At 52.5% G+C, this 142,718-nt stretch overlaps 2 long non-coding RNA genes across 5 annotated transcripts; one reads left to right on the top strand and one right to left on the bottom strand.

The window, feature by feature from the left end:
- Positions 1-72,126: 72,126 nt before the first annotated feature.
- On the bottom strand, positions 72,127-79,039 carry LOC138984650 (uncharacterized). Its single transcript, XR_011461890.1, has 3 exons — positions 78,900-79,039; positions 78,646-78,811; positions 72,127-73,925 (listed from the first exon to the last, which is right to left on the bottom strand). It is a non-coding gene; the product is annotated as an uncharacterized lncRNA (long non-coding RNA).
- A 15,788-nt stretch (positions 79,040-94,827) lies between these two features.
- On the top strand, positions 94,828-125,867 carry LOC138984664 (uncharacterized). 4 transcript variants are annotated; one of them, XR_011461914.1, is made up of 5 exons: positions 94,828-95,054; positions 96,360-96,619; positions 97,547-97,716; positions 107,322-107,390; positions 116,436-125,867. It is a non-coding gene; the product is annotated as an uncharacterized lncRNA (long non-coding RNA). The 4 variants fall into 4 exon arrangements; XR_011461912.1 differs by lacking the exon at positions 94,828-95,054 and adding an exon at positions 95,146-96,094; XR_011461911.1 differs by lacking the exon at positions 94,828-95,054 and having other exon boundaries at positions 96,127-96,619.
- The last annotated feature ends 16,851 nt before the right edge of the window (positions 125,868-142,718 follow it).

The following is a 142,718-nucleotide window of genomic DNA, read 5'->3' as shown; positions in this document are numbered from 1 at the left end:
ACCTTCCCTCAGATCTGTGAGTCAAGTGACCTGAAATTAGCTTTGTCAGGGATGATGGCAACACTTCTGTGCTTTGTCTGCAGAGCTCACTCACAATTGTAAATGATTCAGAACTCTTGCAGGGGAAATCCTGGGCCCCGTTGAACTGCTCCCCCACCTGAGAACACGACCTGATTGGGAAAAAGGGTCTTTGCAGGTGTAATTAAGTGAAGGATTTGAGATGTGGTATTCTTGCCTGGAAAACTCCATGGATAGAGCATCTTGGCAGGCTATAGTCCAGGGGGTCGCGGAGTTGGACACAACTGAACAACGTGAGCACGCTGGGTGGGCCCTAAATCCAGGGACAAGTGTCCGTATCAGAGGAGGAGTTGTGTTTAGTCGCTCAGTCGTGTCTGACTCTGCGACCCCATGGACTGCAGCACGCCTGGCTTCCTTGTCCTTCACCAGCTCCCAGAGTTTACTCAAACGCATGTCCATTGAGTCAGTGTTGCCATCCAACCATCTCGTCCTCTGCTGCCTCCTTCTCCTGCCCTCAGTCTTTCCCAGCATCAGGGTCTTTCCCAGTGAGTTGGCTCTTCGCATCAGGTGGCCAAAGTACTAGAGCTTCAGCTTCAGTAGCAAAGGAGAGAGGACACATCAGAGGGAGAAGACCTCCATGTGTCTATGGAGGCAGACACTGGGGTGACAAGGCCACAAGCTGGGGACACCTGGAGCCTCAGAAGCTGGAAGAGGTGGGAAGAGCCGTCCCCAGAGCCTTTGGAGGGAGCCAGCCTCGCCCACACCTCGACCTCAGACTCCGCCCTCCAGCCTGGGAGAGCAGGATCTTCTGCTGTTTCAGGTCCGTGGTCAGTTGTTGGGCTCTCCTCCCCTCCCCTAGCAGCCCCACCAGCTGAGAAGCAGCTGGGGAGAGAGTGTGACCCAGGAGAGAGGCCAAGGATGAGGAGGGTCACCAGCAACGAGACGGTGACTCTGGGAGGGAGGAGCCCACGTTGGCAGAAGGGTGAAGATGGAGCTGGGAGTGCTGGAGGCATCAGGTGCCTCCAGGAACTGGAAGAGCCAGGAAACAGACTCCCCTCCGGAGCCTCCAGAGGACCAGCCCCGCCGACGCCTTGCTTTCAGCCCAGCGAGACCCACGTCAGACTTCCGACCCACGGAACTGTAGATAATAAACGTGCGTTATTTTATGTAGCAATTTGTTATAGCAGCCGCAGCAGGAAGCTTAACGCAGAGTCTGTGGGCTCTTGGCAATGGTCCAGTCGAAGATGTTAACACTGGGTGGCGAGGGGCAGTTGAAGGAGACGTGTCCTGTGTAGACAAGCGGACCTGGGGTCCAGGACCCAAATGGCAGTCATTTAATTGTAACATCATCACTGTCACCATCAGCAGAAGAGTCCCTGCAGAGAGGACTGTCCACAGGAGGTCCGGAGAGGGTGGTCCATCAGGATGGAGAGTTTCCGTGGCCGCCCTCAAGTTGCTCTTTCCCACCACGTGAAGGGCAGGGGTGTGGGGCCTGGAGGCAAAGGCAGAACTTAGAGACCGAAGTCCACGGGGGCTGGGGGCGTCTCGGCGGAGGACGGACCTGTCCCATCCTCCGGATTCTCCCTCTTGCTTTCTTCGCCTCCCGGGGAGGGGAGCACTGGTGCACCAAGCACTGCTGACAAGCAGAGTGAGACTGCAGGAGCCCTGCCTGGCGTTGGATCCTGGCACCAGCACCCCTTGCTTGGGTAATCTTGATCACTCCGCCTCTCTGTGCCTCAGTGTTCCCGTCTGTATAATGGATTCCATAGCATATGGGGGCTGTGAGTTAGCGCGTGGCAGGGCCTCTGAGCAGGCACAGGCATGTGATGAGCTTGATGGCCATGGGTCGACCTCAGTGCTCTGTGGCCCTGGGAAGGGAGGTGGCCTCTGAACTTGGGTTGGGGGAAGTGCGGAGCTCATATGTCAGGAGACAGGATTCCACGGACCCGTGCCCCACCAGGGAGGTCCTCTCCTGGACTCCAAGTCCTTGAGTCCTGGGAAGGTGGACAGAAGGTGACAGGCCGGTGAAAGTGGCTGCCCACTGCCGTGATCAGAAGCTGCCCTCTGGTCTTGCCGGAGGAGTCAGTGGCCCCCGCCGCTGCAGAACGTGGCACCGGAAGTCAGAGGTGTCCCGGGAGGTGGCGATGCTCCCAGCGAGGGCTGGGTGTAGGGAGGCGTGTGGGAGGACTGTCCCCACCCTGCTTAGCACCCGGCTCACAGTAGGTGCTCGTTAAATGCCTGTGGGGGGGGATGGGGTGTGGACAAGGGAAGTGCGTATCTATGGGTAGTTTGAGGGCTTCCCTCATAGCTCAGTTGGTAAAGAATCCACCTGCAATGCAGGAGATCCTGGTTCAATTCCTGGGTCGGGAAGATCCTCTGGAGAAGGGATAGGCTACACATGCCAGTATTCTTGGGCTTCCCTTGTGGCTCAGCTGGTCTGCCTGCAATGCAGGAGACCTGGGTTGGGAAGACACCCTGGAGAAGGAAATGGCAACACACTCCAGCATTTGGCCTGGAGAATTCCATGGACTGTATGGACTGGCCAAGAGTTGGACACGACTGAGCGACTTTCACTTTCACTGTGTGCCCCCTAGCCCTTCCACGGGCTTTGGAGGTGGCGGCTGGAGCCCAGAAGGTGAGTATTCTCCTGGCTTTTGAGGGAGGCTCTCAGCAAGCCCAATATGAGAACCTTCACTGTTGCTACAATAAGTTTGCAATCTTGCAAATTTACAGTAGCTTGAAAACATAAACAAAACAATAACAATTAAATCAGTGTATCATAAAAACTTCTCATTGAATGGAGTCTTTTATAGAAAACCCCTTTAAAAAACAGATAAGAATTGGGGTACTCTGGCTGAGTTAGGGGTGTGTGGATACAGGGCTTGGAACCAGGTTCTGGGTTGAGCCTCAGCCCTGACTCGTGACACTGGGAAGGTTGTCAGTGCCTTTTGGAGGCTCTGTTTCTTCAGCCGCACAGAAGAGCAGCGTGATGCTCTTAGCCACGGCGTTGCTCTGGGGTGGGGGCACGAGGGTTTCGGGGGGGCATTGATGGCAGCGCACCAGGGGAGGGGCTGCTTCCTGGCTGGTGGCCACACAGGGGCCTCCTTCCTCCTGGGAACTCGGGCTCATGCTGTCTCCTGTCTCCATCTGGAAATCCCCCATGCTGTTCCCTGCAGGCTGGAGCCTCCTCTGCCATGCGTAGGCATGGAGGACTCCGTGCTGCCCTGGTGGGCTCAGCCTGGCCATCCAGGGATGAGATGCTGTCACGGCCACACCTCTGTCTCGGGATCTCTGCCACCCCCTCAGGAGGGTTTCAGGGTCTGCCTCTGAGCAGAGCCGGGATCTGACCGCTGGCACCACCACTCTCACTTCGCTCCCTGAGCTGCAGTCTTCACATCTGTAAAATGGGGTTGCACCTCAGGGAGGACCTGGCCAGTGGCTGTCCCTCGGCTAATGGGGTCAGGGAGGCATGGAGGGTGGAGAAACAGCGCTGCGAGGGGCTGGGTGGTGGCAGTGTGTAGGCCTGTTCTGAGGCCAGCCAGGCTCTCAGGACAGCAGGGTTGCAAGGCGAGGGAGAAGAAGCTGGAGCGCGGCTGGGGGGCTGGAAGACCAGGCTGAAGAGGTTTAAACTTTAGGGACTCCCCTGGCGGTCCAGAGGCTAAGAGTCTGCACTCCCAATGCAGGGGACCTGGGTTCAATCCCTGGCCAGGGAACTAGACCCCGCATCCTGCAACTTCAGATCCCACATGCCGCAGCTAAGACCTGGTGTAGATAAGTAAATAAATGAATGAGGATTAAAAAAGAAAAAGAGGTTTACACTTTGAATTGTTGCACAGAAGAGCTGGTTGGGCAGCCAAAGAAAATGGCAAACAGAGAGGGCAAGCCACTTGGCCATGTCACACAGCACTTTGGGGTGAACTGGGCAAGAGCAGGCATCCTGCTTCTCAGCCCTGTGTGGTCTCCCTGGAGCTGATGGGCTGGCCTCCCCGATGGCTTCAGACCCGAGGTGCGGCCTTGGAGCTGAGAGTCCCAGGCGGGGAGTGAAGCCCACAGCACCCTTGGCCTGTGTCTGGGTCGGGGGTAGGGGGCGACATTTCTGACTTATCTTAATTTGCCTTGAAATCAGGCACAATCCTTTGTAAAACAGGAAGTGGTCTCTTTGGGCCTGACATGAAATAGTATTGCTGTCACCTTGCATTAATGAGACAGCTCTCAGAGGAGTGGCATATTGATGTGGCTGGTGGGGTCAGCCCAGCCCAGCCCATCGAAGCCTTTGATAGCGCAGCTGATAACAGATCCGGCTATAAATACCCAGAATCAATCAGTGGCCGCTGCTGACAGCCAACGTGTTCACGTATCATGGCAGATGGGAAGAAGGCAGGAATGGCCATTTGTCTTGCTTTTCAGATGGATTTCCTGTTTTTTAGGGAGTGAGAGGGGGCCCATCTGGCGATCAGATAGTGGGCTGAGATAGCCGCTTCTGGGTCACTGGCCCGGGACTCAACGTGTCTCCCCAGCCACGCGGTCCCGGTGTCACGGCGGCCCCTGCAGCCCGGCCTCCACAAATGGTAACCATCAGGAGCCCTCCCGCCACGGAAGCTTCCCGAAGTGGAGGATGGGTGGGGGGCCTGCCTTTCATCTTTTTCTGCTTCCTTTCGGGGCACCTGGCTTTGCTCACAGTCATTTCATCAGGCTTTTTCCTTCGAAGGCCCTTCCCACTTTTACATGTATACGCACATGTCCATGAGCACCTGCATGCTTGCACACGCGCTCCATGGCCGTCTTCCCCGGCCGACCAGGGGTACTTCCTGGCCGGCTGTCTGTACGCTGCCCCGCATGCCTCATCCAGGTAGAGGCTGTGGGGTCTGCTGCTGCTGAAGACCTGCCGGGGGTGGGGTGGGGGCTTTTTTTCCTTTTGGATCCAGCCTTCCCACCTGCCAGCTTTTGTCTTTGTGGGTTCATTCAACGTTCAGAAGTTCAGTTTCCCTGACTGCGTCATAGCATGCTGCCTTGGTCCTTGAGAGGAAGCACTCAGGGCGAGCTCTGTGTGCCGTGAGCCCAGCACGCTGTCGTTTGGTCTGACGGTGGTGCTGGAATGAATGTCCACTCCTGGAGTCCTGTTCCCAACATGGTAAACAGCTCTTGGAGGGGTGCCTTGGGGCTGGAGGACCCCCGTTCTCCTTGTCCCTCCTGGGGTGATGCTGTCACCGACCCACTGCCCACCCCAACCCCGAGCCCCGGCTATTCCCAGAGTGTGCCCTGGGGGCTGGGGCCCACAGCTCCTCTTCCTTTTCAGGGAACGGGTGAGGAGATGCTTCTTCTGTGATCATGTCTTGGATGTACCCCCTCCTTTAGCTTATGAAACCTCCTGTCCCCCAAATTACATCCAGACAGCTGCGGTAGCAGGCATCTCTCCCTTCCAGCTCAGGGGCCCACCAGCCGGCCAAATGGGGCGTTTAATTGGAAAGAGAAGCTGGCAGTCTGCCCAGAAATCCTAAAGAAAGGCAGCAGAGTGGACCAGCTTTTAAAACCTCGCCACACACCTTCCCTGGGTATTTCTGTATCGAATACTTGAAGGGGTTCTTGGGACCGTTTGAGAATTAAAAGCACCAGTCTGAAGCCATGCAAGGCATACTCCAGTCCTTGGGGTGGAGGATGGGAGTGGTGAGTGGCGGGAGAAACTGACCACTTTGTACAGATGGGGAAATGGACACAGTTCAGGGCTGGAGGGGAAAACTCAGTTCTTCAGATGTTAACTGGGGTTCTCGCTGTAAAGGCCACACTGAGTGCTTGCTTACCTCCAAATTCCTCCCCCAAGATTTTGAAGTCTTGGCATCTTTATGGATGTTAGGGAGAATTCTTCTCAATATTCTGGTCCTGCCGGATGATTTCTGAGTCCACAGGATGTGAGCAGGGCAGTGTTGAGTGTATGAAGGAATAGTGGCTGATGGAAACTCGCTCTTAAAGGCCCCGCAGGTTTATCTGCCAAGCAGGTGGGGGGGTCTCTCCCTTCAGAAAGAAATCGGGATCCATCAGGGCTGGAGTTGGACCATGGAAAGTGGAGAGTGAAGACAAGGGAAGGGGTGCACAGGGCCAGCGGGCCAGCAGGTCCAGAGCCTGAGCCCCCAGGTGGTCAGCTGACTGCTCTCCCCTGAGACCGTGGTGGCGAGACCCCCTCACCAGAGTTGTATGGTCAAGAACTCAAGCAACGTGGTGGCCATGGGCCAGTCCTGCTTTTTTCCCTCTGTAGAACCATAGCTGCTTTGTCAGGGGCCGAAAGATGAAAGGAAGCATTAGGGCCGAGGGCTGCCCCCATGTCACGCAGAGAGGCTGGTGCATCAGCCCAGGGGCTGCTTCTGTCAATTCAGGGGCATCCCAGCCTTGGCCTTTGTAAGCTGTGTGACTCTCAGCAGGTTATAAAGTCCTATGAAGTGGGGCAGTGCCAGTCTTACTCCACAGGGCAGGTGGGTGGCAGTGCAATGGGCTAGTCCACATGGAGCTCCCAGAGCAGTGCCTGGCTGGTGCTCAGAGGGGGTGAACTGCTGCTGGTATCACCATGGTGACGGGAACAGCGGTGGTGAGGGTGGGAACTGGTGGTGCTGGTGGTGCTGGTGGTGCTGGTGGTGTCAGTGGTGATGATGAACCGAGCATCTGTTGTAGCCTAAAGTCTGTCCTAGGCACAGGGATACCACCATGAACAAGACAAAGATGATCCCTGCTCTCTGGGGAATCCACCCTAATGGGGGTACAGCTGGTGAACTGATATCTATATAAATATATATTTGAATAAACTGATAAATAAAGATAGAAGACGAAAGGAGAAGGGGGCGGCAGAGGATGAGATGGTCGGACGGCTTCAGTGACTCAGAGGACAAGCGTTGGAACAAACTCCGGGAGGTGGGAGGGCAGGGGGGCCTGGCATGCTGCCGTCCACAGGGTCGCAAGGAGTCGGACACGACTTCACAACTGCATAGCAACATCAGACTGGTGAGTACAGAAAATCGTGGCAAAGGGATGAGCCAGAGCCACGCGACGGGCAGGACACCCCTGCGGCGCGTTGGCGAAGGCGACACTTGGGTGGGGCTGGGGCGGGTGTTAAGGCCAGTCTCTCCTCCCCCTGCCCCTGCCCCGTTCCTTTCTCCTCTCTATGTTCTGTCGCCGTCGGCTGGGACACTGAGTCTCTGACACTCCTTGAGGCTCTGCAGGCCTGAGGTCCTGGGCTAGCTGTGTCCGCTCTCTGGGGCTTGGTGGTTCCGTCTCTACGTATGTGTGTGTGTGTGTACGTGTGTGTTGGGCAGAGATGCAGTCCAAAGCCTGCTCGGCTCCTTTCGTCTCTGGGATCTTGAGCATCTTGGGCCTGTGCTCACGGCCTTGACCCGTTGCGGAGTAATTGGCAATAAATGGTTAGCACGAGGGGCGTCTGTAGGTCAGGGCCCTGGGGAGGGCGGGCCAGTTCACATCACAGCGGTCCTCCTGGCCTACCTGCGACGAGCTGGCTCCAGGAGCCATTTCCCCGGATGAAACGGTCTCTGGAATCCACCGTATATCATTGGCCGTGACGTCTTCTGTTTAAACAGCGGCAGCCGGTGGAGGGTGTGCGCTGAGGCCGCATGTCTGGGAGCAGGGGGCTCGGTCCTGGCCCCCGGCCCCCCACCCCAGCCCCCTTCCCTGTGGAAGGCCCCGCTTCGGGGAAAGAGGCATATGGAACCCATTTGGGAAATTCTTTCTGCATAAACCACTTTTTCCAGGTAAGACACACACTCGTATTGACTGGGAAAGATGAAATAGCTTTCTCGTTTTTGCCAGCTACGTTTTTATGGATCTTAATTAAACACATGCCCTCCCTGGGCTGGGAAATTGAACCCTCTTTGAGCGGCCCCTTCTCAAGAGGTGGTGTCGGCCCAGGGGAGACCCAATTATAACCTCCATCCTCGCCACCTCCCAGGACCTCCCAGACCCTCCGAGCGCTTGGAAAATGTGTGCTTGACAGAGGGGGTTTGATTCTGCACGCCTGGAGAACGTTAGGCCTGTTTCCAGGCCCGAGGCAAGTGGTGGTCAGAGTCCCAGGCCGACGGCGGGAAGGCCTTGGGGACCTGGGCTTTCAAACTTCCTTGAGCATCAGAGCTCTCCTTTCACACCCGATCACACTTAGCCCCCCGATACAAACCAGATGAAGCTGCTTGGGCAGAGGGGGAGGGGTGCTCACACGGCCCCGTGCTCACCCCACGCTGCCCTGACGGTCAGTGAAACTCGTACTGAGGTTGTTACATGCCTCACCTCACTGAATGGTCACAAAAGCCGAGTGAGGGAGGTGCCATGGCCATTTCACACTCGAGGGAACCTGGGCACGGAATGAGAGTGACCTGTCCAAGGTCGCCCAGCCGGGGCGGGAGACATCGCAGTCTGAATCCTGCGTGTTTGCCTGGACCATCGCTGGGAGGCTGCTGATGGGCTCAGGGCTGTCCTTCCATGGCAGCGATGCTCTCAGCGTGGTGGGGACGGGCAAGGTCCCCATAAGTAGTGCCCTCCCCAAGCCTGGCTGAGCGGGTCCCAGCACCCAGGTTCACCTTCTCCAGCAGGCAGGGCTCCGCGGGATGTCTCTCAGCCTGGGGCTAGCAGTTGGTCCCGGGGACCTCACGATTTCTCAGGAGCCTCTTCAGTGGGTGGTGCTTTAGTTCCTGTCGTGTCCGACTCTTTGCGTTTCCATGGACTGCAGCCCGCCAGGCTCCTCTGTCTGTGGGATTTTCCAGGCAAGAATACTGGAGTGGGTGGACATTTCCTTCTCCAGGGGATCTTCCCGACCCAGGGATCGAACTCGGGTCTCCTGTATGGGGGGCAGATTTTTACTGACTGAGCCACCTGGGAAGCCCCTCTTCAGTTGGAGGAGAAGGCATCTTTGTTCTTTATTTGTCAGGTTTTTGCAAATAGTTCACTTCATAGAAGAGAATCATTGATGAAAACCAGTTTGCTGACCTCGGGGTTACTTCTTCATGAGTGGGGAGGGCCAGGCTCCTCCTGAAAGTGTTCCTGTCCAGCCCAGAGCCCTGAGCAGGCAAAGGGGGAGGCCCTTACCCTCATTGGTTTTGAAGTCAGGATAACGGAGAGATAATTTACATACTGTGAGATTTAGTCTGTCCAGGTGTAGAGTTCAACTTGTCTTGACAGCTGTGTGGAGTCCTGGAGCCATCACTGTAATCAAGAGGCCAAATACTCCAGCGCCCTGCAAGGCTCTGCCTATCCCTGGTCCTGCTCCCGAGGGCCTGCTTTCCATCTCCAGCATTTTGCCTTTTCCAGAACGCCATGGCAGAAGCATCACGGAGTATGCTGTCTCTTTACCCTGGCTTTTTTTGCTCTTCATTATGCCTTCAGAATCCAGCCCCAGTCCCAAGGATGTGGTTTGCTGTACCTTGTGAACCGGGCAGCTTCGGGGCAGGCAGAGCTGGGCTGACCCACGGGGACCCAGGAGCAGAGTGAGGCAGGTCCGGGAGCATCTCCCAGTGAACCCTGAGGTAGGCAGCACACGGCTGCAGGTGTCAGAGACCCGGCCAGAGGTCTGGAGGTCTGGAGAGAGGTGGCCCCAGGAGGTCAATCCCAGAGCTCCGCGCGGTGGGGGAGCTGGGCGCCTTCTCTGGTTGCAAGGTGACTGCAGCCTCTTGTAGCGTCAGGTCCCTACGTCGCAGCATATAGAACGGGGAAGGGCTGCCTTCCCACTTCCCTTCGTCAGTGAGCAAACTTCCAGGAGCGCTCCCCCGTCTCAGCCGCCTTCTCTGGGTCTCATTGGTCAGGATTGTGTCACAGCAGGATGAAGGCTAACATCCTCGAGGCTGGGGAGGGACCCACGCGGCACGGAGCAGCCAGCACCTGGGCAAAACTGGGCTCTACTGGCCAGGAGAGGAGGGGACACTCATGCGACAGACAACCAGCAGAGTTTGCTTGATGAAGTGGGGGAGAGCTCCCAGTGCAGTGTGAGGGCAAGTGGGTTCTTGGGTACAAAGGGCCTGGGGGAGAAGGAGACCATCAGGGAAATGGCTCCTCACCACGGCCAGCTGTCTGCGGTGGGCGCTTCCTACAGCTGAGTTCAGATGCAACTGACTTTACGGAGGGGGAACAAATGAATGATGCCCAAGCTTAGTATGCTTGCCACCATCCCCGCCTCCCTCCTTCCCTGCATCCCTCTGTCTTTCCACACTCCATTCATCCCTCCACCCTTCCACCCCTCCTTCCATCCAACCCCCATCTTTCCATCTCTCCATCACTGCACCCCTCCATCCGCCTAACCCTTAGGGCTTTGCCGGTAATCACTATATACACCTCCAGGTGAAGAGTTGCCTTTTAGTTCTTAATATTCAAAGAGTGCAAATTTCCCCTTGCCTTATACCGCCCACCCCCACCTCCCAACAAATTCTGCAGCCAGTCAACTACCTTTGATCTCTCTGCTTGCCCTGTTTAATTAAGACCCATTCCAGCCAGCTCGGGAGGAGTACAGCCTCCAGATGCAGCTGGCCTTTCTACTGTTCCTCGTGTCTGTGATGTCCCAGGCCACGGAGGACCACCGAGGTGCGAGTAGAAATAACCCACCTTGGCTTTCCTTGCCGGCAGACTTTCTGGAAGACTTTGAAACACCAGACGAGGTCTGTGGCCAGAAGCCTTGAGCTTTGGCCCAGGGGCTGTCTGGGTGGATCTCATTTGAGAAGACACTCGATTGGCTAACTTCCTTGTTAGCACCATTTGTGAAAACATGAAGACTGGTCGGTTTACTTGTTTATTGTCTGCAATGGAATTTTCAAGACTTAAAAGGAAACAACCTTCACTGCTCCCACCCAGGGGCTTTTCCACCCGGCAAGAGAAATCACCCAGAGCTGGGGGGGCGGAGATTTCACGTCGTGTCACTTGGGAAGAAGGAGGTACGCGTCACGGTGGTTCTGACACGACGTATGTAGGTTAGCCTTGCCCGCTCACAAGCTGGAACACGGTCCACGGGACTGCGAAGGGCTGGGAGGCGTGCATTTTAGTTTTCAAATTTATAAACAAATGCAGTGTGAGGGGGACGGAGGGCTGCCACCTGCCCGGGAAGCGTGGGCCCTGGTGGTACGTCTCATTGAGGACTCCCGGTTGTCCTGGGCAGTCTCCCCCCTTTTCTTGGAGAAACGGGGAGGCGGGAGTGTGGCAGATTGCCTGGGGACAATGGGCCCCTGTCCTGTTGGGTGGGCCACTGGGCCCCAAACAATAGGCGGGGGCCGGCCCTCTCCTGCTGCCCACGGCCCGAGACAGATGCCCAGGGGCCCCCTGCGAGCGCCCCGGAGGTGACCTCTGGGGCTGCCCCGTTACTCCGTGGACGAGACCCCGAGAGGGCGGCAGGCAGACAATGGGGTCTCATGCCAGGCGCCCGGCCTCCGGCACGGGCCGGGGCTCCCCGGGGAGAGCGAGGCCTGGCAGGTGCTGCTATTGTTTGGGGCACGGGGGCCTTCCCGGGGGTCTTCCAGCTCGGCGGCCACAGAGGCTTGGGGCTGGAGGCCCTCTTGTCCTCAGGGTGGGGGAGACCCAAGGGGCCGGTCTGGCCCCGTTCAATCCTGACAGCCCCTGTCCAGCCCTGGACTTGGCCTCTAAAAATGTCATTCAGAAAAGCAATTAACTGGCTTCCAGCAACACCAGGTTCTGAGTGTCAGATTTTTATGACCAGACCTGCTGAAGGAAGTGCCGGGCTTCAACCTGACATTCTTTCTTGAGTCGGGGCACAGGAGGAATTTTCCGGAGGAATGTCCATTTAGGAGGATGAGGGGCGAGCTGGGGGTGATCTTTCTCTTCCAGCTCTTTCTTCCCTGGGACAGAAACCGCAGCATAAGCTGAAAAGAGCCCAGAGGTACATCAGTGGGTCCCTCCGACCGAGGGAGGAACAGCAACCAGTGTGCAACTGTGTGCACACATGTGCACGTGAATGCATGCAGGTGTGCGTGTGTGTGTGCATGTGAGTGGTGTATGTGTGTGCTTGCATGAGCATGTGTGTGCATGCACTGTGCTGGGGCTCCCCCACCCCATGATTATTCATAGCAGCTTTGTTTGTAAAGGCTCCAAACTGGAAATAATCGAAATATTCCTCAATAGGTGAATAAACAGAATGTGATAATCCATGACATGAAATACTGTGCGTGTGTGCTCAGTCGCTCAGTCGTGTTTGACCCTTTGCGACCCTGTGGACTATAGCCAGCCAGGTTCCTCTGTCCATGGGATTTTTCAGGCAAGAATACTGGCTGCTGCTGCTAAGTCGCCTCAGTCGTGTCCGACTCTGTGCGACCCCATAGACAGAGCCCACCAGGCTCCTCCGTCCCCGGGATTCTCCAGGCAAGAACACTGGAGTGGGTTTCCATTTCTTCCTCCAGGGGATCTTCCCGGCCCAGGGATAGAACCCTTGTTTGCTCTCCAGCGTCGCAGGTGGATTCTTTTCCCCTGAGCCACTGGGAAAGCCTCGCCATGAACTACTACACCGCGGGTAAGAGGGGCAAAGGAATGCACTGCTGGCCTGGATCCTGTGTGTGTCTGCTCAGGCGGCCACACCTACACACTGCAGACTGGGCAGCCTGGAGGACAAAAACTCGTCTTCTCCTAGCTCTGGAGGCTGAGGGTCCAAGATCCAGGCATCAGCAGGGCTGTTCTTGTCTCAGACCTCTCTCCTGGGCCTGCAGATGGCAGCCCTCTTGTCATCTCAACGTGGTCCCTCTACACACATCCCTGGGGTCCCTGTGTGAGTCCAAATTTCCTCCTCTTCTGAGGACACAAGTCAGACTGGACCAGGGCCCGTCTAGCAGCTTCATTTACACTCAGTCACCTCCTTCAAGACCCTATCTCAGGAACTCATTCCCCGGCAAAGCAGTGGTCAGGACTTCATGCTTCTGCTGCAGGGGACCCAGATTCGACCTCTGGTTGGGGAACTAAGATCTAGCAAATCGTGTGGTGAGAACCCCCGACACCCCCAAAAGTAATAGACCCTATCTCCAAGCAGCCACCATCAGGTCCTAGGGGTTAGGACTCTACCCCATGACAGAAGTCAGTCCCTGACAGCTCTTACAGGCGGTAGGTTGAGTGGATCGAACCATCTTGAAAGGTCTGGTACTGTAGGATTCCGTTACCATGACCCTCTGGATGACTGAATCGCAGAGATGGAAAACAGATAGTGTTTGCTGGGGACTGGGGATGGCGGGTGCTGGCGGGTGTAACTAGCAAAGGCTGAATAACAGATGCGTGTGGCAATGAATCTGTAACTTAATTGCAATCAATAATGGGGATTTTTGCATTTATTCAGTGGTGGAACCCAACAGGAAAGGCACCATGGTCTGATTTTATGGACAGAGAAATGGAGCCACTGAAAGCCATGTTCTTTGACCAAACTCAGGGTTAAATCTAGTCAAAAACTGGTGACTTTTTTCACACCCACGCCCCAGAGGGCCATTTCCTTCCCCACCTCTGCTGGCTCCATGATCCAGGAAGGTGACTCGGCTTCATGGGTTACCAAGGGCTGGGTAGACCATGTCAGGAGGCCCAGGGGCCAGCACCTGTGCCAGGAATTGTGAATGAGGCTGGGTCCGCTGGCAGCTCCCTCGGAGGTCTCTATGTCACCCTCGTTTTTCTCTGACATGCCCTCTGCCCATTTTGATTGTTTGTCCAAGGCCTTTGCTAAGACCACTGGGCATTTTTTTGGGGGGGTGACCAACCAACCCAAGGGTATGAGCCATTCATATATAAACCCAAGGGTGTGAGTCACCCACATGTACACCCAAGGGTGTGAGCCATACCTCCCTCATAACAGAAATTGGGTGGAACCAGCCACGGCATCAAATGCCATGGAAATGGACCCCAGGCAGAGCAAATGGCTCCTTTGGGGTTCCAGTGCGTTTGGAATCACAGGAAAATGGAATTGCAGGGCTGTCAGGGTCCTTAGAAATGTCCCCTCTGCCCGGTTGCCGTGGTACAGAGAATAAGGCTTGTCTGGGCTTGGAGGGTGGGGACAGGGCTGCCCAGCTAGGGGTGCACAGCTTTTGCTCTCTGGTGTTCCAGGGTCAACAGTGCGGGGACAGCCTTCCTTTGCACCTGCTCATGTGTGAGTTTCTAGGAACTTCTGCTTCACTCCTTTAGAACCTCATGACCCCGTGGAGGGTGGTGACAGCGGTTGGACTGACTGACCTCCGCTGGTGCGGACAGACATTTGGGGCAAGTTGGTTGGTCTAACTTGCCAAAGTCAGAGCAGAGGAAATGGTCAGGAACTCAGGCCCCGGAATCCAGTCCCAGCTCCATGGGCGGGTCACTTAACTTCCCGAGTCTCAGTTTCCACATCTGAACGAGGGTGAAAATAAAACCGCCCATGAGCGGGTCTATGCTGGCAAGACTTCCCGCGCTGTGCCCAGCGCTGGCTTGTGGCAGGTCCGTCTTAATCCTTAGTAGAATCGTTTTCCTGTATTGCTGGGGGTCACTGGTCTACGCGTGTGGTGAAAATTGCCTGGATGTGGTGGGAAAGAGCCCTTTTCGGCATTGTGATGTAGTGGGGGGCAAGGGTGCATCATAGAATCCGTGGAGTTAGGAAGGGAGGTGAATACACGTGATTGATGTGGTGATGGTTTTTCCCCGCAGGAAGGAAGCTACAGTTGGGGCCCAGTGGGCTGGGTGCTTGGTGAGGACAGGCTGGCTGGGGGTCTCCCCAGCATGAAGGGAGATACTTGCTGGAGCCCGGGGGGGCCGTGGGGCGCAATGACAGTGACCTGGCCCCTTCTGGCTCCATTTCCTCGTCTGTAGCCAGAACACTGATGTAACGTCCAGCTCCTGAGCCAGGCCTGCCTTGCTGCCCCATCGGGCCCGGGTTCAAGGGCGGCTGGCGGGCTCCCCAAGGACCTGAAGGAGGCCTTGGAAGGGGTGGCCAGACCACAGCATGGCGGGGCTGGCGGTGGGTCCCCACGCCCCGCAGGCTGTCTGGGCCCGCCAGCGCCAACCAGCCGGCCCCGGAGAAGCGGGCGATCTGGCGGCTCCCCTGCTCAGCGAGACGGTTGTCCCCCTCGGGCCCCCGCCCCTGGCTGCCGATGACAAGTGGGCTTTCAGTAGATATGACAGCCACTGGTGGGGGGTCCCTGGCCCCGGTCCATGTCTCCACACTTGACTTGCTCAGAGTTCACTGGCCCGAAATAATGTCCCCCATGCAAGTCGGCGGACGGAACATTCGGAGTGGACGGCTTGCTTTTTTTTTTTCCCCCCTCCCTTTTTTTTTTTTTTAAATACATTAAACATGCATTACTGGATTTCTAGCCGGTTCCTCTGACAGCTGTGGAAAAATAAAGAAAATTCAGTTTGAACTTAAAAAGCCGGGGCTTAATTTATATCCCGCACCTTTGTCTGCCTGGTTCTTTTTCCTCTTCCGATGGAAAGGCCCCAGGGAGCGGGAGACACAGGCTCTGCCACCCCACGTGGCCCCGTGGTGCCCAGGCCTTAATAGGGGCGCCCAGTGGCCAACACGAAGGGGAGTTTTCAGATGGAAATGCAGCCAGACAATGCGGTCATCTGTCTTGCAATCTGTTTTGAAGGGGGGAAGGAGAGAGCCGGCCGGGAAGGGAGTCGTTTCTACTGGGGAGGTTTCATTCAGAGCGTTTTATAGGAAAAGACAGATGTCATGAATACTGATGTGGACGGCCCGGGCCTGGTAGTTTTTTTTAATTTTCTGAGTTGTAAAGACAAAGTGTTTTAATAACACAGGGAAACACATGTTGATGGGAGGGCCCTGGATTCATTCGGATTTCTTTAACTCTCTTTCTGTCTCTGTCTCTTTCTTTCCTTCCTTCCTTCTTTCTCTCTTGTTCTCCCCTTCTTCCTTTCTTTCTCTCTTTCTTTCCCTCCCTCTCTGTTCTCTCTCTCCCCATCCTCTCCTTCTTTTTTCTTTTGGTGGGGGGGCGGGTGCACAATTCTCTTGGAAACAGTCATTTCTCTGTGCCAAGGAGAACAGGGAGAGGGAGGCAGGTGCGCACGCTGGCATCTGAAGACCCAAGCCCGGAGCGCCGTCTTCCCTGCGGCCCGTCGTGGGGTTTGGGGTCACAAGAAGCATTTCCTTTCTGCGTCTTTTGGGCCCGCTGTCCAGCAGAGAGAAGGGGCCTGCCTTGCTGATGGGCTTCTGCCTGAACCTCACAGTGTTACTGAGTCAGGGGCAGGACAGCTGAGCTAAAAGAGGTATTGGTTCATGCAACAAGCATTTATTAAGCACCAAGTGTAAGCTAGGAGCTAGGAAAGAAGAGTGGGTCAGACAGGCTACCTGTCCTTAAGGAGCCACTGGTCAGAGCGAGGGGGCAGAGGGCTGGACGGATAAGGGCAAGTTCGTCACCTGCAGGGGGAGGTCCCTGCCTCGGCTGCTCTGGGAAGGGGGAGCTGTGCCCCGAGGCGAGCTTCTCACCCCAGGCAGCACGCAGGTACCTCCTGCATCCCCGTGACCTTGATGCCACCGATGCTAAGCTTCCCATTTGACAGAGAAGGAAACTGAGACCCAGATCCCAGAGTGATAGGGCCCCAGAGAGGCAGTCAGAGCTGACCGTTGGCCCCAGGAGCCCAAATCAGGGCGTGTCTCACCCCTTGCATCCTGGCTGCGGAGAGGGCCCAGCAAGGTCATCCAATGAGACGCCATTCATGGATGCAGCTCGCACCCGGCGGAGCCCCATCTGAGATCAGAGCTATTTTTTTTTTAATTGTAGTAAAATTGAACATGATGATTCGTCACTTTAGCCATCTGGAAGTATACCACTCAGTGGCACACATACATTCACAGCATCAGCTGACCATCAACACTGCCTGGACCTCAGATGTTCATCGGCCGCTTCCACGAACCCCAGGTCTGCAACTCCCTCCCAGCTGTGCTTCCTCCGCCCACCCTGGGTCTCCAGGTTCCTCAACTTCTTCCACAGGGAAAAGTCAAAAACCTGTTGGCAAGGCACCTGTGAGTCATCCCAAGGCCTCAGGTGACCCTCGGCCCACACACCCTTGGGTCCTAAAGGGCTGACATGCCAGTGGCCGGGGCCCCCTCTCTGGGCCTGGGAGCGTGGGAGGCAGATAGTGAGGTGATGGGGAAGAGCAAGGGCCCCAGGGCACACCCACCCCTGGCCATTCTGAGCCGAGGACCCGTGGTCCACAGACCAGGGCTCAGGCTGGGAGGGGAGGTGGGGGTGAGGTTGGGGGAGGGGCAAGGACCACGAGGCAGGGGTGTCAGGGTGGAGAGAATGCTCCCCGGAGACAGATGCAGCCCAACTCCACTCTTACCAGCTGGTGGCCCTTGCACAGCTCTTTAACCTTTCTGTACCTTGGTCGTTTCCTCTGTAAAATGGGTCTGATGAATCTCGTGTCATAAAGGTGCTGAGGCATCGTTGGTGCCCAGCTTAGAGCAGGAATGCAATACTGCTGGCCATTCGAGGACCACGGACATTCCACACAGACACCCTTAGCAGGAGCGCAGGGAAGCCAGCTGGGCGACACTGTGAAAGCAGACACCTGGTCCCAGAGCTTGGCCAGAGGTGTCTTCCCAGGATGCTCTGTCCTTGTCTCCCCAATGACCTGTTTCCTCCTTCACCCTTAAATGCAGCCCACACCCCCTTGTCAGGGAAGGCCTCTCTGATCTCCCCTACCAGGACAGACCCTTATCCCAGCTCCCACAGCCTGGACACAGATGCTGTCCCCTACCTCTTCTCTCGGTGGGCTACACCCAGCTCCCCAGCAGTGTGGAGGCTTGCTGACACCAAGGAGAGGGGTCCCGGGTGACATTCATGATGGGTGGGGCCCCACTGAGGCAGGAGCCCATCCCCTGAGACCTGCCCATTCACAGCAGGGAAGCACGTGGCCTCTGGTGATACAGTCTGGGACCCTTGAGGGGCCAGCTCTGGTTCAAGTGGGATGACCCTGGGAGGGCAGCTGTTCTTAGTTTCCCCATCTGTCAACAGCTGCATTCCCCACACAACCTTCCACTGCTATTTTAGCTCATCTTTCCAGGGTGGGAAACTCTGGGCTTAGCTGGGTGGATCAGCCCTGGTCTTGGGGGAACAAGTGTGCATGGGGCTGGGGCTGTGCTGAGGAGTGGCACAGGGTTTGAAGGAAATCTGGACCACACTTTGCTCAGATCCCCCCAGGAGTGGGATCTCTGCTTGTAAAGGCAGGTCCCGAGGGCGGTCTGCTCTCTGTCGCTGCCACCCACTGCTTCTAACCCGGATCTCTGCAGCCCCTGGACCAGGAGCACACGCTCCATCCGTGTGGCGCCCGTCCGCAGCTTCCTGGAATGCTGGGCCGCCTGTGCCGGGGGGCGGACGCGTGCCTGGAGACCGCAGGGAGGAGCCATCGTCCTGCTGGCACTTCAGATAAGGCTCAGTGCCTGGGCCCCCAGAGCCAGACCTGCATGTGCTGCTCTGAATTCATGAAAGTGGCGCTGCTGGTCAAAGAGCGTGCCTCCGTCTGGACTGGGGAGGCTCGTGGCCGAAGTGGCAAGGGGTGGGGATGTCGCCAGCTGTGCCTCTGCCTGTCCCGTCTCACTAACCTGCTGCTGTTTCTTGCTCATCTTTGCCGGTTCGGTAGGTGCAGATAAGATGTTAGTCGTCTTGGCTTAGATTGCATCTCTTGATTATTGGCCACATCAAACATTTTGCTATCTGTCTTTATGGACTGTGCTTTCCTTTTCTGAATTACCCAGTTGTGTCTCTGATCCATTCTCTGCAATCGTGTTTCTCTGTCTTATTGACTCACGAAAGCTCTTTGCATATTACAGGTAGGAAGAAGAAGATAGATTTATGGGTGACATCTCTCTTGCCTGGAGGGGACAAACAGAACTTTCATCCCCTTCCTCAAAATTCAGCTGATGTTTGAAATTCTAACAGGGCTTCCCTGGTGGCTCAGACAGTAAAGAATCTGCCTGCAATGCAGGAGTCCCAAGTTTGATCCCTGGGTTGGGAAGATCCCCAGGAGAAGGGAATAGCTACCCACTCCAGTATTCTTATAGTCCATTTCCCTCCACTTTGTTTTACATTTTTCTTTGCATTTTGCAGCTGTCTGGGCACAGACATCCCTGACGAGGCTAGGGAAATCTACAGGGGAACCTTGATCTTGGAGCAGAGTGCCCTCCCGTATCAGTTTTTCTGGGTCACCAGGTGCAAGAAAGGGTGTCTGAGTTCAAGTTCTCTGTCGCTTTCTCTGGCTGACAGACGATGGGGACGAGCCGGATCACCGCCATCCCCTCCAGACACGGCCCCCAGCCCCGCCAAACACGCGGCCACTTCTCTGGGGACAAACAGATTTTTCAAACAAAGTTTGCCAAATAAGCACAATTTTTTCTTCCCCCTCCAGGGCAGATGCAAACGGTCTTTTCAAATCGGTTTGGAGGAAAATAAATGAGCCCACGCTGGGGCTTCAATAAATCTTTGCGTAGCCACAAGGGTGAGTTTTGGGCCCGATGAAGGGCTCAGTGTGTGGCTTATGAATGATGCCCAGTGACGGCTGCCCACCCCCGCCTTCCTCTCTGCCCCTCCTCTGCCCCCCGACCCAATTTAAAATCGGACATTTAATGTTTTAAGACAAAGGGACCTTTGGGCCTTTCTCCCCATCCTGGAGGAAGTCTCCCGGTGAAATATTTGTCGTAGCTGGGCTCCGCGTGTGACTGGGGTCCATGTCTCCACGCCAGGGCCTGTCTCCAGGGGATGATCCATGTGCCCACCTTCTGCCCAGCGGCTCGAGGACCCTCACCCCAGCTGCAGGCAACTCTGGTCCCCGAGGGCACGCCCCTCCTCGCCTCCGCACTGGATCCAGGAGAGTGAGGAGCAGCTAGCCCCACCCACCCGGGCGCTGCCTCCTGTCCCGTGGCCCCCGCGCTGTCCCCATCCCCTGTCCAGATCGTGGCCGGCTGAGGGTTGCTGCGGGAGTTCTGAGCCTCTTGCCAAAATCCAGCCTGGGTCCTCTGTCCTGCAGCCTGTTTCCCCCCGCCCTTTCTCTGGTGTGCGCTCTGTATCCATTGCCCCGCTCCAAGCACGTGGCTCAGGTGACTTTGCACCTGGGGTGATCCTCACCTGCCTGGCCCACGCGGACGGATCCCATGCTTCCTTAAGAGTTGGCCCCAAGGCTCCCTGAAGCCGAGATGCCACGCTGACTTCCCACCCCGGTGCCTAGCGGCTGCCCCACCACTCAGCACTCAGCGGTGGGGGTGGTGTGGTGAGCGCTGGCCCCATCCTTCGGCTTCCACCTGGTGCTGCCCTGGCTCTCTCACCTGTCTCCTCCCTCTGAGTCTGTCTGGCTCCCTTCTTAGAGGAACGTCCAGGGTGAAAGGCAGTGCCAGGTGTGGTTCACGTGCCTTGCACAGGCCACGGGGTGGTGGGGCTGGGGGAGTCAGTCCAGGCAGGCCAGGAGGGGGCCTCGGCACCCAGCAGGGAAGAGGGGTCCTTTGCTGGCTCTGTGACACATGGAGGAGGCCACGTGCCCATCCTTGCCTGAGCATCTCTACTGGGCTGAACTGTGTCCCCCAGCTCATATCAACCTGGAACCTTAAAACGTGGACTTCCTTGGAAATAGAGTCTTCGCAGATGTAATTAAAATAAGGATCTTGAGATGTGATCTTCCTGGATGAGGGAGGCTCCTTCTGTTGTAAAGGATAGGAGAGGAGAAGAGAGACACGCAGGAGAGCCATGTGACGATGGAGGTAGATGCTGAAGGGTCGTGGCCACAGGCAGTGCTCCCTAGAGCCCCCAGAAGCTGGAGGTGGCAGGAAGAATCCTCCCCTGGAGACTTTGGAGGGAGCCTGGCCCTGGGACAGCTTGATTTTGGACTTCTGGTCTCCAGAACCCTGCTATTTTAAGCTAGCAGTTCTGGGCCACTTTTTGCAGTGGCCCCAGGACACTCACACAGCATCCATTGCCAAGGGGACTAAGAGTCCTTTATAAAGGAGTATGTGGCCATTTTCAGGCTTCCCGGGTGGCTCAGTGGTAAACAGTCCGCCTGCCAGTGTAGGAGACGTGGGTTAAATCCCGGGGTCGGGAGGAGGAAATGGCAACCCACTCCAGTCTTCTTGCCTGGAGAATCCCATGGACAGAGGAGCCTGGCGGGCTTCAGTCCATGGGGTCGCAAGAGTCGGTCATGACTGGGTGACTCACACACACACCTGTGGCTGTTTTCAATATGTCCTCTTTGAGCTGAGGAGGTCTGCCCCCGATCCCTGCTCTCCAGAGTTCTTGTCTGCTGGCCGAGAGCCGCATACCTCATCTCCTCGAACCCTCCGTCACCTGGGGAGACACAAGTTGCTGTTATTCCTTTCACGGGTGGGAAACAGGCTCAGAGTGGCGGGATCATAATCACAGTGACAGAGCTTGACCGCTGAGTTGGCTCAGCTTATGGCCTCTCCGGTGACTTGCTCCAGGCCCTGGAGGGATGCAAGGGAGCCAGAACCAAGTCTGATCGTCTGGTTTTGTGGCTCCAAATGGTTGCTGGTACCTGTGAGACCACTTGGGTGGGACCCCATGGACTTCCTGCTACCAGTGAGTTTGCCCAGGAAGCAGTAGTGAAAGACAGTCTCTCAGTCGTGTTTGACTCTTCTACTCTCCATGACCTCATGGACTGTACAGTCCACGGAATTCTCCAGGCTGGAATACTGGAGTGGCTAGCTGTTCCCTTCTCCACGGGATCTTCCCAACCCAGGGATCAAACCCAGGTCTCCTGCATTGCAGGCCGATTCTTCACCAGCTGAGCTGCAAGGGAAGCCTGGACTTCTCGATATCAGCAAGTTTGCCCAAGAAGCAGTAAGGATTCTCTGAATGACTGAGTGTCTGACTGTGGAGGAATGGATGGGTCCATGAAGTTGTTCGGTCAGACTCCAGGGATAGGGATAATAACCACTGGTAACTGGGTCCTTTCTTTTTCCTGTCTTCCATGCATGTATTTGCTTGAGGAACAAGCAAGAAGCTGTGAGCAAAGAGCAAAGTACAGGTCAACTTACCGCTATTGTTTTAGAAGGAATGGCAGGGGTTTTGGGGCCCCGTTATCCTCAACTACTCCTGGAAACATGACTTGTGGTGGATGGCTTTCATTCTATAAGCAGGACTCGGACTCATGGTGGATAGAAGGTGTGAGTCGAGGCCAGAACACTGGGTAGGGCTGTCATGGGGGCAGAAGAGGAGTTTGGAGGGTCTTCATTGCTGGAAGCTTTGAAAGTCCAGGGGAGGCCCTTGGATGTTGTCCTGTGGACACTGGAGACTCTTAAAGGTTTGGGCAGTGACGTGTTTGAGTCTGGCTCTGGGAGGATGAACCCAAAGGTGGGTATTGGAGGTGGGACCTCAGAGAGGGACTTATCATTGCCCAGGTGCCAGGTGGGCTGGGCTACAAGCTAGTCATTCACTAAGTTACTGATGGGGACTAACTAGCTAACCAACCAACCAACCATCCAATTGAATCCTTCCTTTCTTCCTTCAGTGAGGGGTGTACCTTGCTCCTCTTGCAATGTCCCTTTGGCATAGTCCATCTGGGGAGCGGATGGCTCACCCTGTTTTCTGAGAATGCTCTGGGTTGTGTCCCTTGGTGATTCAACCACACCGCATCCACAAATGGTCAACATCTGGATGTGTTCTCAGAAGACAGGGAAAGCCAAGTCTTGGAGTAGGCTTTAGGGTCTCCCTAAAGGCTGCATGCACATCTTGACGGTGGTGGCATTGTTCAGTTGCTAAGTCATATCCGACTTTTTGCAACCCCATCGACTGCAGCACACCAGGCTTCCCTGTTCTTCATTATCTCTCAGAGTTTGCTCAAACTTATATCCATTGAGTTGGCAATGCCATCCAACCATCTCATCCTCTGTCACCCCCTTCTCCTCCTGCCCTCAATCTTTCCCAGCATCAGGATCTTTTCCAATGACTCAGCTCTTCCCATCAGGTGGCCAGAGTACTAGAGTTTCAGCTTTAGTATCAGTCCTTCCAATGAGTACTCAGGGTTGATTTCCTTTAGGATTGACTGGTTTGATGTCCTTGCTGTCCAAGGAACTCTCAAGAGTTTTCTCCAATACCACAGTTCGAAAGCATCAGTTCTTTGGTGCACAGCCTTCTCTATGGTCCAGCTCTCGGTGTGGTCCGTGCTGTATCAGAAACTACAGCTGGAGGCTTCAAATTCCTTTGCCCTGTTCAACCACTGTCATCAGAAGCTTTAGCCCTGGCTGGGACCTTGGAGAACTTTATTCATTCTGAGGTCTGGTCTTTTCATCCAGAGAAGATTCCAGGTTTATCAATGATGACAATGATCCCACAGCGGGGACACTATCAGGGCAGGGACAGCTAAAGGTGGGAGTTCCTCTGATTCTCATTTAAATGAGGAAACCAAGACCCCAAGTTGAGTGACTTGCCTAAGATCATTCAGCCAGCCTGAAAGGAAGGGAGCCAGGATCCAAATCCTGGTTCGTGTGCTCCAGAGCTGGGAGGCTTTCCTGCCAAGCCAACGGGAGACAGCTTGTGTCTCCTGGCTGGGAGCCACCTCCCACCTCCCTGCTTCCCCAATGCATTTGACACAAAGGCTTGTCTCAGGGAGTCTGGCTGGTTTTTCAGCTCCAACCTGGCTCAGAATCCCATCTTGTCTGTTGGATTCATTCCCGGTGAAGAAGTGGGTGGGCTAGTAACAGCAGAAGGAATCTGGGCTCTACCACCCATCCATCTATCCACTCAATTATCCACCCACAACACGCCCATCCTCCCATCCACACACCCTTCCATCCATCCATCCACCCATCCACTTATCCATCCATCCATCCATCCATTTATGCACCCACCCACCTATCCATCCATCCGTCCATTTATCCGCCCATCCATCTATCCATCCAACTGCCCATTCCCATGGCCATGCATGCATGCATCCGTCCATCATTTCACCTCTCTATTTTTTGAACATCTACCTGTGCTGGGTCCACTAACCTTCACTGCTAAGAGAGGAGATTTACCAGAGAGAATATAAAAACAAGTACAGAGCAAACTCATTCCTTGTGCTTCCAAAATCTAGTTTCACAAACACATGGGCTGTTTTTTAAAAATATATAGATTTTATTTACTTTTTAAATGATTATTTTTGGTTGCGCCAGCTCTTTGTTGCTGGGCCCAGGCTTTCTCTAGTTGCAGAGAGTGGGGGCTACTCTACAGTTGCGGGGTGTGGGCTTCTCATGGCTGTGGATTCTTTTGTTGCGGAGCTCGGGCTCTAGGTGCGAGGGCTCTGTAGGTGCAGTTTGTGGGCACAGGGGTAGCCTTGTATCAGATTCCTCTCACGTCCTGCCTCCCATGGTCTCAACTCACTCTTCCCCAGCAGCCCTTTCTGCAGCAGCCAGCTCCGTGGGGTGGCAAGCGTCGGCTGTTCCTGGGCTGTTCTTTCTGCTCTGAACTTCTCAGCCATCTGACTCACACACAAGCCTAGAAGCGTGAAGGTACCCTTGACCGTGGGGATGGGAGATACAGCCAGTGGGCAGACCTCCCTTTTTCCTTGTCTTGGGTTGACACTTGTGAGTGTTCCATGCGGCTTCTGAGAGGCCCCCAGCTGGTGGCAGCCTCTGGTGCCCACAGGAGTGCCAGCGTGATAGCCCACTCTCAGACTGGCTTATCCTCCTACCCTGTCTCTACATGTGCTCATTTGTTCATCCATTTGCTCATTCATTCATTCTCTCACTCACTCCTTGAGCAGGTTGCAGGTTCCCTCAGGACTGGGACCACCCCTGCCCTCCATCTGTTCACTGTAGTGACCAGACAGGCATTGTTGCTGAATGACTCTCGGTGAATTAAGTTGAGGAGGCAGGAGAGTGATGAAGGGGGCAGATGCTGGAGCCACACAGACATAGGTTCAAATCCCGCCTCCCCACTTTGCAGCAGTGAGATCTCAGGCATGCCATTCCACGTCTCCGATCCTCGATTTTCCTATTTGCAAAATGGACATGACAGTACCTACTTGAGGAGTCCTGGTGGGGATGTGACCAGACCTCCTATTTCGGGCACGGAGCCTGGCATGCGGTGAGCTTGTGGTCAGGGCGAGGCATTGGATGGTGAGTAGGTGCAAGCAGCCTTAGGCAGTGGGGTTCCTGGGACCTGGCACCTCAATTCTGTTGGCCTGCCTCAGTCCCTGAGGCTACCCAGCACACCCCTTGGCCTTGGAGACTGCCAAGAGAATCAGCAGCCCGCGGCTCGTAGGTGGGAACCAAAGAAACAAACACCGCGGTCTCCAGGAGGGGACGGCACCGACCTGCCCAGTGGGGCACCGCCGGCAGGCATGGCGCCGCGATCAAGGGTGTTGTGGGGCAGAGGGCCTCACCCTGGACGCGAGACGTTTCCTTGGGAAAAAGATCGCTTCTTTATGTGTATGTCAGCTGGTTATGAAATGAGAACTGTTCAGAGGTTTAAAGAAACCCACCCTGATCTTTGGAAATCTCTGCCCGCCCTGTTCAAGTCCCAACAGCACTTGCCTGCCGACGGCTCATGAGTCAGAGAGGCTGAATTTGTGACTTTCATACCCTCAGAATTGGATTCAAAGATAATGAAAACTTTCCAGTAGGAAAATGCCTGATTTCTGAGGACATGCTAAGGAGCTGGTCACCTGGTGGGTAAATATGGGCTTCCCTCGATGGGCCCAGAGAAGGATCTCCTTCTGGTAGGAATCATGGTCCCCAAACTGGGCGGCAGGGTAGGGGGGGGGTGGGTCTTTTCTTGATGTTCTGGGCTGGTTGTCATTCTTAGAGGATCGGAAAGGTGGGATTACCTTCTTGTCCCACTCCTCTTTTCTTATCATCAGTTCATTTCAGTTGTCCTTTAGTGAAAGTGTCCATCTCATCTCCTCTGTAGCCCTCACATCCTCCCCAAGAGCCAGAGATGCTCATCACCCCGTTTTACAGATGGAGAAATCGAGGCTCAGGAAGGGAAACAGCCTGCAGGGCATGATGGACATGATGCAGCTGGGACCAGCAGGGCCGGGACTTGGGCCCAGGGGCTCAGTCTGTACGATGGTGGGTCAAACCTTCCCAGGCTCCTGGTTGGGGCCTTGGCTACCTGCCGAGTCCTGCCGCTCACCTGCCAAGGCTCGGCTGCAGAGGGCCGAGGACGAGGACTGACGGGAGCTCTCCGAGGCTGCTGGCTCGTGGGTGGCCCGCTGCCCTGCGGCACAGTCTCAGAAGCTGCCAGTGCCTTGCGGCCCTTGTCCCAAGGCTGAGTGGGGTCACTTAGGGATGCGGCTTCTCTCTGGGCTGCGGAGGGAGTGTCCCAGGGAAGGGGCTTGGGGCGTGCCTCAGGCTCGGGGGCCTGGGTCCCCCTGGAAGCCCCGTCCTGCAGATGGCTCCCTGCTGCCCGCCTGACCACGGGCCCGTGCTGTCTGGAACCAGCCTTCTGAGCCTTGTCTGGCCTGCCCGCGCCACCCAGCGCCTTGGACTGCCCCCATCTGTCTCCCTGTGGAGTCTGGCGGGTGTCCCCTGGCTCAGGGCCTGGCTACAGCCTGGGAACCACCAGCCTCCATCCATGGCCCTTTGTCCGAATCATGAGCCGATCGGTGAGGGTCGGGTGAGGACCTCAGAGAGCACGCGGTCCAGACCTCGTCCCTTATGGGTGGAGAAACCGAGGCACAGAAAGACAAAGGGCCCGGCGGCGGGACTCCACAGAGTCCTGTGGTCTTCCCTGTCTGCTGACACTGCTGTCCCCGGGGGCCCTCGTCCATGCAGTGTGGGTGCCGGCATGGGCAGGGGCCCCCTTGAGGGTCATGTGGGTCGATTTGTGTTCTGCCGAGGGGTCCGCCGGCCCAGCAAACAAGGGGCCAGGGGCTGGGGGCAGCAAGAAGGAGGGCTTGGGATCAGCCGCCCACCTTCCTTGGGGGGGTGCAGCCACCTCTGCTGGTGGGTGTATTTGATGGGCCCTCTGACCCCCACTGTACCCCACTCCTTGGCACCCAGAGGGGTCCAACATACGTGTGCACACAATGCCAGGGAGCAACTCACCGCTCTCCGGACCTCCGTCTGCTGCGTGTGTGTTCCTGAGCAGAGGACCCAGCAAAGCTGTGCCCAGCCTCCTGGCATGGCCGTGGAGGACTCAAACAGGAGAGGGGCTGGGGACTCCTGCGACCTGCGACTTGGCCCTGTGGAGACGGTTCCAGAAAAGCCACCGTAACAACAGCAAGAGAAGTGGCCACAGATATATATCGAGTCTCTGCTAGTACCACTCAGCGTCTCACGGCAGCCCCACAAGAGGGGCAGGTGCATCTCCCCATTTCACAAATGAGGACGTGGAAGCCCAGAGAGGTTGAGTAACTTGCCGGAGCTCATACACAGAGCAGGCAGGGCCAGAGCTGTGATTTGAACGCAGACTGTTCCTATTCTTGAGCAGCACCCAAAGCCGCCTACAGAGAGGGGGGTGGTGACGAGAGGGGGGCCATGGGAAAGGTGTGAAGCTGGAGGGCGCGGAGCGAGCATCTGCGGGGGTGGGGGCAGGCCCCGCCCCCTCCCTGCATTCCGCCCGGCTTTGCTCGGGGCGCGCCTCCTTCCCACGGGTTCTGGCTCCAGGCCCCACCCTCCCACTGGCCTGTGCTGGGCGCCACTGAGCCACTGGCCGTCCCCACCTCGGTTTCTCCTCCCTGAAGCGGGGCCGAGAGCACCAGCCAGGCTGGCTGTCGTGAGGATGGGATCGGATACAGGCGTGGAGGCTCCAGGAAAGTCCAGCGTTCTGGCAGGAGCCCGCTTGGCGGCCTCGAGGCGGGGCTGAGGCTCCGAGCCGCCCCATCCTTGCTCCTGTGCAAATCCCTGTCCTCGGCTAATTGTTGGACCCTGGACAGCGGCCCGACTGGAGCGCTGTCTCTGCTGAAGGGCCCAGGCTGACTTGGCTGCCCTTCTGGGGCCTCTTGGAGGTCCGACAGGGGCCAGGAGGGGAGGGCGCAAAGTCCTCCATGCTCCAGCTCTGACTCCCCATCCCCCAGACCCCTCCATGCCTTGCTCCTCATCCTGAAGATGGACCCAGTGACCTGCCAGTCTCTTCCAACCTCAAGACTGTATTTTGAAACTCAAGAACAGAGGACCCCGCACGGCCACCCACCTCCCAGCCACCTGCCAAGGGCACCCATTTCCCTTTCTTCTCTGTGGGCAGAAGGCATTGCTGGCCGAATACCCTTTTCTAGGGGATGACCCCCTGTTATCACCAGAGATCCAGGCACTGTGACACAGTGGGGGGAAAAAAAAGGGAAGTGTTTAGTTGCTCAGTTGTATCTGACTCTTTGTGACCCCATGGACTGTAGCCCATGGGATTCTCCAGGCAAGAATACTAGAGTGAATTGCCATGCCCTCCACCAGGGGATCGTCCCAACCCAGGGACTGAACCTGGGTTTCCCGCGTTGCAGACAGATTCTTTACCATCTCAGCCACCAGGGAAGCCTCTATGATGTAGAGAGACAGGTATGGATGGATGTGATGTTCCTGAGATTGAGCAATCCCAGAGGAAAGAGATCCTTAAATGGCGCAGAATAAGTTCAGATTTGGGGAAGAGGGAATTGTCAGAGACAGAATTCTCCAGGGCCACGCCATCCAACAGAAACCTAGGACCGGCCACAAACGTGCGCTGCCGGTGTGACGTCACGCTTTCACAAAGGAAGAGCAAACGGGCGAAATTTATTTTAATAATACCTTTCATTTTCTTAATCTATGCAAATGTGATTGTTTCGGCACTTAATCCATCCGGAACACTCCTAGACACTGTGCACTTTTTGTTCACAGAAGGGCTTAGAAGTCCAGCACTTCTCATTCAGTCACACTGCACGTGCTCAGCTGTCCCGGGTGGCTGGCCGCTGCCCAGGGGACTGCATAGCTCCGGGGTGGAGGTGGGTTTGAGACCTGCCTGTACCACCCGCTGGCTGTGCTACTTATCCTTACGGTGCGCCAGGCACTGTTGTAAGGGCTTTATGTGTATTAGCTCATCTGACTCATTTCCACCTTTCAGTTGAAAGCCATGGAGGCACAGAGAGGCTAAGTCATTTGCCCAAGGTCACCCAGGGATCAGGGGGCAGGGCCGGGACCCGAACCCTGAGCTTTATGAGCGCTGCATACTCGATTCCACAGTCTGATCACTAATGGATCAGTGAGTCAGTTCACAGGGCAGCTCCCGGAACGGGGCAGGGCCACGGTTGTCTCTGTGCTCTAGGCTGTGAGTTGCCTGCATCACGCCAGCCGAAGGGCAGCCCGAGGCAGCCCTGGCTTTCTCTCCAGGGACTAGCTTTGCCTTGCCTTCCCACGGAGCCCCGTCTCGCTGCCGGGTGTCCACCCTGGGCCCTAGTGGGCTGGGCTCCCCCACCCTGGCCGCGCCCTGAGAGCTCGCAAGTTCAGGCTGAGACCTGTGGGAGCCTGGGCACTCCTGCAGGTGGGGGAGGCTGGGCCCGTGTCCACGGATGGAGTCTTGTCGCCCTGCCCGCTGTCGCTGGCTGGGACTTTTGCCTGGGGATCTGAAGGATGCTGCCTTTTCTCTGGGGCCTCCTGGGCCCCTGGAAGTGGGTGTGGGTCTTAGTGGCCAAATGGGTTCATGGTCTGGGTTTGTTTTTGCTTAATTACAGTTCTCAGCCTCCTTGCTTTTCTCCCATTCATTGAAAATTACTTTTTTAAGTTGAATTTTTACCAGATTACTAAGTAACATGCACACATCTGGGTTCACACTTGGGTCTACACCGTGGAACTCCCTAGATCAAGGTCATGCAGAATCCCATCCCCTACCAGGCTTCCTGTGACTCCACCAACACCCTCCAACAACCCCAGACTCCACCCTCACCCTCCTCCCCAACCCCAGGGAGCACCCAGCCTGGTTCCTGTCACTATAAATTGCTTCCGCCCGTCTCTGAGCTTCAAATGGGAACCCTTCAGCATGTGGTCATTTCTACTGACTTTTGATCAGCATAGGCTTTTTGAGATTTATCCATATTGTTGCAGAGATCCAGGATTTGCTTTTTTTTAATTGTTGAGTTTTCTATCTTTGCACGAATTTAGCACAGTCAGTCCACTCCCCTGCTAGCAGACATATGACTCGTTTCCAGTCTTGGGTCTGTGAGCCCTGCAGTCGGTGCACGTCCTTGGCGGGTACAGGCATTGTTTCTCCAGACTGGAGATTCTGGGCCATAGAGTCGCATTCGTTTATCTTTAGAAGGTACAGCCCCTCAGTTTCCCCAAGTGGTTTGCTTCCTCTTATTCTCCTGACAACAAGGCATGAGGGTCATGTTGCTCCATGTCCTCGCCAGCATTTTGTATCGCTAATACTTTTTTTTTGGTCGCACTGCACAGCATGAAGGATCTTAGTTCCCTTACCAGGGAGCGAACTTCTGCCCCCTGAGTTGGAAGCAGGGAGTCCCAACCACTGGACCATCATGGAAGTCTCTCACGCGTCCTTTTCATTACAGCCGCTGTTGGATGTGCAGTAAGCACGCTTTTCATTGCATTTCTCTGATGACGGAAGGTGTGGAGAACCTTTCCGTCTCTCTCCTGGCCACTTGGCGAAGTGCCTGTTAACGCCTTTCCTCTGCTTGTAGGAAAATTAAGTTGTCTGTCTTTTTCTTACTGACCTTAGAGACCATTTTTATATTCCAGCTACAAGTCTTTCGCTGGAGCTCTGTATTGTGATTATCTTCTCCCATTCTGTGATTTTCAGTTTTTTAAATTTATTTATTTGGCTGCGTCAGATCTTTGTTGCATCATGACTCTTCGGCTGTGGTGGACGGATTCCCTAGCTGTGGTGCGTGGGCTCGGGAGTCACGGCATGTGGGCTTAGCTGCTCCAAGGCATGTGGGAGCTTATTTCCCTGACCAGGAACTGAACATGTGTCCCCTGCATTGCAGGGCAGATTCTTAACCACTGGACCACGGACCACCAGGGAAGTCCCCCTTTTTAGTTTCTTAATTGCCCTTTTTTTCCATTTCTTTAGCTTTTTTTTTTTTCTTCAAAGATTGCACTTTTTATTTTGAGAGAAGTGAAGGGCCACATGCAGTTGTGAGAACACAGAGTGGTTGCATCTCCCTGTCAGTTTCTCCAGTAACATCCGTGACATCGTGTGAAACCATAGTGCAGCAGCATAGCCAGGACACAGGCACGGATGCAATTTACAGAGCACTCCATCACCAGCAGGGTTCCTAGGGCTGCCTTTCTAAGAAAAAATTGGAGGATAATAGAAACTAACGACGTTGTTAGTTTCTGCTGTACAGAATTCTGCTGTACAGTTTCTGCTGTACAGGGGAATCAGCTCTATGTATACATAGGCCCCTCCCTCCCACCACCCCCAGTCCCACCCGTCTAGGTCACCCCAGAGAATCAATCCGAGCTCCCCGTGCTGTACTGCAGCTTCCCACCAGCCATCTATGCACACGTGCTGGTGGGCACATCTCAGCGCTGTTCTCTCAACTCGTCATACCCCTTCCTGCCCCCGCTGTGTTCACAAGTCATGTTGCCTTTTTGTAGCCACACCTACTTCCCTCCCGTCCCACCCCGCCCCTTAATTCCTGGCAACCACAGCTGCCACAGTTGGAACCACAACAGAATCACGACCTGTTCTCCGTTTCTACAACTTTGTCATTTCAAGAATGTGACATAAATCAAATGATACATTCGTTTTTTTCCACAGTTTTAGCACACCTCTTCAGGAATGCATCCAGCTGCCCTCTGCAGCAATAATTCATCCCTTTGCAGTACTGAGTAGTGTTCCATGCGGGGGCAGGGGATAGAGCGTGGTTTGTCTGATCATTCGCATGTTGAAGGACCTTTTCATGTTTTCCAGGTTTTGGTTATTAATTACAAAAAAGCTACCATAAATGTTTGTGTACAGGTGTGAACATAACAGTCATCTGGGGCAAGAGCCCAGGAATGTAACCGCTGGGTCACATTGTCAGTGCATGACTAATTTTTAAAGAAACCCTCAAACTATTTTCCTGAGTAGCTGTCGCGTCTCGCGTTCCCAGCAGCCACGTATGATGTATGCAGCTGTTAATACTGTGCGTTCTCACCAGCACTTGGCATTGCCGCTCTGTTTTGGTTTAGGTGTGTAGTGGTAGCTTGTTGTGGTTTCAACATGCATGATTAATGGCCAATGACGTCGAACGTCTGGCCATGTGCTTATTCGCCCTCTGAATATCTTCTTTGGGGAAATATCTCTTCATGTCTTTTGCTTGTGTTCTAATTGTTCGCTTTACTGTGGAGTTTTAAGAATTAAAAAAAAAAACAATCCTAGATACTTGTCCTTGGTCAGACATATAGATTGCATTTTTTTAAAAAGCCAGTCTGTAGCTTGCCTTTGCATCCTCTTCACAGGGTTTCTGGGTGCGCCAAAGATTTTATTTTTGATGAGGTCCAGTTCATCAAGCTTTCCTTTTATGGGTGGTGCCTTGGGTGCCAAGTTTAGGAAGTGTTTGCCTAGCTCAAGGCCCCAAAGATCTTCTATGCTTTCTCGACAAGCTTTATAGTTCTACGTGTTGGACGTGTGCATGACCCACGGAGTTAGTTTTCATCTCATTCATTTTTCAAGGAATTAGTCAATGTCACTTAAGTTGTCTGATTAATGTGTGAAGAGTTGTTCATAGTATTCCATTTTAGCCGCTTGTCTTTAGGGTTTGTAGACCCCCCGTGTTGCTATTAGTATCAGCAATTTGTATCTTCTTTTTATCTTTGTCAGTTTTGCTAGAGGTTTGTCCCTTTTATTGTTCTCAAAGGACCAGCTCTTTTTTTCTCTGATTTTCTTTGTTGTTTTGGTTTCCAATTAAAAAAAAAAAAATTCTCCTCTTAATGTTTATTATTTCTTCTCTTCTATTTTCTTTTAATTTACTTTGCTCTTTTTTCTCTAGGTTCTTGAGGTGGGAGCTTCACTTACTGATTTTTTTTTTCCTTTTCTTTTGTAATGCGTTTAATGCTATGAAATTTCTTCTCAACACTGCTTTAGCTGTGTCCCACGGATGCTTATAAGCTGTATTTTCTTTTTTATTATTATTTTTTGGCAGTATCACACAGCATGTGGGATCTTATTTCCTTGACCAGGGATCAAACCCATGCCTCCTGCTGTGGGGCTGCAATCTCAACCACTGCACCACCAGGGAAGTCCTGTAAGCTGAATTTTCATTTTCATTAAGTTCAGTGTATTTAAAAAAATAAAATCTCCCTTGAGACTACCTCTCTGACTCAAAGACTCTGTGGAATTGTGTTGTTTAGTTTCTAAATGTTAATAGAGATATTCCTGTTATCTTTCCTTTATTGATTTCTAGTTTGACTCCACTGTAGTTGGAGAGCACTGTACAGCTTCTACTCTTTTAAATCTGCTGCTGCTGCTGCTGCTGCTGCTGCTAAGTCGTGTCAGTTGTGTCCGACTCTGTGTGACCCCATAGACGGCAGCCCACCAGGCTCCCCTGTCCCTGGGATTCTCCAGGTAAGAACACTGGAGTGGGTTGCCATTTCCTTCTCCAATGCATGAAAGTGAAAAGTGAAAGGGAAGTCACTTAGTCGTGCCCAACTCTTAGCGACCACATGGACTGCAGCCCACCAGGCTCCTCCGTCCATGGGATTTTCCAGGCAAGAGTACTGGAGTGGGGTGCCATTGCCTTCTGTTGAGGTTTATCCGACAGTTCCGGATATGGTCTACCTTGGTATATGTTCCATAAGACAGTGTGTATCTGGTGTTGCTGGTGGAATGTTTTGTATGGATCAGGTCCTACGTGTTGATGGCGGTGTTGATTCTCCCATCTCCTTGTTGATCTCCTGTTGAGTTGTTCCATCAACTGTGGGGAGAGGTGTGCTGCAATCTCCAACTATAATTCTGTATTTGCTTATTTATCCTCTCAGGTCTATTGGTTTTCCTTTGGCATTTTTAAGATTTTATGTTGTCTTTAGCTTTCAGAAGTTTAATTAGTATGTGTCTTGGTGAAGGTTTCTTTGATTTATCCTATTTAGGATTTACTCAGATTCTTGAATCAGTAAGTTTATGTCTCTTTACAAATTTGGGAAATTTTCAGCCCTTATTTCTTGGAGTATTTTTTCAGTCCTGTCATTTTTTTCTTTTACTTTGGGACTCTGATGACATGAATGTTTTATCTTAAAAAAAAAAAAAAAAAAGTTCCACAGACCCCTGAGACTCTGTTCACTTTATCTTAGTCTATTTTCACTCACTTCTTCTTTCTCACACTTCTCAGAGTCTATTTTCTCTCTGATGCTCAGACTCAGTAATTCCTATTATTCCGTCTTCCACTTCACTAATTCTTTCCTCTGTCTCTTCCATTCTGCTGCTGAATCCGTCAGTGAGTTTTTCATTTCATTTATTGAATTATTCAGTTCTAAAATTTCAATTTGGTTTTTCTTTATCTTCTTTTTATTTGCTGAAGATTTCTACTTATCATCTGTTTCTAATGTATTTCATAATTGCTTATTGAAGTAGCTTATGATGCATCAATGGGAACAGAGGGGAGGATACACTGGAAAGGCCAGGCTAGAGGCTGAAAGACCCATCGGGAGAATGACGCCCCAGGCTGATGAGTGCCCAGTCATGCCGTGGCATGGGGCTGGGAAAGGGGCCGGGGTGGCATCTGCTGCCACCACTCTGGTAATTGTCAGGCCAGGGAAGGAGCAACTGGGCTTTAATGTGGGTGCCCCAGCCATCCTCAGGGGCCCAGATCTCCTGACCACAGTCCTCTCAACACAAAGACAGTCTGGCCGCGGGTGCACGGGGCCACCTGACGTGGGAGACGGCTGAAGTGCAAGGAGGTTACTACGTGTGAGGTGCTGCTCTCCCCGAGGCCCTGTGGTACTCAAGTAAAGTAGACAGAACACAAGTCAGGTCAAGTGGGAACATGTGAGATCAGTCAGAAAGCAGGGCAGGTGACGCGAACCCGCCGATGGTGGGTCTGTAAACAGCGACCTCCCCAGTAAAGCAGGGCAGGTGACGCGAACCCGCCGATGGTGGGTCTGTAAACAGCGATCTCCCCAGTACTTGCCGCGTGGAGAAAGAGAGCTCTTTTCGAAGTTTCTTCCTTCTAAACATGGATGCTGCACTCTTGCTCTGACTACTGACTTGTCTGAAAGGCAGGGTCTGCTAAGTGCAGATCCCTGGTGGGGTGTCTTTCTAGCACCCCTTCTCTTGGAACAGGAACTTTTCTTGGACTCTCACGTGGGCATCCCACCCTTATGCTCTCTGCACCGCCCCACCACCCCCAACCTGCCATGGAGATGGATCAGGATGGACAGCGGACCACATCTGTGCAGACCGTGTCTCTGCACTGATCACTTAACCAGAAGAATTGAAATGGGCCATGTTGGAGGGATGCCCAGGTGTCCCAAGAAGTAGAGAATAGAGGGATGAAGGCAACAGATAACAGAGGCCTTAGGCCCTCACTGAGTCATTTGTAGCTTTAGTCCCTGAGACAGGGTATTTCTGCAGGACTGCAGCTGGCTTTCCTCAGAGAGGGAGGGAGGGAGGGGAGGAGGAGGGAGGCACATGAAGGATGAGCGGGGTTGGTGGGCGATGGGGAGGGGGTGGGAGAAATGTTCTGGAGCACTCAGGGAAAGTCTTTGTGTTCCAGAATTTTGCTTACAGCCCTCATGATGAGATGCTGCTGGGGGCTTGGTGTTGCTGAGGGAGTACAGCGGGGTGATATTTTTGGGGTTACAGTAAGGAGCCCAAAGTTTTAAGCAGAGAAATGATGTTTTCTTAAAATTCTGGCTTCTCCGATGGCTCAGCAGGTAGAGAATCCACTTGCAGTACAGGAGACATAGGAGATGTGGGTTTGATTACTGGGCCGGGAAGATGCCCTGGAGGAGGACATGGCAACCCACTCCAGCATTCTTGCCTGGAGAATCCCATGGACAGAGGAGCCTGGCGGGCAATGGTCCATGGGGTCGCACAGAGTCACACACAACTGAGCATGCATGCTTTTTCTCATAACTCTGGCGTGATGTATAGAGAATGGAATTGGGGAAGCCAGGTGAAGGCAGAGAGAGAGTTGGGTCATTTCCTGTCCTCAGATGTGGACACTGATGCTCGGAGCAGTGAAGCAGCTTGTGGGAATTCAGAGCTGGACACCATGGAGCTCGGCTTCGAGCTCAGGCAGTCTGCCTGGAGCACACGCCCTTCAACTGGCTGCTCTAAGCACCTGTGATGGGTTGGACCGTGTCTCCCCAAAAGATATGTCCAATTTCTGGTACCTGAGAACGTGACCTTATTTGGAAATGGTATCTTTGCAGGTGTAATTGAGTTAAGGATCTTGAGATGAGATCGCAGTGAGTTTGGGTGGGCTGTGAGCCAATGACTGGGGTCCTCCTAAGAGAAAGGAGAGGGAGGTCTGAGACACACACACACACACAGTGAGGAGAAGGCCAAGTAGAGAAGAAGGCAGAGGCTGGAGTGAAGCATCTGCCAGCCAAGGGTGTCCAGGACTGCTGGTGGTCTCCAGCATCTGGGAGAGAGGCCTGCAGCAGACTCTAGAGGGATCGAGGCCCCGCCAACACGCTCATTTAGGGCTTCTGGCTTCCAGAGCTGGGAGAGAATGAATTCCTGTGGTAGTAAGCCACCCATTGTGGTCATTTATCACAGCAGTCCTAGGACATTAATACAGCCTCCCAGGCCCCTTCTGGGGTGAGCCAGAGCTCCCCACATTTCCAGACACTCACCAAGTCTGGGAAGACCCTGAGCATCCAGACCTAAGTAGGACGGTGAAGGGACCCCCCTCTTTCTGCTGCCTGTTCTTTCCACGAAACTTCCATGAGGCCACCTGCTCCTTCAGGGCCCAACCTGAGCTACAAATGGCTTCAAACTGAGAGAAACGCAGAGAGAGAAGGGGGAGAGAGAGACGAGGAACACAGGTGGTTCAAGGAGGGCCTCTCAGGCTTCAGCATTCACAAGGATCATCTGGAGAGCTTGAAACACATCCCTGGGCACCGCCCCCACCCAACACCAAGAGGTTCTGATTCAGTAGCTGGAGGGGGGCCCAGGGATGTGCGTGTCTCACAAGTTCCCAGTGACGTTGCCGCTGCTGGTGGGGCCCATATGTGAGTAGCCCTGTTCTAGGCAGAGGCAACAGCTTGGACCAAGGATGGGCAACAAGGAGTGGAGTAGAAGGGGGTGGGGAATCCAGCTGGCATGGAGCACAGAGGCCCCACCTGGGAGCACTGGATGAGGGAGTACAGGTGGGAGGCTCATGTCCGCGAGAGTTGGGGTGTGTCCAAGGCCAGGACGTGCAATCTAGGGTCTGCTCCTGGCAGGGAAGCCCTGCGTGGGCCAGGCATGTGCAGGAACACATGGGCTTGGGAGACCACATGGGCAAGCTGGGGCCTCGGGTCAAGGGTCTTCAGCATGGAGTTGGCGGCTGCCGCGGGCGTTCAGAGGCGGTCCCCCACCTTCAGGCTGGGGGAGCCAGTTCACAAATGTCAGTTCCATCAACAGCGTCGCCGTCAACCCAGCTGGGTGTCTGCAGGCTTCTCAAAATCTCCGGCCTGTGAACGCTGGCACTTGAGCTGGCAGGCGAGCTCAGCTGCAGGGGGCCCAGATTCAGACTGTCTTAAGGAGACAAAACTGAGACGAGCCATATTGAAACCGGTCAGGAGGCCTCAGAGGGAGCCTCTGTCCTCCTGCGATTGTTCACGAAAGGCAAGACCCCTTCCATCTGCAAGGCTAGGTCCCTGGCTTTGCAAATGCAGCCCACCCCCCACGGAGCCCCGCAAAGCCCAGACCGCTTAATGCAGCTCCGCGGGGCCCTCATAAACAGCCCTTCCCCAGCTGGTAGGAGCTGTTTTCTTTTCCCCTCTAAGAGGTTTGTTCCTGGTCATAAATTCTGCAGGCCCAGTCGGCCAGGCTAGGATGTACACGTTGGTAAACACTGTAGTTAAAAACACGCTTCCCGGCTGAGAAAGGGGGCCAGACAATGGAGCCTTGTCCCCGGCAGCAAATCTGACGGCCACCTTTGATTCCTTAACCTTGCTGCAGGCTTGTATGAAATTGGCCCCATTCTCCGGGGTCCATCAAACATGCATTTCAACTCCTTCATTAGCATCATCCTCTGATCCATAACCGCTCGGCAAATCCAACAGTCATTTCGGTGAGGGCAGCGGCGGTTTCTATCTGGTGAACATCTAAAACTCCTTGACAAAGTTCCTTTTAAAATTTACTTCCTTTGTCCCGTCTTCGTCTTCTGTTGAGATCTTTAGTGGCCAATGTACTCCGAGATGACTTGGGGACAAAAATCCCGTCTGGCCCAGACAGTAAATCTAGCCTCCATTCAGACGGGTTAAATGCGTGCTTTATGCCTATTGTCACAAGCTCTCCAAAGCTCCTGCGCCTTTAAGGGTTTCCTACAATAAATTAAACCCATCACACCGTGGTCGTGGTCGAGGGAGGGGACCAGTCCGGCTGCTCTGCAGTGCGGAGGGCCCGAGTTCGTGTTGGCCTGGTTTAAACGGGCTGGCAGGATCGCCAGGCCCAGGGCACCAATCCCTCCGGCCCTCTGGCCTCGGGATACTTCGGAGTCTTGCTCGAAAGAGGCCAAAACCCGACCCCAAGCGGATGTGGCCAAAACGCACTGGCTGGCACAGGAAGACCTGGGGTGGAGGAGTGGCTTGCTCCAGGCTCCACCACTCCAGGAGCCTGGCTGCATTCTCATCCCATCTCCGGGTGACATCCCCAGGCTCCCTCCTGTTTTGTCACAGCAGGCTACTCAAGGTTCCAAGGCAGCAAGACTTCTTTCCCAGCATTCCCTAGGCAAGAGCCTCATTGGCTGGGAGGCACTTTAGTATAAAGACACAGATTGAGAGTAGAGGGATGGAAAAATGATAAACCAGGCAAATGGTAAATATAAGAAGGTGTATTAGTGAAATAAAACAGGCTTGAAGACACAGTGTAATGCTGAGGTAAAGGGGAACATTTTGTAAATACAGATATCTAATATATTTAGTAAGTGGTGAAAAAAGCTGAGAGCCGAAGAATTGATGCTTTTGAACTGTGGTGTTAGAGAAGACTCTTGAGAGTCCCTTGGACTGCAAGGAGATCCAACCAGTCCGTCCTAAAGGAGATCAGTCCTGGGATTTCTTTGGAAGGAATGATGCTAAAGCTGAAACTCCAGTACTTTGGCTACCTCATGAGAAGAGTTGACTCATTGGAAAAGACCCTGATGCTGGGAGGGATTGGGGGCAGGAGGAGAAGGGGATGACAGAGGATGAGATGGCTGGATGGCATCACTGACTCAATGGACATGGGTTTGGGTGAGCTCTGTGAGTTGGTGATGGACAGGGAGGCCTGGCATGTTGTGATTCATGGGGTCACAAAGAGTCAGACACGACTGAGCTACTGAACTGGACTGAACTGAAGAAGCCTTCCTAAGGAAGATACATGGCTTGAGTGCTTTCATGACACGGCAGCTGATTTCCCCAGTTAGTGGTCCAAGAAAGAATAAACCATAAACCACAAAGTCTTTTATGACTTTGCCTCAGAAGTCACACAGCATCTTTCCTGCAGTATGTGACTGGTTACACAAATCAGCCCGATTCAGGGCGGGAGGAAGATGCCAGGGGCAGGGATCCCAAGGGATGCAGAGCATTGCCGACCATGGAGAATGACTACTACACTCTTCGCTCTCTCTGCTTGGCCTGTGGGTCTCCAGTTATATGTACAATAGGCCACTGGATATTGTCCTGAAGTCACTGACTCTGTTTTTTTCAGTCATTTTTTTTCCTTTTGTACTTCACTTTGGATAGTTTCCACTGCTGCGTCTTTAAGTTCCCCAACCTTTTCTTCTAGAGTGTCTAATTAGTTGTTCATTCCATCCAGCAAATACCTTATTTCAGATATTTATCCTTCATCCTTAGGAGTTTAATTTGGTCAGGTTGGTTGATAGTATGGTGTAAGTCACCTGTATTCTCTTGATTGTCTGTCTCCTTGATCCACCAATTAGTGAGAGAGGAATGAGGTCTTCAACTATCACCCTCGATGTATCCATTTCTGTTTCCAGTTCTGTCCATTTTTCTTGGTGTGTTTTGACCTTCTGTCACTTAGCGCACACATTTAGCATCGCCACATCTTGGTTAAGTGACTTTTTTATAGCACTGTGAAATTTCACTCTTTGTATCTTTTTTCCATCTCTTTAAACCTACTTGTGTACTTAAATCTAGTGTGGTTTCTGTATATAGCCTGGAATTGGGTCTTGAGCTTTCATCCAGCCTGACAGTTTACAAACAGAATTCTGAGTGTGACTAAATACTTTCCTCTGACTCAAAATTGCCACCACATGTCCTATGTCACTTTTTTCAGAGCCCCAGAATATGTCTCACTCTCATTCCTCATCTTAAATTGGCCCTCCCTAGTCAGCAGGGAGAATGATTCCATTTCACGGGTGTGGGTGCTGAGACTCCAGAAGGGGTGTGACGTGCCAGAGCCCCTCCCACCGGATTTTCCAGCTCTCCTGTCCACACTGCAGCTGCAGAGCCGGGGAGAGAGGGGTGACCCTGAAGTGACACTGTGGGCTGAGAAGGAGACCCCAGCTTCCAACAAGGAGCTCCTCCTCCTTTGCACAAATAAGTGGATCGATAAAGGCTGTTTCACATTCACATTGGACTGATCAGGAACCACCGCCCCCCTTAACCAACCACATCAGAGGGTACATTTTCCCTTTCGACACTGAGGTGAATTTTCCAGAAACTATAGGAGGTAGGTTTGCCTTAGAATTAGTTGGCAGCTTGTACCTATTGTTTAAAAAGAAAAAGAAAAGGTCTTATAAACCTCTGCCCACATCTTCAATGCTGGGAGAAAGTATAATTGAGAGATTTAGGAATATTTTTTAAAAGAAAACCTCACAGCCTTCTGTTTGGCGTATGGCTGAGATGGGGCAAAAAGGGAAACTGAGCTGCCTGAGCTGGGGGATTGAATATCAAAGGCAGTGGTCTGCCTGAGTGTGGTGTTGCTCGGGCCCCATCTGGACCCCTGCCCCCATGCCACAGTCAGGAGGTGGTGGATGGGGAGGGTCTCCTCTCTCGGGTCACTTGATCTGTTCCTGCCCACCTCTCCCACCCACCTTCTGTGGGCTCAGATTAGCCCTGGAAACCATCCACATGTCTGCAACTGACATTCTTCATCTGTCTGGATAAATCAGGAGGGGACTGATGCCTCTGTTGGGTTTTCCAAACCTTGAAGGGCATTTAAATCTGCAACCTCTTGACCAGCATGGGGAACCTCTGCGAGGACCTGTGGGAGGCAGCGGGGAGCCAGACTCAAGCTCGGTCCTGGCGACCCGGTGTTCAATGATGGAGACACAGTGACGGTTAACACCTGAGGCTCAGACACGAGAAGCGTGTCCACGGGGCTCCAGCACAGCCTCAATTGTTGAGTGACAGTAGGACAGCCAAGGCTCCGGGGTCAGAGAAGGGATTCAGAGGCAGGGCTGATAAAGGCTGATGAGCTAGCGCCTCCGATGTGCTCCCATGGGAGGAGGCACATTTGCCCAGGATGGTAGCAGCTTGTATCTATTGTTCCAAAGGGATAAAGAGCTTGTGAACATCTTGCCTCTGTTATTTGTGGGGTGATGTGAGCCTGGTTCTTTTGCACAATCTCTTTGGCTTGTCTGGGGCCAACCCATCAGGATCTCATTACCCTACATCTCAGCGAGGGAAACTGAGGCTGGGGGAACCTTCAGGCACAGTTGCAAAGACTAGCCTCTCAGCCACTCAGAGGAGGGGGCCTGTGTGTCCAAGGCCAGGTGGGGATGGGGTGAGGCTGAGGGCTCTTTCCTTACACAGGAAGCAATGAACCTATATTCGAAAGCAGGCTAGCCCAAGACACGTCCAGACCCAGCAAGTGGCACAGCATAAGCAGACCCAAGGGTCTGGGCAGTTACTGGATGAGGCTGAGGCTGTACCAGGAGCCTGGAATCCCAGACGAGGTGTAGCCTGAGTCCAGCATGGCTGTCCTCCTGCTAAGATCACCTCTGTTGTGGCTCCTTGGGTCTGGATGGGACGGGACAGGACTCAGGGATGTTGTTTTATTTTACAGATGAAGAGACCGAGTCACGGGGGGAGTGGGGAAATTTCTGGAAGTACCAGATGAGCAGATGTTCAAGCAAAGATGAGACCAGCTTCGCTCCCCTTCCTGGTGGTCTCTCCATTCCTGGTTCACATGCTCCCTTTGCGGGTAGGGTTTCTTTGGGGCTGGCTTCTCTCTCCCCTGTGGTCGCTGGGGAAGTGAGTGATGCCAGAGGGCTAGAGTTCCTGAGCCAGATACCACCCCTGCCCCGCAAGAAACTGCAAAGTTTCTTTCATCCTTTCTCTGGGGAGTAGGTTGCATCTGGGTCCAGCCCAGGCATCTGACCTCTACCCAAAGAGTTTTTGAGGTCAGTGTGTGTGTGTGGGGGTGGAAGGGGGCTGATGAAGAGGGTTTAAGGCTGGGCAGTTTCTCCCAAGCCGATGAAACTGAGACTTTTACTGGTTCTCCCACTTGATGAAAATCCCCTCCCTTGTCCTCAGTGAAGGCTTTTGGTGCTGGGGGCTGTGAGTTCTTTCTCCAGTTGTGAGTTCCCTTAGAGGCCCAGGAGAGACATTTGCAGGACAACGCCTAGGTCTCCAACCATGGGACTGAGCGCCTCCAGTTGGAGGTATCTGGAATTGTAGGTTTTAGAAGCTTGGATTGGGGCCATAATTGAGAGTCCTCCAAGTCCCAGTGCCTGTGGGCAAGGTCACAACCCTCATCCGATGCCTTTTGCTCTGTCTCCTCTCTGTCCCCCTCCAAGAGCACGGGCAGGCTGCTTTCTTGCTGTGAGGGGTTGGTCTGACTCCCTCACCACATTGTCAGTGAAGATACTGAAATTTAAACACTTCCCCTTTGCTTACCAGGGTCCCTCCCAAGGACTTCTCTGCCCCAGCCTACAAGTCACCCCTGACCCTGGGTCTTGTTTCTGGGTTGGGGGCTGGCTTTCAGGACAACTTGCTCCAGGTGGACCTCCTGGAGATTACTGCTCAGGGACCCAGTGATCAGGACTCAAGGCCTCCTGTTCCTTCTGGGACGAGAGGTGGCCAGGACCTACCTGAACTGCTGGCTTCTCCCCTGTGTTTGTTGGGGGTGTGAGTGATGCCAAAGAGCTAGAGGCCCCCAGCCAGATACCACCCCCTCCCCCCCAAGAAACTGCAAAGGACTTTTCCAATTTGGCTTTGGTGCTCAGTCGCTCAGTTGTGTCCAGCTCTTTGCGGCCCCATGGACTGTAGCCTGCCAGGCTCCTCTGTCCACAGAATTTTCCAGTCAAGAATACTGGAGTGGGTTTCCATTTCCTACTCCAGAGAATCTTCCCGACCCAAGGAACGAATCCAGGTCTCTTATGTCTCCTGAACTGGCAGGCAGATTCGTTACCACTAGTACCACCTGGGAAGCCCGATTTGGCCTTAAAAATAAACAAATCTCAGCCAAACCCAATCTCAGTTGGGTCTTTCAGCTTTGAAGTAGAAAATCATATTACAGTCACCATCATGCAAAGAGAAGCCAAGAAAGAAGCCCTGAAAACGTGGGGGAAAATGGTGTGATGGGGAAGGTTAGGCAATCAGTTAATTGTGCCACTGTGAGCTGTTTTTCTGCATTTAGTGACGTTTAAAATGGTCACTTGTTCTGATTCTCTTTCATTAAATTGACCATTTTGTACTTAATTTGTCTTTGTAATGTGGGTGCTTTTTCTTAAATGGGCCTCCAGATTGCATGAGCTTCAGGCCCCAGAAGTCTGGATCCACCTAGCCCCGGCCTTTTCTTTGCTCAGAGACAAGCTTTCCTCTTCTCACTCAGGCCCTGGGTGGGGTTCCAGGCTTGGTATTATTGCTCTTCCCACGAGGACACCCACTTGGAAGAGTCCTCCCATCCTCCTAAAAGGAGTAAAAGCTGCCACTGGTATTCAATTCCCAGATCCCAGTGTTTGTGGGCACCTTGGGTCCCCATGGAGGCCTCTGGTGAAAGAGGAAGTGAGGGAGGCAGACGGGGTGGGGGCTGGTCTCTGAGATCTGGGTCAGAGCAGATGGCAGGAGCAGGTGAACAGGTGAGTAGGTGAGCGGGGCTCCAGGATACCTGCCCCCTCGGGTCTCTAGGGCCCACCTTTGCCCGGCCCAGGACTAGGTGTCAGAGGAAGCTGGCTCTGTGTGGAGTTGCTACCCCCAGTGAAAGCTGCCCTTCCCTGCTGAGCCGATACTGTGTAGGCTGCTGCGTGACCGCAGAAGCCTGGCTTCTGGGGCTTGTGTGTGCATCTCTGTGGGTGGGTCCCCAGCTGAACCTCCTGAGAAGGAGAGGCTTCACTCCTGGGAGGCAGATCACACCAAGAGTAAGGAACTCGCCTCACCAGCACTTGATCCAGACCTGTTCAGTATGGCTCTTTGGCCTTACTGACGCTGGGCATATGTCTGTAGATGAACTTTATGGTCTCTCTTGGCTTGGGCTTTCAAGGAGTCCCAAGCAGTTACTCTGTAGAAGATGTACAGGAAATTATATACAGCCATTTACCCACCATATATCCATTCGTGTACCATCCAGGTATCCATATATTCACCCATTTACTCACATGGCCATCCATTCATCCACCCATCCATCCAGTCATCCACCCATCTGTCGACTAACTCACCCATCCATCAATCCATTGGTCCATTTGATTCATCCATCTATCCATCCATCTACCCATCTGTCCATCCATCCATAAATACACTCATCCACCTATCTATCCATCCATTCAGTCACCCCCTCCATCAATCCATGGATCCATTTGGTTCATCTGTACATCCACCCACCCGTCCATCCATCCATCCACTCATCCATTGACCCACCATCCATCCACCCATCTATCTGATCAATGCTCAATGAACCACGTGTTATTCTGGGACCAGCTTTGGCTGCCTGGGGCAAAGGGGAATCAGATGTGGTCCTTTCCCTGAGTTGTTCTCAGCTCCATTCTGAAGAAAGATCAAAGTGAAACTGTTAGCTCAGTCCTGTGTCTGACTCTTTGTGATGCCATGGTCTACAGTCTACCAGGCTCCTCTGACCATGGAATTCTCCAGGCAAGAATACTGGAGTGGGTAGCCATTCCCTTCTCCAGGGGATCTTCTCGACCCAGGGATTGAACCTGGGTCTCCTGCATTGGAAGCAGATTCTTTACCGTCGGAGACAGAAGAAAGATCGGGGAGAAACAATTGCAGCGTGTCAGGATCCATGCTCTGGTTGATGCCAGTGCAGTGGGCACCCCAGGAGGATCAACTCAGCTGGAGGCAGACCAAGGAAGACTTCACAGGGGAGGAGGCCTTGACTCTGTCCTGAGGAGCACAAGGGATTCAGGAGGAGGGAGATGGAAAAGGACATTCCAGACCAAGAGACAGACCTCATCCTCAGCCTCTCGGGAGGGGTTCTGGAGTGTGGGAGCCAGTCTGCGCGGGTGTGCTTATCCCTTACCCCCCGGATTCCACACCCGTGTATAGTGCCCTCCACACGAATCAGGCTTGGTCTGGATGATGGATTGCTGTTGTTGTGGAAAGTGGAAGTATTTAGTCACTCAGTCGTGTCCGACTCTTTGTGACCCCATGGACTGTAGCCCACCAGTCTCCTCTGTCTGTCGAATTCTCCAGGCAAGAATACTGGAGTGGGTAGTCATTCCCTTCTCCAGGGGATCTTCTGGACCCAAGGATTGAACTCGGGTATCCTGTATTGTGGACAGATTCTTTACTCTCTGAGCCATCAGGCAAGCCCCTAGGGTTGCGAGGAGTCAGACACAACTGAACGGATAACACTTTTATTTTCTTTTTTCAGACATTCATTAATTTATCAAATATGTATTGAGCACCTACTGTGTACGAGGCTCTTGCTGTGGGCTGTGACTGCAGCCATGACGATGTCAGCCGGGGACCCTGGCCCGCTGTTACAGCCCTTCTTTAATAGGGTCCCAGGAGATAGCTTTGTGTGTCAAAACTCAGCCTGGGGTGGGCCCTGCCCAAGTGGTGCTCAGCTCTGAAATGGGCCTCGGGAGGTTTTGTTCTGTTTTTAATTATTTAAAAACAAACATTTAAAAATATTTAATTTATTTATTTTAATTAATTTAAATATTTATTTATTTAAATTATTTAAAATTTTTTAAAAATGAGGAACTTTAAAAATTAACATATAGTTGATTTACAATGATATGTTAATTTCAGGTGTACTGCAAAGTGAGTCAGTTGCTTACATATATTCTTTTTCCAGAATCGTTTCCACTATAGGTTCTTATAAGATATTGAATACAGTTCCCAGTGCTACACAGTAGGTCCTTGCTGGTTGTATATTTTATATATAGCAGTTAGTCCCAAACTCCTAATTTACCCCTCCTACCCCCTTCCTCCCCTTTGGTACCACTAAGTTTGTTCTCTGTGCCTGGAGTATTTCTGCTTTGTAAATAAGCCCATTTGTATCATTTTTAAGATTCCACAGATAAGTAGCATCAAGTGATACTTGTCTTTCTCTGACTTGCTTCGCCTGGCATGATAATCTCCGGGTCCATCCGTGTTCCTGCCGATGGCATTATTTCATTCTTTCTTATGGCTGAGGAGTATTCTGAATTCATATATATGTGTATATATATATATATATATATGATTTTAAGAGAAATGCAGGGCTGAATGAGTTACAAATTGGAATCAAGATAGGCGGGAACAACACCAACAACCTCATATAGTGAATGATTCCACTCTAATGGCAGAAAGTGAAGAGAAGCCTCTTGATGAGGGTGAAGGAGGAGAGTGAAAGGGCTGGCTTAACATTAAGTATTAAAAAAACTAAGATCATGGCATCCAGCCCCATTCCTGCATGGCAAGTAGAAGGGGAAATTGTGGAAGTAGTGACAGATTTCCTCTTTGGGGCTCTAAAATCACTGCAGATGGTGACTGCAGCCATGAAATCAGAAGACAGTTGCTTCTTGGCAGGAAAGCGATGACAAACCCGGACAGCGTGTTGAAAAGCAGAGACGATACTGTGCCGACAAAGGTCCGTAGAGTCAAGGCTATCGTCTCCCCGGTGGTCACGTACGGTTGCAAGAGCTGGACTATAAAGAAGGCAGAACGCCAAAGAATTGATGCCTTTGAACTGTGGTGCTGGAGAAGACTCCCGAGAGTCCCGAGGACAGCAAGGAGATCAAACCAGTCAATCTTAAGAGAGATCAACCCTGAATAGTCACTGGAAGGACTGATGCTGAAGTTGAAGCTGCAGTATTTTGGCCATCTGATACAAACAGATGACTCATTGGAAAAGTCCCTGATGCTGGGAAAGATTGAGGGCAGAAGGAGAAGAGGGCATCAGAGGATGAGACGGCTGGACAGCATCACTGATGCAATGAACATGAACTTGGGCAAAGTCCAGGAGACGGTGAGGGACAGGGAGGCCTGGTGTGCTACAGTCCATGGGGTTGCAAAGAGTCTGACATGACAGGACAACTGAGCAACAATATATATATTTGTATATAGGTTTCTTCAATGTCTTGGCCATTGTAAGCAGTGCTGCTATGAACGTTGGGGTACATATATCTTTTCAAATTAGAGTTTTTGTCTTTTCTGGATATATGCACAGGACTGAGATTGCTGGATTATATGGCATCTCAATTGTAGTTTTTAAATGAACCTCTTTATACTGTTCTGCATAGTGACTACCCCATTAATTTAAGCATTTTTAAGTTGCAGAGTAATTGAGCGGATTTAGAGATCCAAATGCTTCCTCTCCTCCCCACTGCACAGTTCCCTCTTTTACCGGCGGCTGGCATTGGAGAGCAGTCTTGATCTCCAATGTATTTGTTACAACCGACAAGATGATCTTGACAGATTATGAGTAACTAAAGCCTATAGTTAACATTAGGGTTCACACTTCGTGTTGTACATTCTGTGGGTTTTGGAAAATGCGTAATATCACGTATCCGCTGTTATAACGTCCAGAATAGCGTCTTCTGTGAACACGCTCAGTCGTGTCCGACTCTTTTTGTGACTCCATGGACTGTAGCTCACCAGGCTCCTCTGTTGATGGGATTCTCCAGGCAAGAATTCTGGAGTGGGTTGCCATTTCCTCCTCCCGTGTCACTGCCCTAAACATCCTCTGTGCTCCACCTGTTGTCCCTCCTTCCCCTAATCTTTTTACTGTCTCGTAGTGTTACCTTTCTCTCGGATGTCATGTAGTTGAATCAGACAGTATAGCCTTTTCAGACTGGCTTCCCTCACTTCTCATTTTTATGTTTCTTCTATGTCTTTTGTGGCTTGACAGCTCATTTCTTCTTCTTTTTCTGCTCTTAAAAATGAAGAAAGTTTTTGACTTCCATCCATTCATATGGTTCCGAATTTAAAAGGAACCCAAGTCCCCCTCTTACTCCGATCCTCTAGCTACCTGCTTCCCTTCCTTGGAGGCAACCGGTATTAACACTTTCTTAAAAGAACATCCTTCTGAAGATGATTTTATATGTACAGAAGCATTTTTCTTGCCCCCTTTTTTCATTGTGTTAGAATACCCATAACACAAAACTTACCATCTTAGCCTTTTTAAGTATGTATTTCAATGGTTTTAGATACAGGAAATATTTTGTGCAGCCACCACCATCAGCCATCCCATAACTCTTTTCATCTTGTGAATTGGGAATTGTCCTCACGAAATATTAACTCCCTATCCTCCCCTCTGCCAGCCCCCGGCATCCACCATTCCACCTCCTGTCTTTATAATGTTGGCTATTCAAAATGCCTGGCTCATTTTTTTTTTAATCATCAAATAATATTGCTTTTGTTCAGTCGCTCACTGTCCGACTCTTTGCGACTCCATGGATTGCAGCATGCCAGTCTTCCCTGTCCTTCAGTATCTCCCAGAGCTTGCTCAAACTCATGTCCATTGAGTTGGTGATGGCATCCAACCATCTCACCCTCTACCTCCCCCTTCTTCTCCCGTGGGAATCCTCTCACAGAGCCTCTGGTGATTCGACAGGGGAGCTGGTTTGAATCCTGGGGATCTTCAAAGGGTCCCCAGCCTGGTGAGCTTGGAAGCTCCTTCCTTCAACCTGTGAAGAGCCCACTGGGCTCCCTTTCCTTCCCTTTATATTTTGATGCAGCTGGTTTCTCTTTTTCAGTCCATGGGGTCGCAAAGAGTCAGATACAACTGAGCGACTAACACTAATGCATTTTTTAAAAATGTATTTATTTTTAAGTGGAGGATAATTGCCTTACAATACCGTGTTGATTTTTGCCATACATTAACATGAATCAGCCATAGGTGTACGTATGTCCCCTCTGTCTTGAACCTCCCTCCCGGCTCCCACCCCATCCCTCTCCTCTCGGTCGTCACAGAGCACCAGGCTGAACTCGCTGCATCACACAGCAGTTTCCACTGCTTCTCTGCTTCACACGTGGCAGCGTGTGTGTCTCCACGCTCCCGACCAAGTTGTCCCACCTTCTCCTTCCCCCACCGCGTCCAAAGGTCTGTTCTCCACGTCCGCATCTCCACTGCCGCCCTGCAAATAGCTTCATCAGTATCATCTTTCTAGAATCCGTGTATATGCATCACTATGATATTTGTTTTTCTCTTTCTGACTCACTTCCCTCTGTATAATAGGTCCATGTACTTCACTGGAACGGACTCATATGCGTTCCTGTTTATGGCTGAGTGATATTCCATCGTATGTATGTACCACAACTTCTTTATTCATTCATCCCTTGATGGGCGTCTAGGGTGCTTTCATGTCTTAGCTATTGTAAATAGTGCTGCCATGAACAGTGGGGTACATGTGTCTTTTTCATTTATGGTCTCCTCAAGGCACAAGCCCGGTAGTGAGATTGTTGGGTCATACGGTAGTTTTAGTCCTAGTTTTTTTTTTTTTTTTTCCCGAAGGAATATCTAGTGGCTGTATAAATTTACATTCCCACCAGCAGTGCAGGAAAGCTCCCTTCCCTCCACACTCTCTCCAGCAGCTGGTCAATCCTTTGTTCTCTTCTTCGCTGGTTTCAGCACATCAGCTGCCCTTCCAGCCCCAGCCGTGTCCCCATCTGTTCTGTGAGCTGCCCTGCGTGTGTCCTGTGGGCTTGGTCACCTCTGCTCTGCTCCTTGCTGGCCCTGGGGCTGTGTGTTCCTCAATGTGCCCCTCTGCACAATGGGTGTTGGATCTACAAAGCAGACATCGGGGGGCTCCACGGGACTCAGGGTATAAGCCCCTGCCTGTTGGGGGCGGGGTGCGTTCCCACCGTGTTTTCTCTGGCTCCTGTGTGGGGTCCCTTGCGGGTGGTTTGTGCCTTCTCGGGGCAGCAGGGAGCCAGGGGTCTGGGTCTGCCCGTGGGGAGTGTGTGAATCAAAGGAGCCGGCCGCAGCTGAAGCAACCTCGCCTGGATTCTTAATGTGGCCTCTTGACAGACCGATTGTGTAACGGCATTCCTCCCAAGGAAACACGTCTGCCCCCTCGGAGAAGGTGCGAGAGCTTCCCAGACACTGAAAGGGCCCTGCTGGGTAAATTAATTCTTCATTATTCCGTTCCCGGGGCTCTCGTGTTGGCCCAGCGCCCGGCACACAGACGCCCGCCTGCACCGGGTCGCCCAGACGCCCGCCTGCACCGGGTCGCCCAGACACGGGGGTGGCGAGTGCCAGGTAGGCTCGGCCATCCACAGAATCGGAAGATGTGCTCAGAAATGCAGATTCCCTCCCTTCCTTGTCTCCTCCTCCGGGACAAAGGGTCTGTTGTTGACATGTGAACTTGCTCTCTGGTATCTAAATATTTTACTGCTGGGGACGTGCAGGGTCATGTCTGTCTGCACACGATAGCTTTGAGCAGGGTTGGGGGTTCTGGCAAGATGCTTGCCATTTCTCCTTCTCCGTGGGTCCTGGTTTACCCACTCTGGATCTCAGCAAACACTCTCCTGGGACCGGAAAATGCCACTCGCTGTTACGATTTCCGAGTGGGGTCCTCAAAACCCCCAAACTGTTCAGACCCAGGGCATGGAGAGTGCAATGCAGGCCTTGATGCCTCAGAAGTGGGGGTCCCGGAGGCATGGCTGCTGTGGGTCATCACAGGCGGGGATGGGGAGGTGACTTCCCTGGGATGGAGCACCCGCTGGAGACGATGCCTGCAAGTGAGCCAGCGTCCTTTCTCCCATCTTTGACATGCCCCTTCCCCTGGTCTCCCTTCATCCAGACTAGACGTGGAAATCCATCACCACCACTGATGAGCTGGGCGGACCTGAGTCAGCTACCTAATCGCTCTCCCCCTCAGCTTTCTCATCTGTAAAATGGGGATGGTGATCCTGCCTCCACAGGTTGGGATGTTGGGAGAGGAAGCTGAGGTCCTGCATGGAAGCCCTCGGGACGTGCCCGGCCTGGGGAAAAGCTCAAGAAATGATGCCTGTTTCACCCAGTTGCCTTCTTACTGGTTTGACAGTCACCTGAGCCAGGAGCGAGGCTCCCTGCCCCAGGGGGTGGGCGGGCGGTGGGAAGGGCATGAACAGGGAAGCGTGTTCAGGGAATCCCCTTGTCACCAAGGGGACCTGTGTGGACGGGGATACCAGATGCCCAGGTTCACAGCCAAGGCGGTTTGTTACCAGCTGGGGCCTCAGTTTCCCCAGATGTGAAGCAGGCAATGCTGGTGGCAGCTGCTCCTGTGGATTAAATGAGTAAGCGCTCTGTGATGCCCAGCACAGCATCCAGTGAACGCGTCTGGGGGCTTATTAATACGCAGCTATGCGTATGCCATCGCGGGGCTGATGCCACCGCTCTCAGAGGCCAAGACGGAGGACACAGAGGTTGATGGAGATTTCGTCCGCAGGGGGCCCGAGGTCAGCGACCCACGCTTCCAGCGGTCTGGAGGCCAGAGCAGGAAGCACTCAGGTGGTCTCCTCCCTCCAGCCGCTATCTCTCCGGCTCCGGGCACCTCTTGCCGCTTCCTTCCCTGGGGAGCGGGCGGGAAACCAGAGCCGCTGGCAGGAGGCGCGGGCCTTTCATCCACCCCAGGACGGGAGCGAGTTACAGGTGAGGCCATTGTTCCTGAGCACAGGTGGAGATAATGCATCCTGACAGCCCGGAGGACTGGCCCCTGGCAGCCCCACCGGCCTGGCCCGAGCCCCAGGGCAAGCCTCGTGGGCACCCGAGTTACAACACGTCCTGTGAACGCTCCCCACGGCGTGGCCTCTTCATGTGTTTCCAGCGCCGGCGGCTGGGACCGCACCTGGGAGCGTCATGGCACATCCATCGAGGGCTTTAGCGAAGGTCACCGCCAGCTGGGGGACAGAGCGTGTATTGTCGAGGGTGCCAGCCCAGTCTCCGCAGCCGGCCGGCTGCCCTGACCACAAGCATTCCTCGCGCTCACCCTCGTCCACACCAGGCGGGCACCCGCTCCCCCTGGGGCTGGCCTTGCCCCCACCCTCCGACGCCACCTTCGGGCTGCGGGCTGAAGCCTCACCCACCGTCTTCCAAAACCTAATTGCTGCGCGCTGTGTCTGCGACGGGCACGGACCCAGGGCCCCGGGCCTGCCAAGAATTTCCCCGTGTGAATACCTGCGCAGGGCATCTCCTGTGGGAACCGGGAGGCACCCGGGGCCTGGCGTTTGTCCCCGGCTGTCTGGTGACATTAGGCAGATCAAAGCCCCATTGTCCACAGTCGTGTTCGCTCTGTTCCTCCGCTCGGAGCCCGTGTCCTGGGACTGCCCTTCCCTCGTCTCAGACGCGGGGCGGGGGGCTGACCCCCGGGACCCGGCTCCCGGTCCAGCCCCGGCGCTCCTCCTGGCAGGGCCCCCACCGAAAGCGAATTGTCTCTCCCGGGTCTGAGGCCAGGCACACCCTGACGAAGAATGAGAAAGTGGGGCGGCCCGGCTCCTCCCTGTGTCTTCAGCCGCAAGCTCGGACCTGGCTCTGCATGCAGCAGCTCGGACCGGGAGAAGAAAGTCGCTGAGGCTGGAATCGCTCCCAGAGCTGGTGGAGGAGGAAGGGCAGCGGGAAGGAGCCGTGTGATGGCCCTGCTCAGCACCCCTCGGAGAACACCCAGGAGAAGGGACACCCCGAGAAGCATGAACACGGACTGTCAGGAAGGTGTCAGATCCTCCCACGTCCACCGCTGGTGTCCAACGAGGGGGCCAATCAAATGATTCAACCACACGAGTGGCAACGCTTGAGCTCACAGGAGCTCATTACATCTTAGACCCATTGGTCCAGGCTGCCTGTGCATGTGCTAAGCTGGGGGAGGAAAGAGCGCCCAGATGGAATAATTATGTCCATCCAGGTGTCAGTCTCTCCCAAGACCAGGCAGCTGTACTCACATTTCGTATTTCTATCAGACAGGAGTCTTTCTGAGTGTAGGTGGCTTAAGCATGTGTTGAGAAGCCCAGAGATTTCAGCTTCAGGAATGGCTGGATCCAGAGGCCCAAATGCTATCATCAGATCTCAGTCTCACTTTCTCCATTTCTCATTTCTGCCTTCCTCTGAGAAGGCTGTAATCCCTGGATGGGCTCACGTGGATTTGATCAGGGTCACATGCCCATTTCTGATTCAGCCACAATAGCCAGGGGGCTAAGAAATGCTGATTGACCACTCTGGGTCTGGGGAGCATCTTTTGCATCTTTTGAATCTCACGGAAGGAGAGAGGTTTGCACTGGGAGTGGCATCAAGGCACAAGACACACTGCACCACGACGTTCCGTTTATTAACAGGGGCGCATGTGCCAGGGTCTTACATGCTGGAGAAGTTGGAGAACATTCTACATCCAGGGCAGAGATGGGCATGATTGCCCAAAGGGCTGGTTAGGCAGAATTGAGGTCTGGCCAAGTGTGATATTATGATTTTTAATAAGAAATATAAATTTGGTCTTAGTCCCCATTCCTGGCACAGAGACCCTAAACGCCTTGGAGTTTCCTGTGACGAGAGCACAAAGGTGTCTTTTGTTATGTTGACAATGTGATTTTTGGAAACTACCAAGGATGGAGGGTGGCTGCCAGGAGAGCCAACCACACACATCAGAGACAGAAATTCAGCCCCACCACAGGGAGGGTGAACCCATCACCAGTCACCAATGATTTGACCAATTGTGCGTGTGTAATGAATCCTCCAAAAACCCCCGAAAGGACAGGGTTCTGGGAGCTTCCAGGTTGGTGGACATGTGCAGATTTGAGGAGAGCAGTGCTCAGAGATCATGGGAGCTCCGAACCTCCCCCTCATACCTTGTCCTGTGTGTCTCCTCCATCTGTGTGTTCTTGGGTTATATCCTTTTGTAATAAACCTGGGGGCTCAGGCAATAGAGAATCTGTCTGCTATGCGAGAGACCTGGGTTTGATCCCTGGGTCAAGAAGATCCCCTGAAGAATGGAATGGCAACCCACTTCAATATTCTTGCCTGAAGAATCACATGGACAGAGGAGCCTGGTGGGCTACAGTTCATGGGCTCGAAAAGAGTCGGACACGACTGAGTGACTCTGTGTGTGTGTGTGTTTGTGTGAACTAGGAGGCAAAATGTTTCTCTGAGTCCTGTGAACTGCTATACAAAATAACTGATCCCCAGGAGAGAGTAGCTGGAACCCCTAAACCGTAGCTAGTGGGTCAGAAGCACAGATGGTGACCTGGATTTGATACTGGCATCTAAGTGGGATTGGGGGCTCTTGTGGGTGAGGCTGTGATTGTAGGGTCTGTACTATCTCCAGGCTGGTAGTGTCAGAATTGAGTGGAATTATAGGATTCCCAGCTCATGTCCAAGAATTGTTTGCTGTGGGAAACAACCCACAAACTGGAACTGCTGTCAGTATCTTAGTTGGAACCAGAGTCAAACAATGAAAAACCTTGAGAGTTAGCCTAAGGAGTTGAAGTGTATCCACCAAGCAGGAGGAACCATTGAAGGGTCTCAAGCACATGGGTTTGATCTGATTTACACAGTGGACTTCTCTTGTGGCTCAGCTGGTAAAGAATCTGCCTGCAATGTGGGAAACCTGGGTTCAATCCCTAGGTTGGGAAGATCCCCTGGAGAAGGGAAAGACTACCCACTCCAGTAGAATCCTGGAGAGTTCCATGGACTCTATAGTCCATGGTGTCACAAAGAGTCAGACATGACTGAGTGGTTTTCACTCACTCACTCATGCTGTGGACAGAATACAATGGCTTCTCTGGTGTGTAGTGTGGGCTGGACAAGAGGTAAGGATGTTGTAATAGCTGAATTGCAGCTGATCAAGTCCTCACTAAGAACTCGGAGTGAAGATTAGCTTAGCTAGGAGCTGGGCCAAGCGGGAGATAAAGGGAGACAGAGCAGTTAGGAGAATCACCAAGCCCTAGCTCTGAGAACGTCAGCTTTCCAGACAAGAAGGAAGCAAATGGAGCATGAGGTCTTCCCAAAAGGCTCAATGCTGATACATCCACTTTCAGTAGGCCCTCGGTCATAGCCTGGTGACTCTTACTTTACAAACAGTAATAATGGATTTTCAGACTTCTGTTTCTACTCAATAGGAAATCAGGGACTCATAAATTGGATGTGTGTGGGTCTGTGTGAAGGAGAGAGAGAGGGAGAAATTGAGAGACATGGAGAGCGAGATTTAGTGGGAGGGTAGCAGTGGAAATAGAAGGGGAAAAAGTGGAAGCAGTGACAGATTTTATTTTCTTGGGCTTCAAAATAACTGAAGATGGTGACTGCAACCATGAAATTATGACACTTGCCCCTTTGAAGGAAAACTATGACAACATCTAGATAGCATATTAAAAAGCAGAGACATCAGTTTGCCAACAAAGGTCCATAAAATGCTATAGTAAAGCTATGTTTTTCCAGTGGTCATATACAGATGTGGTTGTTGGATCATCAAGAAGGCTGAGTGCCGAAGAATTGATGCTTTTGAACTGTGGTGCTGGAGAAAACTCTTGAGAGTCCCTCGGACAGCAAGGAGATCAAACCAGTCGATCCTAAAGGAAATCAACTCAGAATATTCATTGCAAGGACTGATACTGAAGCTCCAATACTTTGACTACTTGATGCAAAGAGCTGACTCATTGGAAAAGAATCTGATGCTGGGAAAGATTGAGGGCAGGAGGAGAAGGGGATGACAAAGGATGAGGTGGGTGGATGGCATCACCAACTCAATGGACATGAATTTGGGCACACTCCGGGAGATAGTGGAGGACAGAGGATCCTGGCAGGCTGCATGCAGTCCATGAGGTCACAAAGCGTCAGATACGACTTAATGACTGAACAAGAACACGACACAGCAGTGAAAATGGAGATAAAGAAACCCTGTGAGCGCAGATTGGGGCCATGTGGTGCAAAGGCAAATGGTTTTACGTAAATCAGTAAACCCTAGAAGCACATACCATTCGAGGATGGGAAGTGGTCATTGTCCACTTGAGGGCAAGATGATGAATGGTGGTGGGCACACAGCTGGCTCTCTGGCTGGGTCTCCTCTGCTGACCCGCCCCCATTCCTGAGAGCTGCACCATCACACGGCTCCCCTCTGCCCATGGATGCCAGACCTTGCCAGCTGGATGTCGGGCTGCCCAGAGGAATCCGTAGGCTCTGTGGGATGGGTGCTGGGGGTCCCATCCATAGACTCTGTGGGATGGATGTGGGGGGTCCCACCCATAGACTCTGTGGGATGGATGTGGGGGGTCCCACCCATAGACTCTGTGGGATGGATGCGGGGGTCCCACCCGGAAAGCATGGATAGCATCGCCCATGGATGCATCCTGGCTGGGATCCTGGCCTCACTGGCTGCAAACCTGGCTGGACAGGCCTCCAGCCCCCACAGGGGATGTTAGACAACCAGAGACACTGGGCATCCAACCCTGAGGCTTCCTGGGAACACCAGGCTTTACTTTCTTGAGAAAAGAGGAAGGGAAGGAGCAAAGCCCACTGGTCCAGCTATAGTGAGTCAGGGCAAGCGGGCACTGGGCCTCCTCTCCCATTACACACGTGCCATTCACAGGCTCCTGGAGACAGATGCTGCTATGGGCTGTTGTAGCCTCCCAAACCCTATACTGAGGTCCTGACTCCCAACAGATCAGTATGTGACTGTATTTGGAGAACAGGCCTTTAAAGATGTAATTAAGGTAAAATGAGGTCACTACGGTAGTCTGAATCCCACAGGACTGGTGTCCTTATAGAAAAGGAGGTCAGGACACAGACACACACAGAGGGGCGACCCTGTGAGGACACGGGGAGGAGACAGCCATCTGCATGCCCAGGAGGGAGGCCTCAGGAGGACCAGCCCTGCCCACACCCGGGCCTAGGATTCTAGCCTCCAGGCCTGGAGAGAGTAAGTTTCTGTCCTTCAAGCATCCCAGTCCATGGGACCTTTTGAAAGGCAGCCCGAGCGGACCATCCAGATGCCTGTTTGCAGAGTAGTGGGTCTACGGAGAGGACTCCAGGCCCAGGCAGGGGGAGGTGGGTGCTGTGGACACAGGGAAAAAGCAGGCAGGACACTCGGACACAAGTGTCCACCCTCTGCTGACGCTGGTGAGCAGCTTGTGTGCCGGGACCTGCCTGGGCTCGGGCCACATCACAGAGAGGCCAAAGGCACACTGAGGTCCCCACTTCGAGGGCCAGGGTGGCTGTGGGCTTGCACGGCTTTGGAAAAGCTGAGCCAGGCCTCTCAAACTTCCCGAGCACCCACTCTGTGATGCTCCCCAGCTGGGTGCCCAGGGCTCCTGATCGGAACCGGCAGTGACGGGATCCCTGGCTCACTCGCTCCAGGCCTTGCCCCGACGCAGGCTTGTGGCTCTGCAAGCCCTGTAACCTTCGCTGCAGCTCAGGGCACAGGTCCTCATCCCGATTTCCAGAACCTGGAAAGGCCCCGGGAAGCCCAGGGCCACACGGCTTTTGGGCGGCATGGCTACAATTCAAACCTGTGTGCACTTGAAGCCCAGGCCCCCGGCCACTCGATTCCTGGCTGCAGGTGGACGTTCAGCAAAGAGTGGTTCTTGCCCGTTTACAAAGACTCCTTGGGGGTGCTGACGAGGGCCCTCGGCAGCCTCAGACTGGGCCACGTGCATCTCCCTGGTCCTCCCCACTCCCAGCGTCAGGATCTGGGCTCAGAGGTGCTGCTGGACTTTGGGGCACCAGAGCCCCGATGCTGGGAGAAGGCGTGGGGTTAGGGGCCTAGGGTCTGCAGGATGGCCCATCTGCTGGCTAAAAGGGCTAGCCTGTGGTCTCTGGGGGCCCACAGGGCTGGGTCTAGGGTCCATGGAAACAACTCTGGCCCTCGGTGTGCCCTGATCAGACACCCCAATCCCAACAACAATCCCAGTGGCTGTGTTCCTGCATTCTGAAGCCACGGCCACCCACCCCTCCCTCTTGGGGGCCTCTGCTTCTCTAGAGCAGACTCTGGGCTGGTCCCGTGAGGACTCTGAGCCTTTGCAGACTCTGGGAAGCAGAGAGAACTGTCAGAATGCCCACGGAGATTGAAGCCAAGCTTCCATGCCTTCTCATCCTCCCAGCCAAGGAGATGGGCCAGAGCTAGCACCCTGTGGGACTCCCACTCATGTTGCTGAGCATTCCTGGTAGGGGTTCTGCGTGGCTGGCACCGGTGAGGGGGCACATAGCAGGGCCAGCCCAGGAGGAGGGTAAGGGGCAGGGCTGAGTGAACACCAGGAGTTGGAGTCTCAGGCAGGAGGGCGGCCACCGAGTCACCCGCCTGACCCAGTGGAGGCCTGGTGTCAGCCTCTGAGCCCCGCCCAGGCTGTTCCTTCCTCCTGGGAGGCCGGGCCCCTCTGCAGGCTGGCCTTCATCTCCTCTAGGAAGGGAAGCGGGGTATCCCGTGTGCCCGCCCTCTGCTGGCAGGGTCACCTTCTGTCCTCAAAGGATCCTCTGACTGCTCAGTCCCACCCAGCTGGACTCACCTTGGGGTCAGCCAGAGGCCACCTCCACGCCCTGCTAGTTTTAGACCTGGAGTTGATTTTCTGAGGTTTCCTGGGAGGTATTTATTGGGGGCGGGGAGAGTCCCATGAGGCAAGAAATTCACCCAGGAAATTGAGGAATCAGATACTTAGAGAAAAAGCCCTTTCCCGTAAGTGGCAGTGTCTCCTTGAACCTCCACACCTGTGAATTCCTGTCACCCACTGTTTATCTGATGGAGATTAAAAATCTGAAAGAGTCAGTGTTAGCATGCAAATTCCAGCAGAACCAGCCTGCTGTGATTTGCATGGGAACCAAAGCTCCCTCTGCTACCCCGGGGCCCAGCCCAGAAGGTTCCCAGTCTTTAGAATGGCTCCAACTCCCAAGCCAGGCAGGGATCTAGGAGAGCAATTCTCAAAGTGGGGGTCCCCTGGGCATGAGGCAGAAATACAAAGCCTCAGGTCCCCAGACTGCTGAATGAGAAACTCAGGGTGCATGGTTGACGGAAGAAGTATTCCATGTTTATGGATTGGAAGACCCAATATTGTCAAGATGTCAGTTCCTCTTAATTTGATCTGTAGATTCAACACGTGTGCACGCATGCCTGTGTACTCAGTAGTGTCTGACTCTTTGTGACCCCTTGGACTGTAGCCTGCCAGGCTCCTCTGTCCTTGGGATTTCCCAGGCAAGAGTACTGGAGTGGGTTGCCATTTCCTTCTCCAGGGGATCTTCCCAACCCAAGGATCGAACCCACATCTCCTGCATTGGGAGGCGGATTCTTCACCACTGAGCCACCAGGGAAACCAGGTATCAAGAAACCAACTCTAAAAGCCAGACAGACACGGTAAGAAAGCAGCCAAAAGAACCCTAAGAAACTATGAAACTTTAGGAGCAGGGTCAACATTTTTTTTTTTTTTTGACCTACAGATTTCACTTTATTCCAATCTGAATCACGAAGAGTTTAAAGGCAAACTAAAGTCATCCTTATTTTATCCACTCAACAGTTGTTTTAGACAAAACTAGTCCCTTTAGATCCTAAAAAGAAACCCTATATTCTAATGTGTGTGTGTGTGTGTGTGTGTGTGTTCAGCGGCTTAGTCGTGTCCGACTCTTTGTGACCTCATGGACTATAAGGCTGTGTCAGGCTCCTCTGTCCATGGGATTTTCCCAGCAAGAACTCTGGAGCAGATTGCTGTTTTCTCCTCCAGGAGATCTTCCCAACCCAGGGATTGAACCCGCATCTCCTGAGACTTCTGCGTTTCAGGCAGATTCTTTACCTCTGAGCCACGGTGCTGTGCTTAGTCCCTCAGCTGTGTCCAACTCTTTGCGACTGGGAAAGTCTATATTCTAATGTAACCGATGTTATTTACTTAAAAAATCAAACCTATTAGCCTATAAATTAAATTCATCTGTGAAAAACTAATGTTTCTACAATTTTTTTAAATTTTGAAAAATTTATCAAAATTGTTTAAACTGTATTGGGTTTTTAATATTATCTAAGAAGTGGAAAGAATAGACAGAACAACTATACAAAAAAGATCTTAATGACCCAGATAACCACGATGGTGTGATCACTCACTTAGAGCCAGACATCTTGGAGTGTATAGTCGAGTGGGCCTTATGAAGCATCACTATGAATAAAGCTAGTGAAGGTGATGGAATTCCAGTTGAGCTATTTCAAATCCTAAAAGATGATGCTGTGAAAGTGTTGCACTCAATATGCCAGCATATTTGGAAAACTCAGCGCTGGCCACAGGATTTCATTCCAGTCTCAAAGAAAGGCAATGCCAAAAAAATGTTCAAACTACCGCACAATTGCACTCATCTCACATGCTAGCAAAGTAATGCTCAAAATTCTCTAAGCAAGGCTTCAATAGTAAGTGAACCAAAAACTTCCAGATGTTCAAGCTGGATTTAGAAAAGGCAGAGGAACCAGAGATCAAATTGCCAACATCTGTTGGATCATCAAAAAGGCAAGAGAGTTCCAGAAAAAACATCTACTTCTGCTTTATTGACTATGCCAAAGCCTTTGACTGTGTGGATCACAACAAACTGGAAAATTCTTCAAGAGATGGGAATACCAGACCACCTTACCTGCCTCCTGAGAAATCTGTATGCAGGTCAAGAAACAACAGTTAGAACCAGACATGGAACAACAGACTGGTTCAAAATTGGGAAAGGAGTATGTCAAGGCTGTATACTGTCATCCTGTTTATTTAACTTATATGCAGAGTACATCATGCAAAATGCTGGAGTGGATGAAGCGCAAGCTGGGATCAAGATTGCTGGGAAAAATATCAATAACCTCAGATATGCAGATGACACCACCTTTATGGCAGAAAATGAAGAAGAACTAAAGAGTCTCTTGATGAAAGTGAAAGAGGAGAGTGAAATAGCTGGCTTAAAACTCAACATTCAAAAAAAACGAAGATCATGGCATCCAGTCGGGGCTCCAAAATCACTGCAGATGGTGACTGCAGTCATGAAATTAAAAGACACTTGCTCCTTGGAAGAAATGTTATGACCAACCTAGACAGCATATTAAAGAGCAGAGACATTACTTTACCAACAAAGGTCCGTCTAGTCAAAGGTATGGTTTTTCCAGTAATCATGTATGGGTGTGAGAGTTGGACCATAAAGAAAGTTGAGTGCTGAAGAATTGATGCTTTTGAACTGTGGTGTTGGAGAAGACTCTTGAGAATCCATTGGACTGCAAGGAGATCAAACCAGTCAATCCTAAAGGAAATCAGTCCTGAATATTTATTGGAAGGACTGATGCTGAAGCTGAAGTTCCAATACTTTGGCCACCTGATGGGAAGAACTGACTCATTGGAAAAGACCCTGATGCTGGGAAAGATTGAAGGCAGGAAGAGAAGGGGATGGCAAAGGATGAGATGGTCGGATGGCATCATCGACTCAATGCACATGAGTTTGAGCAAATACCAGAGATGGTGAAGGACAGGGAAACCTAGAGCGATGCAGTCCATGGGGTCGCAAAGAGTTGGGCGGGACTGAACTGAACTGAAAAAGTGGGCAAGCCTGTCAAATTTACTAATCTATATTATTTTAAAAACAATCTATGTAGAAAACCTATCAAATTGAGTACATAGTATTAATATGTTAATGATATAGAATGCTCTAGTTACAAACTTTTAAAAAATGTTTTACTCAGAAATTTTTGCTGGTACTTTTGGTAGTTCTTTTTTTAATTGGAGGAGATTTGCTTTAGAGTGTTGTCTTAGTTTCTGCCATACAACATGAATCAGTCATATGCATACATATCCCCTCCCCCTGGAACCTCCTTTCCACCCCTCACCCCATCCCACCCCTTTGGGCTGTCACAGAACACCGGGGTGAGCCCCTATGTTAGACAGCGATTTCCCATAAGCTATCTATTTTGCATATGGTAATGTATATGTTTTAATGCTACTCTCTCTACTTGTTCCACCCTTTTCTTTCCCACTGTGTCCACAGTCTATTCTCTCTGTTTGTGTCTCTATTCCTGTCTTGCAAATAAGTTCATCAGTAACATTTTTCTAGATTCCATATATATACATTAATATATAGTATTTGTTTTTCTCTTTCTGATTTCTTTCACTCTGTGTAACAGGATCTAGGCTCATCCACCTCATTAGAACTGACTGAAATTTGTTGCTTTTAATGGCTGAATAATATTCCATTGTTTTTCCAGTGGTCATGTATGGATGTGAGAGTTTGACTATGAAGAAAGCTGAGCTCCAAAGAATTGATGCTTTTGAACTGTGGTGCTGGAGAAGACTCTTGAGAGTCCCTTGGACTGCAAGGAGGTCCAACCATCCATTCTAAAGGAGATCAGTCCTGGGTGTTCACTGGAAGGACTGATGCTGAAGCTGAAACTCCAATACTTTGGCCACCTCCTGTGAAGAGTTGACTCATTGGAAAAGACCTGATGCTGGCAGGGATTGGGGACAGGAGGAGAAGGGGACGACAGAGGATGAGATGGCTGGATGGCATCACCGACTCAATGGACGTGAGTCTGAGTGAACTCCGGGAGTTGGTGATGGACAGGGAGGCCTGGTGTGCTACAATTCATGGGGTTGCAAACAGTCAGACACGACTGAGGGACTGAACTGAACTGAACATTCCAATGGATAAACTTCTTTATCCATTCATCTGTCAATGGACATCTAGGTTGCTTCCATGTCCTAGCTATTGTAAATAGTGCTTACTGTAAATTGTAAATAGTGTTCACTGGGGGTACATTGAGGTACTCAGCTGTCTGTTTTAATGAGTCCTCTAGGTGAGTCCCGGGCACAGTCTGAGAACTGTTGGAGGAACAAGGAAGCTAGGTGGGGGTGCAGAGGGAGCCACGTTCGGAGGCCGCCTCACTCCTTGAGCCCCTGCATATCCGGTCCCAGCAGCCCCCGAAGCCCTCTCCTGGGGGCAATGGTCTGCAGTGTCTCTGATCCCTGGCCTGTCCCTCTCCCTGTTTTTATCCATCATCCTACCTGGGCTGAAGCCTCAAGGACTCCACTCAGCCTGACTCACCTGATGGCTGACATCTCTGTTCTCCATCAAACACACACCATGGTCCCTTCTGGAGCGAATCTGATTGGGTGGAGATGAAGCTCTCTTTACATCATTGATGCCTAGGGAAAGGCAAGTTACGTTCACACATGAGTAGAGTTTTTTTCTATCATATGTATTTTAAACTCTAATGTAATGCTGGTGTCTTTCTTGCACTCTGCTGGCCCAGCTCTGGTTCATTCTGATACCTCCTTGCAGGACCAAGTGCGCTTTCCTCCCCCTGGACTCCTCATAACCTTCTGGCCAGCACCTTCTGCCACTGCTTCCCCCATACCAGCCACCAGAGTGGCCTTCCTAGAGCACAACCTTGTAAGATTTCACATGTGTTGTGTACTCAATTTTTATTGTTTATTTGTTTTCTTAGTGGCTTATGGTTTCCGGTCTTGCTCAGGAAGGCTTCCTGCACAGTGGGATTGAAGAATATTTGCTTCTGTGATCTTCCATATGTTTATAGCTTAAAAAAAATAACACTACTTTCTTTGGATTCACTTGGAAATTACTCTTACATATGGTGTGAAATAGGGATTTAAGTTTGACTTTTTCCAAATGACTGGTCGATCGTCCCAACTCTTTCATATTAAAAAAACCTGTCCTTTGTCATATTTTAAGTTCCTGTATATACTTGGAGGGGCTTCTGGACTCTATTTCTTCTGTTGCTCTGTCTGTTCCTATCGTAGGAACAGTTTAACAACCACGGCCGGAGAGTGAGGTTTAAAATCTAGTTGGTCACAACCCCTGCAAGGTCTCTTTCCAAAGTTGTTTTGACAATTTTTGCAGATTGATTTTTCCACTTGAACATCAGATTCAGACATGCAGAATCTTAGTTCCCTGACCAGGAATCGAACCCACGCCCCTGCAGTGAGAGCATGGAGTCTTAACCACCGGACCACCGGGGAAGTTACTTACATGGTCCAGTTTTTAAAAAATGAAGATTTAGTCTAGTTTTTAAAGAAATGATTCGGACTCAAATTTAGAATCTTTCTGGGATCCAGAATGAATTAGAATAAACATATTAATCCTTGGAAATTTGGCCAATTGTGACAGTAATGTCTTTTTCTTGGAGAACATTTCTCCTCATTGATTCAGGACTTCAGTTCTTCAACGGTGTTTTGTCATTTTCACCATAGAGATCTTACCCTTTTTGTGTTAAACTGATTTTGAAGTATTTCATAGCTCAGTCACTGAGGTTGGAGAATTAGGATGTGGCAGGCCTGGGGGAAGCAGGGCAAAACCAATCCCATGTGGCGATGAAGGAAGTATCTAGAAAGTTCTTACTCTGTGGGTCTGTGGCTACCCCGGCTTGTAACCCCAGCTTGGGGAGATTCCAGAGTCAGGTTCAGATCTGAGCAAGATGTTTCCTTGGAACTTACACTTGTGATATCAACATTCATCTGGAAATTTCCAGGTGGATGGTGAGATTAAGGGATGGGTCCTTCTCCTGTGCCTTCAATGTACATGTTTAAAACTTCTGGGGCCCTTTAAGACCTAAAGGGCCAGACATCAGCATTGGCAATGTGACTTTAATTGGTGGAAGACCTGCAGCTTCATGATCAGAGCCTGCTTGGCTGTGTTGATTTTCCACCAGGCTGTCCTCAGTGGGACCCGGCATGAACCGCTGGCCAGGGCAGGCACCCTCCAGCTGAGCTCCTGTCTGGGTAACTTTCCAAGGAGTCCCCACAGGGCCCCAGGTGGTGGTCTCAGCTTCTTGGGCAGGACCCTTTCAAGATGACCCACTCTTGCCTTCCTTCCCTTGTCAACAACAGACAGTAACAAGTGTCCACGAGGATGTGGAGAAATTGGAACCTTCTTATGCTGCTGGTGGGAATGTAAATTGTGCAGCCACAGTGGAAAAGAGCTTGGCAGCTCCTCAGAAGGTTAAAAGCAGAGTTACTGTATGATCCAGCGTTTCCACTCCTAGGTGGATGCCCAAGAGATATGAACAAATACTTTGACGTGAGTGTTCACAGCAGCACTAAGGCTGGAAAGAAAACAAGTGCCCATCAGCTGATGGACGGATGAATAAACTGTGGCAGAGGCAGTAGAATATTATTTAGTCATAAAAAGGAATGAAGTGCTGACATTGACGTGCTACAACATGGGTGACGATAGAAAACAGCATGCTGAGTGAATACAGCCAGTCACAAAAAAATACTTCCTGTCTGATTTCACTTAGATGAAATGTCCACAGTAGGTGAATCTATAGAGACAGAGAGTATATCAGTGGCTTCCTGGGGCTGATGACTAATGGTGCAGAGTTTCTTTTTGGAGTGATTTGAATGCTCGAAAAAAGATTGTAGTGGTGAGTACACAGCTCTAGGAATTCACTAAAAATACTTTAAATGATGAATTGTACAAAACATAAGTTATGTCTCAATAAGGCTGTCATTAGAAGAAGAGCCCAGCCATGGCTTGTCTTTCTGGAATAAGGTGACCTACCTAGATCTTAGGGGTGGGGAGGGTGCTCCTAAGAATCTTAACCTGCTCCTTCCTTCTCCCCACCTGCCTGGCTGTGGTCCCTTCTACTCCTTGTTTCCCACAGCCCCCCATCCCCAGACTAGCAGAGAGGATCTGCCCTCACTACACTGCAGGGCCCCTTTAACCCCTGCTCCCTGGAAGCACCAGGTCCCCAGCTGCAGTGGGCTCTCCTTCCACTATGTGGTCCCTGCCGCCACAACGGTGCATTTATGCCAATGAGATCATGCCTGTCCACATCCACCCCTACATCCATCCATCACCCATCCATCCATCTATCCATCCATCCATCCACCCATCCATCCATCCACCCATCCATCCACCCATCCATCCATCCATCCACCCATCCATCCATCACCCATCCATCCACCCACCCATCCATCCATCCATCACCCATCCATCCATCTATCCATCCATCCACCCACCCATCCATCCACCCACCCATCCATCCATCCATCCACCCATCCATCCATCACCCATCCATCCACCCACCCATTCATCCATCCATCCATCCATCCATCTATCCATCCATCCACCCACCCATCCATCCATCCACCCACCCACCCATCCATTCATCCATCCACCCATCCATCCACCCACCCATTCATCCATCACCCATCCATCCATCCACCCATCCATCCATCCATCCACCATCCATCCATCCATCTATCCATCCATCCACCCACCCATCCATCCATCACCTATCCATCCACCCATCCATCCATCTATCCATCCATCCACCCACCCATCCTGCCATCCACCCACCCATCCATCCATCCATCCATTCATCCATCCATCCATCTATCCACCCATCTATCCATCCACCCACCCATCCATCCCATCCATCCATCCATCCACCCACCCATCCATCCATCCATCCATCCATCCATTTTAGTCCATTTGGCCTGTTATAACAAATATCATAGACTTGGGTAGCTTATGAACAACACAAATTTATTCCCTCCAGTTCTGGAGGCTGGAAGAGGTAAAAGTGTTGGCAGATTTGGTATCTGGTGAGGACCCCTTTCTAAATCATAGATGGCCAACTTCTTTCTGTGTCCTCACATGGCAGAAGCAGGGAAGGAGCCCTCCAGGGTCTCTTTCATAAAGACTCTAATCCCATCCATGAAGCCTCACCCTCAGGACTTCATCAGCCCACAGCCCCCACCTCCTCATACCATCACTTCATGGGGTTAGGATTTCAGCATGTGAGTTTTGGAGGGGGTACATTCAGTCTATAGTACTATCCACCCCTCTCTCTGCCGTCTCATTCCAACTGTCCGCTCACCCGCCCACCACTCACCTACCACCCAACCCTCCATCGTCCCGGCAAAGACTCGCTGAGTGCCTGCTGTGTCAGCCTCAGTCTGGTGGGAAGACAGCTGAGTAAACAGTGACCACTGGGTATCCAGGGCCAAGAGCGAGAACATTTCCCGCTTTGGTTCTGAAAACATGAGTCTCACACCCCTCTCTGTGCTGGGCTGTGTCTCAAGGTAGCTGACATGGCCTGATTATTTTACCCTCTAAAACAGTGGTCCCCAACCTCAGTTCAGTTCAGTTCAGTTCAGTCGCTCAGCTGTGTCTGACTCTTTGCGACCCCATGGACTGCAGCACGCCAGGCCTCCCTGTCCATCACCAACTCCCCGAGTTTGCTCAAACTCATGTCCATTGAGTTGGTGATGCCATCCAACCATCTCATCCTCTGTTGTCCCCTACTTACTGGAAGACAATTTTTCCCTGGACCCTGAGGGCAGGGGATGCGGGGGAAGATGATTCGGGTGGCAATTTGAGCAGCGGGGAGCGGCATGTGAAACTGCTTGCTCCCCTGCTGTGTGGCATCATTCCTAACAGGCACCCAGACTGGTACTGGCCTGAGACCCGGGGGTTGGGGACCCCTGCTCTAGACCCAGATTGCTCCTCTTGGATTCCAGGGAGGCAGAAGGTGCTGGTCTGGGCTGAAACCAAATAGATCTCAGCTCTCCCCCTGACTGGCCATGTGACCTCAGGCAGGTTGCTGCCCCTGACTTGGTCATCCCTTCCGGCACTGCGAAGGGACCAGCTGGCCATTTTCCAAGGCCCCCACTGGGACTGGACCCCTCCTGCCACATGCGGAGCAGGACCCCCGCCCCCCACTACACTCTGTTAACCCATTACAGTCACACAGGCGGGAGGCGCGCTCCACGTGAAACATCAGGCTTTGATGCTCCCTTGGAGAGAAGGCTTCAGGGGTCACCTGGGCCTCTGTGGCACCTTCTCCCCAACCTGGACTGGGGCTGCGCATCAGCTCAGCCTTCCCTTAAATACCACACGCTTTCCTGTGCGTCTTGACCCTGGAGCCTGTTGAGCACCCACCACCGGGCTAGCTTCAGGGCGAGCGATCGTGTAATTGGGTCTCCCAGCCCTCAGGGCACACACTTGACTCTGCTCCGCAGTAGCTACCTGGAAGCGCCTCATGTTTTTTTGAAGGAGAGCCCGCTATTTGGCCCCTGTGAGTCCTGCCAAGGGTCTTGTGGCCCAAAGGCCCAAGCCTGAGCAGCCCTGGCTCAGGCCCCGCCCCCGTACTCCTGTGAGGGAGGTGGGCTGGGGGCGGCATGGGGCAGGGATGGAAGCTTCCCAGGTGCTCCCTTTCCAGTGCCCACCCACCTTGCAGACCATCAGAAATTAGGAGTAGAATCCTCTGTCCACGGGAACATCAAAGCCTGATGTTTCACGTGGAGGGAGCCTCCCGCCCAGGGCACTTGCTGTGGGTGAACAGAGGGTGCCCAGCAGCGAGGGGTTCCCTGGTGGCTTAGACAGTAAAGCGTCTGCCTGCAATGCAGGAGACTCGGGTTCGATCCCTGGGTCACGAAGATCCCCTAGAGAAGGAAATGGCAACCCACTCCAGTACTCTTGCCTGGAAAATTCCATGGATGGAGGAGCCTGGTAGGCTATAGTCCACGGGGGTCGCAAGAATCGGACTTGATTGAGCGACTTCACTTTCACTTTCAGCAGCGAGGGGGTCCTGGGCTTTTCAAGTCAGGACAGTGTCAGAGTCTGGGTCACATTCGGTGACGTTTGGCTTCCCTGGGGCCCAAGGCTCAGAGCTGTCACAGGGCCACCTGTCACAGGTCAGTGTGAGTATCAGGCTATGAAATGCCAACCAGAACAGCCTTCTAGAGTTTAGTCCAGAGTTTAGTCCTGGCTCTCCTCCCTGGGCTTCCCTTGTAGCTCAGTTGGGAAAGAATCTGCCCGCAATGCAGGAGACCTGGGCTCGATTCCTGGGTCAGGAAGATCCCCTAGAGAAGGAAATGGCAACCCACTCCAGTATTCTTGCCTGGAAAATCTCATGGACAGAGGAGCCTGGCGGGCTACAGTCCATGGGGTCACAAGAGTCAGACATGACTTAGCGACTAGACCACCACCACTCCTACCTGGAATGGAGCGACTGAGAGCAACTTCTGGCCTCAGTTTGCTCATCTGCACAGTGGGCATAAACTCATCATCTGCAGGGGTGGGGGCCGAGGGAATGCGATGACTGCTCCAGGAGGCCTGTGAGAGCCCCCAGTGATGTGCTGTGTCTGAAGAGGACTACGGAGGCGAGCCCTGTGCTGGCACAGAGGAGCACTCAGGGAAAGCCAGTCACGTGGAGGGAAGGCAGGGAAGGATGGACGCTGTGAGCTCCAGCGATGCACCTGGACTCGAGGTTGCCAGGCTCAGGCCCTGCGGTGAGGCAGGGCCATGGCTGGGAGGGCGGGCGGGGGACGATGAGGCAGGAATGTCAAGGGGAAGGCGGCACTGGCCGAGCTCAGGAAGGAGCGGTAAGTAAGCAGTGCCCGGAGGATTAGGAAATGCAGGAGGAAACGAGAGGCGTGGAGGGCCCTTCGCAAGTCAGATGGGAAGAAAGATTAGATGCTGAATCAATAGAAGAGGCTCCAGCAGGGTCAAAGGTGCTGCTGGGAATGCGGTGACTTCAGGGTCAGGCTGGAGGACTGGGGTGCAACCACCCAGGGAGCTGGGGAGCAGGGCAGCTGGTACCTGCCTGGTGCCTACTCACGAGTGCTCCAGACCCTCAAACTAGGTTCCACACTTGCCAGCTCTGTGGCCAGACCTCCCAGATCCTGGGGTCCTGCCTGCTGGAGGCTCCTGGCGAGGGGAAAGTACAGCGGGTGAGGAGAGGTCTGGAGGGACAGAAGCAGACCCCCATGCCCACCCCGCTTTATTCCTCCCCAGGGAGCCCAGCCACCTGTCCCGGCCTTTTGTCCCAGGCAGCAGGCTCCTCTGGACCACGGGGGACTGTGCTGTGTCTCCAGGGACCCAGGAAGGCAGCCGTTTGGCCCCCCACATCCTTGGCGGTGGTGTGGCTTTGAGTCCACCTACTCCCCAGAGCAAGGAGACAGTGGCAGTCCTCACTAATTGAGTGTGGGTAGAGGGGGCCAGGAGCCCACACCTGCTACCGGGAGCTTTCTAAGCATCTTCCTCCAACTTCAACTCCACACTAGGTTGGGCCAGAGCCATGAACCCAGCACTTCGGGGCTTCGTGGGCACCTTGGGAAGTGTTTCTCAAAGAGGGTTCCAAGGAACACTGGCTCCATAAGATGTTCCAGGTAAAGAATTTCTGAGGTCAGATTAGATTGAGAAACTGCTTGCTGTCTGCGGTTGGAGGCACATAGGAAAGGCTCTGACCCAGTCCTCGGGAAGACTTTGCCTCGTTCTGTGACCCCCTAGTCTCTGATCCTACTGACATCCCGTGGAACTGGAATTGGCTTCGGGAAGTGGAGGCCATGTGTATCCGAGCTCTCTCCACACTAAATGGGTGTCTGCAGAGCTGTGTGCTTCATTTCCTCGGGGGGATTGTGTCTGCAGGGTGGGTCAGGTGCCGCCCTTGCCCCCTGCCCAGATGGTGCTTCCTTCCCCTATGGGGGTGGGGGTGGGGGTTGGGTGGGTGGAAGGGGCCGTCCAGAACCCTCCATGCTGGGGAGAGGGGCAGGGAGAGTAGATGAATGTCTGCTCCTGTGGGTGGAGACCCCTTTCTGCCTCCATGGATGGAGGGAAAATGGCCAGGCCACCGAGAGTAGTGAACTCGGTCCTGATCAGGTGCTGGGGTCCCATGCAGTCACAGAAAAACATCAGTGGAGTCTCTCCTTGGGCTGCTGGCCCCTGGAGAGGCTGGGGACAGGGGTCCCCCCATCCTGCCCAGGAACGGAGAAAAGACAGGAGGGTAGAGAGGACCCCAGGGCCCAGCAGTGCTGGCTCTATGCAGAGGAGGCCTGGAAATGAGATGCTGAGGCAGAGAGGGGCTTCCCAGACCTCAGGCTCAAAGCTGGACCACCCGGGCTGACCAGAGACCAGCATGGAACCAGTGAGTGCAGAGGGTCAGTGCGCGGGGGCAGGGAGAGACTTGGAGAGATCAGAGCCAGGGAACCAGTCAGCTGCAAGGGATTGGGAAGGGAATTTCAGGCCCCCGGTCAGACCAAGGGGGATGCCCTGAGTGCACAGAGGGCCAGTGTGGGCATGAAGAAGGACCCCCCAATCCCCCATCCGCCCCCTGCCCCAGCCAGGCTCACCTCCAGTCCCAGCATCTGAACTTCCAGCGGAGCAGCTGGCAGAGGCTCTGCTGTCCAGCCTTGGTGGGCTGGAAGCCCCTTCCCAACCCATGGGGGGCCAGCCCGGAGCCCAGCAAACACCTCATGAGCTCTGTGGCTAGGCGGTTGCAAGGGTCTTGGGTGGGCTCCTTGTGCTGAGCACCGCGATGGCAGATGCCAAGCCTCAGGAGGAGCCGGGACCCCAGGCCTGGGCCATGGGGGGACCCTGCCATTGGGGCCTGGGAACTCTGGGACTCAGGCTGCGAATGGCCCCGAAGATTGACAAGGGGCAGGGCCTGCCCTCTGGCTCCCGGGGGACGGGATTGACGGTTGATCAGTGGGGGGCAGGCGGCCCCAGGCTGGGTGTGCTGGGAACGGTGAGCCCCTGGCTCCCACCTCACCCCTCCTGCTCCTCCCAGGCCTGGTCGCTCAGTTTGGAGGGAAGGGCTGGGGCACCACAGTGACCCCAAGAAGATGGCCGCATTGCGGCAGGAGGTCAGCCCCAGGCATCCACCTGCCGGGGCTGGGACGAACACAGAAGGGGATGGGGGAGCCTCGGAACGGACCGTGTCTCCCTCAGGCTTCCCAGGGCCTCCGGCTCCCACTGCTGGACTTTCCACTGCCCATCCCCCAACCTGCTCTGGGGCATGTGCGGCTCATGGTGGCCTACAACCCCCCCAGTCCTCCCACAGGCCCCTCCCTGCCAGGCCCAGGACACCCCAGACTCCAGTCCCAGAAAAATTCCCATGTTCCTGACCCACACTGTCTTCCATACAGGCTCAAGACAGAGATGGGAAGGTGGTCCCAGAGGAGGGGTTGATCTTGGCCCAGCACACGTCCAAGGGGACACCTCTGTCCAGGTGAGTGTTGATGTTCAGTTGCTCAGTTGGTCCGATTGTTTGAGACCCCATGGACTGCAGCACAGCAGGCCTCCCTGTCCATCACCATCTCCCAGAGTGTGCTCAAACTCATGTCCATCAAGTCGGTGATGCCATCCTACCATTTCATCCTGTCATCCCCTTCTCCTCCTGCCTTCAATCTTCTAGCATCAGGGTCTTTTCCTATGAGTCAGCTCTTTGCATCAAATGGCCAAAGTATTGGCGCTTCAGCTTCAGCATCAGTCCTTCCAGTGAATATTCAGGGTTGGTTTCTTTTAGGATTGACTGGTTTGATCTCCTTGCAGTCCAAGGGACTTTCAGGAGTCTTCTCCAACACCACGGTTCAAAAGCATCAGTTCTTCAGTGCTCAGCCTTCTTTATGGTCCAACTCTCACATCTGTACATGACTACTGGGAAAATCATAGCTTTGACTAGACAGAGCTTTGTTGGCAAAATAATGTCTCTGCTTTTTAATATGCTCTCTAGGTTTGTCATGACTTTTCTTCCAAGGAGTAAGCGTCTTTTAATTTCATGGCTGCAGCCATCATCTGCTGTGATTTTGGAGCCCAAGAAAATAAAGTCTAACTCAATGAAACTATGAGGCAAGATTAGGAGCCCAGATAAACCAAGGATCTTTTCTCCTCCAGCCGCCTTTGCAGTGTGAGCTACCGGAACTTGGTTTTCTTGGCCTGAATCTCAATTTGCTGAAGCTGGACGAGCCCTGGAGATGGTCCTGGCCAGTGCGTCTGGAGACCCCTCACCTGTGAGCAGTAGCAGCGGGAACTACGAGGGGGCCTCTAGGCCAGTACCTGCCTGGGTTTTCACTCCTGTCCTGTTGCCCACTGTGATAGAATCCCCAAGATGCGCAGGGCCTTCCAGGATACATTAGGTGAGTGTCAAGGCTGGCGATGTGTCTCCAGCCCAGGGCTCTCCCTCCAGCTTCTCCGGTTGGGAGGGAAAGTGGCTGCTGACTCGCCTTTGCCTGCAACGGGGCTGTTGGCACAGTAGAGGGGACACTGGCAGCATCTGGACCACAGGGCTGAGCCTCATCTTGGGCTGGGTGCCGGGTGTTTGAGAAAGTCTCTTGTGCAACTAGAGTTCGGTCAGCAGGGACCCATCCATCGCCTCACTCACCTAACTTTAAACCCATCTCTCTGTCCAGACTTCTGTCTTTCATTCCAGTCATCCAGACACACATCCACCATCCATTGGCTCATCCATCCATTCATTGCTTATTTATCCATCTATTCATCCATCTCTTGGCCCACTCATGCACAGGTTTATCCATCCATCCATTCATCCATTCAACCATCTATACATCCCTCTGTCTTCCCACGCTACTTATAAATGTGGCAGTCATCTATCCAACCATGTATCCATCTATCTAGCTGTCCCACTGTCCATCCACCTGATTCCTCGATCCAGTCGGATATCCATGAACAGATAATGCAGCACAAAGTCGCCATATTGGCCACAAAGCACAGAGTGACGTCATTTCTTGGACTGTAAGACTCTCCCCACTCAGGTGAAAACCCTGAGGCGCCAAGGTCACATATATACTGGAAACTATTCTCAGTCAGACAGACGTTGGTTCAAACCCTAAGTCCACTGTCTCGTTAGCCGTGTGGTCTTGGGTCAGTCACTTGTCTCTCCGAGCCTCCGTTTTCTTCCTGTGTAAAACAAGAATATGAACTTTGAGATTGTTCTAGAAATTAAAGAAAAACATGTAAGATATTCTGTGCATAGCAGGTTTTTTTCTTGAATGTTGTTATTCAGTTGCTCAGTCGTTTCAGACTCTTTGCTACCCCATGGACTGCAGTACACTAAGCTTCCCTGTCCTTCACCATCTCCCAGAGCTTGCTCAAACTCACGTCCATTAAGTTGGTGATGCTCTCCAACCATCTCATCCTCTGTCACCCCTCAATCTTTCCCAGCATCAAGGTCTTTCCCAATGAGTTGGCTCTTCACATCAGGTGGCCAAAGTATTGGAGCTTCAGCTTTAGCAACAGTCCTTCCAATGAGTATTCAGAGTTGATTTCTAAACATTCATTTCTCAGAGTTCTGGAGGCTGGGATCCAAGATCACGGCGCTGGCGTCCAGCGTCTGGTGAGACCCTCCTGGATTTGTAGGCCGTCATCCTATTGTGTCCTCACAAAGTGGACAGCAGAGAGTGCAGCATGTTGTAGGTTCTTAATAAGAGTTTGTGTCCTGGAGGAATGACCGTCGCATCCAGGGCTGTGCCCAGGTCTTGTTCCTCTAGTCTCCCAACTCTTTGCCATCCTGTTCAGATGGCCATCTGTCTACCCAGTGAAGCTGAGTGGTGCCAACGGCAGGCAGGACTTTGGATCCGTCAGGGGCCATCAGATGACTGCCACCTTGGTGTGACCTGGGCCTGTCCTGCAGCTTCCTGCCAGGGGAGCCCTGCCTCTCCTGGCCCAGGCTGACCGCTGCAACCCCAGCAGGCAGCTGAAGGTGTGTGGCCCGCACTCCTAGGACGTAGCTTCCCCCTGTCCCCTGCCGACGTGCCCCCACCCCAGTCCAGTGGCCAGGCATGGATGTGCAGCAGCAATCGAGCCAAAGGCCTCTGAGCTCATCTCTGCCCGCTCTACCAGGCAGGCCCGTGCCTTCCCCATGGAAGGTAAACACAGGAGTCTAGTTACGCAGTAACACGGCCAGTCTGCGTGGCGGTGTAGGTGGCTTACGTAATGGTAGCGTGGTGCTTGGCAGCCCCCGGGCACCGCAGGAGAGGGAGGCCTCCTGCATGACAAGACTTGTACCCTGGGGCCGGCTCCTGGGGGTTGCTGGTTTGGCCCAGGAGCCCTGGATGGCCCCAGTGGCAGGGGTGTCAGGCCCAACGCCTCACCTGCCTGCAGGCTCCCTCCTCCCTGCGTAGCCCCTCCAGAGGCACACACATGCCTACGGGCTCGCCAGTGTCCAGCGGGCATCGCCACGGGCTCTCATGGGTCCTCCACTGTCCCCACTCTATGGACAGGGCTGCTGACCCTCAGGGAGGAGAGATGCTTGTTCAAGACAAGGGTTGGTCTGACTCAGCCATGCTGTAGCGCTGAGGCCCCTGCTCTGGGCTGCCTATGCTTGGCCTGGCCAGGCTTGGCTCGCTTGTCCCTGGGGTCTTCTCCAGCTCCCACCCTGGGAGCTCTGAGGCTGGCAGCCTCTGAGTCGAGTGAGGCAACCAGGCTATGAGGGACCCATCTTTCCCCCACCTCCCCTTGATATCACGGCTCTGCACCAGAGGTGCATCTGCTCTTTCCTCCTCTGCTTGGGGACCCCCTGGGTGCCCTGCCCAAGCCCACTCAGGCTGCTCTTCTGAGAACCCAGGTCTCCATGGCAAGGCTCCTGAGGCTCTGTGGACCTCAGACTCTTCTTCTGCCAAAGGGGAGAGCGATCCCGGAAATCGCTTGGCAGATTAGGCAAGAAAACATATGAAGCTCCTTCCATGTCCCTCACGCGCAGAAAGGGTCCCGCACATAGAAGTGATAAGGTCACACTGCAGATGGACCCCGATGCATCTCAGAAGCTGACACTTTCGAGGGCAGCGGGTGTCCCCGCTTCTGTCTGGATCCCCTCCTGATGCAGGCCCAGTCCTGAGGAAGAGAAAAACCACTAGGGACTGAGGGGTGGATAGATGGATGGAAAATGGAAAGAGTAAACGGACACAAGACTTAATGGGAGGGAGGGAGAGGAGAGACGGAGAGAAAGCAGAGGTGGGAGGTGGTTAACCCCGCAGGCCTGGAGTCGGCCGGCGCAGAGCCCAGCTCTGTGACTGGCTGCAGACGGCACCTGTATGCGTCTCATTTCTATCTTTTTCACCTAGAAAAGGCCCTGTAACTGTGCCCACCCCGGAGCGCTGTTGCAAAGATGAAACAAAACGATGAGATCATGCAGGGACCTATCTTAGTGTGAGAACGCCCCTGGAAAGGGACGCTTCCTCTCGGACACCGTGGCTCCAGTTCCCAGCGGGGCAGGTACCTGCACAGCCGTTCCTGTGCTGGGTGTGACCCGCCTTCTCCCACCTCGGATAAAAATCCCCTGGATCAGTGCCTCTCCCAGGTATGTCCCGATTATGTAATCTCCGCGGGGCAGCTACGCACCGGCGGCTCTTCCCTGACTCCTGTTTACTCTTTGGCTCAGGGAAGAGCTTCATTCAGAAGAAATTGCTATTGTTTCTCAGCCTTCCCATGGGAAAGTGGCGCTGGGGAGGAGCTCTGCGAGCTGGCACGGGAGGAGGGGGTGGTGGCAGGGGAGGAGGAGAGAAGGAAGCAGGCCCTGGCACAGCCTGGGGCTTTCTTGATACGCACACAGGGCTTACCGTTTACTTTGTCTCTTTAAAAACAAACGTCTCAAAGGATTTTTTGCATGACCTGGTTTTCTGATAAACCTGGAAAATGGTTAAGAAAAAGGCAGACCCTTATCTCACTCACTTCCCTAGTCATGACCTTTTATTCACTTCTTACCATGTTTTGTGGATTTATCATTCATTCATGAGTACATGCATGCATCCATCCACGCTTCCACCCACCCATACATCATCCATCCATCCATCATCCGTCATCCATCATCCATCCGTCATCCATCCTTGCATCCATCCATCCATCTGTCATCCATTATCCATCCATCCATCATTCATCCACCCATCCATCCATCTCTTCTTCAACCTCACAGGTTTGAGTTAGTGGCAGAAATACTGGACTTGAGTCTTGTGACCTGGTTTCCAATCTCAGCACAGCCATAGTGTTGAAGCAGAGTGCTCTGTGCAGAAAGCCAAGTTTGAACGTGATGCCTACCCAGGTCTGGGTCTCACATCTGTCATTCTACTCCTGTCCTTGGCCAAACCCTTCGCCTCTGTGAGCTTCAGCTTCCTCATCTACGGAACAGAGCAATAATGGTACTTGTCTCCCTATTTTGCAGGCACGATAAGAAAGTATGCATGGGTTTTCCTGGAATCATGTGAGCCTTCCGCAGGAGGTACTCGCGTCCTGTGATTTGGGCAGGGGCTGCCAAGATGGGGCAAGAGCTGGCCCTGGTCCTTGGGGCTTCCTGGGCAGTGGAGCAGAAAGGGACGCAGCCAGCACTAGTGGGGCGGAAATGGAGGAGAATGGAAGAGGCCAGGACAAGCGAGGCGTGGTGGGGAAGGGTCTTGATGACCGTGGTGGCTAAGGAAGGGTTTTGAGCAGGGTGGAACATGATTGGATTAGTATTTTGGAAGGACGCTCTTGGCTGCTGCATGGAGAATGGATTAGAAAGGGTCCCACAGGGACAGAAACCAGCCAGGAGACTGGCGGCAGCCTGGAGTAGACTGGGAGACTAAAGGATGGGTGGGGGAGGGATGCGGTTAGAAAACTTCACAGATGTTTTTTTCCTAAGCGTGGGGGGACTTCCCCAGTGGTCCAAAGGTAAATTCTACCTTCCAATGAAGAAGACATGGGTTCGATTCCTGCTCAGGGAACTAAGATCCCACGTGCTGCAGAGCCACGAAGCCCACACATCACAACAGAGAAGCCAGCGTGCTGCAGCTACTGAGCCCATGCTCCACAACCACAGAAGCCTGAGCACCACCGTGACAAGCCTGTGTGCTGGAACAAGGACCCAGCGCAGCCAATCATAAAAATGATCAATGTGAAAACTACGCAGGTGCCAGAATTGACGACTTGGACCCCAGGTGACGTAGGTCATACCAGTTCCCTTGGTCGTTGGGTGACACGGTACTCGTATCTTACCGTCTAATCCGGTGTCCCTGGTAGACATTGCTAATCAATTACAGCTCTTCTTTTCTTAGAGCCTAACACCATGCTGCCCCAAATAGTAGCCACCAGCCACCGTTTAAAGATGGCTATCATCGCGCACGTGTGTGCCTATTTGTGTTCATGACTCTGCGACCTCATGGACTGCAGCCCGCCAGGCTCCTCTGTCTGTGAGATTTCCCAGGCAAGAATACTGGAATGGGTTGCCATTTCCTTCTCCAGGGGATCTTCCCGACCCAGGGATTGAACCCGCATCTCCCGCATTGCAAGTGGATTGTTTTTTGACCACTGAGCCACCTGGGAAGTCCTGGTAGACACTGCTAATCAGCTGTAGCTCTCCTTCCCCTAGGGCCCCAAACCATGTTGCCCCAAGTGGTAGCCACCAGCCACCATTCAAACATGGCTATTTAAATCTAAATTCAATCAAGTGAAATCAAATGAATGATTCTATTGCTGAAAGGCAGTAGTCACATCTCAAGAGCTCAATTCCTCCACGGGGCTAGCAACTCCCTGTTGGCCGGAGCAGACACAGAACATTTCTGTCATCGCAGACATCCTCTTGGACTCTGCTGGCCTCAGTCAGGCTACCGTAGCCCGTCCCTCATCGCTGGGAAGGACAGCAAACACTCACCTTCTTGGGCCAAGAAGGCATGAGTTCTGCCAAACCTCACACTTGCCTGGGGTCACATCTCGCTGCAGCTTCTGTTTCCATCCGCATTTTACATACAGCAAGGTCATACATGAAAAAGCAAGGTCCTTGTGGGCTGACCCTTTTCAAGTTCACTTTCTGGTTGTCTCTTAAGGAAGAAAAAAAACAAACCCAGTAAAACCCTTGCATGCAGCCACACACGTAACCAGTGAGTGTCGTTTCTGCCCTGAGTTCACCTCATTCTCCAGCCTCCAGAGACCGGGTCCTTCTGTATTGCGTCTATTTTTAGTGCCTCTAGGTGAATGTCATTGCCGCCAGGGGCTGACATTTCATACTCTGGGAACCTTGACCCGCTGCTTTTCCGGTTGTGAGCTGAACCTGCTTTTTCATGCCCCAGAAGGAAAGAACAATGATCATTAATAATCAGCATCTTCTGGAAAATCGGAAACGGGGCCTCCGTGATCCGAGACTGCCCTTAACCCCAGCTGTGCTGCTGGCTGCAGCCACCACAGGGCTGACCTATCGACGGCGCCACGGCTGCCAGGGTTATGCCCTGGGGCCACCAGCCACGCCAGAGCAGGGACAGTGGGCTGGCCACATCACCGGGGGGAGGAGGAGGCTGAGGCCGAGTGATACAGACTTGGTGGAGAAAGCATTTCCAACCGTGTAGAGACCAGCGGTGGCCCACCCGCAGAGACCAGCACGGGGAACGCCCGCTCAGGGCAAGGTGGGGTGGGGGCAGGCAGGAGGAGGGTGCCTTACTCTAGGTGGGTGGGGGTGTCTCTTTGGGCTGGGGAGCTTGATTGATCCAGAATGCCAGAGCCTCTGACCCTGGGCTGGGTCTTATGCTGGGTCCTGGGGGCACAGAGGAATGGGGACCAGGTAAGTGGTGGAGTGATATTGGGGTAAGAAAGGGGCGCTGGCCAGATGCTGGCGCAGGGGTGGGGACAGAGGGGCACAGGGCCTCATACTTGCCAGCAAGGGACGAGGTTGCAGGTTCCCTCGACTTCCCAGGTGTTCCTTCTGCCCCTGTGGCAGTGGGAACCAAGGCGGGCCTGGTCTTTAGGGAATGGGGGGAGCGGTACTTGCCGAAAGCACCTTTGACAAGGAAAGCAAAGGTCGCGGGAACAATTCCTCCCTTTCACGCTGGGCGACCTGGCAGGAGTGCGCTGGAGCTGACGGAGGGTGGCAGCCCTTCCCAAGCAGCCCAAGACAAACAGGGTGGCAGGAAGTTCCCACGCTCCCAGGGCTGGCGCCTTGGAGCCTCTGCAATCACCTGAGGGGTGGGGGTGCGGGGGGAGGCCAGGAGGAGGGCGGGGCCTCAGCCACCCACAGGTGAGCCTGGGGCCTGCCGGCCTGGGGGCGGGGCCAGCTGTGGGGGCGGGGCCAGCTGTCCTGTGCCGTTTGCAAATGCCATCCCCCTGAGTCCTTACAGGAATCCTACTAAATTAACGTTGTTGCTGTTCAGTCGCTCTGTTGTGTCCAGCTCTTTGTGACCCCTTGGACTGCCGCATGCCAGGCTTCCCCATCTTTCACTATCTTCCAGAGCTTGCTCAAACTCATGTCCATTGAATCAGTGATGCCATCCAACTATCTCACCCTCTGTCGCCCCCTTCTCCGCCTGCTCTCAATCTTTCCCAGAATCAGGGTCTTTTCCAATGAGTCAGTTTGTTGCATCAGGTGGCCAGAGTAGAGCTTCAAGTTCAGTGTCAGTCCTTCCAATGAATATTCAGGGTTGATTTCCTCTAGGATGGACTGGTTTGATCTCCTTGCTGTCCAAGGAGTGGGGAGTCAGGTCAGCAGTCAGGGGTCCGTCCTGCCCACCCACATCTGGACCTGCCCATCCACCCATCCTCCTTCCTGATCCACACTTTCCATCACCTGCCCAGTGTGAGCAGCCACCCCATCAGGTCACCCACCAGCCAGCCACGCACGCAGGTTTCCGTCCTGTCATCCCTCCACTGGTCCAGCCGTTCACCCGCCAGCATCCTCCACTGACTGTCCATCTGCCCGTGCAGCCTTCACCCACCCACTGAGTTGTCACTCTGTCCACCCTGCACATCCACGCCCTCCTGCGAATCCCCCGAGCCAGGCCTGAAGCTGTCAGCTCAGAGCAAGGCTGGCCGGCATAAATTCTGGGTGATGTGGTCAAAACCAGGTGGGTTCAAATCAAACCAACTTTCAGACACTTTCAGTCACTGGCAGCTTCCCTGCCAGCCACACCTGCCCTTCTTCTTCTGGGAGGTCAAATGGAGTGGGGCTGGGGAAGCTTGGGCTTTGGGTCTGCGCAATGCTGGACATGGTAACTTGCATGGTGTGAAGAGTCACGCCAGCACGTTGTTGCTGAGAGATGTAACAGCAAAATGCCCAGAGTAAGTAATCTGTGTTATTGCCATAATTAACTGTCCCTGACAGAGGCTGGACTGTCCAATTGCACCTGATTAAGGAGAGGTTGCTGTGATTCCCGAATGCCCGGTTAATGAAAACCATCCCTTTCTGCAGTTTCTCCTTCGCCCAGGCCTTCCTTTTTCCTAGCTGGCCATGCCTTGTTTTCTATGGCACATTTCTTCTTTATTGATATTTAAGCAGCACTGATAACACCTCTTTGATAAAAGGAAAACAAAACTTCCAGCGGAGATAAAGGAATGTCCGTGCTCTTTGTCCGCGGTCCTGGGAAGGAGCGTTCCACGGCCCATGTTATTTTCTCACTGGAATGTGACAAAGGAGGTGTGAGATATTTGTCCAGCTCGTTTCTCATCAATGGGACATTCCAATAACCACCAGCCGTGCTGGCCCTTTCTCCCCAGAACACCCCAGAGGGAGCCACTGCTCTGGCTAATCTGGATTTGGGGGTGGAAGGGTCCTGGCTCACTGGCTGAACGGGGGGAAGGGGGCCCTTGTGTGTCTGTCCCTGTCAGCTGCGGGCCTGCTGCTGTGTCTGGTCTGTGTGAGGCCGACCCTGAGGCTCCGGTAGGTGCCAGACTCCTGGGCCTGTGGGGCTTTATTCTCTCTCTTGCTTGGGAGAAACGGCTAATTATCCCATTTTAGAGGAGGAGACTGAGGGTCAGAGTGGATCTGGGAGACTTACTCAGGGTCGCACAGCTCTCACATCCAGCTCCGAGGGCCACGGCTGGAGGGGCTGCCTTTCTCCTGGTCATTCGCTCCCTGAGTCCACTTGCCATTGCCCAGCAGGCCGTGTGTTTGAGAACAGTGCCTCCTGGGCCTGATCATCCTCTGTGTTTCCCCCAGTGTGATGACAGCCAGGTGTGAGCGTCTCCCTTCAGCTGAGACAGCTCCCAGATGCCGCTGTGGTTTGGGTCCCTCTGGATCGGTGCAGTGCCCCCAGCTGGCACGCCCCCCTCCTCCAGGGCACCCCACTCCCAATTGCCTGTGACACCAGATGCCACTGTACCACTGGCTGCTGGCTTTCCAGGAGAACTCAGGTGCCTGGTGGGAGAGTCAGACAGGCCTGGGGTGGCAGCCAGTTCGAGATGGCCTCTGACAATGCTGGCCCGTTGGTATTCACCCCTGTGTATCCCCTCCCCACCTTGAATGGGGCTCACCTGGTAACCAGTAGGATGCGGTAGGAACCTGGAACACGATCCCCAAGGCCAAGTCATGAAAGGCATTATGGCTTCTGTCTTGTTCTCTTCAACTGCTCACTCTGGGGTAAGCCCCGCATTTTGTTGCGAGGACACTCAAGCATCCCCGTGGAGAGGCCAGGAGGCAAGGTCCTGAGGCCTCCTGCCCACAGCCAGGTAAAGAGACCGTCCTGGAGGCGAATCCTCCAGCCTCTCTCAAACCTTCGATAACTGCAGCCCTGGCTGCTACCTTGCCACCAGTCTCCCAAGAGATTCTAACCCAGAACCACCCAGTCTAGCGACTCCTAGGTCCTTGACCCATAGAAATGGTGGGAGGTAATAACAATTTGGTGTTTCCAGCCACCTCGTTTTGGGATAATTTGTTACCCAGCAAGAGATAATTAAAACATGAGCTTTGAACTGTGTGCTTCTCCTTATGAACTGAGTCGCCTGGTTCCCTCCTTTACAAGACAAGCTTACCCGTAACCCCCTTAGAGGACCGTGCTGAGAACCGAATGGGATGCAGCCTGCACTGTGCCCAGCATCCCCAGGGGCCATGGAGATGCCGTGACTGTTGCCTGTGAGGGGCTCTGCCCTCCCTGCCCAGGGTGTCAGCACCACCTTCTTATATCCCTCTTATGCCCCGCCACACACACACTCACATACACACACACTCACACACTCACATACACACACACACACACACTCACACACTCACTCACACACACACACACTCTCACACACACACACACTCACACTCACACACACTCTCACACACACACTCACACACTCACACACACAGTCACACACACACACTCACACACTCAGACACACTCACACACTCACTCACACACACAGTCACACACACTCACACACACACACTCACACACTCACACACTCAGACACACTCACATAGTCACACACACACAGTCACACACACACTCACACACACACACACACTCAGACACACACTCACACACACACACACACACACACACACACACACACACACACAGACACTTACACACACTCTCACACACATACTCACTCACACACACACACACACACACACACACACATTCACACACACACACACACTCACACACACACACACACTCTCACACACACACACACACACGATCACCTGGCCCAGTGCCTGGCCGAGAACTGAAGTAGACTCTGCTGTACTCACTGCTGCAGACCCAATGGATGAATACATGTTTGCTTTAATTTTTTTAATCTTTAAAATTGTTCATTTACTTGGCTAGGCTGGCTCTTAGTTGTGGCACGCGGGACCTTTGATCTTTGCTGAGGTGTGTGAACTCTTAGTTGCGGCGTGTGGGATCTAGTTCCCCGACCAGGAACCTAACCCAGGCCCCTTGCTTTGGTGTGCAGAGTCTTCGCCCGTGGTTGCGGCGTGTGGGATCTAGTTCCCCGACCAGGAACCTAACCCAGGCCCCTTGCTTTGGTGTGCAGAGTCTTCGCCCGTGGTTGTGGTGTGTGGGATCTAGTTCCCCGACCAGGAATCTAACCCAGGCCCCTTGCTTTGGTGTGCAGAGTCTTCGCCCGTGGACCACCAGGGAGGTCCCTGAAATGTTTTCTTGTAATTAAAAATTGTAATGGTGATGAAATAAAAGTAAGGAAAATTTCACCTGTTAATCACTTTTGCATCCAGTTCAGTAGTGTTTAAGTATGTTCACGCTATTGAGCGGCCAGACTTCGGAATTTTTTCCTCTTTCTAAACGACACTCTGTCCCCATTAAACAGCAAGTCCTCATCCCCCTCCTCCAGCCCCCGGCACTACCATCCTACTCTCTGCCTCTGGGACCCTGACTCCTCGAGGGGCCACACGTAAGTGGATGCAGGCTTCATGGCACACGGTGCCCTCTGAGTCCAGCCACGCTGGAGAATATGTCAGAATGCGCCCTTCCTCTTGGAGGCTGAGTAATACTCCACAGTGAAGGCTTTCTCCATTCGTGTTCCCTTTCCCCCTAACCATGAGACCGTCGGGGTCAGGCATGAAGTCTTACTTATCTGCTTGTTCCCAGCCCGTATCTTGGAACTTGGCCCTGAACCAGCCTGACTCAAGATGTATTTATGGAAGAAATGACTGAGGCCCACACGTCTGCCACTTGCTGGTGGGGTGGCCTCTGCAGGCGGCTTGCCCTCTTTGAGCCTCTGTTTCCTCCTCTGTGGAATGGCGATGGTGACTCAGGCGGCAGCTGGGGTCGAAGGTGATGACTGTACTGTTGGGTATGCGGGCAATGTAGAAGCTTCCTGATTCTACCCTCGAGGTCAGAAATGGTGATGCTCCTTTGCCTGACCCTGGCCTGGCCAGATGGCCACGCAGCAGGGGGCTGGGCTTGGTGGCCAGTCTGTAGTTTCAATATGGCAGCACAGGATACTTAATTACCACCTGTCTTCTGAGATAAAGCTGGTAGGTCCCACATTCCAGACTCGATAATTCCATCAATAAGACCCCAGGGCCGAGTGGAGATGTCTTATGCCCAGGAATGCCGCTGAAAACGATAGCAGGGGAGGAATTAGACCCAAATTTGCTTTGAGTGAGGTGCAATTTCACATACAGGCTGATAACTTCTCTGGGGTGAGGGGGGCTAAAGGCTCTGGAACTCCAGCTGAACCTGGATCAGAGGGCAAAGGATCAGGAGAGCAGGCTTCGTGTAGTGACAACATGAGCTAAGACCTCGGGTGGCCTGAATTAAATCTCAGGTCAGCTGCTGGCTTCTTAGGTAACCCTGGGGACCTAACTGAACTGCTCTGAGCCTCAGTTTCTCCACCTGTAAAACAGGGCTATTAACGGTTACCACCATTGCAGGGGACAGGCATGTGGATGGAACCCACTGAGGCTCCGTAGCCTCCTGGCTGCGTTCTCCTCTCTGAGCCTTGGTGACTTTGTCTGTAAAATGGGGAGGCTCTCCTCCTGCCCCATAAAATGGCTTGTTGATCCCTTTTCTCCCACTCCCACCACATAGATGTGGTGAATTGGCCAAGTTGTCTTTCCAGAATAAGGGGGCTTTTCAAATGTGCCTCTTCCAAGCTTGGGTCAGCCCCCTGCCCTGAGCTCTGTGCATCCGGGCCTCTACCAGCATCCCCACTGGGGTGGCTTGGGGCACCGCACACTGGCATGTCCCCAACGCTCTGGCCCCCTGCTCCCTGCTCCTGTCCTTACCTTTCCTTCTAGGCAAGCCCACCCCTTGTCTACCCAGGGCTCAAGACCAGAACCTTTGCCTCAGCTCCTCCAGCCCGCATAGCCCGTACCCAGCCCCTCACCCAAGCCCTCCCATCATTCACCCCTGCTGGAGACCCATCACAAAGACCCTCGCTGGACCACGACGGGAATACCGAACAGATCTGAGGTTTAGTGTGATGGTAGCCCAGCCTCGCACGGCCAGACAGAACTGCCCTGGGCAGCTTGTGCCCTGCAGCGGCCGGGAGGGTTCATCACCTCCCCTGGGCTCCCTGCACTTGGCCTTTCCTGTCACATCCCACCTTGCTGGAGTCGCGAGCTCAGAGGACCCCCCTCCTGGCCTGATACCCCGAGGCAGGTGCATAGCACCCTGCCCACGCCTCCGTTCATGGGCCCTGCCGAGTCCCTCCTCCCCAGGGCTCTGGCTCTGCCGGCCGAGCCTGTTGGGTGACTGGCCTTGGCGGGGACCCAGCTGTCCTCCGCGTGTGCATTCTTCTTTCCCGAGGAATGTCCTGGATCCAGGTTCCCACAGAGGTGCCCGAACCGAGGGGAGTGACTCTGAACTCTGGCTGTTGTTCTGCTGCAGAAAAAGCCATTCTTTTGAACTCGGATAAGCCGGCCCACGAACAGGGCATAACTGAGACTCAGGAATTCCAGGGTCAATGGGCACTCACTCGGGCGGGGCCGCCCTCCCTCTGCGGGTCAGCGGGAACGTCAAGTGAAACCCATTCTAATTAAAGGGAACATTGAACAGGGGCCTTTAAAACACAGACATTTCCGAAAATCCTCTCTTGATACTAATTAATTTCCCTGAGGAAGGAGCAGGGATGTGGCCGGGGGAGGCGGAGACCCCTCGGAAAGCCCGGTTTTTCCACCCCCATCACTCACTCGGCATTTATCTAGAACTTCATCTCAATGGTAATTTAAAGGCCCCGGGAAGACTGCTCTACACCCTAATTCATCAACCGTTTAATGAGAAGGCTGGCCCTCCGTCAACACCACTTCCTGGGGGAAGAGATGACCATCAGGGCGCTGGGACAAGGGGGCTGAGACGCTGACGCAGCCAGGAGACCGTGCTGGGGAAGCCAGGGCTGGTCTGAAGACAGCTTGGAGGCACAGGGGTTCCTTCACTCAAGAGGCATTAATTGAGTGCCTTCTGTGTACTGTCCTAGATGCTGGGACAGAGCCTGAGGCAGGCCTGACGGGTGCCTTCCGCCATGTGGCTTGCATTTCACTCTGCTTCACGTGATTTGTGATGCCAGTGGCCTTGCTCTACCTACATTCCTCTGTGCGTGAGAGAGAGGAGGGGGCGGGGAGAAAGAGGGCTGTCTCATTCTCGCATTATGCTGTTGCTGTTGTTCCGTGGCTAAGTCATGTCTGACTCTTTGTAACCCCATGGACTGCAGCTCACCAGGCCTCCCTGTCCTCCATTATCTTCTGGACTTTGCTCAAATTCATGTCTCTTGAGTCAGTGATGCCATCCAACCATCTCATCCTCTGTTGCGCTCTTCTTTTGCCTTCAACCTTTCCCAGCATCAGGATCTTTTCTAATGAGTCAGCTCTTCGCATCAGGTGGCCAAAGTATTGGAGCTTCAGTTACAGCATCAGTCCTTCCAATGAATATTCAGAGTTGATTTTCTTTAGGATTGACTGGTTTGATCTCCTTGCTGTTCAAAACCATCAGTTCTTTGATGCTCAGCCTTTTTCATGGTCCAGTTCTCACATCTGTACATGAGTACTGGAAAGACCACAGCCTTGACTACACAGATCTTTGTTAAAAAGTGATGTCTCTGCTTTTTAATATACTGTCTAGGTTTGACATAGCTTTTCTTCCAAGGAGCAAGTATCTTCTAATTTCATGGCTGCAGTCACCATCTGCAGTGACTCCTGTTATACTGGTTTCTATAATCTTCCAATTGTCTTGGCCAAAACTGGCCAGAGCATGGAGACTCAGACCCTAGTGGGCTTCATGACAAAGCTAGTGTCCATCTCAGTGGACACAATGGCTCAAACCCCAAATACCCTGAAGGATCAGTTGCTTGAGTAACTGGGTTGAGAATTCTACCACGGATTATGGAAAGGGATAGCATGCGTGCTTAGCAAGTGCTGGCCCTGCTCTAAGATCTAAATTGAAGTAGCTTTTGAGGAAAAATCGTGAATGTTCCTGAACAAAGCCATTGAACTTTATCTCAAGGGCCTGGAGTACCTTGTGACACGTCCTGAGATTAAAAACCCACATTGGCCTCACCCATTGCCCCGGGTCACCCGATGGCCTCAGACACCAGGTGAGGGCTAAACCTCTACCTGCTGAGCTCAGCATCACCAGATTCTTGGCCTCTGCTCTCACCCTCGGGGGTCTCCCTTGGGCCCTATTTGGTGGCTGGCTCAGTCTGTAAAACTTAATGGGAAAGTGGTGCATTTGGTTAATTAATCATCTGAGTCAGTCTTGGAAGGAATAGCAGCAAAGGAATTCCCTTCCAGAAGTGGGGCCCAGGGCTCCTTCCCAGAGCCGACAGCCCACCTTGTGCCCAGCAGCACATGGTTCCCCAACAAGCCTCTGTACCTTTGCCCAGGCTGTTCCTTCTGCCCACTATGCTTTTCCTCACCTGGTCTGCCCGGAAAGCCTCTTCTGGCTCCATGAGGCTCAGATAAAGCTTCCTGACCGTTTCAGCCCACCATCTTCAAGCTCCACAGCCTCCCCACGGATCACACCACATGATAAACAGCCTATGCGCTGGGTCTCTGTCCTCTGCTCGATTCCAGGGCCCAGAACTCAGCCCAGCCCGGGGTGTGGTGCAGGCGGGTGCCCTCCGAGTGGCACAGGACAGTTGCCTCTCTCCTTGGTGGCTTGTGTCAGCTGTCATTCCCGAGTCTGCCTCTGCCAGGGCTCATGGAAGCAGCGACTGGGTTTATTTTGGTCCTAATGGTACCAGCAGAGGACCTGTGTCCAGTTCATTCAGAGTCCGTGGACACAGAATAAAGGCCCTTGTAGGTTTTTAAGATGTACTTTTTATCATTGCTTGATAAATGTGTGTGTATGTATGTGTGTTAGATGCTCAGTCGTGTCTGACTCTTTGCAACCCCATAGACTGTAGCCCTCCAGGCTCCTCTGTCCATGGGATTCTCCAGGCAAAAATACTGGAGTGGGTTGCTAGTCCTTTCTCCAGGGGATTTTCCTGAGCCAAAGATCGAACCCAGGTATCCTGCATTGTGGGAGGATTCCTTACCACTGAACCACCAGAGAAGCCCTGTTTGATAAATGTTATGCCATGCTTAGCTGCTCAGTCATGTCCGACTCTTTGTGACCCCTATGGACTGTAGCCCACCAGGCTCCTCTGTCCATGCGATTCTCCAGGCAAGAATACTGGAGTGGGTTGCCATACCCTCCTCCAAGGATTCTTCCCAACCCATGGATGGAACCACATTGCAGGAAGATTCTTTACCATCTGAGCCATCAGGGTGTTTGATAAATACTTTTTTTTTTTAAACTCCTCTGAAAGGTTCTTGAGGGCATGAGTATGTGGGCTTTTCTAGTGGATGGCAGGGTTCCTGTCTGCCCCAGGAACTGGAGGCGGGGAGGCACAAACTGGCCTCTTTGTCGCTCCTTGGGTGTGAGATTCTCACCTAGGACTCTAACCAGGGAGGCAGAGATGCCAAAGTCTGTTCTCCTGCCCCAGAACTTAGCTGGGCACCTCTTCCATCTGCATGGAAATCATAAAACAACTATTGTTGTTGTTGTTCAGTCACTCAGTCATATCCAACTCTTTGTGGCCCTATGGACTGCAGCATGCCAGGCTTCCTAGTCCTTCCCTATCTCCCAGAGTCTGCTCAATTATTGTTAATATCAGCATACTATCAGCCAGGCTGCATTCCTCCTGGAGGCTCTGGGAAGAATCCACTTCTGCATCATTCAGATTGAATTGAATTCACCAGACTCAATTCCTTGAGGCTGTGGGACTGATGTCCCCATTTCTTTGCTGAAGAAAACCCCTTGCTTCCAAAGGGCTCCCATAGTGAGGTCAGCCCCCCTACCTAATTGATATCCCTTTCTTAGAGTGAACAGGTTGTGTGTTGTAACACCACTTGTCACAGGAATGGAACCCATCATATTCACAGCAGCAGGGAGTAGAGGGTCATGCACCGGGTTGGTGGGATCATGGGGACCACCTTAGAATTCTGCCCACCACAATGAAGCAACACACTCAGCATGTGACCACCTTGGTCCCAGGGGCTCGTTTCCATGGAGGCAGCAGGTGCTGGGCTGGATGGGCTCCCCACCCATGGCAGCAGCAGGTGGACTGGTGGGCTGGGTGGGCTCGAATCACAGCTCCCTCCCCAGTGATTTGGCTTCCACTGTGGCTCAGATGGTAAAGAATCTGCCTACAATTCAGTAGACACAGGTTTGATTCCATGGACTGAGGAGCCTGGTGGGCTACAGTCACGGGGTTGCAAAGAGACATGACTGAGTGACTAGCACTTTCACTTTTTCCCAATGATTGAGAGCCTCAAGGAAGCAACTTAACTGTTCCAGGCTTCAGTTTGCTCATCTGTAAAATGGAATGAGAGCCACTGGTGGGACAGCAAGACAGCCGAATGAGTCAAGCAGACGAGGGTTTTGGTGGACCGTGTAATGAACACGGCTGCTGTATCACGGTTTTTAAAAACAACCCAGCTTTCCATTTCATTTCAAGCAGGATGGGATGGATATAAAGCATGTTTTCAGGCTCAACGCATCCAAGTACACTTTAGGCATTGTTCCAGGCAAGTGTGGCCAGGAAAGGGCCTGATTACCAGATGGGGGTCCTTGAGAGACATGCCGTGTGCTGACCGGTGCCTGTCCTGGCTGGAGGTTGCAGCTGGCCAGTTGCTATGAGGGGAAGAATGTCAGGGCCATGCCTGACCAATGGGTTAGGGTTAGGGTTAGAGCAGGAACCTTGGGTGGGGAGTGGTGGCAGGTGAGGTGGTCATGTGCCTCCAGCAATGCAGTGGTGTTGGCAGTGCCTTACAGGGCACCCATGACCCTGTGTGCCCCCATCAGCGACCTCAGCTTCCTCCTTGGGTCTTACCGGGAAAGAGCGGCCTGAAGGGTATCGATGGGGACGGTGTTTTCCTTTGGAGGCAAACAATGAGTATCATAGGAGGGGCACACCTAGCAAGCTGTTTCACGACAAAGGCAGGGTGGGGAGTGCTCAGTGAGCAGACTCTGCTACAACCGCCTGTGTGAGCCTCTCACCTCGACTGCTAACTAGCTATGTGACTGAACCGCCCCGAAATCAGCCTCATCTTCCTCTTGTAAAATGGAGATAAGTAGGGGACTGCGCTCAAAATGTTGTCACGAGGATTAAATGAATTGGTGTGGGAATGCAATTGGCAGGTAGTGAGTGTTCCGTAAAATTATCCTCTCCCTTATCGTCTTCATCCCACCCTCACCGCCATCACTGTCATCATCGTTACTGTCATCCTGTCACCACTGATGCCACCACCAATATGATCACTGTCTTCATCGCCATCTCCATCATCATTATCTCCATCATCATTATCACCATCAACGTTGTCATGTCCGTCACTATCACCAGCATCCCCAGTATCGCCACTGTCTTCATCGCCATCTCCATCATCATCACCATCATCACGGTCAGCGTCAGTGTTATCATTACCATCACTATCACCATCACCACCATCATCATCACCACAGCATCACCATATCATCTCATCATTGGTTTAACAGGTGGACTTGCACCCAGAGGGAGAGAATTCAGCCAAGACCAGTCACAATTCTATAGTACTCATCACCTCCCAGCAGGGCCCAGCAGGTGGTGGGGTGGTCACAGAAGCAGCCACTTGCTCAAGGGAATACATTTTGTTAGCCAACACTAGGCTCTGGTCGGACTGAGTCTGGGGTCAGCATGGGGGTGCTGGAAGTATCTAGGGTTGCTGGGATGTTGACAGCAGACAGCAGTGGGATGAGGCATCTCCTGGCACCCACCTCTTTCCATCTGCTCCTCAGAAGCGGCTCTTTGGAGAGGGGCTGCTTGGCAGGACCCCAGAGGTCTCACACCACCTCTGCCTCTTGCTGGATGGTCTCAGACAGGCCTCTTTGGCCTCAGCTCCCCGTTCTCTAAAGTGGGGACACATCAGGACATCACTGAGGGCCTGCCCTGGACCTCCAGTAGGTGGTGCTGGTGGGCATGAAAGCGACCTGGGGTGGGAGAGGGGGCACTGGGTATGGAGGAGCTGCAGAATGTTCTGTATCTGTGGGCCTATTATTATTGCCTGGGACGGGGATGGTGAAAGCAATGAATAATGAATGAAGGAAGGAAGAAAGGAGTAAGGGGCGCCCTGGCTGCACCATCCCCTGGTCCCTGGGCTCCTCCAGCCTCCCTGAAGGAGGTGGCTGTGTAGATCCCCCATGGGGTGACCCAAGCCAAGCGGGGTGCCCTGACACCCAGGGCAGGGTGGGTGTCTCTCCACCCTGACCTTAACCCCAGGGGAAGGAAGGGTGATGGGGGAAGCCCCGCCCACCCCGATGCCCCGCCCACCCCGACTGCCCCGCCCACCTCACTTCTGAGGTCTTGGTTCTGCTCCCTTTCTGGCTGGCTCCGTCCACGCGCCCCGCTGTCTTACCAAGGAGGAAGGTGAGTCTGGGAGAGGGCAGGTGACTTGGGAGATGGGGCTGGGGCTGGGCTAGCTGCCGGTGGCTGGGGTGCTCTCTCACTGGATCCCACGACTGTCTCCCACCCTCTGCTCCTCCTGTGTAGGAGACAGGGAGGGCACTGCTGCTGTGAACACTCTTGGACCGGGTGAGTCCACCAGCTGTCTCAGCCCCAATACCCATGTCGAGGGTCCCAGCTTTCATACCTCTGGGGCCAGGGACCTCACCATCTCAGAGACAGCCTGGTCGGATGATGGGTACCTTGTATCAGAGAGTTCCGCCAGCCTCTGAGCCACAAGCTTTCTGGACCTTGCTGCTCTTTACCGGGGGGCCCTGGCTCCTGGGGTGGGGGGGCGAGGAGGGCATAGCTCAACTCAGGCCCCGCCTCATGGAGATCTGGGGGCGATGGTGGGTGTTGCCTGGACAGAGGGAACTGGGGCCTGTCTTGGTCTCGTATCTTTTGGTGGAGCAGTTGTCGGGCCATCCGCTGGCCAGGGACCCCCCACCCCAAGAGGACAGACAACTGGCGGCAATCACGTGGCCCTTTCAGCCTGGTGGAGAGTCTGGGTTTTATCCAGAGTGAGGTGGCTGGGCCCTGGTGGCCTGAGCGGGGAAAGTGGTGTTTGTTGTGTTTTAAGGAAAGCCCTTTGGCTGGAGTGTGGAGAGCTGCCTGGCGGGGGCAGAGGGCAGCCTGCCCGAGGTAGTGCCAAGGCTGGGCCATTGTATGACATGAGGCCTCCAACCGCCGCCCCCTCCAAGACAGCCCAGTGGCTTCTGCTTGGTCATTGTCTCGAGCGGAGGGCAGGAGGGTCCCAAAGACCCCTGATCTCGGGTTGAGAACCTTAGCTGAGAAGGCTGCTCGTCCCTTCCTCCAGGACAGTGGGAGGGGCTCCTGGGCTGGGCTGCCCCGGGGGTCTGGGCAGGTCTCTCTACCTTCCAGGTTCTGGGCTGGTGAATAAAGATGTGGAGGGACCCGGAGCCCATGGGACCCAGGTGTGGCGTGGTTGCTGGCCCTCACCCTGATAGAAGTGGTGTGAGAAACCAGCCTGAGGAGGTGACGTGTGGGTGGGGGGCTCCTGCAGGGAGTCAGCCCCGGCATGTCTCCTGGAGTCAGGGTCTGCTTAGGAGCAACCAGGTAGTAAATCAAGTGGGTCATGCTGTGATCACCGCCTCCAGCGACGTCCCAGGCATTCAGAACAATGGCCACGGATGTCCGCTCCACGTGCCCTGGAGGGCTGGCCCGCGGCGTGTCTGCTCACACCCTGTCCCCACCCGGGCCTTTGCACACTCCGTTCCCTGTACCTGGAGCAGCCTCTTCCTTGCCTTTGGCCCTCAGTTTCAGGTTACCTCCTTGGCCGGCCTTGCTGGCCATTCCGAGCAGCAGTGGTGCCCACTGCTTGCTTCCCTGACAGTGTCTGCCTCCCTGGGCAACGGGCCTGGCCTGCCGATGGTCGGCCCGCTCCTGTCTGTCCTCTTGTTCACTGCAGTCCCCCTTAAGCGCAGGGCAGCATGCTCCCTGCATGCATGCTAAGTCACTCCGTTGTGTCCGACTCTGCCACCCCATGGATTGTGGCCCTCCAGGCTCCTCCATCCATGGGAGTCTCCAGGCAGGAATACTGGAGAGAGTTGCCATTTCCTTCTCCAGGGGATCTTTCCAACCCAGAGATCAAACCCGGGTCTCCTGAATCACCTACATCGGCAGGCGAATTCTTTACCTCTGAGCCACCAGGGAAGTCCCCCTCCCCCTTTACTAGAAAAATTTTAATTGAGCATCCACTGGGTGCAGGCACCAGCCAGGTGCTGGGAATACCGAGATGACTCAGGCCCTCCTGGGCCTCTCCTCAGCCGCTTAGAGGCAGGATGACAAGCAGGTTGGTGCCCAGGCTGATTCTGGCACATTGCTGGTGGCCTCCCTGGTGGCTCAGATGGTAAAGCTTCTGCCTGCAATGCGGGAGACCTGGGTTCGGTCCCTGGGTCGGGAAGAGAATGGCTACCCACTCCCGTACTCTTGCCTGGAAAATTCCATGGACGGAGGAGCCTGGTAGGCTATAGTCCATGGGATTGCAAAGAGTCGGACACGACTGAGCAACTTCACTCCCCTGGAGAACTGCGTTGCGAGGGGCTTGGGAGGCAGAATCTGGCTCGGGGAAAGTGTGCTACAATCCATTAATGATGTCTGCCGTGCCCAGAGGTGTGGGAGCTTGGGAAGCTGTGCTTCAACCTGTAGACTCCAGGCCAACAGAGCCTCTAATATGCATCCAGGTAGTGCTGGGTGCCTGGCCTGGCCCTCCAAACCAACTTTTCATTCTTCTCTCCCTTTCCGGGTGAGAAAGAAGCTCCTGAGATCTTACAGCTCCTGTGTGGCAGAGCTGGGGTCTGAAGCCCGGTTTCCCAGATCCCAGTTTTCCATAATGTCACGCTGTCCCGTTCCCCTCTTTGCTCCGTCTGCTAGGGAGCTCAGCCTGGAGCTTTGGGCTGACTCTCGGGGCCACATCAGCCTAGGCTTTGGGTCATATTTGTGTCAGCCCCGTCCTCATACTTTCATCCTCCCTGCCGGGCCTCCCGTGGAGCAGGCCGGACGTAAGTTATCAACTATAAATAAAACCAAGACTTCCGTTCTGGCTCTCACTTTAGTTTCCTGGTGCATTTTTTTTTTTTAAAGTCCTTCATTGGGGGAGGTGGGGGAAGACTCCTAACGGAAGATGACATCATCATCAGCTGGCCCTGGGGGGCAAGTCCCCAGCTCCACAGGCCCGCGTGGGCCCTGAATGCCCCCTTTATGAGGGGTAACCTCATTACACAAGCCACGCCACATGGTGGAATTTCAAATGGGGTTTTGTGGTTTCTGCCCTTCTCAGCAGAGCGCACACAGGCAGCTGCGGTCGCCCGGCTTCCTCTGCCGCCGCAGCCCTGGCACCCGGCCAGCCCAGTGACCACCCGTCCATCCATCGTGAGTCAGTTTCATTCTTAATTCTCTGAATCAGGCCCCTTTAAAGGGACGGCAGGGCTGATTCCTTGGGGCAGGCAGGCGAGGAAGGGGAAGCGGCGGTCGGAGGTCAGGAAGGAGCTTGGGGACCTCTGGCAGGCAGCATGCCTCCATCCGCCCTCCCTCAGGATGGAGGGGGTTTCCTGCCCGCTGCCGGGGAGAGGAGCTTGTGATTGCCCCCCCTCCCCGTCCAGAGCTGACCGTCTGCAGGGCGGGAAGCCCCGGGCCCTCGGCGACCTTGCTTCTTGCCTGGCAAGAAACCCCACCCAAGCTCAGAGGCCATCGGAACTCCGTAGCCACCCTCTTGGTCCTGCCTTCTTCCCATCGCAGGTCCTAGGATGTCCGAGCTGCCTCTTGGGCAGCCCCTCTGGCCACCTGGACTGCATGGCCCTGATGTTTGCGGTCCTGTCCCCTCTCCCGAGGTGCCCCTGCCAGGCCTGCCCCAGAGCTCCCTCAGTTCTACCAGAGTGAGGGACAGCTCCCACCCTGCTCAGTGCGTGTTCATGGGCTTCCCCACGCCCTCCAGACCATCAGCCCCATGAAGGCAGGGATATTGCGAGTCTTGTTTGCAGCACAACGCCCGGCCAATTCACAGAACGGACAGATGAAGGCTGAGTGGCTGCAGGGCATTTGAGGCGTCCTCCGTTTGGAGCCTGGGCTGGCTCCTCCCTGAGGCTGGGGGCCAGGGGGCAGGCCGAGGAGACTTGTGGGTGATGATGAGCCTGGGGGGCTCCTGTGGGTGCCGGACCTGGAGCTCCAGCCCCAGGGCAGGTCTCAGTATGAGGCCTTAGTGAGGCTGAAGAAGAATTTCCCTCTTTTCCTCCTCTGTCTGACTCACACTTAGGTTTTGAAGTTCCCCTTTTTGTCAGCGTTTCTGGGGAGGTTACGGAGTGGTCAGGCGAGGCCGGCAGGATCTGGCAGAGGCAGGGACACAGGCCATGGCTCCATTCACAAAAACAGGACCTGCCTGCCTCACGGGTCCTGCCGGCTCGTTGTGTTTGCAGGTTTGCAGGGAATGAGATGCTCGGGGGCGGGGTTAAGAGTTCGTGCGTCCACGTGGCTGGTGACCATCTAGGCATCTCCCTCCAGCCTCTTGGCTCATCTTCCCTGGAGGCTGGGGCAGGGACGGGGTGAAGTGGGGGCAGGCATGGGAGGTGGGGACTTGTCACGGAGGTCTTGCTTCTCCCCCGGGGTCCAGGCAGTCTGGAGACCAGGCAGACTGCCTCCTGCCCTATGGGTGCCTTCCCCTCTGTGGTTCCCACCTCCCAGGATGAGTGGATCAAAGAAGGAGGGAAGACAGAGTGGTAAGAAGAGCAAGGCGCCTTCGGGGCACACGTTTCCCAACCCAGCCACTCGCTGGTCCCTCGGCGGGGGGCCCTGGGGCCGCACCAGCGTCACGCATCGAGGGCTCATCAGCTGGTCCTGAGGCCCCTCCAGGCCAGGGCGTTGCGGGTCCATCAGTGACTTGACTCGATCCTTTCCCTCTGGAGCTGCCAGTCTGAGGGTGGAGACTGCTGGACAGCCAGACGGTGAGAATACAGGGTGGGCAGTGCCTCAGCAGGAGACAGGCAGAGAAGAGACCCAGCCCGGCTGGGGAGTCAGAGAAGCCTTCCAGGAGGAGGGGGGCTGGGGCCGAGCCCTGAAGGGTGAGGGGACCTTAGCCTGGGTGAGGGTGGAGGGGAGGCGACAGGAAGGGCTCCAGGCGGAGGGGACAGTTCATGCGGAGGCTGGAGGCAGAGACCTGTCAGGGCAGCTGAGCAGAGTGTCCTCTGGGGGGGGGCAGGACAAGGCAGAGGCTAGAGGGGAGGGAGGTCCTGCTGAACCTGGGGGCAGAACTCAGCGATGCTGGGGAGCTGTCGTGGGCTTGGTTTGCTTTGGGAACTGGCTCCTCTCTGCCTCCGTGGGCAGGGTGGGTAGGGAGGGCTTACCTACACTCGACACCAAGGCCGTGCCCCAGCCACGGGACTGCCCCCAGAACGGTGCCAGGAACCCCCTCCCCCGGCTCCCCGCACCCAGACCCAGTAGGCAGAAGGAGGTCTAAGACCTGGCACCTTGGCTGGTTCGGGGAAAGCTGAGACAGGATGGAGGTGGGGAGGGCCTCAGCCCTGAGCTTGAAACCGAAGAGGGAGTCCTATGAGAGAGCCACAGCCAGCCCTGCATCCCCCACGCGGGGCCTGGGCCCTCTCTCCGGGCAGAGCCGTGTCCCTGGCACTCTCCTGGGACGCGGCTCAGCGCCAACCTTGTCCGCAGGCTCCAGGGGCTCTGGGACCCCGAGGAGCGGGGGGATGGGGGAGCAGGGGTGGCCCAAAGCCGCCGCCCGCCGGCCCCAGGTGCAGGCTGGGCCCCCATCCAGGCCTGCCACATGGGCTCCTGACTGCGCTGTGGGTCCCATCTGCCATCCGTGGCCGTTTCTTACCTGTAGAGACTAGCTCGGTTACCTTGCTTGCATCTTACAGTTAATAATGGAGCATGACAAAGCAGCAGGGAAGATGAGAGAGGTGGCTGAAGGCTTAGAAGGGGCCCGCCAGGGTGTGGCCAGAGGAGGAAGTTCGCCGGAGGTTGCCATGGAGCTTCATGTTCGTGGTACCCCTGAACCACTCGAGGGGACGAAGTTTCTCAGCGGCAGGTGGGAGAACCTCACCCCATTCTGCCATCCTTGCCCGACTGGCCACAGCCTCCTGTAACGAACCCACAGGGTACTGTGCTGGGTGCTCCTGTAGAGGATTCATTCTGATCTTGTGCCCCCCTGGCCGAGTGGGAGGACACTGAGGTTCCAGGGGATATTTCAGTCCTGGCTCACACAGGGCCGTGTGGTCCAGTGGTCTTTCAACTGACCTTCTAATCCCCCTGTGCTGTTGCTGCAGGCCCTAAATCCAATCACAGGAGAGAAACACTTTGAGATGCAAAAGCCCGAAGAGATCATTGCAATTATTCAAAACACAGCCAGTTAAGGTTTTATGAGGCTGAGTTGTCCCTCTGGAATTCCCTCTTATCCAGTGATCTCAAAGCGCCCGGGTCCAGAATTAATTAGGCCCTGCAGCCAAGGACAGCAGACGGCACCTAGGAGCCTGGGAGTGGCAGGCTGGGGCCAGACAGGAAGAAGCAAGGATTGCTCACACTCACTGCTGCCCTGGAGTTCAGGGCCCCTGCCTCCTCCTGGAGGCACCACCCCAGCTGTCCTTGACCACGCCGGTAGGAGGATGGGGAGCTTGGGGGCCATGTCTCATTCAACCACGTGAATGCTGAAGGTCAGCAGCGGTAGGAGCAAGACCAAGTTCCACAGTCAACCAGGACGGGAGGAGGGGATGGTTTCACGTGGTCAAGGGCTTTCCAGGTCTGGATCCCAGAACACTGGCAACCGAAAGCTCCTGAAGGGCATGGGCCGTGGCCTAAGTCACAGAGGCTACTGGGATGGACACAGTTTGATGTCTGGAGAGGAGGAAGTGGGCCGTGGAAGAGTGGGGGTAGAGGAAAGCCACAGAGCCCGCTGTCTGGTCACGGCTTACTAAGCTTGGTTCGATGACTAAATAACTGATGGATAGATGGATGGCCAGATGGATATGTGGAAGGATAAGCGGACTGACCAACACCTGGATAGTCTGAGGGAGGGTTGGTGAGCGGGTGTGTGAATGGATAGGTGGATGACAATGTGGGTAGATAGAGGGGTGGACGGGTGGACTGACAGGTGATGGGTGAATGTGTGAGAGCACAGAAGGATGGATGGATGGCTGGTGGATAGGTGATGGAGGGATGGACAGAGAATGGGGCATGAAGAATACAGGATAAACGTGTGTGTGTGTTCCAAAGGGATGCTGAGGGTAAGGCCAGGCTACAAGGGGTCACACTGGATGGACGATGGATGCACGGATAGATGGATGGATGGATGGATGCACGGATAGATGGATGGATGGATGGATGGATGGATGGATTGGTGGGTTGGAAGACAGTGGAGCAAGTGTATCGGTCCATCTCAAAGAGGGAACACGGGCCATGAGAGATGATGCTAGCAGAGACCTTGGTGGGGCCGGCAGGACCTCCTGGAGAGGGTTTCCGCATGCCTAGCCCCAGGACCATGTCCTCCACCAGCTGGGCACCAGCTTGGGGATCAGTGATCCAGTGAACCTGGGCCTGCATCCTCTTGGTGCCCCAGCTTTCTTGGCTCCTTGACTTTGGCTGGTGGCCCCCTCTCCAGGCCTTGGTTTCCCTGTCTGTCTGTAATGTGAGGATGCTGGACGGGATGGGCTTCTGAGGAAGGTGGGGGTGGCGGTCGGGCCCCCGGGGGAGGGGCCACAGATCAGCCCTCCCCTCCCGCTCACGGGCTTTCCCTCGCGTCTTTCCCAGACTCGGCTCCAGGCACCTGCCATGCTCCCTCTCCCCCAGTGCCCTCCAGGCATCTGGGCACAAAGCTGGTGGAGAGCCGGGCCCCGGGGAAAGGAGACCTGGCCCCTACCCTGAGTGGGGAGGGCGAGGAGCTGCTGTGATCACAGACAGTGGTGCAGCAGGCCCCTGGCAGGCTCCAGGCTGAGTAACCCTGAGTCACCAGTCACTTCCTACCGCACATTCTCTCATTCATTCGGTTTCATCCCAAAGAGCACCTCCCTGGACTCCTCCCTGGGGAAGTTGCCAAGGGTGTGGGGGGCGCTCAGCCTGCCCTGACTGGATGGACCAAGGGCTTGGCCCCTTAACCCTGGCAGGGAGAGAGGACCAGATAGTGCAACTTCTCAGGGAGGGGGTGGGCACTTCCTGAGCCCCACTCTGGCCCAGGAACGCTCTGAGCCTCACTGGCCAGGAGCCTGCCAATGGGCGGGCCAGGTTCCTGCTTCCATGAGGTCCTGAGATCTGGGGGCCTGGGGACGCGTGGCCTCGCCAGCTCATTGAGTTTCAGTGGACCAAGGAGAGAGAAATGGCCCAGCTGCTGTCTCGCCTCACCTGTCTCTTGCTCTCCACTCACTTGTTCATTCATCCTCTACACGTTTCTCGCCTGCATTCAGTCTCCCCAGCGTTGTACCAACCCTGGAGAAACGCCATCTAGCCCAGGGAGGGGCAAGGCAGCCAGAACAGCATCCTGGTTTTAACGACCTTGCCAGCAGCCCTCCCCCTGCTAAACTCTGTATCCCAACAAGGCTACAATTGTTTTGTATTTGAAATTCCACTAATTTTTTCATGTCTTTGCACTCATGATTCCTCTTTACACATCAAAGGGACCTGGAGGACATTTTTACTCCGAACCGTTTTGTACGCGAGGTGGCTGGTCATTATCCACGGCTCCAATGATAGGCTGCACGCTGTTCAGATTCCCAAGATTACAAAAGGAAATTCAGCTAATTATAGTTTGATAGAAATTACAGTCCTGCCGATTCCTGATTGACTCGGTGGGTTGGCGTGAATCATTGTGTTCTTGGATAAGATTTTATTAATCTTTCTCAGGAATCTCAGGAGGCACCTCCTTCAAGGAGACGTTTCTTTTGTGTTTCTCTCCTGCAAAAAAACCTGCCCAGATTGCCCCCGGAAGATATGAATTAGGGGTGTAGGAGCAGGAACCGAGGCCTGGAATTCCTGGTCCAGGACTCCTGGGTTGGTGCGCCAGCGGCCGCTGGGTAAGCTTCTTCAGGCCTCCTCCCTCTCTGGACAGTCTCTGCTTCATCGGAACGGAGGCCTAGTGGTGCAGTGGTTAAGAACAGGGCCTCTGAGCTCGGGCTGGCCTCTTCCACCGTGTATTTTTGGGCAACCTCTTGGAGCCTCTGTTTATCTGTAAAATGGGGGTGATGGTGATAATTTCCTTGCAGTGTTGCTTTAAGAATTAAAAGGGCTGGGAGACTGGGATTGACATACATACACGATTGTTGTTGTTTAGTGGCTAAGTCGTGTCCGACTCTTTGGGACCCCATGTACTGTAGCCAGACAGCCTCCTCTATCCGTGGGATTTCCCAGGCAAGAAGACTGGAGTAATAAAGAATAAAATGGGTTAATCTATGTAGGCTGATGTCAAGATGTATTATTTGTAAAGTGGCTGGCCTCAGATGAGAGCTCCAAAGATAGGAGGTGCTTTCCTATTGAAGTGACCCCTTGTAGGGGGCGGAGCTGGAGTCAAGGGCCGACGTTGCAGATGACCTTCATTGCTCCATCCTGAGCAGAGATCTGCATGGTCAGAGCTGTGAGGGAGGTGGGGTCCCATCTCACAGATGGGAAGACTGAGGCAGAGAAACTCAGGGATGAGTTCACAGTCGTACGGGAAGCAGAAGGCCCGCTGCCAGAGGTCCTGGACATCCCCATTCCCAGTGGTATGCCTGGAGGCCTCTGGACAAGGAGCTGCTCCAGGAGGATCTTTGAAATGGGGTTGGCCTGGCAGAACGCTGGGCACATGGCGGCAGCATTCACCAAGGCCTTCTTGCTGCCCATGTGGTTAAGGAACAGGGCCCTGATGGGCATCTTCTTGAGGGCAGCTGGGGATGGAGGGTGGGGCTTAGGCCAAAAAAGACCCCAGCCAGTGGGAGAACCATTTCTGGGGAAGCTGATGAGAGGTAGGAAGGGCCTCCAGGGGCACTGGCCAGTTACGGAACACACTTACTGAGCTGGGAAGGTGCACGGTCAGGAAGGACACTGACATATACGTATGGTGAGCTGGCGCTGGCGGTATAGACAGAGGTGGAGAGAGGGGGCTTGAGGCCAGGCGACCTAGGACTGGAGTTCTTTCAGTCAGTGGAGGCCATTACATCTCACAGATGTTAGTCCGTGGACTGTCTCCTTTCAGGAGTGCACCCAACAACACGAGCAGGGGACCCGGAGGCCCAGACAGGGACCCGGTTACTGGGTGGTCCCCAGGAGCCCTGGTCTCCTCCACTGTTGACACCTGGTGAACTCAGGACTAGGGTCACCCTGCGACCTCTGGGACAGAGGAACATGCCAGAATGAAATAGCTGACCAGCAGAACTGCTCTCCACCCACCCCCTGTGTGCTCAACTCCAGAATGTTCTTCCTTCCCGTCCAAGGAGCAGTTGCATTATTGCCGCTTCCTTTTGCCACCAGGAAGTTAGCCGCGGGGCCAGAGGTCACATGAACAGCTAGCTGAGTTAGAAGGTGCTGGCTCGGGAACCCGGGGACACCCGGCGCCCCTGCAGCCAGACCCCTGGGCACCGTCTGTGTCTCCCAGACAGCCTAGGGTCCTGGTGATTCCCCTCACTCCAAAACCCTGGTGGAGCCAATTCCTGCCCAGCAGACCCAAAGGGTTAGGGTTGGGACTGGACAGGGGGAAGCAGGAGTAGGTAGCTTCCTCCAGTTTCTCCCATCAGGACCATGTGACCCCTAACCCCACCTTCCCAGGTCAGAAAAGCAGCCTCTCCCTCCATCGGATTCCTGCGCCCTGGCCTTAGTCATGGGGATCGTCCCCTGCATGTTTGTGTTATTTACTGGCCAAAGAATAGATGCTTTCAAACTGTGGTGCTGGAGAAGACTCTGAGAGTCCCTTGGACAGCAAGGAGATCCAACCAGTCAATCCTGAAGGAAATCAACCCTGAATATTCACTGGAAGGGCTGATGCTGAAGCCAAAGCTCCAATCCTTTGGCCACCTGATGCAAAGAGCTGACTCTGATGCTAGGAAAGATTGAGGGCAGGAGGAGAAGGGGGTGGCAAAGGATTAGATGGTCGGATGGCATCACCGACTTAATGGACATGAGTTTGAGCAAACTCCAGGAGATAGTGAAGGACAGGGAAGCCTGGCCTGCTGCAGTCCACGGGGTCGCAAAGAGTTGGACATGATTAACTGACAAAACAACAACAGGCCAAAACAAACTCCTCTCGGCCCCTGAACATGCACCTCATGCCAGATGCACTCTGAAGTGCCTTCCATGCCTGGTTCTCCCCTTCCGTCCGCATGGCATGGACCCCAGTGGGTCCCACCACCACCCCCTTCTTGTGTCTCCAGCCTCCCTGGCCTCCTCGGAGCTCTTCCCTGACCCCCCAGGCAGTGATCTTGTTAGAATCTGAGTCTTGTCACGCCTGTCCTGCGCTCACCTCCCACTGCTCCATTTCAGAGGGAACGGCAGAGTCTTCCAGACCTGCAGCTGCACATCCCTGCCCGCCCCTTCTGGTCCCTTCTCTGGTCTCCTCCTTGTTCCTTCCTTGTCTCCAGCCACAGTGGCTACCCTGACACTCCTCTGACCTGGCGGTCGGCTTCCTACCCCAGGGACTGCACTTGCTGTGACATTTTCTGACATGGCAGTGTCTGTGCACATGAAGGCCTGCTGGGTTCGCCTCTCTGGGGTCTCTATTTACACCACTGCCCCCCCCTGCCCCCGAACATGCCAGGTGGCTTCCGTGTTGGCCGTGTGGCTGCTGCCTCTGTCTGCCTGCAGCCTGGCAGCAGAGACTCTGGTGTTTTGTCCACTGCTCTGTCCCCTTCACCTACAGCCAGGCTTGGCACGTTCGAGATGCTCCATAAGGAGTCTCTGAACTAGTGAGGGAAGGCCCCTGTGGGGCAGGTCACGCTGTTGCCTGCACTTAGTGCGTGGAGATGCTGCCTGTCTTGGAAACGGACGGCCTGCCGGCCACGTTCCTGTTCTTGTGTGAATCTGAACCTGGCTCTGTCTGACTGCAAGACCCGGGTTTTCACCAAGATCACACAGAGAGCCCCTCCTGGCAAGGGAGGAGGCCACTAGGCAGCCCCCAGGATGGAAGCTACTCCTGGGGGTGCACCCCCAGAGTAGAAGCCCCTAGGCTGAGCTAGAGAAGGTGATGGGGAGGAGGGATCCGGCTCAGCCGCAGATGCGGGAAGGGCATGCTGGGAGAGGGAACAGCATGTGTGAAGGCAATGAACCAGAAGATTGGGCAGGTTGGTGGTTGCCCCGCTGGGTCTTACAGAGGAGGCAGTGGTGTGGACCTCAGGACGGGACCTGGAGGAGGGCTGAGGGGTGGCAAGGCGCCGGAGGGCCTCAGAAGCCCACCTGGAGCCCCATGGGAGAAGGAGGCAACAATAGCAGGGTCCTGCTCGAAGGACTCCTGAGACAGGTGCAGGGCGCATCAGGAGGGGAGCCGGGCAAGGCAGCAAGCTGGGGGAGATGCCTCACAGAAGCCTGAATGCCTAGAAGAGTGGCTCAGCGGGGCTCTGTGGACATGTCCCCAGGTTGGTGGCTGGGTGACTGGATGCCTACAGGAGGAGCACCCCAGGGGACAGGACGTGAAGGGGTAGGTTTCGTGTGGGGGCATGCTGAGGTTTCGCAGCTCACAGATCTCTCAAGGGCAAAGGGGAGCCCTGAGTAGCTGGATTAGCAGTTCTAGACCCAGGGAGAAGTCTTGGCCAGAGAAAACGATCTGAGGGTCCGGGGGACCCCTGGAGACTTCAGATGATGATGAGGTTCCTCCAGGAGGGGGTGCATGGAGGAGACAGGGCGTTTATTTGCATCCACTCCAGGCCCACGAGCTGTGTCAGGCCCTCCTGCCCACAGCACCTGTTCCTCGCGGGCACAGAGCTGCTGGCGCCTGGCTCTCTCTGAAGCAGGAGGCCACCGGGGCTGGGAACGCTCTGAGGGCCCCCTGTCTGCTGCCTCTGATTTCACGGCGTGAGTGACCAGGGCAGGCTTGCCATTCTTTTTCACCAGGAAAAAATGTATAGATTTTGGGTCCTCGCCAATGATTCAAGAGGAAAACAGCTGAAAGGATCTGTGTTTTCAAGGGAACATTCCTCTTTGGGCTTTGTCCACCCTGCATCCTCTTGGAAAAGCCACAAGGAGGGATGGACAGTCTCCAGACTGGACCTGGGGGGTAGTGGAGACCCAGGTCCTGGGCCCAGCTCTGCTCATAGCTCTGTGTGATCCTGGGGCAAAAGCATCAACAGTAGTGGCTGGGCATCTCACAGCTGCAACCTCTCCTCCAAGCCCCAGGTCCCCTCTTCCACCCATCAGAGTGTCACCGTGGGTGCTCAAGGGCACCCCAGACCTGTCTTCAACCACCTACTCATTGTCATCATCAAGTGTGCAAAGGCACCCCCAGATCTATCTCCCAACCACCAGTTAGGTTGTTCAAAGGCTCCCTCAACTCAACACACCCCAGACCAAACTGGTGACCACCCCACCAGCCCCAATCTGGATCTCCACGGTTCTCCCCATCTCAGGGAATGGTGCCAAGCCTCACACACAGCCGTCACTCCTGACATGTCTTTTCAAAGCCCATCCAGTCCATCATCTCTCGGACGCAGCTCTCATATTCTCCACTTCATTTCAGTGTTCCAGCTTCTTTCATGAATCTCAATCCATCTCATTCTCTGCATATTCACTGTACCCACTGTATCCCCCTCAGCCATCCTGCCTCACAATAGGTCCCTCTCTCCATCTCCATGGTGACCTCTGACGCCCCGCCCACACAAGTGAAAGCATCTTGGTCCAGGTCCTACCCCAGCCTCCTGGGGTTTCCCACGGCACCTAGGGGGGAAGAGCAGCAGAGAGACAGGTGGAGATAAGCCAGCGGCCCCTGTCCTAGGGAATCAAGTCCAACAGAACCTTAGTATTTGTTTAACGCACCGGGAGTGAAGACGTGCCGAGAGGAGGGTCTGGGGAGAATAGAGTCCAGCCCTGGAGCCTGAGCCTGCGGAAAGCCTGCGAGAGGAGACAGATGATGAGCAGGGCCTCCGGACGTGGGGCTGTGGGGACATGGGCCTCCCATCCAGCTGTGGGGGCGGGAGAGGAGCTCCAGGCAGAGAAAATGTATCCTGACCTCTGCCCAGGATGACGCTCAGGGAGACGGCTAGGTCTCCATCAGCTCCGGGACCACCCAGGCCCGGCACTTTGCTTAAGGAGAATAAATAGCAGTCTTGGAAGACCCCTTGGAGAAGGGAATGGCCACCCACTCCAGAATTCTTGCCTGGAGAATTCCACAGACAAAGGAGGCTGGTGGGCTGCAGTCCATGGGGTCACAAATAATTGGACACGACTAAGTGACACACACATCAATCTTTGGGACTTCCCTGGTGGCTCAGATGGTAACGAATCTGCCTGCAATGTGGGAGACCGGGTTCAATCCCTGGGTCGAGAAGATCCCCTGGAAGAGGGAATGGCAACCCATTCCCTCTTGCCTGGGGAATTCCTTGGACAGAGGAGCCTGGTGGGCTACAGTCTGTGGGGTCGCAAAGAGTCGGACACGACTGAGTGACTTTTAACACATGGATGTTATGCTAACATACATCAGGCACCTACCGTGTGCCAGGCACTAGAAAACACTTGACAGCTTTCACTCACCAATTGTCCCAGCGGCCCAGCTATTGCTCCTAGTTTGCAGATGTAGAGATGGAGGCTCAGAGAGGTTCCATAACTTGCTCAAGTTCACCCAGTGAGCCAGGGCTGAAGCCACTCGGCTCCGGGGCCTGGCTGTGGATGGAGAGAGGCTGGGTCTTGGGCACGGTGAGACGGGGAGGCTCAGCCCCAACAGAAGGTCTCTTCTGACCGTGCGGCCTCTCCCCGCGACCCATCACCCCTGAGACTGAGGTCCCCTGGGACCCCCAGTCTAGGGACAGGAGTCCTGTCTCTCTCTGCCCAGGTCTTTATGCCTATTGTCTGCCTCAAACCTTGCAAACAGCCCCGTGTGTTATCACATCCGTTTCACAGCAGGGATGTGCATTATCTGGGAAATCAGGTCCCTGAACAGCGGGGACTGGAAGCCAAGTCGGTCTGATGCCAAAGCCCACCGGCCATCCCCAGACTGACCCCTGGGGGTCGTTGTCCATGTCAGCTTTCTGCACCCACCCTGTGTCAGGCCTTTCATGATGGTCAAGTCGCACAATCCTCAAGATGACTAGTAATGTCGACACAGCCAGGTCCCCTCTTACGGACCTGGAAACCAAGTCACAAAGGAAACAAGAGGCTTCCCCGGGCCTCACTGCTCTGCCATTAAAAGGCCAGGCTGAAGTGTGACCCCAGGTAGCCTGCTCTTAACCTCTGTCTACACTACATGTGTGGAGCAGGGCATGACAACCCACTCCAGGATTCTTGCCTGGAGAATCCCAGAGACAGAGGAGCCTGGTGGGCTATGGTCCATGGCGTCACAAAGAGTCGGACATGACTGAAGCTGCTTAGCACACACACACACACTACGCACGTAGAGAGAATGGCTGGAAGAATCCCATCTTGACACGCTGCGTTTCCTCCAAGAAGCTGCAGGAGTCTCACCCTTATCAGTACCTATTATGTGCCCGACGATTTCCTACCATCACCTGGCAAACGAATATTCTTAATCGTGTCTTACAGACAAGGAAATGACACTGAGCTTACTTGTCCCCCTGGGTCAGCTGGAGATGGTTCGTGGCACAGAGGCAGGTAAGCAAGATTCACTGCCCGGGACCCCCGGGGTCCCCACCAAAGATGCCTGAGCATCCTGGTCCCCGAGGCCGGCCCCTTAGTGGGGTGGGGGCGGGAGCCCCACTGCAGCAGGCTCAGTCCTTCTCCCCCTTCCCGCCTGGGGAGAATTAAGTGCTGAATGTTTTCAAAGTCGACTGTCAAAAGAAAATGGTTGGAGGAAGGAAATGTGCAATTAGGAGCTTCAGAGGAATTTCCATCGTGTGGTTTGAGCTCGACTGTAAACACTCACGATGAAGAGGACGCCGCTTTCCCCCTGGCTGGGGCTCCTGCCGGCTCTGCGGGGCCCCAGAACCGGGTGGGCCCAGATGGGGGCCGGTGGGCGGCCAGCCTCGAACCGGGGAGGTGCTGGGGAGCGCACGGAGCCCCCATTCCCAAGAGAGGCTTTTTCCAGCAGAAGGTGTCGACATTACAGAAAGGAAATATTAACATTATAATTATAATTCTGTTTATTTAATTAAGTTATTAAACAGGTCCGGCCTGGAGGAGAGACAAAAAAAAACCCCTTAGTTTCGTTCTAATTGTTTCTCCCAGGATATAATTAGAGACTTTGAGGAGGAATCAGAGCCAGAAAAGGCGCAGGCTCTGACGGGCCTGGGGTCTAGGCCCGGGGTCTGGGCCTGGGGTCCCGGCAGGGCGGCCCCCGGTTGGGGGGGCATACCAGGGAACATGGGCTCCATGAAGGCAGGGATTTCCGGCCTGTGGTGTCCCCACGCCCGGCACACAGTAGGTGCCCAACCAATAGGAGTCAGGTTGAAGGGCTGGAGAGTGACCATTTCAGCTGCCCCAAAGACCCTTTGCTGATGGTTTGTCCAGAAGAGATTCCCCAGCTCCTTGCTTGGGCTAGACTCAGCCAGAACTCAGTACCCTGGCCCACATGCTGGTCAAGAGCAGTGTCCATCCCGGCCGTGGGGGCCAAGCCGAGGGCCATGCCTGGTGCTTATACTGACCTTCACCTCTTCCTGTAGCCTCTGCCACAGTCACCAGTGGCTAATGACCAAGGAGGACAGTGTCACCTCGGGGAGGGGGCCAGCAGATCCTGCCAGCCCCCAGACTCCAGAGCAGCTCCTGACCCCTGTGTCTCCGAAAGGGGAAGGTTTCCTAAGGCCCTGGACGTGAGGTCTCTGAAGGTTCTAGCAACTGCAGCCTCTTCCCCCAGCTCCCCTGACTCCCACTCCAGCCCTCCACTCTGTGGAGCCAATTTGGGGACCTGAAACCAGGCCCGGAGGAGTCTCTGCTGAGGCCCAGGAGGGTGCCGGCCCCCAGGAGGCCCCAGATCCGGTCCTGTGCCCCGCAAGCTGACAGCTGCCCCCAGGCTCTGTGCAGAACCTCCCGTTGGACGGGAAGTGTCTCGTTCCAGCTGGCACAGCCTTATCGAACAGTCAGGCTTTGTAAGTGTGGACAGCTGCGGTGAGGGGGACAGCTCTGGGCTGGGGGTGGGGGCCAGCGGAGGGGCTGGATTTGGGACGCTGAGAAGAGGGAGGCCAAAGCCAGCAGCATCTGCAGTGGGTGGTTCATGGAAGGGATCACGGTGATTTGATTCTGGTGGAGCTTCCTGGAAAGCTGACCCCTCAAAGAGGTGTCATATGTGAGGTCTCGTTGAGGAGGGACTGTGAGGAGAAGGGGAACGTGTGTGGGGAAGGGAGTGGGGGCCTGGGCCTCCCATCCAGACCTCCCAGGCCTGCCCTTGCCCTCTAAAGAGCCATCCTTCAATGGACAACACCGAGACAGCCACAAAACTAACCACTGTGGAGGAAAAGAAGGGTGTGGGGACTCTCTATACACAGCCATCCATCCACCCATCCACCCATCCATCCATTTATTTACCCACCCATCCATCAATCCACCCATCTCTATCCATCCATCCACCTATCCATCCATCCATCCATCCACCCATCCACACATTCATCCATCCATCTACCCATCCATCCATCCATCTACCCACCTATCCATCAATCCACCCATCTCTCTATCCATCCATCCACCTATCTATCCATCCATCCACCCATCTACCCACTCATCCACACACCCATCCATCCATCCACCCATCTTTTCACCCACTTACCCATCTCTCATCCATCCACCCACCCATCCAGCCAGCCAGTCAACATCCATAAAAATTGATACCCAGCTACCTCCTCTGTTAGCTTCCAGGGACCTAGAAAATGATCAGATTGTTCCTCTCCTGATAGCATTCCCAGTGTGTGTGAGGGGAATGGTGGTGAGGTCAAGGGAAACAGACAGAAGACAAATAAATGCCCGTGTTGCCTCATGGAAGTTCTGTAGCTGAGAAGGTATACTTTAGCTGTCAGGAAAACGTTCAATATTTGAGGAAGATCTGAAGAAGGAAGATCTGAAGAAGACATAGGCACAGACCTGCCAAGGTCCTGAAACAGAAGCAAAGTTAGGTCTGTCAAGAATGTTTTAAAAGCCGGTATGATTGGAGCAGACTAAGAATAATGAGGCTTATGACCTGAAAGGAGGGTGTGAAGCTAGGAGGGTCCAGTCGTGCAGAGTCTTGTAGGTGAGAACTGTGGATTTTGTTCTGAGCAGTATGTAAAACCAAGGGAGAGCGTTAGGAGGAGGAGGACTGGTCTGAGTGAATCTTTCAAAGGATGTCTTTGGCTCCCAGGTGGGGTATACAGAGTGACACGGGAGGAGAAACAAGGACAGGGGTGAGCAGATCACCGTGGATGAGGCTACTCTGGAGACAGACCGATGAGGGCCGTGGAGACAGAGCTGGGAAGGCGGGGCAGGTTCAGGATGTACTTTGTAGGTACAGACAACAGACGTGGTTTGTGGATTGTCAGGAGGGAGAAGGCAAGTGGGGTGGTTCCCAGGTGTTTGGCCTGAGGACCTGGGAGGATGACGAATCCTTTTCAGAGACCAGGATGACTCTAAGAAACAGGGTTGAAGAACAGGCAGGCAGACACCTCACTTTAAACACGCAGGCTCTGGAGTCAGAGCACCCGGGGTTCATGACCCGGCCCTACTACTGTCCATGTGCTAGTCACTAAAGTCCTTTAGGCCTCTGTGTCCTCACCTGGAGAAGAGGGATGCTATGACAGTTAATGCAAGGTTCTTAGCTCAGTGCTGGTCCACGGTGAGCGTTCAGGTAAAGACTACTTTGAATCATTACTGGGCTGGGGGGTAGTTCTTTACCCCCGTCTCAGCAGCCCTGTTCCTATTTTTTTCATTTGTTTCAACAAAAGAGCAGGTCCTGACAACTGTCCCCCACCCCTCATGTTCTGGAGCCTATGGGGATGGGGTGTCTCTGGGGAGACTGCTGGCTCCCAAGATCAAGCAAGATCACAGAGCGCTTTGAGCAAGAGTGGGAGGAAGCAGGAGAACTGGTCTGCTTGGTACCCAGCGAGGAGCCCCACTCAGAGCAGTTTTCCCAAAGCAACGCTTGTTGGCAGAATAGGATCCCCAAGGCCTCTCTCTGCTTCACAAGGATCTTGCAGTTAGTGGTTGGGCTTCGAAAGGTGCAAGGCTGGCTGAGGCTCTGCTTGAGGGGCGCAGGGTCCTCTGAGTTGTAGGGTTGAAAGGATGGGTGTTATCTGCAGTTACTTAAGCTCTCTAGGGGGCTTCCCTGGTAGCTCAGCTGATAAAGAATCCACCTGCAGTGCAGGAAACCCTGGTTCAATTCCTGGGTTGGGAAGATTCTCTGGAGAAGGGATAGGCTATCAATCAATAGGGATTGATTTCTATTGATCCTTGTTTTCTGTTCTTGGCTATGAGTCACACAGTTCTGCTTCTTTGCATATTTGGTAATTGTTGATTATATACTGGACATTGTGAATGATGTGTTGTAGAAATGCTGTTCCAGTATCTCCCTCTGAAAAGGGTTGATTCTTGTTCTAGCAGTCAGGTTAGTTACCAGTTAATCACTTGAGTATGTGTGGTCGTGGTTTAGTATTTGTTATGGTCAATGAAAGTGGACGGTATCTCCCAAACTTCCCTAACATGGTGAGAATCAAACTCCAAATTGCCAATTCTACTGAAGTTGGCTTTAAGCTTTGTTATGGAAGGTCTACAATTGGCTTTACTCCACTGTGTGGTCTTTATTACTAAGACGAAGCCTTTGTTGTGTTACGTTTGGATGGCCTAGTGTTAGTGAGGTTGTTCCACTTTTGAGCAAAAATCCGAGAGTTCCCTAGCATTGCTTGACATCTAGTATTTCTGTTCCACTTTCAAAACTTTAGGGATTGAGACCACCTGTTAAGCCTCAGGTGGTCTCGCCAGAACCCAGGGACCCTCACATGGACTTTCTCCCTTTCCCGCATGCAGCTTCCAGCCCTGAAGATCCTAGCTGCTTCAGTGACCCTGAAGCCCCATCTCTGCGCCCTCTGTTCAGTGGGCCCTCTGAGTTCTGCGTGGACACTCACAGGCTGCACTGTGGTCCAGGGAGTGGTCCAGGGAGTACCCCAGGTGCAGATCCAAGGAGCTAGCGGGCTCACCGCATGCTTTTTCTTCTCTTGGAGATCACAGTCTTGCCCTGCCTTTGATACTGTGTTGAAGATGGTGGCCTCGTGTATTCTGCGTAGTTTTATGGTTGGTTATAACAGAGGGGCTGATCCAGTTCCAGTTAACTGTGCTGTGACCGGAAATAAGGAACTCACCATCTTACCCCAAGCCTTCTTCCCTTACGTTGTCCATCTGAGGACACCCCACCCATTTCTCCAAAACAGAATCCTGGGAGTCATCTTGGCTGCTACCCACTTTATCACGCTCTTTGGGGACCCATCAACCCACATTGGCCTCTTTGGCAGTCACAGGAGCTCTTGGGTCAGATGAAATTTCCTTCTCTGATCCCGCTGCCCCAGTCTGTCCTCTCCGGCAGCACACCGAGAGCCTCCTCATCAGCCTTCTGACCTCCAGTCTTGCTCTGTTCTGATCTGCTCCCCACTGGGCAGCCAGAGGGGCCCTTCTCAACCTGATCATCGGGCCTCGACACTGCCTTATTAAAATCCTGCTGCTGCTGCCTCGGGGGACAACTCGAGATCTCTCTGTGTCCGTCTCCACGCCCCCTCTTATTGCCAGCTCCCCATATTCCTGCAAGTGGGCCTATTTGCAGCTCCCAGGTGCCGTCACCTCTTGTCTGAGGGCCCTCATGCGGTGGGTGAGCGGGATGCCGTGCTCTGGGTATTTTGTGTGGAAACTGTTCTGATCTTATCTCATCACCTCCTCAGGGTGACCTTCCCTAATCTTCCAAGCCTGAAAAAAAGAAAAATGAAAGTGTTAGTCACTCAGTCGCATCTGACTCTCTGCGACCCCGTGGACTACTTGGAGCCCGCCAGGCTCCTCTGTTCATGGGATTTTCCAGGCAAGAATACTGGGGTGGGTAGTAGCCATTCTCCAAGCCTTAGTTGGATGCTTTTTCTACGTATAAACACCACGCCTGCGTTTCCTCCATCATAGCAGGCTCTCAGACCCTTAGGAGCCGGAGGAATGGCAGGTCCACAGTGCCTCCCCAGAGCCTGGCTACCGGACATGCCCCGTCACCGTGTGATGAGGGATCAGTGCCCGGGGCTGCAGAGGGACCAGTGGGTGAAGGTGTTGGTGTGTCGCGATGCTGGAGGTGGAACCTGGGGTTTTCCCCAGAGGGAGGCAAACCCCAGAGAAGGGAAGGACATATGCACAGGCTGACCGTCCCTGGTGATGATTCTGGGGGTTCTGGTCCCTGATGGTCTCACAAGGAAAGAGACAGTGAGAGCTCCTTGCAGGACCAGTGGATGCACCAGAATGAGAAGGTATTGCGGACAGGGCTGTGTGTACACTTGGCTCCAGATGGGGCCTCCGGGGCTACCTGCCACCCCCAGAGGACCCCCGGGCACACCGGAGGACCCAGAGCTGAATGGATGTCCTGCCTGCTTCACAGACGGGGCACGCCCCTTGGCCAACTATCTCCCTTTCCCAGTCTGCTCCCCCACTTTTGGTAGGGAAACTCCAAGAGACACCTCTATTTCCTGTGACATTGCAATCTCTGGTCTCAGACACATCCCAAGAGTCCCCAAACCTAGGACATTTTCTCTGGATTTTAGGAGACACCATGGGTCCACAGGTTCATATGCTAACTTTGTCCCAGGGGCTCAGCCCAATGGACCCCTTTCCTGGGCTCTCATAGCCTCTGGCTCCCTACTGGCTTTGGCTCTGGGCAAGCTCTGGTTGCAGGTCAGAGGGGGAGGAGAGAGAAGTCTGCATGTCCACATCCAGCATCTCCCCTGGGGGGTCACCTTGGGCAGGCTGTGTCCTTGCCTTGAAGGGCTTGTCTCACCCTTCAGATCTCTCTCCAGGGTTTCTTTCCAGGCCCTGGCAATGGTCCTTTCCCCTCACTCCTTCAGCCTAAAGCTTCCCAGGGGGTGCAGTGGTAAAGAATCCGCCTGCCAGTGCAGGAGACAGACACAGGAGACCTAGGTTCGATCCCTGGATCAAGAAGATCCCCTGGAGGAGGGTGTGGCAACCCATCCCATTATTCTTGCCTGGAAAATTCCATGGACAGAGGAGCCTGGTGGGCTACAGCCCACGGGGTCATAGAAGAGTTGGACATGACTGAGCGTGCAGCCCTTCAGTCTAAGGGTGACTGCGGCCTGGGATGCGGTACACCGCCGACCTCGCGTGGGTCCCCTCCATCCTGCAGGATTCTCAGCTCGAGTCATCTCTTTCCTGGTAGGATCTGGACTGATACTCACTCCAACCCAGGCAGCCCAGGGGCTGCTCAGTGAGGGGGATATGGAGCATCCCTCAGCACCACCCATCCAGCCATCCTCCCCCTGAAGTCGGGCGAGAGCCACTGAGAGCCCATCTCAGAGCAGGTGGCAGAGCCAAAGGGCCAGCCTGGTGAGAGTGTAGGGCACTGACGTCTGTGGGCTCTGTGGCCACAGATTGGGGGCTGACTCCTGCCTCTTGCTGTTACCATGGAAGCTTAGGATGCACTGCTTCTTCTCTCTGAACCTCAGTTCCATCCCAAATTCCACACAGGAGTCATCTGGAGCCCGAAAGCACAGTCCCTAGGATCCACCCCAGCCACCAGCAGCCCCAGCACGGCTTATGAAGAGGGGCGTGCTCCCAGCTTCGCTGCCCGCTTGCTGGTGAACCGCTGCTGAGTCAACGAAGCAGGTTCCCAAAGTAGAAACCTTGTCAGATTCCAAAGAATGTCAGCCCCAGTGACTCACGTGTGTTGCTTCCTAAACACGCTCCCAGGGGGTTGGGATCAGCCCAGCCATCTCCGGAGAAGCATCCCAAGGCTCTGAGAGGAAAGCTGGGTTCTGGCCACGAAGGAGCTGGGCCCAGGCCTAGCTGCCAAGAAAGGAGCTCCCGCTAGGAAACTCTGAGTCAATCAACTTATCCTTTTGAATTTGGCTTCACAGCTCCTTGCTGTGCCTACAGCTGAGAACTATGGCTCTGGGAGGCATTGCCTGGTGGATGGTGTCTGGGAGGTTTGCATTTCTTGTGGTGACGGTGTTGTTGATGGCAGGGGTGGCGATCCTGGTGGTGGTGGGTCGTTTGTAATGGTGGTGGTGGGTGGAGCACAGGCTGAGGCTGAGAACAGAGAAACACAGGGAGCTCTGCCATCAGAGAACCTAGCTCTTGGTACCAGTCCTGGTACTTACCACCTAGTGAGCTGGACCGCTTCTCTGGTCTCTTTGAACCTCAGTTTCCCCATCAGTAAAGGGAGAATGGTCTGTCTGCCTTTCTGAACTGTTTGGAGATCAGAGTGACCAAGGCCTCTGAAGGCTCACAGTCACGTGGAAATCTTGGACGACACATGGCCATAAAGCTCTGAGCGTGTGCCCGCTGTGTAGATAAGCACTGGAATCTGTCGAATGTGGCTACGGTGCAATTTTTTTTCCCCCTGTGGAGCCGGATTCCCCTCCTTCTTTGGGCAGCATCACCCTTTTCCCTCTGGAGAATCTTGCACAATTTCTCTCCCTCATTGGAGAGGCTTGGAAGGACTGGGCAGTTTCAGTACCCCACTTCCCCTGGTCGCAGGGGTGGGCCTGTGGCCCAGGCTGGGCAAATCGAGTTCTTCCTGGGGCTTGTTAAGTGCAGCAGAGATGAGGAGAACTGAAAGTAGGAGACAGGGAGAACGGGAAGAGGAGAGAACCTTAGGAGCTTTGTTCAAGCACCTGGATCCAGCTGCACCTGAAGATAGCCCGATCCAGCCCTGAAATTCCAAGTTATATGAATCATGTAGCCACCCCCAGGAGTCTGTGCTGGGCACCTGGACTTTGCAAACCAAAGTGTCCTTCACTATAACTCTAACCTCCTCAGACTCCTAGAATCCAGAACCTTCCCAAGAAAGCAAAATTTATGACAGCCTGCCTTCCAAGTTTGACTCTCATCTTGCCAGACCCAAGTCTGGCTCCTTTTCTTCCTCTTTTCAGGGAACAGATTGGAACTGACCCAGCTTCCAAATATCAGGGGACAGAGGTTGAGACCTGTTGCCTCACCCCAGGGGCTACCTTTGTAGGGCAACTCTGTTATAAACTGTAAAATGCCATGACCACTTTTGCTGATTATATAAACAAAATGTTTCACCTAAACAACTCAAATAATACAGCAATGCACAAGTGGAAAAAGTTAAAAAACAAAAAGAACCACCTGATAGACGCCTCTGCCTCCAGAGATAACCCTGGGATGCCTGCAGACCTCTCTCTCCCCAGGGATGAACATTCCATTGCTTGCTGGTGGGTCAAATACTTGAAGTTCTGGAACTTTCTCCAGGTACCAGCACATCATGACAACTTCTGGACACTGAACACAGCTCCCGACTCTGTCAGAGTTGAACTGCTCAGCAGAATCGCACAGATGTGCTGTTCAGTCTCCGGGGATGTATATTTGGGTCATTGCCAGTTTTTGCTGCTTTATCACTGCACTGAACCTATGTAGATGCTCAGATTTCTCACATGTTTAAGCATTTCACCGGGGGGATTTCCTAGAAAGGGAGTTGCTGAGTCAAAGAATATGAATAAATGAAAGGCATTTGGTGCGTTCTGCCCAAAGGTTCCCAAGGAGTCAAGGGTCCACGGTGGAGGAAGGCGCTGAGCTCCACGTTCACAATGCTGGGGAAGGACTGATGCTGAAGCTGAAGCTCCAAACCTTTGGCCTCCTGATGTGAAGAGCCGACTCATTGGAAAAGACCCTGATGCTGGGAAAGATTGAGGGCAGGAGGAGAAGTGGGGCACAGAGGATGAGACGGTTAGATAGCATCACTGTCTCAATGGACATGAATTTGAGCAAACTCCGGGAGATGGTGGAGGACAGAGGAGCCCGGCATGCTGCAGCCCATGGGATAGCAAAGATGTGACATGACTTAGGGACTGAACAACGGCATCAGTAGAAAATTATTTTTGAGGTAGGAGAGAAAAGTTGGTGAGAAGGTCCCTCTTTTAAGAGCAGTGGCTTCCTCTGTGCTTAGTATGGGCTTCTGTGCTCTTGGGGAAGAGCAGGAGGCTGGAGGAGGCCGGGGAGCTGGCACTGTGTGCTGGCTCAGTGTGAATTTCCCGGTTGGCTTTACCGCAGGAAGCCCCCAGTCCTAGAAGCCCCCTCCTTCCCAAGCAGGCCAGGCCGGTTGGTCTCCTGCTCCCAGCTTCTGGGACCTGCTTCCCGAGCCCCGGAGTCTCCGCTGGGACGCTCTGTTGCCTGTCTCTGGGACAACGGGTCCCTGCGGGTCCTCGCATGCTGGCTTCTGGGAAAAGTGAGTGCTGAGACGCTGCCAGGCCAAGTGTCCAGGCAGCCTTGGCCCCTGGCTACCAGGGGCTGGCAGCACAGACCGACCCTGGGTCCTCTGAATCCAGGAACCCGGGGGACTCTGTGCCTGGTCCCATGCAGAAGGTTCTTTGCTTTAGTCCAGACCCGGTGAGAGTACTAAGGCTGGATGCTGGCCGGTTCTCACCTCTCCCACCCCCACCCTGCCCAGAAAAGGAAAGAGCACAGAGGAGGGAAGTGACCTCACAAAAGGCACCCGGTGCCTAAGGGCCAAGCAGAGACTGGAGCCTCGAGCTCCCTACCGCGATTGTTGTTTCCTCTGCCCTGGGTACTCCAGCCTCACGCACTGCAGTGCTGGTCAACATCGTGACTGCAGCCTCGAAGATGTCCTGACCCAGCACCGCCCAGCAAAGCCCTTCCCGGATTCCTGACCCTCAGAGTGTTAGTCCCTTACTCATGTCCAGTTCTGTGTGACCCCATGGACTGTGGCCCACCAGGCTCCTCCGGTTGAGCTTCTTGGACCTGTAGGTTTATAGTTTTCCTCAAATTTAGAAACTTTTTATCCATTATTTCTTCAAATACTTTTATCTGCCTCACCTCCCTCTTCCAGGGATTCCAGTGAATTTGCCAGTCTTTTTTTGCTCCATGTTTCATTTTGAATAATTTCTATTTTTCTGAGCTCAAGTTTATTTCTCCCCCTTCTGCAATAATGTTTAATCTGCTATGATCCCATTTACTGTGTATTTGACCGGATGCATTATCATTTTCACCAGAAATTCAAATTGGATCTTTTTATATCTTTTATGTTTCTACTTAACATGTTCAACCTTTCCTCTCGCTTTTAAGAAAATAAACATTTAATTTGGGAATAATCTTAGATTTGCAGAATACATGCAAAGGTGTTACAGGGGCACCAAGGTTCAGCTCTTGGGATTTCCCTGGTGATCCGTCCAGTGGGTGAGACTCCACGCTTTCAGTGAAGAGAGGGCGTGCTGGATTCCTGGTCAGGGAACTAAGATTCCACAGGCCACCACGTGCAGCCCAAAACAGAAGTACGCCTCTCGCCCAGTGTTTGATTCCTGCTAATCTTCTCACCCACTCCAGTGTTCTTGCCTGGAGTATCCCAGGGATGGGGGAGCCTGGTGGGCTGCCGTCTATGGGGTCGCAGAGTCGGACACGACTGAAGTGACTTAGCATAGCACAATCTTCTTACATGGCGTTACCATGGTGCTGGAATATAGTTTTAATATCTGTTTTAATCTGTTATTAATCCTATCATCATTGTCATTTCTGGATCGGTTGGGTGGATAGATTTTTCTCCTCAATTTTGGTTGTATTTTCCTCTTGATTCACATGTTGATAATGTGGTTTTGTTGTTTTTTTTTTCCTTCTAACTTTATTGAGATATAATTGACATACAGCACTGTGAAAGTTTAAGGTATTCAGCATAATGATTTAACTTACATACATATTGAAATGATTATCACAATAAGTTTAGCTTCCCAGATGGAGCTAGTGGTAAAGAACCCCACTGCTGATGTAGGGGACAGAGAATGTGAGTTCAATCCCTGGGTTGGGAAGATCCCCTGGAGGAGGGCTTGGCAACCCGCTGTAGTATTCTTACCTGGAGAATCCCATGGATAGAGGAGCCTGGCAGGCTACAGTCTTAGGGTCACAAAGAGTCGGCCTCACTGAAGCGACTTAGTATGCATGCACACAGCACATAATGAAATGATTATCACAATAAGTTTAGCGAACATCCATCATCTTACATAGGTACTAAGTTAAAGAAATAGAAAAGCGTTTTCCCTTGTGATGAGAACTTGGATTTACCATCTTAAAACTTTATACAGTGGTGTTAGTTATATTTATCATATAAAATATCCCATGTCTATAGTTACGTTGTACATTACACGTCTCGTGCTTATTTATCTTATAACTTATATTTTATAACCACCTTCATCCAATTCCCCCTACCCCACCCCTGTGTCTGGTAACTACCAATCTGATCTGTTTTTCTATGAGGTGGTTCGTTTCTGAAGTATAATTGCCCTATATAATTCTATGTTAGTTGGGGCTTCCCTGTTAGCTCAGTGGTAAAGAATCCACCTGCTAAGGCAGACGATGCGGGTTTGGTCCCTGAGTTGGGAAGTATTCTTACCTGGAGAATCCCATGGACAGAAGAGCCTGGGGGGCTAGAGTCCACGGGTCGCAAAGAGTCGGACCTGACTTGGTGATTAAACAGCAGCAACAGCTATGCTAGCTCCTGTTACACGGCATAGGGATTCATTTCTCCATACGTCTCAACGTGATGGCCATGATAAGTCTGGTTACTGGCCGTCACCATACAGAGATATAGCGTAGCTGTTAACTGTATTCCCCGCATGGCACGTTCCATACGCATGACTCATTCATTTTGCAACCAGAAGTCTGTCCCTCTCGATCTCGATGCCCTGTTTCTCTCCTCCCCCACATCCTTCCCTCTGGCAACCACCTGTTTGTTCTCTGTATCTATAGCTCTTCTTCTGGTCCGTATGTTTGTTCATCTGTCTTGTTGTTTAGCTTGCACATATAAATGAAATCATCCAGTATTTGTCTTTCTCTGTCTGGCTTATTTCACTTAGCATAATACCCTCTGGGCCAATACATGTTGTTACAAATGATGAGATTTCATTAGGTTTTATGGCTCAGTAATAGTCCATTATATATATATATATATATATATATATATATATATATCATATCTTTTATATATATACATACATAAGTCATCTTTATTTATTCATCTATTGATGAGACTTAGGTTGCTGCAGTATCTTGGCTATTGTAAATACTGCTGTAATGAACATTGGAATGCACATATCTCTTCAAATCAGCGTTTTTGTTTTCCTGGTAAATACCCAGGAGTGCAATTGCTGGATCAAATGATAATTCTGGCAGGTCAGGTCCCAGGGCTCTCTGGCTGCAGAGCCGTGGGGATCCCGGACCTGAGGCTGGCCTGCTGGGGAGTGGGGCCCAGGTGGTCCTGGAGCTGGTGACAGCCCGCTGTCCTAACCCGGCAGGTTATGGTACCCCAGGGGCTGTTGTCTGACAGCTGATGGGTGAAGCCAAAGTCCAGGGGATCCCAGGTCTGGTGCCTGCCCACTGGTGGGTGGAGTGCTGTCCCTGGGTCTCTGGCACTGGTGCTGGCTCCCTGGTATGCTGGAGGACAGGGCCAAGTCCCTGGGGGTGGCTGTGGGCTCAGGGTTTCTTAAGGCAGCTGGGCTGCTGGTGGGTGGGGCTGTGCCCTGCCTGACTAGGTGTTTGGCCTGAGGGGTCCCAGTCCTGGTGTCAACAGACTGGTAGGTGGAATGATCCCGGTGCTAATTGGCTAGAGGGAAGATTCCAGCATGGCGCTTGCCAGCATCAGCATCCACGTGGTAGACAGAGCTCCCCAGATGGCTGCCTCCAGTGCCTGTGTCCCCAGGGGGAGCAGCAGTTGCCTCCTGCCTTCCTGGGAGGCCACGTAAAAAGCACTGAACACAAACCTTTGCTACTGTAGCCCTTGAGATGGAGGGACTGGGCGTGGTTCGTTACCGTGACAAAGGTTCTGGGAAACATGGCTTTCACGGGCTGGGTTACCACTGGGGTTAAGGCTTGTTCATTCTACCCACTCCCAGGAATCTAGCCCTGGCCAAGCCCACTGACAGAGCATCTGGATCTGGACACACCTGTCAGTTATACTAACTAGTCTGGGGCCAAGAGGGAAGACAAACACCAATGCCTCAGACTTTTAAAAATCATCAGCTTCGTGTGTGTGCTGAGTTGCTTTAGTCGTGTCTGACTCTGCAACCCCACAGACTGTAGCCTGCCAGGCTCCTCTGTCCATGGGATTCTCTAGGCAAGAATACTGGAGTGGGTTGCCATGCCCTCCTCCAGGGGATCTTCTCCTCCCAGGGATGGAACCAGCATCTCTTAAATCTCCTGCACTGGCAGGTGTGTTCTAGTGCTGCCTGGGAAGCCCCATAATCAGCTTTATGGAGGTTTAATTCACACACAATGAAATAGGCCAGTTCAGTTCAATGAATGAGTGGATACATGCACACAGCTGGGCAATCGTCACCTTTATCAGAATACAGAGTGCTTCTAGAAAGTACTCTCGTGCCTCTTTGCAATCAGTTGGCCCTTCCCATCTACAGGTGACAACTCATCTACCGTCTCGTGCTACAGCTTTTATCTGCCAGGTCTGGATCCCACCCCAGGAGAACCGTGTGTGGCAGGCACTCTTCTGGGTCCATCTTTCTTTTGCTCAGCAGGGCAGTAATGAGGTTTTAGGAGCCTGTGTGTGTCTGAACTTTGTTCCTTTCACTGTGAACGTGGCTGGATTGCTTATCATTCACATGGTCATGAGAGGCGGGCTGCCCCACTTCCTGCCGCTGTGAACTCGGTGTGGGAGGCTCTCAAGGATGTAGGTGTCTTTTCCCCTGGGTGAATCTCTGGGAGTGGGGCAACTGTGCTGTGTAGTAACAGGGTATTTAATTTGCAAGAAACTGCCAAAGTTCCAGACATTTGCAGTTTCCACCAGAAAGGCTTTTCCTTCTGTTAGCCAGTTCTTCCTTGGATGTCTGAGTGAGCATCTTCATATGAAAGAAAAAGAAACTGCCAAATTCTTCAAGTGGAAGGGCAACTGGACTTGCCCCCACACCAGTGTGAGGATTCCAGATGTCCTGTGCGCTGGCTGGCGCGTGGTGACGCCCGTCTAACACAAACCATCTTAGTGGGTGTGGCATCACCTCACTGCCCTTTCAGTCCGCATTCCCGTGATCACCAACGGTGGTGAGCAGCATTTCACCTATTTATTGGCCAGTTAGATGTCTCCTTTGGGGAGTGTAAGTTCGTATCCTGTGCCCACATTTTTATTGGGTTGTTTATTTTATGATTGAGTTTAAGAGTCCTGAATGTCTTCTGAATAAAACTCCTTTCGTCAAGAGATGCCGTGTGAGTCTTCTCTCTTCATCTGTGATCTGCCTTTCAGATTTCTTTACCATCTTTTTTCTTTTTTTGAAGTCCAGAATATTTTAACTTTGATGAAATAAATTCATCAAGTTTCTGTTTTCATAGTTAGTGCCTTAGTGCCCTTGTGATGATTTTATTGGCTCATGAGTCATCAAGTGGTTCATTTTAATTGACTGCTTTCTACTTGACTATGGGTCACATTTTCCTGTTTTTTTTTTTCATATCTGCTAATTTTTTATTGCTAACTAGACTTTATGAGGGATATATCCTGCGGACAGTCTCTCCTCTTTAATCCCTCTGAGGATGTTGGTATTTATTTATGTGGGGAATGTTGGTATTTATTCTGGTGAGTAACTCCATTTCTTTCTGCTCCCCTGAACTTGTACCTCCTTGATGTCGCACAGCATTAGTGGGTATTAGGGAATCCAAGTGTTACCACACCCCACTAACTTGGGGAGGTTCCCTTCCCATACCATCTCAGCTGGATCCTATGAGAGCTTGTCTGTTCCAGGAGATTCTAAAGTGGGTCTTGCCTCAAGATGGCATCCTTACTCCTAAGGCAAGTCTTCCTGGTACCCAGATGGCATCCTTACTCCTAAGGCAAGTCTTCCTGGTCCCCAGATGCGTGTCTGGGGAAAAAGTGATGCTCTATCCCCGGCTGGATCACATATCCCAGCAATGCTCAACCTCTAGAATCACATCCCACCTCCAATTTGGGGACCTCCCTTGGGTGCCTGGCCCACAGCTTCCAGAAGCATCAGTGTCCTGGGCTCTGATCTCTGCTCAGTGGGCCCAGCATGCTCCGAGGACCCCCACCTACTTGCTGCTAACCCAGCAGACCTTCCTTGTGGCTCCTTTCTGAGCCTCCTTCTCTGAGGACCGTGGTCACATGTGGCTGCGTATCCGGCATTGGTCAAGAGCTGCCTCAACTGCACTGTCCAAATGTAATGGCCATCCCTGGGGGGAGGGTCAGCCCAGGACCAAGAACGCCAACAGAGCTGGAAGCAGAATTTGCCTCAAGATTTTGTCTTCTACTGTTTATTTATTTGGTTGCCCAGGTCTCGGTTGCGGCATGCAGGATCTGCAGCATGTGAGCTCTTAGTTTCAGCATATGAGAGTCCCTGACCAGGGATTGCACCCAGGCCCCTGCGCTGGGAGTACAGTCTTAGCCCCTGGACTACCAGGGGAGTTCTTGCCCTGAGTTTCTTCAATAGACTCACTAGACGTTATCCAGAAACGCTGAGCCAAAGGCAGACATCCCTGGACAGAAAAGTCCCCGGCGGGCAACAGGCAAGAGCGTGGGTCCCCCAGGTTGGGGAGGAGCCAGACCAGGCACCAGGTGCTGGGAGTGTCACGACAGGCGAGAGACCATGGAGGGTGGGCTTCACGAATCAGACCTCCCTCAGGGCGGAATTGTGCCTCCCGACTTCATACGGTGGAGCCCTAACCTTAAATATTTCAAGTAAAAAGTGGAAGTGTTAATTGCTCAGTCGTGTCCAACTCTTAGGGAACCTGTGCAGCCCACCAGGCTCCTCTGTCCATGGGATTCTCCAGGCAGGAATAATGGAGTGGGTTGCCGTCTCCTGTGGCACACACGCAGACCCAGTTTCACAGAAGGGAGGCTGGTTCCCTGTCCACTGGAGCCACCGTGCCGGAGATCCACAGGGCTGGGCCTCATGCTGCGGGGCTGAGCCCTGGGGAGGCCAGGGCTGTGGGCCCTGCTGTGGGGCTGGGTGGAGATCCGCAGGCCCCTTTGAAGATGCCGCCCTCATTCTGGGCTAAGCTTAACAGGGAAAATTCCACCTAACGACCAGCCCCACCTGACACATTGCATTTGGGTTTAATAAGAACTGTTTCTCTCTTGGAGGTGGGATGAAACGTGGCCAGCCAAAGAATTTTAATCACTTGCATAAACAGCACACAGTCTGCAATTTTTCCTCGGCCACCTTTATGTATTTATTTGACGTTCACCTTGGATGAGGCATGGGAGTCTGGTGTGTGGACACAGCTCGCCGGCCCTCGGGTCTCTGCAGGTTGGCCCTGGATGAGGGCCAGAGGCACCCGCTGATGACCCAGAGCCGAGTGGCCCCCGGGGCCTTGTGTGGACCAGCCTGGCACCCGAGAGTGGAGGGGCCCAGTGCCAGGCTTGGTGCTGGCTGGCACTCCATCTTCAGACCTCACGGCAGCCCTGGGCTTAGGGGCCACGATCATCCTAGTTATAGGCGAGGAAATTGAAGCTTTGGGAGGTTCTGTACCCTGCCGAATTCATGCAACTTCTACGCTGGGCCCACCCCAAGGCCCGGGCCACCTCCAAACTCTGGGGTGGTTTCCCGGGCAACCCCATGTCTGTGCCATGGGAAAAGGCAGAGGGCCAGCCAGCTGTGATCAGCGGGCCAGCCCTGTGGGGGGTACATCAGCCCTCAGACCTGGGCAAGTGGGCCCCGCCCCACACCCTGTACTGAGAACCCGGGCCTTCTGGGCATGACCTAAGTCTCCTCCGGCGGGTCACCTGGGCTGGACCACACGACCCCCAGCCCCTCCTTCTCCCCTCCAGGGATTTGCTACTCTCCCCGTACCTCCTCACGCCTGCAGTGTAGACCCGTGAATGGTGACCTCCAAAATGCCACGTCCAGGGATGCCCCTGGGGGACCAGGGGTTAAGACTTTGCCTTCCAGGGCAGAGGGTGAGGGTTGGGGAGTTAAGATCCCATATGCCTCCTGGACAGAAATCCAAAACATAAAACAGAAACAACACAATATTGTAACAAATTCAATAAAGACTTTAAATATGGTCCACCTTCAGAAGTAAGTCAGAGAAGGAGACATATCGTATGACATCCCTTATATGCAGAATCTAAAAAGAAATGATACAAATGAACTTGCAAAACAGAAAGTGTTAGTCACTGAGTTGTGTCGGACTCTTTGTGACCCCGTGGACTGCAGCCCGCCAGGATCCTCTGTCCGTGGGACTCTCCAGGCAAGAACACTGGAGTGGGTAGTCATTCTCTGCTCCAGGGATTGAACCCAAATCTCCTGCATAGCAGGTGGATTCTTTACTGTCGGAGCTACCAGGGAAGCCCTACAAAACAAAAAGAAACTCAAAGACTTAGAAAACAAACTTATGGTTGCTGGGGGGAAGGGATAGTTAGGGAGTTGGAGAGGTCATGTACATACTGCTAAATTTAAAATGGATAACCAACAAGGACCTATTGTATAGCACATGGAACTCTACTCAATATTGTGTGCTGGCCTGGATGGGAGGAGGGCTTGGGGAGAATGGATGTATGTATATATGTGGCTGAGTGCCTTCACTGTTCAGCTGAGACGACCATCATCAGTTCAGGTCAGTTCAGTCGCTCAGTGGTGTCTGACTCTTTGCGACCCCCTGGACTGAAGCACAACAGGCTTCCCTGTCCATCACCAAATCCCGGAGTTCACTCAAACTCACGTCCATTGAGTCGGTGATGCCATCCAGCCATCTCATCCTCTGTTGTCCCCTTCTCCTCCTGCCTTCAATCTTTCCCAGCATCAGGGTCTTTTCAAATGAGTTAGTTCTTCACATCAGGTGGCCCAAGTATTGGAGTTTCAGCTTCAGCATCAGTCCTTCCAAAGAATACCGAGGACTGATCTCCTTTAGGATGGACTGGTTGGATCTCCTTGCAGTCCAAGGGACTCTCAAGAGTCTTCTCCAGCACCACAGTTGAAAACATCAATTCTTTGGCACTCAGCTTTCTTTACAGTCCAACTCTCGTATCCATACATGACTACTGGAAAAACCATAACTTTGACTAGATGGACCTTTGTCGGCAAAGTAATGTCTCTGCCTTTCAATATGCTGTTTAGGTTGGTGATAGCTTTTCTTCCAAGGAGCAAGCATCTTTAAATTTCATGGCTGCAGTCACCAACTGCAGTGACTATCATGGCATTGTTAATCGGCTATACCCCAATAGAAAATAAAAAGCTTAAAAAAATGCTTGAGACACAATTACTAACAAAAATAAGGAACTGGGATACAAAAAAAAATAACAACAAAAAATAAATTAAAAGATAAAGCTGTGCCTACATCTTTATCCGCATACCTGTGAGTATGACCTTATTGGGGAAAGGGCTTTTGGGGATATGATTAAGTGAAGGGTCTTGAGATAAGGTCACCCTGAATTAGCCTAAGTCCAAACAAGGGTCCTTCTAAGAGGAGGCAGAGAGAGACTGTATAGACAGAGAGGAGGAGGCCACGTGGTGACAAAGACAGAGGCTGGAGGGACGCGGCCACAGCCCAGGGAAGCCTGGAGCCCTGGAAGCTGGAAGAGACAGGAAGCACTCTCCCCCAGAGCCCTAGGAGGAAGCAAGGTCCCACCCACACCTCGATTTTGGACTTCTGGCCTCCAGATTGTGAGAGAAGACATTCCTATTGTTAAAATCACCCAGTCTAAGGTCATTTGTTATGGAAAGTGACACGGAAGTGTTAGGCACTCAGTCGTGTCTAACTCTTTGCAACCCCATGGACGGTAGCCCACCAGGCTCCTCTGTCCATGGGATTCTCCAGGCAAGTGTACTGGAGTGGGTTGCCATTTCCTTCTCAGGGATCTTCCTGACCCAGGGATTGAATGCAGGTCTCCTGCATTGTAGGCAGATTCCTATGTGGGGTCAATTGGATGCTGTGACGACATATGGGGTCTTCTGGTGTGGTCACCCACAGCCCTGGGTCCTGGGGATGGGGAGTGCAGCTTGAAAAGCCAGTGGCTCCAGCTGGCTGGCCTGGGGTTTCTCTTGTGGGACAAGCAGGCCTGGATCAGAGCAATTGTGCCATGCTAATTTGAGGTGACATAGTTTGTTGCCCTGCAAAAATGTACATTCCCTTAAGGTCCTGCCCACTGTGGGGGCAACCCTGTGCCAGGCCCTTCAATACTCTCTTACTGAAGGTACATTTTGCTCCATGAACCTTTGGTATCTCATTGTACCAGCCAGGTAATGCGGTGCAGTGGGGACTTGAGGCTGGGGTCTCCCTCGAGACAGCTTGGGCGCAAAGAAAGGCCTTATACCAAGCTGCCCCCTGCTCCCCTCGGCTGGGGGAGGGGCGAGGCTGGAGCAGGAGGGCACAGGGCTGCCTGGCTCCCACGCTGCAGACAGTAGGGACCCCTTATACCCCCGCCGGCCCACATCGGGAGAAGACATCGTCTCCAGAACCCCACAATCCACACACCCTCTGCCATCTCGGCCTGCTTGATCACCCCAAACCCTACCAGTCACCCATCCCAGGAAGTGTTCCCCAAGCAGACCCTGAGAAGGGGGTCCTGTGGGAGGGGTTTATTAGGAAGTGACCCTGGGCAGCAGGGCAGAGGGAGCAGGGAGCCTGGGAGGGGCGATGTTATTCAGAGTCCTGAAAGGGATGCTGAGACATGGGGGTCACACCTATCAAGGGCAAGGGGCTTGCACACCTGTACCCTTCCTGAACTGTCCCTCACTCTTCCCCCGCTGACAATTCCCAAAGGAGTCCCCTAAGTGGGTACCTGTACCAGCAGCTGGAGTGTGGTCCCCTGACCAGAGAACACAGGAGCTGCCATGGGACACAGGAGTCAGAGAAGGACAGAGGCCATGTGGCCACTCTGCCCTCCCTGCAGGTCTCCATGCCCACCAGTCTGCCTGACCCCAGGGGATAAGGACCCCAGACCTCAGGCCATGCGGTGCCCACCTCACTTATGGCAGAACCCAATCTGGAGGAGGGTATGGGGAGGAAATGGAGGCTTAGTAAAGTCCAGGGGGCTGCCCGGGGCCCCCAACCAGCATGGAGTGCAACAGGACTCAAACCCAGCTCTCTAGGGCTCCTTCCCACCATGGCAGGTGGTGCCTGCCCCCTCGGGAAGCACCTATAGGACCCGAGAAATTGGGGGCTGCCTCTCCATTTTACAGTCAACTTCTGTCCCATGGCTCGAGAGTCAGGGCTCAGCGCCCTGCCCGCACAGCACAGCACTCAGCCCCTAGGCTCCACGGCCCTCCTGCCCACCCCAGAGAGCCTGGCAGGGGGAAGTGGGTCAGGGCAGCCACAGGGAGAGCTGGGGAAGCCTGAGGGCTCGTTTCCAGGAACCCAGAACCCAGGCCCGTCTATCTGGCAGTGGCCTCGAGCCAGCGTCGCTGCTAAACATAGGTCTGTATGATCACCTTCCAGCTCCAGAAGGTAAAATAACAGCCACTTGGGGTTTCCCAAGACCTCCCTGGGGGCGCAGGACAAACTCGCTAAAATCCACAGGCTACAGAGATCCCGGCACACTCCAGGTCCGGGCAGGGAGGCGTGGAGGAGCAGCATGGCCAGGTCCACCCGCTCATTCATTCATTCAATCACTCATTCATCCATCCATCCCTCAGGCACTCACACAACAATACTCACTGAGCACAGGTGGGTCCTGGCTCTTCATGCAGATCTGGATTAGCGCAGACACTAAGGTGGGTGGGTGGGGAGTTTTCCAGAGGTGAGAACCAGACTTGTGTCCTTTACTGGGGGCTGATCTGGCCTGGGGTTCCTGGAAATGCCTCCTGATGAAAGAGTAAGGTGGAGAAGTACAGTGAGAAAGGAGAAGAAAGATCTAGAAGGACTGTGATGAGCCAAATTGTATCCCCCTCCTAAATTCCCCCACTCCTCACTCAGAATGGGACCTTATTTGGAGACAGAGTCTTTGTAGATGTTGGTTAGTTACTAAACTGTGTCTGATTCTTTGTGACCCCAAGGTCTATAGGACACCAGACTTCCCTGTCCTTCACTATCTCCTGGAGCTTGCTCAAATTCATGTCTATCGAGTCAGTGATGCTGTCTAACCATCTCATCCTCTGCCACATCCTTCTCCTCCTGCCCTCAGTCTTTCCCAGCATCAGGGTCTTTTCCAGTGAGTTGGTTCTTCACATCAGGTGGCCAAAGTATTGGAGCTTCAGCTTCAGTATCAGTTTTTTCAGTGGATATTCAGGATTGATTACCTTTAGGATTGACTGATTTAATCTCTTTGCAGTCCAAGGGACTCTCAAGAGTCTTTTCCAACACCACAATTTGAACGCATCAATTCTCAGCCTTCTTTATGGTCCAACTCTCACATTCATACATGACTACTAGAAAAACATAGCTTTGACTAGATGGACCAGATGTAATCTGGTTAAAATGAAGTTCTTAGGGTTGGCTCTGATCCAACAGGTGTGTGTGCTCAGCTATTCAGTTGCTTCCAACTCTTTTAGACCGCATGAGATTATCCAGGCAAGAATACTGGAGTGGGCTGCCATTTCCTCCTTTAGAGTATCTTCCTGACCGAGGGATCAAATCTGCATCTCCTGCATTGGCAGGCAGATTCTTTAACACTGAGTCCACCTGGGAGGCAGTTAGACAGAGACATCCAGAGGGAAGACTCTGTGAAGATATCCAAGGATGGAGATCTGAGAAAGAAGAGGCCCTGCTGACTCCTGGATCTTGGACTTCCAGCCTCCAGAACCAAGATAACACATCCCTGTGGTTTTAGCCACATAGTCTGTGAGACTTGTTATGATGGAAGCCCTACCACACTAATACCCTAGATGTTCCATGTGTTCTAATGAGAAGCGCCTGGAGAGGGGAAAGGACACAGCCTTTCTGAGGAAATTGAAGTCCCCCACCCCCAGTGAGACCAGTGGGCTTCCTGGGTGGTGCAGTGATAAAGAACCTGCCTGCCAATGCAGGAGATGCAAGAGACGTGGGGTCAATCCCTGGGTAGGGCAGATCCCCTGGAGTAGGAAATGGCAGCCCTCTCCAGTATTCTTGCCTGGAGAATCTCATGGAAAGAGGAGCCTGGGGCTACAGTCCATGGAGTCACAAAGAGTCAGACACGCCTGAGAGACTGAGCACAGGAGCACAGTGACAAGAGTGAGTGTGGATTTCATCCCAAATGTAATAGAAGGCCTCTCCTAGTTTGCTGAAATTGTTTCATTAAGAATGGGTATAAAATTTGATGCAATATTTTCTCTGTATTTATTTTTAAGTTCATGAAGTTAAACTCTATTTAGTTAATATTTCAAGTTATATTGATTGATTTTCAAATGTTTAGCCAAGCTTACACCCTACTTAGACCTAATATGTTATTATTTTTATGTATTGTGAGATTTGACTAGGTAATATTTTTAAAGGATTTTTCTGTCTATGTTTATGAAGGATGTTGGGCCACAATTTTCTTTTAATTTAAGATCTTTTTCAGGTTTTTTTAAATATATCTTTTTCATTTTTTTAATATTAGGATTCTGCTGGCCTTAAAATGAGTTAGCAATGTTTCCTTCATTTTCAAAAAAAAAATTGTAATATATAACCTAACTCTACACCTAAAGCAACTAGAAAAGGAAAAAATGAAGAACCCCAGGGTTAGTAGAAGGAAAGAAATCTTAAAAATTAGGGCAGAAATAAATGCAAAAGAAACAAAAGAGACTATAGCAAAATTTAACAAAGCCAAAAACTGGTTCTTTGAGAAGATAAATAAAATTGACAAACCATTAGCCAGACTCATCAAGAAACAAAGGGAGAAAAATAAAATCAACAAAATTAGAAATGAAAATGGAGAGATCACAACAGACAACACAGAATTATAAAGGATCATAAGAGACTACTATCAGCAACTATATGCCAATAAAATGGACAACTTGGAAGAAATGGACAAATTCTTAGAAAAGTACAACTTTCCAAAACTGAACTAGGAAGAAATAGAAAATCTTAACAGACCCATCACAAGCACAGAAATCGAAACTGTAATCAGAAATCTTCCAGCAAACAATAAGCCCAGGACCGGATGGCTTCACAGCTGAATTCTACCAAAAATTTAGAGAAGAGCTAACACCTATCCTACTCAAACTCTTCCAGAAAATTGCATAGGAAGGTAAACTTCCAAACTCATTCTATGAGGCCACCATCACCCTAATACCAAAGCCAGACAAAGATGCCACAAAAAAAGAAAACTACAGGCCGATATCACTGATGAACATAGATGCAAAAATCCTTAACAAAATTCTAGCAATCAGAATCCAACAACACATTAAAAAGATCATACATCATGACCAAGTGGGCTTTATCCCAGGGATGCAAGGATTCTTCAATATCCGCAAATCAATCAATGTAATACACCACTTTAACAAATTGAAAAATAAAACCCATATGATTATCTCAATAGATGCAGAGAAAGCCTTTGACAAAATTCAACATCCATTTATGATAAAAACCCTCCAGAAAGCAGGAATAGAAGGAACACACCTCAACATAATAAAAGATATATATGACAAACCCACAGCAAACATTATCCTCAATGGTGAAAAAAATGAAAGCATTTCCCCTAAGGTCAGGAACAAGACAAGGAACAAGACAGGAACTAGACTCTCACCACTACTATTCAACATAGTTTTGGAAGTTCTGGCCACAGCAATCAGAGCAGAAAAAGAAATAAAAGGAATCCAGATTGGAAAAGAAGATGTAAAACTCTCACTGTTTGCAGATGACATGATCCTCTACATAGAAAACCCTAAAGACTCCACCAGAAAATTACTAGAGCTAATCAATAAATATAGTAAAGTTGCAGGGTATAAAATCAACACAGAGAAATCCCTTGCATTTCTATACACTAACAATGAGAAAGAGAAATTAAGGAAATAATTCCATTCACCATTGCAACAAAAAGAATAAAATATTCTTTAGGAATATATCTACCTAAAGAAACAAAAGACCTATATATAGAAAACTATAAAACACTGGTGAAAGAAATCAAAGAGGACACAAATAGATGGAGAAATATACCGTGTTCATGGATCAGAAGAACCAATATAGTGAAAATGAGTATATTACCCAAAGCAATCTATAGATTCAATGCAATCCCTATCAAGCTACCAATGGTATTTTTCACAGAGCTAGAACAAATAATTTCACAATTCGTATGGAAATAAAAAAAACCTCAAATAGCCAAAGCAATCTTGAGAAAGAAGAATGGAACTGGAGGAATCAACCTGCCTGACTTCAGTCTCTACTACAAAGCCACAGTCATCAAGACTGTATGGTACTGGCACAAAGACAGAAATATAGATCAATGGAACAAAATAGAAAGCCCAGAGATAAATCCATGCACCTACGAACACCTTATCTTCGACAAAGGAGGCAAGAATATACAATGGGTTAAAGAAAATCTCTTTAACAAGTGGTGCTGGGAAAACTGGTCAACCACTTGTAAAACAATGAAACTAGATCGCTTTCTAACACCATACACAAAAATAAACTCAAAATGGATTAAAGATCTAAATGTAAGACCAGAAACTATAAAACTCCTAGAGGAAAACATAGACAAAACACTCTCCTACATAAACCACAGCAGGATCCTCTATGACCCACTTCCCAGAATATTGGAAATAAAAGCAAAAATAAACAAATTGGACCTAATTAAAATTAAAAGCTTCTGCACAACAAAGGAAACTATAAGCAAGGTGAAAAGACAGCCTTCAGAATGGGAGAAAATAATAGCAAAAGAAGCAAAGGACAAAGAATTAATCTCAAAAATATACAAGCAACTCCTGTAGCTCAATTCCAGAAAAATAATGACCCAATCAAAAAGTGGGCCAAAGAACTAAACAGACATTTCTCCAAAGAAGACATACATATGGCTAACAAACACATGAAAAGATGCTCAACATCACTCATTATCAGAGAAATGCAAATCAAAACCACAATGAGGTACCATTTCACGCCAGTCAAAATAGCTGCTATCCAAAAGTCTACAAGCAATAAATGCTGGAGAGGGTGTGGAGAAAAGGGAACCCTCTTACACTGTTGGTGGGAATGCAAACTAGTACAGCCACTATGGAGAACAGTGTGGAGATTACTTAAAAAACTGGAAATAGAACTGCCATTCAGTTCAGTTCAGTTCAGTTGCTCAGTCATGTCCTACTCTTTGTGACCCCATGAATCACAGCACTTCAGGCCTCCCTGTCCATTACTAACTCTGTGATGCCATCCAGCCATCTCATCCTCTGTTGTCTCCTTCTCCTCCTGCCCCCAATCCCTCCCAGCATCAGAGTCTTTTCCAATGAGTCAACTCTTCACATCAGGTGGCCAAAGTATTGGAGTTTCAGCTTTAGCATCAGTCTTTCCAATGAACACCCAGGACTGATCTCCTTTAGGATGACTGGTTGGATCTCCTTAGGGTCCAAAGGACTCTCAAGAGTCTTACCCAACACCACAGTTCAAAAGCATCAATTCTTTGGCACTCAGCTTTCTTCACAGTTCAACTCTCACATCCATACATGACCACTGGAAAAAACCATAGCCTTGACTAGATGGACCTTTGTTGGCAAAGTAATGTCTCTGCTTTTTAATATGCTATTTAGGTTGGTCATAACTTTCCTTCCAAGGAGTAAGTGTCTTTGAATTTCATGGCTGCAATCACCATCTGCAGCGATTTTGGAGACCAAAAGAATAAAGTCTGACACTGTTTCCACTGTTTCCCCATCTATTTCCCATGAAGTGATGGGACCAGATGCCATGATCTTGGTTTTTTGAATGTTGAGCTTTAAGCCAACTTTTCACTCTCCACTTTCACTTTCATCAAGAGGCTTTTTAGTTCCTCTTCACTTTCTGCCATAAGGGTGGTGTCATCTGCATATCTGAGGTTATTGATATTTCTCCTGGCAATCTTGATTCCAGCTTGTGCTTCTTCCAGCCCAGCGTTTCTCATGATGTACTCTGCATAGAAGTTAAATAAGCAGGGTGACAGTATACAGCCTTGACGTACTCCTTTTCCTATTTGGAACCAGTCTGTTGTTCCATGTCCAGTTCTAACTGTTGCTTCTTGACCTGCATATAGGTTTCTCAAGAGGCAGATCAGGTGGTCTGGTATTCCCATCACTTTCAGAATTTTCCACAGTTTGTTGTGATCCACACAGTCAAAGGCTTTGGCATAGTCAATAAAGCAGAAATAGATGTTTTTCTGGAACTCTCTTGCTTTTTCCATGATGCAGTGGATGTTGGCAATTTGATCTCTGGTTCTTCTGCCTTTTCTAAAATCAGCTTGAACATCTGGAAGTTCACGGTTCACGTATTGCTGAAGCCTGGCTTGGAGAATTTTGAGCATTACTTTACTAGCCATATGACCCAGTAATCCAACTGCTGGGCATACACACAGAAGAAACCAGAATTGAAAGAGACACATGTACCCCAGTGTTCATCGCAGCACTGCTTATAATAGCCAGGACATGGAAGCAACCTAGATGTCCATCAGCAGACAAATCCATGAGAAAGCTGTGGTACATATACACAATGGAATATTACTCAGCCATTAAAAGGAACACATTTGAATCACTTCTAATGAGGTCAATGAAACTGCATCCTATTATACAGAGTGAACTAAGCCAGAAAGGAAAACACCAATACAGTATACTAACACATATATATGGAATTTAGAAAGATGGTAATGATAACCCTGTATGCGAGACAGCAAAAGAGACACAGATGTATTGAACAGTCTTTTGGACTCTGTGGGAGAGGGCAAGGGTGGGGTAATTTGGGGGAATGGCATTGAAACATGTAAATTATCATATGTGAAATGAATCACCAGTCTAGGTTTGATGCATGATATAGGGTGCTCGGGACTAGTGCACTGGGATGACCCAGAGGGATGGGATGGGGAGGGAGGTGGGATGGGGGTTCAGGATGGGGAACACATGTACACCCATGGCTGATTCATGTCAATGTATGGCAAAACCAATACAATATTGTAAAGTAAAAAAAATTTTTTTAATTGTGTATAATTAATTTATCTCTTCCTTGAATGTTTGATAAAATTAACCAGTGAAACAACCTAACTCTGGATATTCTTTTTTGGAAGATTTTTAAAAATGTAATCAATAAAATTTTGTTTATAGATGTACAGCTATCAGATTTTCTGTTTCTTCTTGTATCAATTTTTTGTTTGAGTTTTCCTCAAACTTGTCCATTTCATTGAAATTTTTGAATTTGTTAGTATAGAAATATTCCTTTTCTATAGATATCCTTTACCTGTAGGATTTGTGATCATAATATTTTGCCACTTTCTGGTGTTGGTACTGATACTTATCAGTCCATGTCTCTTTCGCTTCAGCAGTCTAGCTAGGAGTTTATCAGTTTTGTTGATCTTCTCAAGAATCAGGCTTTGACTTTGTTTTTTTCTCTATTGTCTGTTCTTTATTTCACTGGTTTCTGTTCTTTTTATTTCCTGCTTTTTTCTTCATTTGGCTTTACTTTGCTCTTCTTTTTCTAGCTTCCCAAGGGGAATCAGTGGGTAATTCATTTTAGATTGGTTTTGTTTTCCAGTGTGTTTAAAGTCCCGAGCTCCCCTTGAATCAGGGCTTTTATTGCATCCCACAGATTTTGATATGGTAGATTTCCATTATCATTCAATTTGAATTACTTTCTAATTTCCCTTGTTTCATCTTGAATTCATGAATCGTTTGTAGATTCATGAATCATTTATAAATATTTGGGGTTTTCCTAGATGCCTTGTTATTAATTCCTAATTAGATTCAGTTGTGGTCAGAGATGACACTGCATGCTTTCCATCCTTTAAGAGTTACCGAGACATGTTTTATGGCCAAGCATGTGGTCTATCTTGGTGAATGTGCATTTGAAAGGAGTGTGTTCCCTGCAGTTGCTGGCTGTACTATTTCATAAATACCAATTAGATCAAAGTGACTAATAGTGTTATTTGTACCTTTCATATCTTTACTGGGTTTTTTTTTTTTTTTGTATATTTGTTTTATTAATTGCTGAGAGAGGAGTTAAAATCTCCCTTTAGGATTGTGAACTTGTCTAATTCTTCCATTTACCCTGTCGATTTCATTTCATGTGTTTTGAGGCTCTATTACTAGGTAGATAAAAGTGTATAATTGTTTTATCTTCCTGATTCATCATCTCTGCTATTGTAGTAAAATGTCTCTATCTCTGGTAGCATTCTTTTTCTTAAAGTTTACTGTTTAGTATAAATCTTAATTAATACGAATATGTCACTGGCCACCTTATGATTATTTTTAGTTGATTTACTTTCAACTTATTTGTGTCATTATATTTAAAATCAGGGAATTCCCTGGTGGTCCAGTGGTTTGGATTCCATGTTTTCACTGTGGACGGTATGGGTTCAATCCTTGGTGGGAGACCTAAGATCCTGCAAGCCCCACTGCAAGGGAAAAAGCCAAACAAACAAAAACAAACAAACAAACAAAAAACCTCTTTAAAAAACCTGTTTGAAAAATGAATCTCTTGTTGGTAGCACATAATTGGGTCTTAATTTTTTTTTTAATCCATTTGATCAATTTCCTATTTTTATGTAATTAGAGTGTTTAGAATTAACACTATTGGTCCTTTCTAATTTTTTGTCCCTCTGTTCTGACTTCTCTGCATGCTTTTGGATTATTTGAATAATTTTAGTATTCACTTTCAATTTATCTATGGATTTTCTGGCTATGTTTCTGTGTGTGTGTGTGTGTGTGTGTGTGTATGGTTACTTCTGGAATTGCAGTGTGCATACTAACCTTTCTCAGCCTAATTAGAATTAATTTTGCTCTGAAGTGAAGTCTCTCAGTCGTGTCCGACTCTTTGCGATCCCGTGGACTGTAGCCCACCAGGCTTCTCATCCATGGGATTTTCCAGGCAAGAATGCAAGAGTGGGTTGCCATTTCCTTCTCCAGGGGATCTTCCCAATCCAGGGATGGAACCCGGGTCTCCTGCATTGCAGGCAGACTCTTTACCCTCTGAGCCACCAGGGAAGCCCAATTTTTTTTTTTAGTGAAATATAGAAAGATCTCAACCATGTAGGTCCCTTTCTACAGGTCTCCCCATTTAAAAATTTTTACGGTTGTCATACAAAAGAAACCCCACCAGTGTTTTGAAGTTTGCTTCAGATATTCCTCTGTATTTTAAGGAACTTAAAAGTATCTTCAAGAGTTAAAGAATCCTGTATTTACAGACCCCCCCAACCACTTTTAGCACTCCAGAGGGGTCTTCTGGCCCCCATGATTTATAATAAGAAACCTGAGGTCATTGAAATTGCTCACCCCTATACAAAATGTGTCATTTTCCTCTAGCTCCATTCAGGAGTTTTTCTTCCTCTTTGCTTTTATCACTCTGTTTATGATGTGTCTACATATGGTTTCTTTGGATTTATTGTGTGTGGGGTTCTCTGAGCTCTTGAGTCCACAAATGTTGATCTTTCACTAAATATGGGAAATTTTAGGATATATGTCTTCAAAGATTTCTCTACTCCACCTCTTCCCCCTTTTCTTCTGTAGTATAGTTAGAACGTGTTCAATCTTTTGATGTCTTCCGATTCCTCATCATCTGTCCATTTTCTTTCTCAATCTTTTTTCTCTATTTTCTTCAGATTGGGTAATTTTGACTGGTCTGCAGATTTACTGACTTTGTCACCTTCATTCTAGTGAGTCTATCCACTGATTTTCTAAAATTTCACATATTTTATTCATTAGGTCTAACATTTCAATATCCTCTCTCAATACCTTTTCTGCCAAGATTTCCTATCTTCTCATTCATTTCAGATGTGTTTTTCTTTACTTCACTGAGTAGAGTTGTAGTAGCTGCTTTGAATTCTTTGTCCAACCATCCCAATGCTTGAATCATCTTGGTGTTTCCATCTGTTGATTGTTTTATCCTTTGAGCATGGGCTTAAATTTCCTGTTCCCTTACATGTGAAATGATTTTGGATCATAACATGGGTGTGATTGCATCATGAATGCTATGTTGTACAGACTCTGGGTTTTGCTAAAATCCTCTGAGGAATGCCAATGTGTTTGTTTTAGCTGCAATGAGCCCAATGGGCTTCAGACCGTGAGATTCGTCTTGCCTTCTATGGGAGGAGAGGGTTATGTCTCATTTCAGCGCTCAGCTGGATGCTCACCTTGGCTGTTTTGGGTTCATCCTGCATGCATAGCTCAGGGTGAGACTGGGACTCGTGGGGGTTCCTGCACAGGGTTGGATGAGCCTATTCTTGGCTCTCTCCCTCAGGATTTCTCCCTCACACTCCAGCCAGCCTGGGTTCTTTTCCTCCAACCAGGAAGATGGCAAGGTTTCTATCACAGTTTTAGCTCCCCACAGAGCACTGATTTGGGACTAGGGTCCATGCTTGGGGCACAGTTACAGACAGTATAAAAGGAAGAAAACTCACCCTTAATGCAGGTCTCTGCTCTAAGTTTTGAGCACCTTCACAATGTGTATTTCGTCTGGAGTAAGTAATTATAATCCACAAGGGGCTGAGCTACAGGGGAATTACACCACTGCAGCAGACCAGGATCCTTGAGATTTTACCTATGTGTGCATCCACATAATCATTATCTGATCTACATGAAAAGTATTTCTAATTCCTCCAGAAGTCTCGCACCACAGCAGTGCCTACTCCCACAAGGTAAACATTCTGACTTATTTAACCATGGGTGGTGGTTGTTATTCAGTTGCTAAGTTGTGTCTGACTCTTTGAGACCCCATTTGCGACCCCTGCAGCACATCTGGCTTCCCTGTCCTTCACTATCTCCCTGCGTTTGCTCAAACTCAGGTCCATTGAGTCAGAGAGGTCACTCAACTGTCTCATCCTCTGTTGCCCCCTTCTCCTCTTGCCCTCAATCTTTCCCAGCATCAGGGTCTTTTCCAATGAGTTGGCTCTTCGAATTAGGTGGCCAAAGGATTGGAGCTTCAGCTTCAGCATCAGTCCTTCCCATGAATATTCAGGGTTGATTTCCTTTAGGATCAACTGGTTTGATTTCCTGACTATCCAAGAGACTCAAGAGTCTTCAGCATCATAGTTTGAAAACATCAGTTCTTTGGCGCTCAACCTTTTTTGTGGTCCAGCTCTCACATCTGTACATGACTACTGGAAAAACCGCAGCTTTGACTCTAAGGATCTTTGTAGGTAAAGTGATGCCTCTGCTTTTTAATATGCTGTCTAGATTTTCATAGTTTTTTATCATATAAGATGTAACATAAGGGGAGGTTGGAACTCTACAATTTTTCCAATTCTTGTGAATCTAAAACAATCTCCAAACAAACACTTAAAAAGAAAGACTTTATTTCCCATACCATGCTTTTTTAATATTAAAATATAAAGGTTCACCACTGGAAAAGTCATAAGAGTAAAGGAATGAAATGATTATTGAGAGGAAATGTTTTGTCGCCATTAACTGTAGAATTCTCTCTGTTTGTTCTGTAATCAAAGTTTAAGTTCGTAGAATTCATACATTGTGAGTTTCAGAATATTTAAACATTAATATGTTTGAGAATTTTAATATGTGGCCAATACTTCAAGCGTTTCTTTACCAGACAGAGTCTTTTAGGAGACAGAGTGGCTGCAAGCACATCTCCCAGAGTTGCACAGGCCTGGCTCAAATCCTGGTTCTGCCTCAAACCAGCTGTGTGACTTTGGGGAGGTCACTTGCCCTCTCTGAGCTGCGGTCTCCTCATCTGTGAAGTGCAGATCGCATTAACAGTACTCACTCACAGGGCTGTTGTGACAATCAGGCAAGATGAAGCACATAAAGCCCCTTGCCCACTGCCTGCCTGAGGCTGATCAATAGATGGCAGCTGATCAGTCAATGGCAGCTGCTGAAGTATTATTGGTGGGAGGGACAGCAGTCACAAAGACTCTGGAATCTGATCTGGATTCAAATTTCAGTGTGAATGAGGCAATTGTGATCAAACACTCCCTCTAAGGCAAAGCAAATAGTCAGCTCACAGTTTGTTATCATGATTAGTATCTGATGCTTTAAATGCTAATGACCTTTATAACATTCCCCTCGGGAGGCTTGCCATGTCATAGAGAAGAGACCTGTTTCTCAAAGATGCAAGGGGGAGTCCCCAGGCCACACAGTGGGAACAAGGGGCAGCTGGGATTGGGATCCCGGTCAGAGCCCTGCTGGGTCCGCACTGCCTTCTACTTGGGGGTTCCAACTCTGCCGGGGTTGAGGGCACTGTCCCAGCCACCCACAGCCTCACTTGCATATCAGAGAAGGTTGCAGTAGAGGTTAGCTCCCCACTGGCCTGCACCCACCTGGCTTCTATCTCTTGGCCAGCCCGATGCAGGTGTGCCAGGGTCCCGCAGCCATCTACCCTCAGCTCTGCCCCGAGTCCGCTCCGGGCCACTGTGTGGGCGTGCAGGTTGCGCACTGCACAACTCTCAGGGCAAAACAGTTCTTACAGTCTCGAGGCCCATGCTGCCCTCGTCCTCTGTGCTTGGACCTCCAGCTTGCCCTGCCATTTGCCCAGCACAGGGCGGTGCCAGAGTGCCAGCCGCAGGCACTGCCCAGATGCCTGGGTGCTGGCTGGGCTCTGTGGGGCTCCTCTGCCCTCCTTCCCCCTGCCCAGGGCATCCAGGGCTGTCTAGGGGTGTTGGGGTGATCAGTTGATCTCCAGGTGCCCAGAACCTTATGGCGGGCTTCCCCCGGCTGGGGGCCCCCCAGGGTGCCTGGGGAGCTGGTCCCAGGAGGTGCTCTGAGTGGTGAAGTTCCATCTGGGGTCTCTGAGTGGGCAAAGCATCCGGTCCTGGGTTTGGCTCCTCCCACAGGGACCTGGGGAGGATTTCTCCCCTCCCTGCACCTCACTGTGCTCATCTGCAAAGTGGGGATGGGATTGTACCTGCCTCTCGGGGTCCGGATCAAAGCAGAACCGCCCAGGTGATGCTGCTGGGTCAGTGCCGGCCACGCTTACCCCCACGGTGGCCAGGTCAGGGCAGGGCCACCAGCAGCGTCCGGGGGCCAGGCGGGCCTTTGAGAGGGGCCAAAGGCCTTGGGCCCACATACCAACCACCACCCACACAGGCCGACGTCCCTTCCAACGTCGCAGCGGGGCTAAGTTCACTTGGAATCGCAGAGAAGGGCTGGTGCGTGGGGGGTGGGGGCAGGACAGAGTCCCTGATGACCGAGGCTCGGGGGCCCCCTTGGAGAGCACCCCAGGCCCCATGACTGCTCCAGGCCAGGACCAGCCTCCATCACTGGTGTGAGGGACAGCAGAGGGCTTCGTGGACTCAACAGCAGTCTTCTGGGGGCCCGAGGATGAGGCTTGGGGCTGAGATGGGAGAGGCAGGGGCTGGTGGGCAGGGCTGTGCATCCCCCAGGCCAGGCTCAGAGGGGTCAGGAGACAAGTTTCAGGGTAGCCTGGTGGGGGTGGGGTGAGGATCTTTCTGTCCTCTGCCCTGCTCTTTCTCAGCCTACGGCCAAGGATGGGTGTTCAGCCATCACCTGGGAGTCCCAAACCCAGGCCCGGATGCTTGGCCCACTCAAGGACCCCAGACTGGCCTTCACCACTCAGAGCACCTCCTGGGACAAGCCATCCAGGCACCCTGGGGGACCCCCAGTAGGGGTGAGCCCCCCACAAGGGGTGTTGTCACACCCCTGTGTGCCAGGTAATAACCACGGAGCCCACCCCAAAACGGCAGCTGTCACCCCGCTCCTCAATCCCCTGTTCCCGACGATTGACGTTCAAGGTCAAATCTAGGGTCACCCAGGCTGCAAACGGTAGAGACAGACCCAAAGCTAGGTCGTCTGACCCTCCCTGCCACCCTCTGCCTTCACCATATTGGTTCAGGAATAAACCAAATTGGCTAAACACAGAGTTGCCTGCAATTCCACTCCTAGGTATAGACCCAAGAGAAAGGAAAACACCAGTCCGTGCAAAAACGTGTGCACACATGTACAGAGCAGCACCGCTCACAAGAGGCAGAAGATGAGGGTAACCTAAACGTCCAGCACTGGAAAATAAAATGTGGTCTACACGCACACCGGAATAGTGTTCAACCCCCAAAAGGAATCGGGTGTGGACATGTGCTATAGTGCGGATGAACCTCAAGGACGTGGTCTTCAGAGAAATTCAGAGCCAGGCACAAAAGCCCACGTAGCGGGACGGGTCCTCTGATATGGACCGCAGAGGGGGACCTGCAAGGGTGGAGAGTGTGTTAGTGGTGGCCAGGGGGTAGAAGTGGTGGGTAGCTGTGGGGAGGGGACTGGGGGGGCACTAAGGGCCTTGGGGTTTCTTTAGGGGCATGAAAACGTACTAACAGTGACTATGATGATGGATACACAGCCCCGAATATATTAAAACCGCTGACTCACACACTCTCAAAGGGGTACGTTGCATGGTATGTGAATTATGTCTCAGTAGAGTTGTTAAAAATAAAGGAGCCTGGATTCATGTGGAAAGTGCCTAGCCCAGTGTCCTACCCCTTGTAGGCAAAAAAAGAAGTGAATCAATAAAAAAGAATAAATAATAATAGTGAGTGAATCAGGACCGCACAGAGAACAGCTGGAGCAGCATGTTGCCACTGTCAGCACCAGTAAACGCGGGTCTTTTTTCTCTCATTCTGTGCCTCTCAAAGCAGCCTTCCAGTGCAGGCCCTGGGCCCTCAGGCCCCACCAGTCACTTTGGGGCCAGGTCCTAGGCTGGGTACCCAGAGTCCAGAGCCACCCACGTCACAGTGTGTGGTCGCCTGCACCCCCCTCACGTGGCTGTTCAGACAGTTCAGGCTCCACCTGCCAGAGCAACACATCAGAGGTGGACTGCACAGTGGTGAATCTTCTATCGGTCAGTAGACCA

The sequence above is a fragment of the Bos mutus genome, chromosome 22 (assembly GCF_027580195.1).
Source record: "Bos mutus isolate GX-2022 chromosome 22, NWIPB_WYAK_1.1, whole genome shotgun sequence".
Taxonomy (NCBI): Eukaryota; Metazoa; Chordata; class Mammalia; order Artiodactyla; family Bovidae; genus Bos; species Bos mutus.
The sequence above is the reverse complement of the archived record's forward strand: the minus strand, read 5'-3'. Positions and strand labels throughout refer to the sequence as shown.